The sequence below is a fragment of the Paroedura picta genome, chromosome 3 (assembly GCF_049243985.1).
Source record: "Paroedura picta isolate Pp20150507F chromosome 3, Ppicta_v3.0, whole genome shotgun sequence".
NCBI classification, from domain to species: Eukaryota; Metazoa; Chordata; class Lepidosauria; order Squamata; family Gekkonidae; genus Paroedura; species Paroedura picta.
In genome coordinates, this window is record NC_135371.1 from 12,698,069 (window position 1) to 12,815,761 (window position 117,693).

General features: G+C 47.9%; 5 protein-coding genes across 13 annotated transcripts in view; 3 read left to right on the forward strand and 2 right to left on the reverse strand.

The window, feature by feature from the left end:
• The window catches only part of NRM (nurim), an 8,290-nt gene extending 5,492 nt beyond the window's left edge, over positions 1 to 2,798 (forward strand). The window contains exon 4 of the mRNA XM_077324612.1: positions 1 to 2,798. This exon is cut by the window's left edge and continues 892 nt beyond it. The gene's annotated coding sequence lies outside the window, so the exon portion shown is untranslated.
• Positions 2,799 to 6,397: 3,599 nt separating this feature from the next.
• On the reverse strand, positions 6,398 to 30,720 carry GNL1 (G protein nucleolar 1 (putative)). Its single transcript, XM_077324613.1, has 12 exons — positions 30,546 to 30,720; positions 19,604 to 19,772; positions 19,321 to 19,457; positions 17,091 to 17,242; positions 15,344 to 15,415; positions 13,769 to 13,967; positions 11,822 to 11,917; positions 10,936 to 11,133; positions 9,783 to 9,961; positions 8,051 to 8,213; positions 7,798 to 7,938; positions 6,398 to 6,785 (listed from the first exon to the last, which is right to left on the reverse strand). Exons 1-12 carry the CDS (start codon positions 30,619 to 30,621, stop codon positions 6,499 to 6,501), a joined length of 1,869 nt encoding a protein of 622 aa, XP_077180728.1. The 5' UTR covers positions 30,622 to 30,720; the 3' UTR covers positions 6,398 to 6,498.
• Positions 30,721 to 33,880: 3,160 nt separating this feature from the next.
• Positions 33,881 to 67,715, forward strand: ABCF1 (ATP binding cassette subfamily F member 1). 3 transcript variants are annotated; one of them, XM_077324615.1, is made up of 28 exons: positions 33,881 to 34,058; positions 38,605 to 38,651; positions 40,296 to 40,376; positions 40,741 to 40,876; positions 41,292 to 41,329; positions 41,789 to 41,884; positions 42,940 to 43,002; positions 43,579 to 43,653; positions 45,857 to 45,964; positions 46,291 to 46,365; positions 46,664 to 46,783; positions 48,143 to 48,238; positions 49,473 to 49,595; positions 50,963 to 51,063; positions 51,316 to 51,401; positions 52,307 to 52,446; positions 55,436 to 55,584; positions 56,846 to 56,929; positions 58,572 to 58,696; positions 59,460 to 59,572; positions 60,183 to 60,354; positions 61,534 to 61,608; positions 62,662 to 62,732; positions 63,693 to 63,725; positions 64,029 to 64,197; positions 65,080 to 65,144; positions 65,457 to 65,529; positions 67,188 to 67,715. In XM_077324615.1, the coding sequence occupies exons 1-28, from the start codon at positions 33,971 to 33,973 to the stop codon at positions 67,352 to 67,354; spliced, it is 2,769 nt and encodes a 922-aa protein (XP_077180730.1). In that variant the 5' UTR covers positions 33,881 to 33,970; the 3' UTR covers positions 67,355 to 67,715. The 3 variants fall into 3 exon arrangements, with proteins under 3 accessions (XP_077180730.1, XP_077180731.1, XP_077180732.1); XM_077324616.1 differs by having other exon boundaries at positions 43,582 to 43,653; XM_077324617.1 differs by lacking the exon at positions 42,940 to 43,002.
• Positions 67,716 to 75,607: 7,892 nt separating this feature from the next.
• On the reverse strand, positions 75,608 to 100,025 carry PPP1R10 (protein phosphatase 1 regulatory subunit 10). 7 transcript variants are annotated; one of them, XM_077324621.1, is made up of 21 exons: positions 99,666 to 100,023; positions 98,862 to 99,240; positions 90,158 to 90,448; positions 87,602 to 87,721; positions 86,599 to 86,685; positions 84,748 to 84,883; positions 84,449 to 84,500; positions 84,201 to 84,278; positions 83,588 to 83,758; positions 83,304 to 83,409; positions 82,250 to 82,359; positions 81,974 to 82,074; positions 81,692 to 81,839; positions 81,342 to 81,503; positions 80,490 to 80,736; positions 79,760 to 79,835; positions 79,117 to 79,314; positions 78,386 to 78,500; positions 77,894 to 78,001; positions 77,199 to 77,765; positions 75,608 to 76,756 (listed from the first exon to the last, which is right to left on the reverse strand). In XM_077324621.1, the coding sequence occupies exons 4-21, from the start codon at positions 87,706 to 87,708 to the stop codon at positions 76,647 to 76,649; spliced, it is 2,679 nt and encodes an 892-aa protein (XP_077180736.1). In that variant the 5' UTR covers positions 87,709 to 87,721; positions 90,158 to 90,448; positions 98,862 to 99,240; positions 99,666 to 100,023; the 3' UTR covers positions 75,608 to 76,646. The 7 variants fall into 7 exon arrangements, with proteins under 7 accessions (XP_077180736.1, XP_077180738.1, XP_077180735.1 ...); XM_077324623.1 differs by lacking the exon at positions 90,158 to 90,448 and having other exon boundaries at positions 77,520 to 77,765; positions 95,622 to 99,240; positions 99,666 to 100,025; XM_077324620.1 differs by lacking the exon at positions 90,158 to 90,448 and having other exon boundaries at positions 95,830 to 99,240; positions 99,666 to 100,024.
• A 249-nt stretch (positions 100,026 to 100,274) lies between these two features.
• Positions 100,275 to 115,568, forward strand: MRPS18B (mitochondrial ribosomal protein S18B). The gene is made up of 7 exons (XM_077324634.1): positions 100,275 to 100,534; positions 104,527 to 104,677; positions 107,104 to 107,201; positions 108,937 to 109,005; positions 110,884 to 110,950; positions 113,664 to 113,723; positions 115,178 to 115,568. The coding sequence occupies exons 1-7, from the start codon at positions 100,445 to 100,447 to the stop codon at positions 115,390 to 115,392; spliced, it is 750 nt and encodes a 249-aa protein (XP_077180749.1). The 5' UTR covers positions 100,275 to 100,444; the 3' UTR covers positions 115,393 to 115,568.
• Positions 115,569 to 117,693: the final 2,125 nt, after the last annotated feature.

Consider the following 117,693-nt stretch of genomic DNA (forward strand, 5'->3'; position numbering starts at 1 on the left):
GGAGTTCTGTCATTCTGGGTCTTTTCCAATTCTACGTTGGTATGTTTTTGGCCCATAAGAATGTGGCTAAGTTCACTGTTATTAATTTTTTTAACTTTGCAGTGGATATCGTGCCAAGATGATTTTTAAAGCGAAATGTTTTAACTTCAACCTCAGGCTAGAGGTCCTTAAATGACAAGAGACTGGAGAACCTGTGAAATGGCCTGGGAGCTTTATTTTTAGATATTCGTGTTCTTCTGGGAGAAAGGCTCCAAGACCTTGATTAATCTCCTGTCCGCCTGCTTGTTTCTCCTCCGAGTCACTTTGTTCTTAGCCGTACCATTAGGCACCCTTGACTCCCAAACCGATGCCTACTTGCGTCACAGAGGAAAATGGCTTCGAAAGGGCAAATGTTCCAATTTTATCCAGATTAGGGATGAGCAGTTCTTTAAAAGCCTACTCACAGGACTTTTTAAAAAAAATAATGACCTCCTCTTCAAAATAATTGGTAACTTGCACTGATTTCTATAAAGCTTGGCTCAATTTTAAACAGATGTTATTTTTGTCCTGTAGGCTTACTGTATGCAATCATCGATTTTTATCATTGGAAGTCAGGATGTCTAGGTTCGGGGAGGGGAGGACAGAAAGTTGGTGATTGTCTTGCAAAGAGGAGCTCCATATTGGGAGCGTGCTCTCCAGTTCCAGAGTGCCCACTTCTTGCTCAACGGGTCTTATCTCTGATAGGTGGGTTACAACTTCCTAGAGGATCTAGCATTCCTAGTGACCGGAGTGCTTGGGTAGTATGATGAGGTCCAGATCCTGTATCACCAAAGAGAGAATCTAGCCCGATTCAGCATCATTTGTTGTGTTTGGGTGGAAATGTCTGCACCTCCCTCTTTTAAACACCCAGGAGCGTATTTCAGGCCTGAGGCTGACTACTCCCAATATGGATGGAATCTGAGAATCATGATCCGTGGGGAGCCTAGCCTTACTTTTTGAATAAGGAGCCTAGCCTTACTTTTGTAATGCAATGTCTTGAAAACCTAGCCCCTTGCTTTCCCGGCTGGCCTTTCATTGTCTTTGTTGCAGTTTTTATATATGCCGATGGGATATTTTTTTAGAATCCCGGATTTCTCTGTAACGCGAACAAATACACGATTATTTTTAAAGCCGCCTGTTTTCTTCTGTTCTGTGCATCATAGAGTACTTCACAGGCTGCCTGTTGTGGGGAGAGGAAAGGGAAGGCGACTGTAAGCCGCTTTGAGCCTCCTTCGGGTAGAGAAAAGTGGCATATAAGAACCAAGTCTTCTTCTTCTTCAGTAATCTCAGGGCTCTCTCAGCCTCACCCACCCCCACAGGGTGTCTGTTGTGGAGAGAGGAATGGGAAGGCGACTGTAAGCCGCTTTGAGCCTCCTTCGGGTTGAGAAAAGTGGCCTATAAGAACCAACTCTTCTTCTTCTTCTTCAATGTATTTTGGGTTTGGTCACATCTCTTAAGGGGGGAAGGGCTACAGTCCAGGGTGATGAAGATTCAGAGAATATCCGAGTCCTGCTGAATCCATCAAGGAGTCCATCTAGTTCAGCATCCTGTCTCACCCAGTGGCCAGTCAATTCCTCTGGAGTTGCTCTTTGCAACCCTTCTGACCATGGAGGTCCCTGCTGAAATATTTTTCATGCTTTAAGGTACCAGGAAGTGATGTCACCAGGCCACGCCCCCCAGAATTGAGAGGAGTCTTGTGCTGCAAAGGTTTAAATAGCCAGGGCCCCTCCCCTTCCTGCCTCCTCCAGGTCCCGTCATTGGCCTCTTTGGGAGGGAATGGATCAACCTGCCCAAATAAGGGGTGGGAGGGCTCTCCCCAGCTGCCACATTGAAAACCCCCACTCCGTGGTACCATTGAGGGGCCGGCATAGCATGGCATGCTACCGTGGTTGGGAAACCCTGCTCTAAAGAGAGCCAGTTTGGTGTAGTGGTTAGGAGTGCGGACTTGTAATCTGGCATGCCAGGTTCGATTCTGCGCTCCCCCACATGCAGCCAGCTGGGTGACCTTGGGCTCCCCACAGCACTGATAAAACTGTTCTGACCGAGCAGTGATATCAGCGCTCTCTCAACCTCACCCACCCCACAGGGTGTCTGTTGTGGGGAGAGGAAAGGGAAGGCGACTGTAAGCCACTTTGAGCCTCCTTCGGGTAGGGAAAAGCGGCATATAAGGACCAACTCTTCTTCTTCTTCTTCTTCTAAAGGGCCAACGGACAGGGCATAAGAGGCTGAGATCTTCCCCTGATTTTGCCTTCAGGAACTGGTACTCAGAGCTGCCCTTCTCAACTTTTTTACCATTGAGAAAGCCCTGAAACATTCTTCAGGCTTCGAGAAACTCCAGAATTGGTGTGATGGTGCAGAATATGGTTGAGAAGCAGAGCTGTGTACGCACCCAACCCCTCCAGGCCCATCACTGGCCATTTTGAGAGGAGGCCTAAACCTTTTTTCTGATGCACATGAGATACACTCTCAGCACAGAATTATATAATAGCAAAGAGTGGTGACCCTAGGCATCTATCATAGGAAGGTGGTCTCCAAAAAGGATAAAATTTACATATTTTGGTTGGAGCCATAATTTACAGATCCCATTCAACCACTCAGCTACACTTTATAAAGAGTTTAATAAAGATATTTCTTTATATAGAGTGTATTATCATAGTTCTGACCACTGAGGAAGACCCAGTAGGGTCGAAACGCGTTTGGTCTTATGTGCTGTTAGTTCTGTATAGTTTTTATTGTTTTTAATTGTGCACTACAATAAATAACCAACAAGTTTTACATTATTTTATTGTACAGCTCAGCTTCTGAGTTCCTTCCATTTTGAGAGGGGGGAAATGGGTCAACATTGACCACATACGGTCACATCACCCAATGGATGTTGAATATAAATCCATATTAAATTAATTATCCCCCACCCATTCAGGAAACCCTTCAAGAAACCCCAGGGTTTCACAAAACCCTGCTTGAGAAAACCTGGAATAGAGAATGGGGAAATTATTGGAGAAAGTAGGGAGGCTAGTTGGGTTTTTGGACTCCTACGGGATCTTAGTGCCTGTAAAAGGAGCGTGATCCTGACCCCGCAATGGTGAATCCTCGGAAATCCACACGGCTGTGCCAGAAGGGAACTGTGGCTACACACAGATGTCTTTGGGAGCTGTTCTGTTGGCCTCTAGCCATTCTTCACAACTGGATTTTCCTGCCTGGATAAGACAGTCTAGCTGTGGGATGTTGCTCTATACAACAATAGGTGGGTGCTGCCCCTGGCTTGGATCCAGCGGAATGTTTATCTAGGTGGAACAGCAACAGCTGGGTTTTCATTCCCTGCTTTTCACTCCTCCCCCTGTGAAGCCCATAGTACCCGGGAGGCGTATGCTCTTCTGCTTGGGAACTGTGCCTGCAAGCAGCACGGGTATTAATAACACAGCGCTCTGACATGCATTTTTTTGTTGTTAAAAAGTACACACACAGGATTGAGAGATGCCTCCTAACCACCCAACCAGCAAACCAGTCTTGACAGTTTTTTAAAAAGAGGCAAACAGTGCTGCATTGACAGCAGCATACGGTTTTTATTTTGACATTTGGTGCTTGGGTGTAAAAAGGTAAAGGTAAAGGTATCCCCTGTGCAAGCACCGAGTCATGTCTGACCCTTGGGGTGACGCCCTCCAGCGTTTTCATGGCAGACTCAATACGGGGCGGTTTGCCAGTGCCTTCCCCAGTCATTACCGTTTACCCCCCAGCAAGCAAGCTGGGTACTCATTTTACCGACCTTGGAAGGATGGAAGGCTGAGTCAACCTTGAGCCGGCTGCTGGGATTGAACTCCCAGCCTTATGGGCAAAGCTTTCAGACGGCTGCCTTACCACTCTGCGCCACAAGAGGCTTGGGTGTAGGTGGGGTTAAATATTCAACACCCACACCTTTTGCTCTTCCCTATTTCGGGCAGCTCTTCCTTGTCCGTTCCCCATCTGTTGCTACTTGGAAATTTGACATCCAGGAGTGCTTCTTCACGGTGCCTGTTCAGTGTTCCCAGAGGGGGCTATGTCCTCATATACATGGAGAGGGGGGGGAGGCCAGGAGGGCATCCTTTTCGGCAAAGCAATTCTGCCCACACTCCTCCTCTTGGGCTGCTCCCAGGTGGAGGCAATCTTGCTCTTAGGAGTTCTTTCTGCTGCAAATGGCGAGGTATTCTTTGTGACAACAGAGGAGTTGTACGAAAGCGTTCCCCCCCCCCCATGCTTTCATGCCTCAACTCACGGGTGGCTGCCATTTCCCACCCCACCCTGGGAGGGCACTTTTTACAAATTTAGAGTCCTGTAACAAAGAAAACAAAGAGCCTCTTGTGGCACAGAGCGGTAAGGCAGCAGACATGCTAACTGAAGCTCTGCCAATGAGTTCGATCCCAGCAGCCGGCTCAGGGTTGACTCAGCCTTCCATCCTTCCGAGGTCGTCAAAATGAGTACCCAGCTTGCTGGGGGGTAAACGGTAATGACTGGGGAAGGCACTGGCAAACCACCCCGTAGTGAGTCTGCCGTGAAAACACTAGAGGGCGTCACCCCAAGGGTCGGACATGACCCGGTGCTTGCACAGGGGATACCTTTCCCTAACAAAGAAAACAGTGCTCCTGGGGGTAGGGCCTGCAAAACCATGCTCCTGTCTGTGCCCACACTTTGGCCTTTTCCGAAAAACCTTGTCTAAGGTAACAACAAAGTGGGCAGGGGATGATGACAATGCAGAAGCATGGAAGAACAGATGTCATGGGGCTCCCCACCCCCCAACACAGTTCAGAATGCCTATCTGAACGCACATCCCATGCAAAGTATATCCAGTTGGGTCAAAGGGAGGGAGCATCCAAGTGGTTTGCCTTAGCAGCAAAGAGATGTCTTCTCTGCCCCGACCTTTTGAGTAGATTCATTCTTACAAAACAGAGAAGGCAAAGGGGGGGGGGTGATGAATCACTGCAAAAAGACATCCCCCATTTGTAAAAGTTCCTCCTTCCCTTTCCCACTCGTGCTCAGCCCAATTTTGGTCGCTAAACCGGGGACTTCCGTGCCTTCTAAGGCAGGGGTAGCCAACCTGTGGTCCTCCAGATGTTCATGGACTACAATTCCCATGAGCCCCTGCCAGCGAATGCTGGCAGGGGCTCCTGGGAATTGTAGTCCATGAACATCTGGAGGACCACAGGTTGGCTACCCCTGTTCTAAGGGATTTATGCTTTTCGAACTGCAAAGAACTCTGCCCCCGTCAAAACACGGAGAACGCAGGGACGAATCCTACCATCAAAGCCGCATTGCCGGACCCACGGCGACTTGTGCAAGGCGGCTCTAATGAGAAGGCGACGTCTGAGATGGGCGTGGATAAAGTGGGCGGGCCAGAAAGAAGCTGGAGTCGCCTCCTTGTAAACTTTTCGTTACGGCGCTCCGAAGGTTGCCGGGTGACTCACGCCATTGCAGCATCCCAGACCGACAAAAACCGGGCCCCGGTGAAGCCGTGACGCCCACAACGAGGACTGCGTTGCTCTGGGAGAGGTCAGCCTTGCTATGTATATTGTAGGTGGTGCAATTCACCAAAGTTAACAGCCAGGAGAAATCCTCTGAAGCGGATAGCAAAGGAAGGTTCCAAGCAGCTGGAAAGATTCAAGCGCGGCCAGCTAGATCATAGAATCCTAGAATCATAGAGTTGGAAGGGGCCATACAGGCCATCTAGTCCAACCCCCTGCTCAACGCAGGATCAGCCCAGAGCATCCTAAAGCATCAGGTATGGGGACTTCATCCGCTATGTGCCCCTGAAAGATTCTACATTTATCACATGCCTATATACGATGAGGTGTGCATGCACACGCATGCTCATTCCTTGATGTTGGTCTTACAGGACTCGAACTCTGTTCTGCCGCTTCAGAGCTCCTCGTCTGAAGCTATAATACAGGGGTGGCCAAACTGTAGCCCTCCAGACCTCCGCAGACTACAACTCCCATGAGCCCTTGCCAGCACGGCCGATTGGCAGGGGCTTATGGGAACTGTAGTCCATGATCATCGGGAGAGCCACCGTTTGGCCACCCCTGCTGTAGGATATCCAAGCAGGGCTGCCTCTCTGGAATGACACAAATGGGGAAAGGCAATTCTGGGGCTGCTAGATATTTCAACAACAAAGAGGAATCTTCCCGTTTCAGAGCGTTTTGTCTCGGATTCCTAGAGGCAGGGATCACAGCCGGGGGGGGGGGTTGCCTTGACGTTCGGTTTCTGAGCTTTCCATGGGCACTGCCTTGGAAGCGCAGGGCTGCGTGGACTTTGACAGGTCCAAGAAGACAAACTTCATGATCTTAGCCACTACCCCTCTCTTGCCTCTCCTCCCGCCCTACCAGCCGACACCCACCAGGGGGAGATGGGCCAGGAAATAAACATCACCTTTATTGATATACAGTAGCTCTGGAGTTTGGGAATGCGCTCTGGCAGGGCCTCCCCTCTCAGTCTGTCCAGCAGGGGGAGCTGCTAACACTCATCCTCCCCGAGCAAAGCAAACAAGTTCTGGCCGGCAAACTTCCCCCTTCTGGAGGGAACGGCCAGGCTAGGCCCGCTCTTCGATGCTGCGAGGGGCTCCTCCTCCTCGCCTTCTTCGTCAGCGTCCCGGTCTTTCTCTTCGTCCTCCTCTTCTCCCGAGCTGGAGATCTCGTCTTCCTCCTCTTCCTCCTCCTCGCCGGAGCTGGGCTTCCCATCCTGACGGTGAGCCTCTTGCAGGGAGGAGATCTCCGCTGTCTCCGGGTGACGTTCCCAGGCGGCTGCGGGAAGGGGGACGGGCGGGAGAGGGGGCTGTCAGTGGTGGTTTTGATCCACATCCTCAAGGCCAGAGAACTACACAGGAATCTAAAGCACTATTCTCCCCCGCCCACCCAAAAAAACATGTTTCTAGTCCTCAAGGTTGCAGGGAAATGCTTGAAAGTGTTTGAGTGATGCTTGGTGAGACCTCTGAAAGCCTGAAACTGGAGCGTGGGTGGTGTAGTACTATAAACCCCACGAATTTCACTGCTCGTTCTTTAGCTTCATCAGCCATTATCCCCCTTTCAATGTTTTCTTGGCATCCTTGAGGACTAGAACCTTGCGTTAAGGAACACAGAGACAGCAGAGATTTCTCACTATAGCGAATTCTAGGCTCCGTATCAAACGCTGTGCCTCCGTAGCACCATCTGCAAAAACCTTACACTCCCCTCCCCCTTTCCGGGTTTACAGGGCATGCAAAACCAGCAGCAATATTGCCTGTCCCTTCCTGTCCAGGCCCCACCCTGGCTGACCTCACTTCCTGCCTCCGCCGCACCTCCCTGCAGTCTCTGTTCCCATACCAATTCACCTCACTCGAACTGCGGAGTTTCGTCTCGCCCTGAAATAAAAAGACTGGGCGATGGAAGGAATTGCAGGCTTGGAGGCAGGCCTAATGTTTCTGTGGGAGTAGGATGGGAACCAGCCCGGAACCAGAAAGAAAGCTGCAGAGGCAGAGCTGGACAAGCAAGAGGGAAACAGCCTATGGCAGGGGTATTCAACCTGTGGTCCTCCAGATGTCCATGGACTACAATTCCCATGAGCCCCTGCCAGCATTTGCTGGCAGGGGCTCATGGGAACTGTAGTCCATGGACATCTGGAGGACCACAGGTTGACTACCCCTGGCCTATGGAACTGGAGGCTGTTGAAGTCAGATGGCCCACAGGCTACATATCACTTATTCACAATCCTGGCCTGTTGTCCTTGGGCCCAGTGGAATGCTGGGCAAGTTTCCCATAACCCCCTTCTCCGCAGTACCTTTGTGTGCAGCGTAGCCCGGGGGCCGCATGCAGAAGCAGAGGCGCCCGTCCACGGCCAGCCGCAGGAGGCTGTTGGCCGCCCGGTAGACGTCGTTGCGGGCTCCTTTGGCGGTCTTGTAGCCTCGTTTCTCGGCCCAGGCTGGAAAGCAGAAAGCAGCCAATCAGAGCGAGACTGAGACTCATGCTGGGCTTCCCCTTTCCCACTGCAGTCATTAATGCAGCTCTCCTTGTGCCGCCAGGCGTTTTTTTACCTTCGCAAACATCCCAAGCGCACCAGGGGGGTTCGGGCTTGCTGGGTTCCGCATCCGGATGCCGCAGCTTGAGCAAGGCCTGGACTGGGATTCGGACGGCCAGGTACCCCACGGAAGTGTAGGGTTCCTGGATCTGGGAAATGGGGTAGATACCAGCCAGGATCTAGGAAAAGGAGGAGGATACGTTGGGGTCAGACGCCTGCCGTTGTCTCTGTCACTTTGCCAGGTGCAGGCGAAAAAAGTAAAAAATAAAAATAAAATCAGAGTCCGGTGGCTCCTTTAAGACCAACAAAGATTCATTCAAGGCATGAGCTTTCGAGTGCAGGCACTCTTCCTCACTTGAAAGCTCACTCCTTGAATAAATCTTTGTTGGTCTTAAAGGTGCTACTGGACTCTGATTTTATTGTGCTACTTCAGACCAACATGGCTACTCATTTGAATCTAATAGTAAGAAGAACCAGCATGGTGTAGCGGTTAAGAGTGGAGGCCTCTCATCTAAAAAACTGGGTTTGATTCCCCACTCCTCCTCCACATGCAGCCTGCTGGATGACCTTGGGCCAGTCACAGCTCTCTTAGAACTCTCTCAAGTCCACCTACCTTAAAGGGTGGGTCTGTTGTGGGGAGAGGCAAGGAAAAGGTATTTGTGAGTGAAAAGTAGGGTATAAAGCCCCCAGCTTTACTGCTAATCCTAATATAAGAACCAACTCTTCTTCTTCTTCTAATAATACTTTCCCAAATATGGGCAGAGACCTCAGGAATGCCAAATCAGAAAGCCACCTTCAGCCCTTTCCCCGGTCTTCTGTCTCCACTCCCACACTCATTCTCAAGGCTCCCCAACAAGGGCTGCATCTGCCTTCCCTTCTTCGGCCCAGGGGGCCTCAGGGACCAAGGGTTGAGATTCAACAAAGAGTCCTGCATCTGAAATCCCTTCCTTGCCCCGAAGTTTGCTCAGCTGCTTAGAACAGGCCACTGGACAGACCGATGGAGCTGCCTTCTACCAAGCCAGGCCAAGGGGCCACAGGCCGGTCATTTCTCTCCTGACCGGTCAAGACACTGCAAGGTCACAGGCTCTACTACCTGGGATAGTTCCTGCAAGGGCCAGGGGTCAGCCTGGGGATGATGTAGCTCACCCGTGACCCTTTGACACTTGGTGACCGGACTCCATAACAAAGTGAAGGCTCAGGAGCAGGGATCCAGGCAGGAAAGAACCATCAGGGACAGAACTTTCAAATGCCCCGCCAAGGTCATCAGAAGGCTTTTCGACAGCCTGTCCATGAATTCGACTCTGGTCCCCCAAGAGTCGAAATTGTATATAATGCATGACTGTGTACATCAACCCGGGAAATGGTGGCTCGCCCTAATGAAAAGTACTGCGTTGCTAGTGCTCCTCGATTCCCGCCCCCCTGCTTAACAGGCCAACATGGCTGCCTTCCATTTTCACCAGCACGGCATTAGGGTCAGCAGGCCGTAGCGAGACTCGGGTTCAAATCCACACTCCGCAAAGTTGCACCTTTCTCAGTCCATTCACTTCAGTGGGCTGAGAAGAGTGTGACTCTACTTAGAAGTGCCCTGAGCATGACCTCATGCCAGTCACTCAAATCTTAGCTTCCACCACAGATTCCCATCTTATCTCCCCTGCCCTAGGATTTCTGGCTTTCAGCTCCTCCATCTCGGTACCCAATCCCTCCCCTGTCCCCGGTCTTTCCCTGCTACATTGTTGCCGGTGTTTTACCTGCTGCTGCCTGTCCACCAGAGAAGGGAAGATGAGCCCGGGGCAGTCGCAGAGCTTGACTGTGGGCGTCAGGAAGTAGGTCTGGAAGTACTTGGTGTGGCCCGGAGTGCGGGAGACGCTCACCACTTTGCGGCCCACCAGCCCGTTGATGAGGGAGGACTTGCCCACGTTGGGAAAGCCTACCAGGAAGGAGAGCAGAGCCACAGGAGGGCGGAGTTAGAATCCGGAATGCGTTTTGGGGCTCGGCCAATCAGGCCTTCCCCTCTGGAGAGCAGGCCTCTTTCGACAAACTTACATCTTCCCAAGCCAATGAGAACAAAGTTTGCCCAAGGGCTCCATATATTTCCTTTTCCTCAAAGGTTTCTTAAGAATGGAGCACAACACATCCATTCGTGTTTCTTTACTTCACTTTGATGTTGAGTTGTGTCTAATTTTTTTCTTGTCTAAAACTGTCAAAATCCTGCAGAATGCCTGTACTAAAATCAATGGGCTCAACACTGCCTGACTCTCCATAGGATCAGACGGCAATAGGCTCCCTTCCGTATGTACCTGTGAGCCAAGCACGGTCGTCTGTTGGTTATCCCACTGTTTAAAGCCAGCTTAGTGTAGCAGCAGCCTCTAACACGGAGAGCCGGGTTTGATTCCCCACACAGTGCATAAATTCTACCACTGACCTACAGTCATTTTATTTATTTGGACTTCTATTCCACCCCGTCTCAGCCAGTTCCCCCTTCCCTTTTCTCAAGGCTTAAACGTTCTGTGCCATCCAAAAGTACTGCTGCAAGTCAACAGCTATGAGAAGGACAGAGAGTTCTGACATAAATACGGTGGAGTTACGGGAATTTGACAAAAATCGTTTTTCCTCTCTGCTCTGACTGCCATCTTCATTTGCCAATAGACAGTGCAATACTACTCCCCGGTTGCTTTAACATTGTTCTTTATATCCCTAGTTCTTTTCCAAGAAGGATGTGGAAGTTATGTGCAGTAAATTTCCAGAGCAGCCCCGAATCACACCCTTCTAGGTCCACTGAAGTCTGCCTAGGACTGCACTGCTAATCAAGCTGATTTCTTTATGTGTTTGCGACAGTGTCCATCTCCACAATGGTTCCTAGCTAGGCTTGGCTTCCTCCCCACCAGCAGATGGCGCACTCACCCACACAGCCTACTGTCAGGATGCCATCCTTGTAGAGCTCCTGGGAGGGCTCCCCAGCCTCCATGGCCACATCCGTTTGGTGCTCCACTAGCACAGCGGCCCCATCGTCGTCTTCCTCCTCCTCCTCGGAGTCCTCGAGGGGCAGGCGAGCGCTGGCTGCATCCCGCTCGATTTTCTCCTTCCAGCTGCTCAGGTCAACTGAAGAGAAGCCACACGAGTGCAAACCAACACAAAAGAAAAGCACACAACCGGAAGGGTCAGATCCTGCAATCCATTCCAGAATCTAAGGACACGAGTGCACACTCGGAGAGGTGTGATCTCTTCCTAGGGGACAATCAGACACGCTGAAAAGTATGAAGAAAGAGTATTTTCTCTTTCTCCCAAGCCTTCGGGTTATCCAATAAAACTGATTGGCAGTCGATTCTGGGCAGAGAGAAGACAATGTTGCCAAGCTGCGGCCATTAATCCCTAGGAGAAATCGTAGTGGGGCCTGGCACGTCCTTCCAACATTTCAGCCGCAAGTGACACCTTCAGATGGTTTAACCATAGAGTTTTTGTAAAATGCTAAAGCATCCCCGTGTCACTTCTGGTTTTAACAGGAAGTGACGTCAGTGCTGCGGGGCGATGCTGGCATGTGCTCCCGCCTCAACCCCATTTCTGTTGGAAGTTGTGCTCTGTGCGATGTCTCTTGCATCAGCATTCTTCTCCCACAGCCCCTGAGCTTTCATAGGAGCTCCCCACCCACGTGGGCTCAAAAGGTGAAGCTGAGGAATGGGACTTCCTGAGCAGCCTTGAACTCCAGAGTCTCCTGCTGTTACAACACACTGAGCCTGGCTGACAAAAACAGAGTGAATCTCGGCCTATGGACACTTCCCCCCTGGCTCACCTCTTCCAGCCGTGATGCTTTCGCATGCGCTCAGTAACTGATCCGGGCCCATGGCTGTGCTCCATCCCTTTCGCCGCTTCCGTCGTTTCTTAAACACTGGCAAAGGGGAGGCAGAAGGATCAAGATTGGGCCAAGATTATTTACGTTTAAAACGATGAGATATGGGAGGAGTGTGGGAACTATTGAGGTGGGAACAGGCCCTCTGTACATCACACCTCGTAACAAGCTTATCTGCCACCATTTGGAAGGGAGGTTATACCAAAAAGAAGCAGATTGGTCCCAAGAGCTACTCAAGGATGACCAGACTTGAGTCGGGTTGCGTTCGGCTGGCGTCTGAATCGGCCATTCCGGCCTGCCGCAGCCAGCGCCTCGCCAGGGGGGGAGGGGAGTGTGTGCGTCCGCACACACTCCCCTCCCTCCCATGGCGCGGCACTGGCTGCTTCGGCCTGGAGCAGCCGATCCAGATGCCGCCGCACACAACCCTAGCTTTTAGCCTCTCTACAGAAAGCAAAATTCTGCGCCCAGTGGAAGGTTTGCCGGCGGGATGGTTTTAATGTAATTTATGTGAGGTAGTATATTATGTGACCCACCTCAAGATGGCTTGGCTGATAGCAGCAAGCAATAAATCCAATAATGACAATAATTAAAAAAAACATCTCTATTTTACCCCAAAATCCTGGACAAGAACCAATTTTATTTTCTGCACCCCTCCATCATGTTCTAAAATCTTAACGTTTGACCATGTCTAATTTTTATATCCTGCTCTGTGACCATACAAATCCATAAATGAATATGAAATGAACTCCTGCGGTAGCACAGGGGAAACAGGGCTGTAAAGCCAGGGCCAAGGAGGTAAGATCTCAGGAGCTCAAAAGGGGTGTCAGCGTGGAGGGAGAGACCAAACCAGCGTGTCTGGCTTCCATCACAAATTATACATATAGCTGTGGGGCTCGATGCTCGATGCCTGACATCTTAATTCCTCTTCCCAGCTCAGAAAACAGTCATTTAAGGGTGAGTGGGTTAAGGTTTAGGGCAGGGGTAGTCAACCTGTGGTCCTCCAGATGTCCATGGACTACAATTCCCACGAGCCCCTGCCAGCAAATGCTGGCAGAGGCTCATGGGAATTGTAGTCCATGGACATCTGGAGGACCACAGGTTGACTACCCCTGGTTTAGGGTACAAAAACCTTAGACCCGTCAGCCCCTCTAAACAAGGACTGCCTCCCCCGGCTTTGATGGCCTCCATGGCCCTGTCCAACTCTAAGATTCTGTGCTCTGCAAAAGCGTTCCGAGATCTCAGCAGAAAGCTCTCCCAGATCTCCAAGATCCTTTAACAACAGAGGTCAGAAACAGAACCTGCAGCTTGTAAGCAGCAGGGGATTTATTCTTCTCCTAATCCTCAATTCTTGATTTCCTTGCAAGGCTGTTTACAGAATTAAAGTTCAGAGACGGTCCTCCCAAGTGTGCTATCCTGGTATGTGGGTAACTATGGTCTTCCTGGTTCTTCTCCTCTCCTGCTCCTTACTGACTTTCTTGGGCCATTCAGAAGGCCACTGCAGACAGTACTTGAGCTGTGAAAGCCTGGTTCTGTAGCCCGAGGAATAAGCCTGTTATAATTTCTTTGCTGACTTTCTGACATAGAGCGGATGAGCGGCTTCTTGGATGGATAGTATTAATAATGCTGTAATACCACCTGCGGTCACTTGATGTCGCTATAGCGTTACTCTCTCTTTCCCGGTAATCGGGAGCCAGTCACTCTGGGACAAGTCAACAAGACCCCTGGATCTCAGCAGCTCTTCCCAACACATTATAGACTCCCTTTCCCCATCTGAGCACAAAGGCAAAGTAAGAGGCGGACATTCAGAATTCCTGTTATCCTGCTCAGTGTTATGGTGACACTTCTGACACGTTACCCCCAAATCACCACTATAACTATAATGAACAATACCTGCACTCGGATCCTGGTCTTGCTGCGGATAGGAAGTGAAACAGACCACGTGAACTTCCGGGAACCGACTCTTGAAGTAGTACTTCCAGGCTACTACCAGGCTGGGGGGCGCCAAGTCAATCTTGTTCAGCACCAGGATAATGTTTCTCTTCATCTGCTTGGTCACAAAGTCGTAGAGGGCTGGGGAAAAGTTGATCACCTGGGTAGGAGGGGCCGGGAAGGCAGAGGACAGCCAAGTTTCAGCCCTAATAATCTGGACTGGGAATGTGGGTTTCCGTCTAACAGACATGGGATTGGAATTAGGTGGCAAGGAGGGTCTTTTGGGGGACACCGCAGGCATTGTTGGCCTCTGACCAAATTCAACATGACACAGGCTATCGATTGGCTCCTGAAAAGTCTTGGTTCTTTTAACATTTTAACAAATAAGTTTTATTTAAAAGCAGTACACTGCTTCAAGCAGTAGCTGGACAAATACGTCTCTCCTGGGTGCTTTAGACCAGAGGTAGTCAACCTGTGATCCTCCAGATGTTCATGGACGACAATTTCCATGAGCCCCTGCCAGCGTTTGCTGGCAGGGGCTCATCGGAATTGTAGTTCATGAACATCTGGAGGACCACAGGTTGGCTACCCCTGCTTTAGACTGATCCTGCATTGAGCAGGGGGCTGGACTACATGGCCTGGCCAGCCCCTTCCAACTCTAGGATTCTATATTACAGAACTGTTATTTCTTAAAGCCATTAACACAGGACATTTTATAATACAAAAAAAAAAAGTGGAAAAAAACCAACCAAATATTTTTCTAGAAGACATGTTTTAGGAGGAGAGGGAAGAAAAGATCCATAATATTACAATTATAATAGAATTAGAACAAGACCCTCGCTCCTAAGGAAAGACCTCTGACTTGCTGCTGGGCAAGGGAGGAGAGATAGGGTATTAACTCCATAGGACAGCCATCGTTTAATGTATTGGGGATTTTGTGAGCTGGGTAATTCTTCGTTTTATTCTTTTATTGTAAACTGCTCCGCATCTTTGAGAGCAGTGGTATATAAGTCAAAATATAAATAAATAAATTGACATTTTATAACTCAGTTATTCCTTTCCATCTCATTTTACAGATTTATATAGTCAATATAGTCTAAGTTAGGACTCCCATTATCTTCTGAAGTCTGACGTTCATCTGTTGTGCATCAGATATGTAAGTTTTGCATATTCAGCCATTTTGTTTGACCAGTCCATAGGAGACAATATAATGTTAGAAAGAGAGAGGCCAGCTTTTCTAGTAACGTTCAGGAAGATGGACATGGCCAGTACAGCTCCCTTAAGCATTTCCCCTGCGTATTTTCAAGCGTAGACCCTCCATGTCAGTCACCTCTCATTCCCCAAGAGACTCACCGCAAAGCAACAACACATTAATCTGCTGCCTAAAAGTCTACTTTTTCTTTCTGTGGCTGGTTTACCAACATTGTCAGTCAGCTCGCTCCTTCTCTACATTGCTATAACCAAGCCAGAATTTTGGGCCAACGTGACCAAGGAGGCGGAAGGCCCACCATCGGCATGAAAGCAAAGCGTCCTTACCGGGTGCCGGATGTCTGTAATAAGCAGCACAATGTCTGACATCTCCAGGACACGCCAGAGCTGCCTCCACGTCTGCGAGAGAAGATTAGAAAAAGGCTTGAGGACGACGTCCCCTACTGACCCAATCAGTTTCTCAGCCTAGTCAGAACCCGTGTCCCTTCGAAGCCGGCGTTCTTCTCCCAACTTTTTCGAACCCTGACTTTTTCAAATGCCGATTCTGTGAACTTAACAACAGAAAAAAGAACCTATCCTAGGCCACAATAAACAATTTCAAAGTGAATGCAACTAAACGTGTCTAATCTCTTCTTTTTATTTGAACAACCAAAACGGCCTCCAGATTATAACCGTTTTCAAGACTGCCTTTTGACTAGACTGCCCCGTACCTGTGAGCCAAAGGCCACATATATATTATTTAAATCCTGCCAAGAAGAATTGATCCTATTGAAGGACTTCATTAGCAAACCAAAAACAACCACTGATGAAATCTTACTTGAAAACGGTTATAATCCGGAGGCCGTTTTGGTTGTTCAAACAAAAAGAAGAGATTAGACACGTTCAGTTGCATTCATTGTGAAGTTGTTTATTGTGGCCTAGGATAGGTTCTTTTTTCTGTTGTTGTACTCATTTTGAACCATCCTTTTTTTTCGTGGTGATGCTGTGAACTTAAGCAGATTGCAAGGGGGTAAGTGGGCAGAAGGGATTCTGTTGGTGATTGTCTCTTGTGACTCTTTCCTGCATGCCCAGGGAAAGGAGGATTGCCACTTTGCGATCGAGAGGCACATTTCTGCCAGGCCAGACTGGCCAAGGATTCGGGGGGGGGGCACATCATCTGGGCATGGAATTGGGGTCACTGTAGGTGGGCAGGTAGTTGTGAATCTCCTGCATTCTGCAGGGGGGTGGACTAGAGTAGCGATCCCCAACCTGTGGGCCACATGTGGTCCTTCGACTAATTGGAGGTGGGCCCCGAAGGACGCCTTCTCCCCCCCCCCCGGCCCTTTACTTCATCCCCCCCCCAGCCCTTTACAACACACTTTGGGTGTCCTTGTCTCCCATCACTCCCAGATGGGACTATCTCGTTGCAGAGAAACAAGCTCAGGGTTCCCATTGATTTGTCATTGTCATGAGTTAAAATGTCCATGAAAATAAAATGTTCCTGATGTTCATTGTTGTGGCGTGTCTGTATCTTATTTTGAAGGGATGTTTAAATATTACCATAGCAATCAGAGAGCACTAGGGCAGTGGTTGAGAGTAGAGGAGTAAACTACCCCCCCCCCCACCGGGCCTCAGTAAAAGGCGTTGAGTGGTCCCTAGCGAGTGGTCCCCGGTGATAAAAAGGTTGGGGACCACTGGACTAGATGACCCTTCCACCTCTATGGAATGCATGACTGCTCCATCACAAAGCTTAATTCCTGTCTGGTCTATCAGTTCCCACTCCTAGGGTTTCTTTCAGTGGCATTTTGTTGGGGGAAGAATCTGCAAACCAAGCCACAAGAGAAGAGATAACAAATGAGAGCAGGAAATAGTACTGTGATTCTTGTGAAGGTTCAAGGCGGTGGGAGGTTACAGTGGATGAGCGATAGGGTTGGGAGCGTCCTGCGTAGTGCAGCGGGTTGGATTAGATGACCCAGGAGGTCCCTTCCAACTCTATGATTCTAAGAAACAGGTGAGGAGACCACAGAGAGATGCCGAATGGAAACCAAAGCAATAGGCACCCAAAACTGCAGCCCTCAGGCTCTTGAAACCTCACCTCCAGGTTGTGCTCCAAGTAACTCAGCTGGCTGGGCTGGAATGTACTATAGATGTTCTCCAGATACTCCCGGAAACACTTCTCTTCTTGGGCCAGCAGCTGCTCTTTGGTCATGTGGTAATTCCAGCGTGGGCGCTTGGGAAAATCCAGCGCTGAGAGCAGAGGAAAGGTAAAAATCAGTCGGGAAAAGCAGCCAACATTCGGGAGGGAAACACCTGAAGCTGCCAGTCATAATAAATACTATCAAACTCGATCATCCCAAGTTAGATGGGCCAGTGGTGTGACCAGTGGTCTGCCGGGCTCTTTATTAGCGACTTTGACAGTGCTGTCCTCGGCCAGAACACAATCCTTCCCATCGCCCGAGATCTTTTAACTGGAGAAGGCAGGGATCCAATCGGGAAGCGCCTGGTTGTAACAAGCAAGCGCTCTGCCACTGAGCCATGGAAAGAGAGAGTGAGGCTGTAATATCCTACATCAGGTGTAGCTAACCTGTGGTCCTCCAGATATCCATGGACTACAATTCCCATGAGCCCCTGCCAGCAAATGCTGGCAGGGGCTCATGGGAATTGTAGTCCATGGACATCTGGAGGACCACAGGTTGACTACTCCTGTCCTACATCACTCGTTCCGTCAGCAGCTCTTCTACTCTGCACCATCTGAGCAACGTCAAAGTGACCAAGGGAGATGGAGACTTTACATCCCTGTACTTTGGCCCAGTCAAAGGAATGGGGAGAGGAAATGGAATTACGGAACTCTGGTAGGCTGAAGGGCACCGAGGAAGTGATGCAGTCACCACAGCTATTCCCGGCATAAAACTGAAGTGATTTTCAGTCCGTTTTCCCAGGGCCATGGAGTTCAGTCAAGAGGCACAGACAATAACAGCTTTCGGCGGAATACTGGAAATTCGGGTTTTACAAGAAGCTGGTGTTTTTCGGTCTCTGAAGGACCTCTGAAAGAAACGCCAAGCAGCCTCTCTTCAGAAGCCATAAACTGATAGGGAACTCTCAAGGTGTCTGAAAAGTCCCTTCTGATAAAGGGGGAAAAGGGGAGAGCAGATCAGGTCCTTTTCTGTGGTGGTTCTAGAGCAGCCCTTGTCAACCTTTTGACCATGGAGGAACAACTGAAATATTTTCCAGGCTTCGAGGAACCCCAGAAGTGGTGACAGGCCCCTTCAGAGAAGCGGTAGCAAAAGTAAGATGCGGGAACCAGTCAATCAATCAATCATTTATCGTTTCTGTTGTGGAGAAAGAGGTTAGGCCTGTAGAGCAACGGGGGAAGTGGGCTACAGTGATGTCAGCGGCCATCCGAATTTCTGAGAAAGGCCACATAACCCCTCAGGAGCTCTGCCCTAACCCCGAGGTTCCCCGAAACCCTGCTCCAGAGAACCAGCTAGTATCTGAGCCTCGTAGGCCACGTCAAAATGATAACAGTACTTTTTCTTACACGTCATTTCAAAGTATCGCTGATAAAGGGTCTCACTGCATTGTTCTGAAGACACAAAATATGGAAGCCTCCACAAGGAACACACCACTTGCTAAACACGTTTTGAAAAAAGACAGGCCGACATACAGGCCTGTGAGCAAGAAGGAGGGCCGGGGGGGAGGGGTGTCCTGTGGGAAAAACTTACATGAAAGTGTGGGACCCCAGGCTCCTCACGCTGGAGAACTCCATCAGTCAATGGTGGTAGAGCTCAATATTAACATTTGTGCTCTAATCAAAGAGTCTGAGTCTGTCCTATAAGGCAGTGGTCCCCAACCTTTTTATCACTGGGGACCGGTCAATTCTTGACAATTTTACTGAGGTCCCGGGGGGGGTAGTCTTTTGCCGAGGGACGTCACTGCCGCCTTAGCCCCTGCTCCACTTGCTTTCCCGCCGGCGACCCTGACTTCCCGCCACCCGCTGGGGCGGCCACTGGAGAGCACCAAAGGTGAGCTGGCGGCAGAGCAGCAGGGCAGCCCCCGAGGCAGCAGCCGGGGAGGAGGACAAGGAGGAGCCGGTACTGACTGATCCACCGACTGGTACCGGTCCCCGGACCGGGGGTTGGGGACCACTGCTATAAGGTTCATTTTCGGACTATCCAAAATGGGTGTTTCCACCTCCACTGGGCCAAAGTCTAATGGTCTCCAGACCAGGAGCAGTGGTGAGTGAAAGAGAGGGAGCTATTTTGCCACTTCTAGACACTGAATGAGACTTTCTAGGAACACCATCGCCAGAAGCCTCTTCTGCTCACCTGAACCTGTTTTGTACACGTCCTCTATATCCACCTCCATCTCAGCTTCTGGTGCCGGCTCCAGGACCTTTTCCCGGGCAATCTTCTTCCGCCGTTCCACGTCCTCTCTGCTCTCCCGCTCAAAGTGCAACCGATACCTGTTGGGGTGGGACGGGAACAGCAACGAAAGGAGATGAGGCAGTAATGGGCGGGGCCAGGTCGGAGGGACAGAAGCGGAACGCCCCGCCTTTTCTGCCCTTCTCCAAGAGCCTCTATAGTTGCTCCCCAATCAGCCCAGCGCTACCTGTTGGGATCGTAGCCATGCTCTCCTGGCTTGCGGACCTGAGGCTGCTGGTTGAGCTTGCGGACCTGGAGGGAGAAGGACTCGCTGTCCGACGTGTCAGTGTGGTCCTCGTGCCTGTCATGGCTGCCGCTCCGGCTGTTTGAGCTCGATCTCACGCCATCTTGGAAACCTGGGGGGGGGGGGGGGGTGGAGACAGCAAAGGGATAAACAAGGAGACTGTGAACAGTCCAATTCCAAGATGGCGGATCTCTTCGCCTTCCTCTGGTCTTACTCCTCATTTTCGGTGAGCGGCCCTGAATCTCCAGATGGAAAATTCCCAGGCCTTTAGGGAAATTTGATGCTGGTGCGATATGGTGCGTAGCTGATGTCTAGAAATTCGAGTCGTTCATCAAACTTGGCTGATTCCCTCTGAGAATCACTGTCCTTTCAGGACAAAGAGTTTGGGATTCTTCCTCCCATCCCCAGCCACAGGACCAGCCCCTAACCACCCAATCAGATGCAGGAGTAGAATAAAGCATTTTAGGACTCATGTCTTTCCCCAGAGCCATTTTATGAGGCCCTACTTGGCCCTCAGTCCACGTATAAATAAATAATAAATTGAATAAATAAATATCCATTCTTTCTCTGAATGCTGGCAACCACACTGTTCTGCTAGAGGGCCCTACAAGACAGAGTTGTTCCTCCAGGCCTATGGATGAGGCCCTGATGGCCCATCAAATACTGCTGAAACCGAAGGAAGATCTGCCCTCCAAGGATTTGACCCTCCCACCCAGTTTAAATTAGTTACTGGTGGCTATTATAGAAAATCATAGAGTTGAAAGGGACCTCCAGGGTCATAGAGTCCAGCCCTCTGCAGAATGCAGGAAATTCACAACCACCTGCCCACCACAGTGACCCCAATTCCATGCTCAATGATGCTCCTCCGCAAAAAAAAATCCCAGCGTCCCTGGCCTGTGTGTCCTGGAGGAAATTCACCTCCAACCCCAAAGTGACAATCAGCATTTCCCTGGGCATGAAAGAAAGGGCCACAAAAGCCAAGTTCTTTTAATTTCATAGGTATGTTCTGGGATTTTATGAAGAGATTTTATTCGGATGGATGGTCTATTTTAGGCTGTTACCTGCCCTGAAATTTTAAGCAAGGGTGGGTTACAAAAATATATTTTTAGTTTATTTAGAAGTCCAGACGACTCCCATTGCTGTGATCCCCCCAAATATGTTCTCTCGTTGGCGTTAGCCTCAACCCAGCAAAATGAAAGCCTCTTTTGCACAAGGAAGAGAACTGTCTTCCTAGGTCACAGTAAGGTCCATCTAGCCTTTCTACAGGGGTCAGAAAGATGCTTCCAGGAATGCCAGAAGCACAATAGTGTCCCTCCTTGTTTGCCCTCCAGAAACTGGTATTCAGAGGACTTGATAGCTCCATGGGTATTGCAGCCTTCGATAGACCCTCCAACAGTTTATCTGTACCCTTTTAAAAACAATCAAAGTCAATGGCCACCACCAGATTCCATTAAAGCAAATGCCCGAGATTCATGATGCATCATATGGGGGTCTTTTGGCTGCTTTAAGCCTACTGCCAATCAATTTAAGGGGACAACATGGAGATTCAATAGGTCTCCCTTTCCATCCTCACCACACTTTTTCAGTGAGTGGTTTGATTCCCCATTCCTCCTCCACATGAAGCCTGCTGGGTGACCTTGGGCCAGTCACAGTTCTCTCAGAACTCTCTCAGCCCCACCTAGCTCACAAGACGCCAGCTGTGGGGAGAGGGAGGCAACGGTACGCCACTCTGAGATACCTTGAGAAAAGCAGGGCATAAAAGCCAACTTTTTTCATAATTTCATAATCTCCATTGTTCTATGGCAAGACACTAAGCACTGAGAACAGAGTCGAGTTTTCCCTTTCTTTTTCTGCCCCAATAGAGTTGCTTTGGGGAAACTCAGCAGATTTATTTCTATATATTTTAACCCTCTTTTATCCCCAATGGGGGCTCAAAGTATCTCACAATATTGTTCTCCATCCATTGTTATTTATTTATTTAATTTATAGACTGCCGCGTCCAGTGAACTGGTGGTTAACAAGAAAACATCATAACAGTTTAAAACACCCCATAAAACAGGGGTCGTCAAACTGCAGCTCTCCAGGTGTCCATGGACTACAATTCCCAGGAGCCCCTGCCACGAATGCTGGCAGGGACTCCTGGGAATTGTAGTCCATGGACATCTGGAGGGCCTCAGTTTGACGACCCCTGCCATAAAACAATCATAAAATCCTCAAAAATTACAATTACAATTTTTATTGTCACAACCCCCATCTTCTAGGCTGAGAGACAGCAACTGGCCCAAGGTCACCTGGAGAGCTTCTACAGACAGAGTGAAAATTCAGCCCCTGAAGCCTAATCTGACACTCCAGTCAACTCACCACCATGGATTACTTTGGCTTAGCCAGACGGAGGGAATGATTCTCTCCCCTCATCCCATCCGAATTGGCTAGCAACCCTCCCGGTTGTCCTGTCTCTGAACTGTATAGCAGCTGTGCCTTGACACCTTTTTCCCCTGCCAAATTGTTGGCAACCAGCCCCGGGTCAGAACAGTAGTGAAGCCCTGTGTTTTAAGGCAGGGGGGGAAGTCAGGAATGAGAAATACACTTGGATTCTGCCCACGTTTCTGCACCGCATGCAGTTCGGTGAGATTCCTAGGACGCTGAAGGTGAACGGAAGCAGGGCAGAAGCAACTTTTGTCATGAATCAGGGCTATGGGAGCGTGATATTCAGTTCTGAAAGGAAAGGAGGGTCTATGGAGTGGTGGAGGGGGGGCCCAAGAGGATGGCAGCCCAGGCCGGCGGGTTCTACAAGCAGACGTGGCAACGGATCAGCCGCTGGACCTCGACAGACTGTGCATAAGGAATCTCTGTCAGAAAGAACCACAGGAGCATTGCTGATATTGGGGGAAGGGAGACACATGTATGACCGAGCAAGAAGGGGACTCCAGGAACGGGTGACTCACTGGACTGGAGGGCGGGGCGGCTTGCGTGCCCGCTATCAGCTGCCTCCAGCCCACGTCTGTCTGGCATGGTCCGGAGTGGCGGGGAAGGGGAGGGGTAAGGTGGATGGGCCTGAATCAAACAAACACACCAAAACATACACATCAACCATTTGCCTTCTCTGCAGGTGTTCACGGGGATGGCAGAAGACAGTGGTTCTCCTGGTAAATTCTGCAGTACCGATCCAAATGGATGCCGGAGGAGGGTACACCCGTCAGAGGAGGAACAAGGAATCAAACCCGGCTCTCCAGATTAGAAGCCGTCACTCTTAACCAGGGGTAATCAAACGGTGGCCCTCCAGATGTCCATGGACTACAATTCCCATGAGCCCCTGCCAGCGGTCGCTGGCAGGGGCTCATGGGAATTGTAGTCCATGGGCATCTGGAGGGCCACAGTTTGACTACCCCTGCTAACCACTACCCATCCAATGGGGGGGGGTGCTCCTTATTCCTTCCTTTAAAAAAACCCTGCAAGCAACTTTCCTGCTCACCACTGGCAAGAAAACCTCCCTTCCGGAAAAGGATATGCTAAATCCTGAGCTGTGCAGACTGCAGCTCATTCTCCAGTCGACGAAAGGGAATAAGAGACAGCCTCTACATTGCAGTCTGGTTTAACACAGTGTGGTACCAAGGAGACTGTGTAAAAGGCTCTTTTTCTCCCTTCAAGGACCACAGCCTGTTCTGCGGCTGAACTCAGGATACCCGACTCCCCGGCAGGTTCACCGTCAAGATTGAGGGGCGGCTCAGGGAAAGACGGTCAATGGACCATCGGCAACATGTATGGGAAGAAGGGAAAGGCAAAGAAGCAGGGGGATGCTGTCATTTAGGGCGGGGAACGTGGCTTAGCATTCAGGAGGTCCCAGGATTAGTCCCGACATCTCCGGGTGAAAGGGTCACGTAGCGGTAGGGTTGGATTACCACTGTCCGCCAGACGATGGGACGGAGATCAGCCCTCTCGGAGAAAGCGGATGAGTTCGAGAATGGAGTGGGCAGCATTGTACCCTGCTGAGGTCCCTTCCCTCAGGCTCCACCCTGAAACCTCCAGGGATTTCCCAACCTAGAGCAGGCAAACCCTAGCAGCAGGCGATGGGAACAACTTCTGCCCGATACCCTGGAGAGCTACCGCCATTCAAATCAGGCAAGGAAGGGTGTGATAGATTGAACGTCTGGCTGCTTCACACATCTTCTCAAGAACCGTACTGGCTGCAAACACCCTTGAAGCTGTGAGGCAGCCCTCTGTGTCTCCTCCCTCCCAAAGAGGCTGGCTGAGCCACACCGGTCCGTTTATCTGCCAGGAAGGCAGGAGGGTGAAAAGCCAGCCGGTCAAGCACCAGATGTCTGGCATTACCTTGAAGCGGAGGTGGTTTGACTTCAGCCTTACCAAGAGCCCCTAGAATTCCCGTGGCCTGCCTACAGACAGGAAATGGTCAAGGAGAAAGTGCGAAATCGTTCTCTCGTGGCTTTTAAAGTATTACCTGCCCAGCGATCCTGCATGTGTTCTTGCCCAGAGAATCCAGGCGATGCCCTTCCCGGATCGATCAGAGCTTCCTCTATTTCCCAAATTCTTAACTGGAATTCACCACAAAGTGGTCTCTGACCCAATTGCTTCACTTATAGTTTCACTAAATTGTCTGTGACTCATACTGCTCCTCTTACTGTTTCAGTCGATTTTAGGGCATCCTGTTTTCCCCCCTCCCCTCATTTAAAAATCAAAATGGAGAGGATAATGAGCAAGGGGGAAGCAGAAGGTTGCCAACTGGCCAGGGGGAAAAAGTGTCCCGTCCCTTCAACAGAGGTTTAAAACGCAGAAAAATCCCCTGAAGATCAAACTGCCAGCGTGGTGTAGTGGTTAAGTGGTGGACTCTAATCTGGAGAACCGGGTTTGATTCTTCACTCCAGCACACGCAGCCAGCTGGGGGACCTTGGGCCAGTCGCAGTCATGTTAGAACTGTTCATGGAGCAGTTCTCTCAGAGCTCTCCCAGCCCCACCTACCTCACAGGGAAGAAGAGAAGGCTGCTGTGAGGAGAGGAAGGGAAGGTGATTATAAGCTGCCTTGAGGCAGTGAAAAGTAGGGTATAAAAACCAACTCTTCTTTGTGGCGAGAGGAAGGGAAAGGTGTTTTTAAACGACTTTGGGAGTCCGTCGGGTTGGGAAAACCAGGGTATAAAAAAACAGCTGTTCTTTAAGAGGACAGCTAGGAGGACCAGTTTAATCCCAGAGCCTTCAGTGTCTCTAGTGAGGGGTGACTTCCCATGCAAGGCACCCAGTATGAATTATGTCAAGGAAAATGTGAACTGTACCAGGGTGCCACTGTAACCTTACACAGCCATCTGATTGGGAAATATTGGAGAAAATAAAGCCCTCTCTCTCCTTCTCTGTACACAAGAAGGTCCCTTTGCCTCTCAGGCACGAATCTTTGCTAATGAACTCTGCTTAGTACAACTGCAGAAACGTGGCTGACTAGATTTAGAAAGAAAAACCCTTAACTTTTCAGTAGTTGCTGTGTGGTCTATTTAAAGTTATTTTCAGAATCAGATTTCTTAAAAGGGTTACTAGACCAGTCATAACAACACTCCCCGATGGAAAGTAATAGAATCGCTAGGGTCATGTTCACAAGGACCAGTTACTGCAGTCCATCGAATGCCCTCTCAGGGCTTAACTCTTTGACTGCTGCATCCTTCACGCTTGGAAAACAAAATTTGAGGCCAGTGGCACCTTTAAGACCAGCAAAGATTTATTCAAGGCGGGAGCTTTCGTGTGCTTGCATACTAACTCAGACAATAGAACAGGAGTCATAAGTGTACAGATAGAAGGTAAAATTAGTAGCAAATCAGTAAACGGCATCACAACCTCCAAAATGTGCAGTATGATAATCCTTTGCTAGACAAGCAAACCAGTACCTTGGGTTCAATTGTCAAAACATTGGGGCAATAAAAATGTCAAGGTTAGTGATTAGCGGCAGACACTTTCCCAGGAGTCATTAAAGAAGTAATTAAAAGTGACTTGTTGCTAGCCCCATCCATCTCCACCCAAACATGGAGGCATCCCCACAAGTGATAAGTCATGCTGAGTTTGCTTGGGAAGGAATTGAAAGTGAGGAAGGAGTAGGAATTGAAAGTGAGGGATGAATAGCATTAACTGGTAATTGCTGGCTTTTATATTCTCAAAGGAGGAATGGACACTGGGAGGGGTGGCTGCTTTTTTATCCAAGTCATCTAGGTGCATCTTGAAACTTGTTCTGCACTCCGAGATCCAGCATGGTGCAGTGGTTAAAAGCAGCAGTGGAAAGCCAGGCTGATTGCCCACTCCTCCACATGCAGCCAGCTGGCTGACCTTGGGCCAGTCACAGTCATGTTAGAACTGCTCTCAGAGCAGTTCTCCCAGAGCTCTCTCAGCCCCACATACCTCAGGGAAAATGAGAAGACAGCTGTAAGGAGAGGAAGGGAAGGTGATTATAAACTCCTTCGAGATTCCTTTGGGCAGTGAAAAGTGGGGTATAAAAATAAACTCTTCTTCTCTCCCGAAGAGACTAAGCTAGACAGCCTCATCCAATTGCTAGGAAGGCTGGACAACTAGACCAAGTAGTGGTTGAGGCACCATGAAATCCACTTAGATGAAGAGTTGGTTCTTATATGCCGCTTTTCTCTACCCAAAGGAGTCTCAAAGTGGTTTACAATCCCCTTCCCTTTCCTCCCCCCACAACAGACACCCTGTGAGAGACGTGGGGCTGAGAGAGCCCTGATATCACTGCTCGGTCAGAACAGCTTTATCAGTGCTGGCTGCATGTGGGGGACCGCAGAATCATACCTGGCTCGCCAGATTAGAAGTTCACACTCCTAACCACTACACCAAGCTGGCTTTTAAATCTCAAACAGGCTTGAAGTTCCTTCCTTATACCTCTAAACATTGCTAACTGGTTCAGACAATGAATGTCTTGTTCCTTTTACCAGCATGGTGAAGTGGGTTAAGAGTGGCAGCCTCTAATCGAGACCATCGGGTTTGAATCCCCACTCCTCCTCCATTTGCAGCCAGCTGGGTGACCTTGGGCTAGCTGCAGTTCTCTCAGAGCTCTCTCAATCTCACCTACCCCACAGGGCATCTCTTGTAGGGAGAGGAAGGGTAGTCAATTATAAGTCGCACTGAGACTCCTTTGGGTACTAACAGGTGGGGCCCAAAAAACCCAGCTCTTCTTCATTATTTACCAATACACAGTGAAAAGAAGAGCACTTCTAGATCCATCTAGTCCAGCATGCTGTCTCACGCAATGGCCAATCATGTCCTCTGGAGGGCCAACAACAGAGCATAGAGGCTGAGGCCTTCCCCTGATATTGCCTCCTGGCTCTGGGATTGACTGCCTCTGAATGTGGCGGTTCCCTTCACTCGCCCCCATGCCTCTACTAAAGGGATGGGGCCTTTTTCTTCCAGGCCCATCAGCAACTCTGTCCCACTACTGAGCACAACAATGAGCAAAACATAGCCAAGAAGACCAGGGGACTTCCCGTGCTGTTCCCAGAACATGATCTTCCGGAGGGGTTTTTAAAAATCTCACATAGCCCTCTGCGAAAACGTACAGGAACATACAGGAACAACCCCACGGGGCCTGTTTACAGATGTTCTTGTGAATGACACAGCCTCAGTTAGCCACTTTCTCAATCAGGCAGCCCAGCTTGAAAGTACGGCCCAGAGAACATCTGACACCTTTTGCGCATGCAGCTGAGGAGATGGATTTCGCTGTCAGGCTTGCAGTCAGCATTGCTGTTATTATATTTTTTGCCAAGCAATTTTTAAGGGTCAGATCCAGCATGGCAAAGCAACGCGCTTTATTGTCCCTCCAAAATATCTGGATAAAGTTAACACCAGCGGGAGATCACAGACCTTGTGGCACCGTTTAAAGATTAATTTAGGTGGCGCGAGGTTTGGGTTTGGATCGAGTGGTTTGATGCTTCTGCTCCTGCATCTTACGAAAAAGTGTCCTTCTGCTGTCTGTTACCCTTGGGACCGATGAAGAAGGCAAGTGGAGGTACGTGTATTTTGATAAGCAATACAGCGAAGCAGGGGAGGAGGAGGAAGGAGGATTAACCCTCCCCCAGCTCTCCCCCAGCCCTGTACACCTAACATTTAGGTTGAAGAACACTGAGAAACCTATGCTCTTCCCTGCACTTAGTTTGGTCGGAAATACACGCTACCAAATGGGGAAACCGTTACCGTGTTCTTGTAATAATTAGCAAGATAATATAATCTGGGGTGTTATGTTCACTCCGGAGCTGCTGCCGAGGACCATCTTCCTTGCTAAATCAACAACAATATGCACCCCTGTCTGCCTTCAACATTCCCCTCCCACCCAAGCTCTCTGACCTGGGTGAAACCTTTGCCCCAGCTTGGTTGCCTGCTGAATTCTGAGCAGCATTATTTCAATGCCACATGATTCATATGAAGCTCTGGCGTCCTCCTGGCTGTCATCAAAACTCAGCACTTTTCTTTCAGAGTGTTTCCAGTCCACTTGGCACAGTGGCGGCGGCGGGAGCCTGAGCTGATCTCCCATCTCTCTCTCTCTCTTTCTCCCTGTCACAAAGAGTGTTTTATTTCATGCAAAAATCTCCCCTCGTTCACTTAAACGCAGCTACTCAAGGAGACCACCTTCGTCTTCCACTCTGTCCGCCAAAGTTGCCGCGGTCAACAAAACCTTCTCGAGAGCAGGAGAACGGTTCAATAGCCTGGATCCCATTAGCTATTTTTAAACACGACGGCATAGAAACAGACCGTGCGAGACTGGTATGAATGGTTGAGCGTCAACGCCGTTGTATGGGCAATGTGCTCCTACGCATGCCTACTTTCACTTGACCAAACTGGCATCTTTTTAAAAAAGATGCTGATTCCTTTAAGCCACGTATGCCTTTGCGTTTAAAATGGGGAGAACCCTCGTCCATCCGAGTATAAAGGCTGAAACGACCAGCATCCAACTCAGGGACAGAAGGATGGATCATGCCAGTTCTGCATAAAGGTGGTGGGGCAGGTGGGGAAGAGGCCCACGTGACATGACCCACCAAGCCGAGCACAGCCCACCAGTCAAGCACGGCAGCCCGCCCTGGCATGGCGAGAAGCAGAGCTGTTGATTACCTGGCCAGTCAAAACCAAAGGCTGGTTGAGCTCTGGATTCCTCTTGGCCATCATTAAATTGTGCAGACTTGGCGTGAATCATCTCCCACTGGTTCTCCGGGAAGCAAGCTCCCATGAAAGGTATTCAGGACTACAACTGGAACAGAATTGCTGAGCACAAACCTCCCTGGTTCAAGTGCTGTTTCTGTATCAATTCCTTCTCCCCTGACACCATTGAAGGTTGGCTACCACCATCCTCCATCTTTGCTCCACCACCTAGCCATATAGCTTTTGTCCAGGCAAGACTCAAGAGCCCCGGAAGAGGCTTTTTGATAGTCAAAGGGGACCCACTCCTCCCACTCAGTTGTTTGGATTTAACCCAGTACCTTGGAAGTAAACCTCGCTGAAGAAGCTCACACCTTGAATAAAACTTTATTGGTCTAAAACAGGGGTAGTCAAACTGCGGCCCGCCAGAGGTCCATGGACTACATTTCCCATGAGCCCCTGCCAGCGAACGCTGGCAGGGGCTCACGGGAATTGTAGTCCATGGACCTCCGGAGGGCCGCAGTTGACTACCCCTGGTCTAAAAGATGCCATTGGACAAACTTTGTTCTGACTAAAGCGAGACATACATTCTGGCAGGCTGGGACCCAATTGCCCGTATCTACCCAAAACCTCAAAGCTCAGCCAAATGCATAGAAAAGTATGAAACTCAAGCAGGATAAATATTTATCACCCCCCACCCTTCCAAAATATTCAGGCAGTGTGTTGTCACATTCTTCCAGGTACAGAGAGTGTACGTGCATATGGAGGATGTCCCATTTTCAGGTATCTTTGAGAAAGAGGCATTCCTTTATGGAGGAATTTAAGGGGGAGGAAAGAGAGGGTGATATAGTGCCCACTGCATTGCAGATGTTAGGAGTGCAAAGCAATTCAGCAAGCACCCCGATTGCTTTGCAGCGGAAGTATCAGCCTTCAAGCACGGGCGGAAAGGACCGAAGAAGTCATAACCCAGACACTGGAGTTCAGGGAATGAGACTCACACGGCACAAGATTTAAGAGGCCAAAACCAAGGAGTGTCTGATCTCTAGCTGTTTCAAGGACTTTCTCTCGTTTAGGTTTAATTCAATAGGAAAAGGTAGACTGTGTAAGGAAGGTGTTGAGAACTCTGCATACATGCGTGTAAATAATGGGGGAGCCTAATGGGTATACGTAAGAAACCCCCCCCCCCCGAAAAAAGAAGAAGTAACAGGGTCACCCTTTCTTTGGAAGCTGAGAAAGAAGACCAATTTAGAGTTATTTTCCAAACCTTTTAGGGAAAAGGAGACCAGATTCCTAAAATGTGTGAAAAAGCCTGGCCCATCCACCCACCCCCCTCCAGATGTTTTGAAGAGAAGCTAGGTGCCTTCTAGATGTTTTAGGCAAGGGGCTTGCCTCTCTGCACATGTCTCCTGTAGGATCCGGGTTCAACCCCTCTCCTCCCAAGTCAAGAAAGGAAGAGGTCACCCTCCCCCAGGTTTCAAGGAGAAGGAGGCCTCTCCCGTCCAGATGTTCTAGAAACTATCCTAAGTCCCGGGACTGATGAGAGTAAAGGACGCAGCCTTTCTCGCCTGCCCCAAACTACCATGACAGGAGCAGATGACATGGGTGGAAGAGAGAGAATTCAAAAGACAGTCAAGGTGGGAGTCCTCCAAGCCTTCTCCGGGGGGGGGGGAGAGGGTCTGCCTCTTTCCAGAGGTTCCCTGGCGGGGGAGGGGCTGCACCTCCTCCTCCGCCCCCTCCCTCCCGGCCCCGCCCCCTCACTCACCCTGCCGCTTTCGCTCCCGCTTGTCCTGCAGCTGTTTTTTCTTCTGCTTAGCGCTGAACGGCCTCTTCCGAGGCATGTCCTACCCCGGCTGCCGTCCCCCTCCTCCTGCTCCAACAGCACCGACTCGCAGCCCCGGGGAAGACAGGGGACGGGGCGGAGTCAGAAGAAGAATACCGCTCGGCGGGGAGAGGAAGAGCCAATGAGCGCGGAGCGAGGAGGCGGAGTCGGAAGGGAGGAGAGGCGGGGCTTGCGGCTCGCTAAAAGAATGCGGGCTCGTGACGTAAAGAGCGGGGAAAGACCACTGAGTGAGAGGGAAAGGGGGAGGGGGGGGCTGGACGGAACCAACGGGGATCGATGAAAATATGCGGGAGGAAAGAAGAATGCGACGTTCTTGGGAGGACGTTTGTGAGCTGTACCATTGCGAAGGCGCGTGGGGGGGGGGGGGTGAGACCCGAGTCCCCTCAGAGGAACCGGTCAGGTTGCACCATTTTGGAGGAGGGGTGCTCAGATGTTGCAGAATTAGTCCAATAGCTGTTTTATTACAAAGGAACTTCATGAACAGACTGGAAAGGGAAATTGCTGGAATGCAAGTTATTATAACACTCAGAAGAATGGGATTCCCTGGACTTAACAGGGATATTGGTTTCTTAACCCACTATATAGGTTAACCTGCATTTTTAACAATCCCTCAGGAAGGCCAAATGTGTGTTTTATTTTAATTTAGCTGTCATTTGGAATAATTGATTTGAGCAAGGAGATTGTACTGCATCCCAAGAAGGCATTGGTTTGGTACCTCACTACATATGCTACTGTACATTCTTAGCAATCCCTCAGAAAGGCCAAATATCAGGCAGGGGGCAGAAGGGCTAACTGTTGTCAGCAATTGATTATCTAGTTGTCTATTATTCTCTTAATGTAGACACATTTATTGAACCCAAGATGTTTCCCATGCAATTCACTCTTAAGTGAATTCAAACAAACCCCAATTGCTGTTTTTTACTATTTATCTCTGGAATTTGTTAACCATTTTCATTATGCTGTATATTAATTTATTCTCATACTTCGCCAATAAGTATGAACTGATTACTTTCATTCCATGACATTGTATCTGTGGAAGTGTGCATGTGCACACGAAAGCTTATATCGTGAATAAAACTTTGTTGGCCTTAAAAGTACATTGGACAATTACATTTGTTCGCATCTAAGCCTATTGGCATTGCTGGGGTTAATTTTGAATAGGCTTGCAAAGTAGACCTCCTTATGAGGGAAGGAGGCTTACCCAGCCTCCAGTGGTGGAATGGGTTGTCCTCTTTAGAAGTTAGGAAAGGGACCCCTGAATAGTCGCCCGGTTGGCAGCAAAAGTACCGAGAAGCCAAGGAAGGCACCACACAAACATGTGACAGCTATTTTCACTGATCGCATAGAAAACAGCACAGGAGTCTATTTGATACTTGCTGAGCATCATGAGAGATCATTCCCAATGAGTTAGCTTTTGAGTAGTCACAGAAATCTTGATCAGGCTGGTTATTTAAAAGAGTTTGATGAGAAAAATATGTTTTCAGAGCAAAAGTCTGCAATTATTTGCCCGCATTATAGGCAGGAGAATGAAGCACACCCAAGACCAATGCAGTCATTCTAGACCAGTTTGTCAAGAAGTCATTGTGTGTACTGGTTAGACTGACAGACTTTGGCTAAGGAAACCTAGCTCCCAATCTCCCTTTGCTCTGAAATTCACTGGGTGACCTTCGGTCAGTTATTCTCTGTTAAAACCTAACTCACAGGGTTGTTGTGATGATAAAATAGAGAGAGGGGTTATCCTGAGCTTCATGGGAAGTAGGTAGTAATAAATGAGAAGTGTAACTGAGTTCAGTCGAAGGTGTCTCCTGAGCTGAAAATCCAGTACATATTCTGAGTAAACACAGGGGCTGGCTGCACTTAATTAAGAGAGCATTGTTTAGCGTTTCAATTTTTTCAGTAATTCTGAGGTCCTTTCAAGGTAAAAAAAAAGGCACCTTCGCGATCTGGCACCTGAGAAAAACATATGCCACAGTAACAATGCCATTTGCTGCACTGGACAAACATAGCTGCCACACTGGCGTTTGTTCTGATGGTAAGTTGATGGTGCTACATGACTTCTATGTTATTTGATTGAAACAAAAAAATAATGCTCTGTTCCCAAAGCTCCGAGATGTAACTCAACTTTATATGAAAATATAATTATCCCAAATATTGACACATATTGGTAAAGCCACTGTGGTGCAGCCAGTGTGGTGTAGTGGCTAGGAGCAGCAGCCTCTAATATTGAAACTGGGTTTGATTTCCCACTCCTCAACATGCAGTCAGCTGTGTGACCTTGGGCCAGTCACAGGTCTCTCAGAGCTCTCTCAGCCCCACCTACCTCGCAGGGTGTCTGTTGTGGCACTTTCAGAATCCTTCAAGTAGTGGAAACCAGGGTATAAAAACCCTAGTCAAGTTCTTTAATAAATGAATGTTGCCTTCATCCAACTTTCTTCAGGGCTATGTCCCACAGCCTAAGACCCCCTCCCCCAAGCATGTCTGCATTTGGCTCTAGGCCTTTCATACATACCACCACCACCACCTTTGACTATTGTTCCATAATTACAGGCCCTAACCCCTTCTGACTGTAGCCCTAAAAATGCTTACCCCACTCAAGTAAGCCCCACTCAATACAATGGGGTTTATGACTAAGGATCACAGGAAATCAATTGTCGACTCTTTTTTGATTGCACCTTGTTTTCATCCTGTTCTGTTTTTGTAAAATGCCTCCATGACTGTTGTATGTAGTTTTCGGAATTAGTATTGCTGCACAATAGACATTCACTTGATGCATCTGGTGACGTGAAATGCACCTGAAAGCTTATGCTGGAATAAATTCTTGGTCTAAAGCCCCAAAGTTTGAATCCAAGTGGTACCCCTGAGCCGCAATGGAGGGCGGTATAAAATATTATATTTTATATAATATTTTATATAAACAAGCCTTCGGGGGAAGGCGGTATATAAATATAAATAAATTATACATATAATAATAAATAAAGCCAGCAAAGTTTAATTCTGAGCATAAGCTTTCATGTGCATGCCCACTACAGACTAAATATTAGTTTTCGAGGTGCCACTGAACTGTTCAATTTCGATGCTACGGCACAACCACCTCTACAACAGAACAGGGCGCCACACGCCCATCCATCCGAAAGCCGCCCGCCTCATTCTCGACCATCTATGCCACACTTCCTGATCTCTATGGTTCATTTCGCTCCGCTCTAGGGCCTCTGCGCCTCTATGCTCCGGGCGGCAGGGGAGTCATCGGCGTGTCACCCGCGCGCGCAGGCGCAGTGGGCCAGAAGGGTGCATGTGTGTGAAGCCAAGTCTGCAGGGAGGCGGCGGAGTCACCGGAGTCCGTGGCAGCCATGCCCAAGGGAGGAAAACAGCCCCAGCACCAGGAAGAATGGATCGGGGACGAGGAAGAGAAGAGCGCCCCCAAGGAGGGCTCTGGAGGTCAGGGGGGAGAAGAATGGAGGGGCTGGTCAGCACAAGGGGGGGGGTGTTTAAAGGCCATTTGGAAAGAGGAGGAGGGAATCTTGGGGCCTGATGGGGAAGAGAGTGGGAGGTTTGGGGCAGGCATTCAGCTCCCCCACCCCCCAATCCCTCACCTTTGGCTTAGCTATTTCAGATTCAGTGGCTCCCCCCATCCCCGGTTGGGTAGCCATCTGTGTCCCTGGGAAAGGGGCAGAAAGATCCTAGCCAAGCTCAAAGTAGGTAGGAAATGACTTGCTTAGGTTGGTTCCCCACCCCTGCTCCGTGGTTGTCTCCTTCTGCTGTCTAAATTAAAGCTGTCTGTGGTGGGGGACTTGTAGTTCTTGTGTTGTTTGCTCCACAAAGGAGCGTGAAGGCGGATGATGTAAAATCATACCAATTGAGGATGACGTCTTGGCCCTGCTTTTCGTCCTCAAACGTGGCTCCCCAAGATAAAACGGCTGTTTTATTTTGTTGCTATAACTGAAGAAAAGGGCTTGGAGTGGGAGTGCTGTGTGAGATCTGCGTCTGGGCTTGCGTCCTCCTCTCCCTCTGAGCACACGAAGAGTCCTTGGCAAAGGGGAAGAGGTTTTGAGAGGGAGCTGGACCCAGATGGGATGTGGAAGTGCCTCAAGCTTCCCTTGTCTCAAATCTGCTTATTGGCCAGATGTTGGAGTAGGTTCTTTTAACTTATGTTCCTTTAATGATGGATGGAGGTAATTGAGTCAGGAAACTGTGAGAGGATGAAGGGTGGTTACATGTGCCCTTATATAGTTGAATTGTAGAATCATAGAGTTGGAAGGGACCGTACAGGGCCATCTAGTCCAACCCCCTGCTCAATGCAGGGATCAGTCTAATTAATTTAGAACTATTAAGGCATACAGGGGACAAATGATAAACCCAGCTTACTTTCTGAATTCAAATCCCAACAAACCTGGCTGCTCATTGCTGACCCAAACACATGCACAGGATCTTATATTTAAATAAAATACACGCTTGAGTTAAGATATAGGTGAGACCCAACTCAACTGTCATCTTAGAAATCTGCAGCTAGATTTCTGGTTGGGGATCCAGTCCATATGTGAAATACGTTCTAATCCATAAGTGATATGCATCTGTTTAGCCTTTAGGTCCCACAACCCCTAAAGCTTCTTTGCCTTTCTGCTGAGAATACACAGCCTCTCCTGACCTTTGCCAGGTTTCCCATCCCGCACCTTTATCTCTTATGTTTTCCAACTCTGTGCTGGCTTGCTTTGCCTGTTGCATTCATCCTGCTTCCTTTGGCACCCTTGCCTTCAGGAAACCCATCTCTTCCTTGTCTGTCAGGGTCTCTTGTCTTCCAGCCTTTCCAGCCTTCCTGCCTTGAATCTGTTAAAAATTAGGTTGGTCTTCTGACAGTTGGCAACCCTAATGACAACTGTGCCCATATTTGGGACCTTTCTGAGTGGCATCTGAAATGAGACCTCTTTGGTTTGTTTGGACATTATTGCTCCTGACACCCACTCTTAGCACCCTGGCATACACCTAAGCGACTGTCAGATCATTTGTTTCCTTGCTTGTTTCTTTATTTATTATTTGATTGATTTATATACCACCACTCTCGGCCAGGCTGGCTTGGGGCTGTTTACATTAAAACATAAAGACATTCAAAAATCCCCTACAATATGCTTACAAACAATTTGCAATACAATCACAGCACTTAATGGTGACAGTTACCTCACTTCACCCAACCCTAGTGCCTCAACTCCTCCATTCCCAGCTTGCAGATTATTGGGGCAAAATATGGGGAGGGGGCAGCATTGTGCACAAAAGGGAACAGAGCTGAGCTCAAACATCCGTTCCTGTAGTCTTTGGATTGCCAAATACATCTGGATACTTCCCTAGAAAGAGCCTCTTGTGGCGCAGAGTGGTAAGGCAGCCGCCTGAAAGCTTTGCCCATGAGGTTGGGAGTTCAATCCCAGCAGCCGGCTCAAGGTTGACTCAGCCTTCCATCCTTCCGAGGTCGGTAAAATGAGTACCCAGCTTGCTGGGGGGTAAGCGGTAATGACTGGGGAAGGCACTGGCAAACCACCCCGTATTGAGTCTGCCATGAAAACGCTAGAGGGCATCACCCCAAGGGTCAGACATGACTCGGTGCTTGCACAGGGGATACCTTTACCTTTTACCTTACTTCCCTAGAAGCTTATTGGACCTTCACCAATTGTGCGAGAGGCAAAAATCTGTGCTGGTAAAGGATTCATCTGTTGAACTTCTGCCTGACATGCAGCTTGTTCAGAAGCCTCAGGAAGCCTGGTAGAAGGGACAGAACAAAACGTGAGTCCAAAGGCACCTTTAAGGCCAACAAAGTTTTATTCAAGGCGTGAGCTTTCATGTGTGTGCACACTTCCTCAGATAAAATACACACGAAAGCTCACACCTTGAATACAACTTTGTTAGTCCTAAATGTGCCTTTGGACTCACGTTTTGTTCTGCCGTGTCAGACCAACATGGCTCAACCTGGTAGAAGGGAGTTCGTGTTCATATATATGGACTAAGAGATGAAGAGGCCATTTTAACTGCCACGGCTGAGGTGAAGGATACAGGACAGGTTGGAGGTTGGCCTGAGTAAGATGAAAGGAATTGGGCTAGGGTAAGTACGGTTAATTGAGGCTGGGTTGAGGCCGTAAATTAAGTAGGATGCTTCATAACTGAGTGACTAAAGCCGTTCCTTGTTTGGGAGATAGTTTCCTATGGCTGGCCTCTTTATTTTTCTGGACTAGGTTTACTAGCTTGACAGGAATTGAGGCAATGCCACTTTTCCCCTTTAGGGGGTGTTTGAGCAGATAAAGGCTTGACTGTTGGATTTCTGTCTGCTGTGCAGCTCTGAAAGATACAGGAGAGACCTGCTCATGCTTTTCTGTTTTTTTAATTTAGATATTTACATACCCTGTTTTTCTCTTCAGTGGAGACCCAAAGGGGCTTAACAAAACTGTTCTCCCCTCTGTGATTTTGTCCTCACAAAAACAACAACCCTGCGAGGCGGGTTAGGCTACGAGAGAACAACTGGACCAAGCTTCCAAAGCAAAGTGGGGACTCAAACCTGAGTCTCCCAGATTCTAGCCTAGGACCCAAATCCCTACATCACACTGCTTATCCTATGGTACCTCTGCCTGTTTAAATGCATGTAAGTTAGCTATTTGTGATGCAAGAGTGCACTGAAAGAACAACAGCCTGTTCTCTTTTAATTTTACAAAAGCTGTCCCTGTTTGGCCTTTTGGAAGTGATGATCACTCTTTAGAGTCTCAAGCCCACGGCCAGAAAACTGTTCTAGTGTTCCCCGCTCTGCACAGCAGGTTGCAGCTGATATGTTAGAATGCACTGGGGGTGACCAGGTGGCAATTTTCTTTGGCTCATGTGTCAGTTGTTTCTCCCCCATCCTCCTGCCCAAACATGTCAGAGGTTCCTTGGTATTGCCTTCACTTGACTACTGTAATGCGACTTACCTGGGGATGCCCTTGAAGACCTCTCCAGAAGCAGCTGGTCCTGAATGAAGCCACTATGATAGCGACAAGATGTATGAATAATGGATTCTGAGAGCATCACTAGAAACTTCCCGGCAAAGTGCTAATGTTACAGACCAGAATAATCCAATTGGAGCCCTTAAGAAGGCCCTTTTCGTGAAATCTTTAGGAGTTATTAGGAGATCATGGCTGGCTTCAGTGGGGAGGTGAGCAGGGGGTCAGACTAGATGGCCTGTATGGCCCCTTCCATCTTCATGATTCTGTATCAGGAGGACGCCCTCTCTTTTTGGAGTGCTCGTTCTAGGAAAACGTAACCCTTCCAGGTTTACTATGATGGAAAAACAGGCTTGCTGCAGGTTGGCCTGTGACAAGAGAGCACTTTGTCCAGCTCAGCAATTAGGGACCTTATTATAAATGAATCCAGATGAATTTGCTGTTTTCCCTCTTCCTTGTTCAAGCTGTCGCTGCGCTACAAGTCGCTCCCATTAGCAGCAGGGCTAATATAAAATTTCGTGGACCTTTCTGCAATAGGTTTGTTTCTCAGGACACCTCCTGCCTCTAAGCTGTTAGAGTTGACATTAGAAGCATTTTGGTGTATCATTTTTTAAAATCTTCTTTTAATTCATTGCAAGCTCCTCTGGGACGTGCTGAGAAACACGGTAAAAGCATAATTCATAATGAACGCAGTACTAAATAAGGTGCTGAAGCCTAGAACAGTGCGTGCTTTATTTTTAATCCTGAATTCTGGCTTTCCACTTCCATAGATGTGTGTCTTGTGATGCAGGCTTTAGGGGCTAGAGCAGGGGTAGTCAAACTGGGCCCTCCAGATGTCCATGGACTACAATTCCCAGGACACCCCTGCCAGCGTTTGCTGGCAGGGGGCTCCTGGGAATTGTAGTCCATGGACATCTGGAGGGCCACAGTTTGACTACCCCTGGGCTAGAGGAAGCGTAATATTTCTGAGTCCTTAGTTTCTCTATGGGAAAGCCAATATCCTCAGGGATTTTTTGTCTAATTCTTTCTTTCAGATAAAGTGGTGAAGAAGGGGAAGAAGGATAAAAAGACCAAAAAATCGGTACGGTTCAGTTTTGTCCTTTGGTGTTTTTCAACATAGTAGTTTGGTTCACAGGGAGGTTGGAGGCGAATGAATCCGGAGGCCATCTTGGCTTCCTGCTCTTCACTCTCGCGATCCCCCTCGGAGGTGCTGCCGTTACGTCGCTGAGTGTTTGGAACTCTGCAATGGTTATTAGCGGTTATTACTTTTCGGAATGCCCAGAATGCTTTGCAACTTGGAGCTCGTTTATCCCCCTAAGTCCCTACCAAGTAGAACCACACGACTGAGAAGTCTAAGCTGGCTTAAAATGCCATTCTGCTAAGCCACATGGGTCCTCAGAATGTGGGAAATCATTACTCTACTTAGAAATAGTGAGAGTATGCGGGGTCAGAAAGAAGGAGGGCAAAGGATCACGGAGAAACTTGGACTATTTATTTATATTTATTTATTTATATTTTTATACCGCCCATTTCTTTGCAGCTCTGGGCGGTTTACATTGAACATTAAATAATACAAATTACATGGAATGATGTATAGTACCAACAGTATGTAACATAAACTTTCATAAACAGTATGTAACATAAGAGCCTCTTGTGGCGCAGAGTGGTAAGGCAGCCGTCTGAAAGCTTTGCCCATAAGGCTGGGAGTTCAATCCCAGCAGCCGGCTCAAGGTTGACTCAGCCTTCCATCCTTCCGAGGTCGGTAAAATGAGTACCCAGCTTGCTGGGGGATAAACGGTAATGACTGGGGAAGGCACTGGCAAACCACCCCGTATTGAGTCTGCCAAGAAAACGCTGGAGGGCGTCACCCCAAGGGTCAGACATGACTCGGTGCTTGCACAGGGGATACCTTTACCTTTACCTTTATGTAAAATAAACCATATTATAAATAACAATTAACAGTAACATTGGGGGTTGGTTCTTTCATGGGTTGGTTCTTTCTTCTGACAAGGCCACAGTGTTGGTCAGATGACGCTGTCTTCTCAGACTGTTGATTCATCTAGCCTGGTATTGTCTGTTCTGACTGCCAGCGGCTCTTCGGGCTCTCCGAAGTCAAGGAGAGGCCTCTCCCTGCGCCCTCTGAGATCCTTTATGTGGGAGCGGCAGAGTTTGAACTCGAGACCTTCTGCATACAAAGCAGGCGCTGTGCCACGTAACAATTTTATTAGACTATCAGGGTCCTCAGTTTGGTGTAGCGGTTAAAGGCTTCTCCCCTAAGGTACTCCTGCGTGAAGAAGAGGAGTTGGTTTTTATCCCTCACTTTTCCCTACCCGAAGGAGTCTCAAAGCGGCTTACGATGGCCTTCCCGTTCCGCTCCCCACAGCAGACACCCTGTGAGGGAGGTGAGGCCGAGAGAGCTCTGACGGGGCTGCTCTGGGAGAACAGCACTGTCAGGACTGTGACTAGCCCAGGGTCACCAGCTGGCTGCATGTGGAGGAGCAGGGAATCAAGCCTGGCTCTCCAGATTAGAAGCCACTGCTCTTCACCATGACGCCACGCTGGGTCTCCAGCATGGTGTTCTTCTCACGCCTCAAAGCAAAGGCAGGTCTTTCTTTGGAAGAAGATGGAGTTTTTGTCATTCGTGTGGACGTGTTATCAAAAGTGGTCAGGTCTGCCCTTTAATGTGGGACTACTCAACCCCTTTTTTTCCCTCCTGCCTCCCAAGTTCTTTGAAGAGTTGGCTGTGGAGGAGAAACACACCAGTGAGGAGCAGGTGGCCGAGAAGGAAAAGGAACAACAGCAACAGGTGAGTCCTTTTTAAAAAAGTTGACCATGCTTGTTACTTACTGATGGGCCTTGTCCATAGAAGGCATCCAGGTTAGCCACAGTAGCTCTGAAAGCAACCCAGATTGTGTCTTATTTATTTATTTGTTTGTTTGTTTATTTATATATTTTATTTATTTATTTATTTATTATATTTGCTGAGCCCTGCACTTTTATTATTTGTTTATTCATTGAATTTCTTTAGATTTATAAACCGCCCTCTCTGCTAGAACAGACTCAGGGCGGTGATCAGCTTGCCACCCACGATCCATTAAAATCACAGTTTAAATAAATTGAAATCTCAGTTTATCCGCATTCATCCTTTTCCCATCTGCGTGTGGTTTCAGCAACAAAGAAAGAGACGGGATAAGGATAAGAAAAAGGACCGGAAGAAAAAAGAAGTGGAGGAAGATGAGGAAGAGAACCAGCTGATTGAGAGGCTCAAGAAGCTGTCAGCTCCCGCCAGCGATGAGGAAGATGAAGGTTAGAGGCAGGGATTTTGGGGGGCCGGGGGGGGGTCCCCTTCCCCGTCAGAGACTGAGCAGGGTTTGCATTGTGCCTCTGTGCCTGGGCTGTACCACTTCTGACTGCAGGTCAGAAGGAGAGATCACATTGTGAGCTTCCTGTGATATTTGGCTGGCCCCTGTTGGGGTCAGGGTTAGACGAGCTGGCCCCATGGGCTGACCCGGCCAGGCAATTTGTGACGGTCTTCAGGGTTGTGAAGAAGCTAGTCCCACAGGTGGGCCACACAATGTATAGTTGGTATAGGAAGGTCCATCTGTGGGGGATTGCCCTTCTGCACAGCTTGTAAAAACCAGGAGGCCTTGTCCGCATCTTGCCCGTGACCTTTGATCCTCATCTTCCTTTCCCACATAGTCACAACTTGTTTCTCTTCCAGTGCCTGCCCCCATTGTCAAAGCTGGCAAGAAAAAGAAGGTGAGTTCCTGAGCCCTGGAGGTTTCCTCTGTGGGGAGGGAAATGGCTGCAGGCCTCTCTCGGCAGAAGCAACACACTAACGACACACTGTCCCAGGGGCAGTCAAAACCCCGGACCCCAAAAGCCATTGCGAGAACTTTGCAAAGTGTAAACACTGCCCCTCTCCTGAAGCCGTGCCCATCTGAGGGAACAGAGCAGGGGTAGTCAAACTGCGGCCCTCCAGATGTCCATGGACTATGGTGCTTGCACGGGGGATAACTTTACCTTTACCTTTAACCTGCCTTCAGCTAGTTTTTTCTCTCTCAGCATAAGCTACAGCACGAGGATACGGTGAGGATGACATGGAGGCAGAACTGTGTTTTTAGAGGAAGGGTCGGACAGGAGGGCAAGCATACAGTAAATATTGGGCACTGGTTGGGTTGCTGGTTGGCTGCCATTTGCTCTCTCGGTTGTCTGTAGGGAGGGAACTTGTTTGCGGCCCTGAGTCAGGAGCAGAGCGAGGAAGAAGACGAGCCACCGAAGTCCGTCAAACCCGACAAGAATCAGATCCACAAGGTGAGGTTGCACTGCAGAATCTGGCAAGCAATGACTTTGAGGCAACGTCGCCACAAGTAGAGTGTTTTTTGAACATCTCATAGCTTAGGAATCGTTGGATATGTGGGCAGAGCTATTCTGTATGCACAGTGCTCAGTCCCTGCCTCCGTTTTGGAAACCGTAGAGCCCGCAAGGAGAGGGACGGCCTATACATTGAAGCATAAATAAATTAATTAAAATGTTTGAAGGTGGGGAGGGGTGGTCAGCAGCTAAATCGAAGGCCCAGAGGGAAGTACCCCAGACACCTGTGTGCTGCTTGCTGGGAGACGAAATCCAAGGAAAAGGCCTGCCTGAGTTGTGGATTTCTCAGAAGCGTCTGGGAAATGGGATGCTGCATTAGATGGCCCTGTGGTCTGATGCAAGGCGCCTTCTCCCATTCTCCTAGCATGCAGCCAGCCTTGGGCTCACCACAGCACTGATAAAAGCTGTTCTGACTGAGCAGTGATATCAGGGCTCTCTCAGACTCACCTCCCTCACAGGGTGTCTGTTGTGGGGAGAGGAAAGGGAAGACGACTGTAAGCCACTTTGAGACTCCTTCTGCTAGAGAAATGCGGCATATAAGAACCAGCTCTTCTTCTTCTTCAGTAATCTCAGGGCTCTCTCAGCCTCACCTCCCTCACAGGGTGTCTGTTGTGGGGAGAGGAAAGGGAAGACGACTGTAAGCCACTTTGAGACTCCTTCTGCTAGAGAAATGCGGCATATAAGAACCAGCTCTTCTTCTTCTTCAGTAATCTCAGGGCTCTCTCAGCCTCACCTCCCTCACAGGGTGTCTGTTGTGGGGGGAGGAAAAGGAAGGCGTTTGTGAGCCGCTTTGAGACTCCTTTGGGTAGAAAAAAGCGGCATATAACAACCAACTCTTCTTCTAGCTCTGGACAAATATGTCTTTGTGCTATAGGCATTGTAGAGCCGACTCTATAAAAAGTAAAGGGAAGGAAATCTGGGTGCTTTTCTAGCATTTTTGTTTTGTGGTCAGAAATGCGGGAAAATATCACTCCAACCGGGTTGTATTTCTTTAGGCAGCTTCTGACGATGAAGAAGAGAAACAGCCAAACAAGAAGGAGCTGAAGGGCAAACAGAAGGTTAGGGTTTGTTTTGATTTGTGAACCAGTATCTAGCCATACCTCAGATGACACAAAGAATTATGGGTAGATCATCTCGCCCCGCATTCTGATTGGACATAATCCACTTCTGCCTGTGACCTTCAGGTGGCCCACACCATCTAAGAAATCTGTTAAAATTTTAGTTAGATAAAAGAGTTGACATTTTAGTGTTTTGAATGCTAGAATTTTAAGATGTAATAAATAAAGTATTGTAAATGGTATACTTCAACATGCTGTAAACTGTCTCAAGACCAGTGGGAGAGAGGCGGTTAGAAACCAAGTAATAATAATGTGAAAAAAGATGCCAGGGTTTGAAAGCATCTCTGGTTTAGAAGCGAGTAGTAGACGGTCCAGTGATCTGACTTAGTTGAAGACCACTTCACGTGTTCATGGATTCGGCCCCCACACTTCCTTGAAATCCTCAGGCACGAGAGAATCCTCCTGAGATTTATCTACTGCCAGACAGCTCTTACATCTAGAAGGGTTTCCTCATTTAGTGAAAACTAAATGTTACAATGAATATTCCTGACCTTTCCTTTTGTGTTTTTTTTCTAGCAGCAAGACGAGGAGGATGAGGAGGACATAAAGAGGAAGAGCAAGAAAAATGAGAAAAACAAAGGAAAGCAGCAGGTGTGGTTCCTGGGCTTTGTTATTCAGACTTTCTCTCCTTTCACTTGCTTATCTCCTATTCATCACTGTTCCCTTTTATAAAGTGTGAAGCCGATGTGGCACCTTTAAGACCAACCAAGTTTTATTCAAGGTATAAGCCAGGCTTTCTCAACTAGGGCTTGTGAAACATTTATCAGGTGATAGGACCATATATGAGCCTCTTGTGGCGCAGAGTGGTAAGGCAGCGATATGCTGTCTGAAGCTGTCTGCCCACGAGGCTGGGAGTTCAATCCCAGCAGCCGGCTCAAGGTTGACTCAGCCTTCCATCCTTCAGAGGTCGGTAAAATGAGTACCCAGCTTGCTGGGGGGTAAATGGTAATGACTGGGGAAGGCACTGGCAAACCACCCCGTATTGAGTCTGCCATGAAAACGCTAGAGGGCGTCACCCCAAGGGTCAGACATGACCCAGTGCTTGCACAGGGGATACCTTTACCTTTTTACCTTTTTAGGACCAGATATGGTCATGCCAACCTGCCCCCCCCCCTCCAATGATGGGCCCAGAGGGGGTGGGAAGGAGAGGAGCCCTGGGTACACAGCTCTGCTTCCCAACTATATCTGCAGGATTGCACCACTTCTGGGTTTCTCGAGCCTGAAAAATGTTTCAGGGGTTTCTCAAGGGTAAAAAACTGGAGAAAAGCTGGATAAGCTTTTGTGTGCATGCACACTTCCTCAGATACCTTTTATGACAGACGCACATGGCACATTTGAGATGTGGGGAACGCAGTGTGTTTCCGTGACGGAATTGAAAGGGTACAGAGGAGAGTGACGAAGATGATCGGGGGCCAAGGGACCAAGCCCTATGAAGATAGGTTGAGGGACTTGGGAATGTTCAGCCTGGAGAAAAGGAGGTTGAGAGGGGACATGATAGCCCTCTTTAAGTATTTGAAAGGTTGTCACTTAGAGGAGGGCAGGATGCTGTTTCCGTTGGTTGCAGAGGAGAGGACACGCAGTAATGGGTTTAAACTACAAGTACAACGATATAGGCTAGATATCAGGAAAAATTTTTTCACAGTCAGAGTAGTTCAGCAGTGGAATAGGCTGCCTAAGGAGGTGGTGAGCTCCCCCTCACTGGCAGTCTTCAAGCAAAGGTTGGATGCACACTTTTCTTGGATGCTTTAGGATGCTTAGGGCTAATCCTGTGTAGAGCAGGGGGTTGGACTAGATGGCCTGTATGGCCCCTTCCAACTCTATGATTCTATGACTCTATGATTCTAATTCACCCCCAGATCCATGTTAGTTCTTACTCCTCCACTTTCACATACCAGGGCTTTTCAAAGCTCTGAATAAAAGATCTTTTGAGTCCTCACTGGGGAGAACAGCAGTATATATAAAATAAATAAGTGAACTAAATGCATGTCAAATGCATGAACACACCTCTCTTGCTCGTGCATGTAATTTCTTGAAGTTCGCTCCTAGTTGCAGGGGTGAATTTTTTTCAGTGAAGCCGGAGCGTTTCAGATGGGATTTAAGCTATAGTGCAGAGGAAATGAGGGTAACTGCCAGGTCAGCTGGACAGGCTTGTTAATGTGTTAATGGGAGTCAGAAGTGGATGGGTCAAAAGCAACACAAAGCTCCACCCGTGAGCCTGGGAAAGTGGCCACATAGGCGAAAGATGTGGAGACACAGAAGTCCCCCACCCCCAGCCTTTGGAGAGACCTGCTGCTTGAGGGGAAATGTGTAGAAATCACCCCCTTCCTTTGTATCAGTCTTTCCCTGAAGGATGAGCAGAGGGCATTGCTGTGGTGGAGACCTGCCAGTCCTTCCGCCTTGTTGCATTCCCTGCCTGCCCTGTCTTCTTGTGTGTTTCGGGGCTGTGTGCCCAAGGGGAAGGGGGAGTCACCTGCTCCATGAAATCCTTCCATTTGCAGTCCAAAGGATCCAGCTCTTGCTCCCCACCCCTGTTTGACAGGGATGAAGAGAGGTCCACTTCCTAGTGGCAGAAGGAAAGGAAACATGGAGAGCTTTGAGCTGGAAACTTGAGATCCAGATTTTTTAAAACTTTGGATTTTTTTCAGGCATCATCAGTGTTCGCAAGGCCTGGGGAGGGAGACACCCCTTTCATCCCCCACCCCCCTAGTCAGTTTATCACTGTGTTGCTCTTTGGTTCCGACTGTACCTTTTTGTACATCTCAGTTTTTTTCTTCTTCTTCCTCTGCTGCCTCAGAAAGGAGGCTCTGCCTTTGCCATCTTGGCTGGGAGTGACAATGAAGAGGAGGAGGAGGAAGAAGAGGAAGACAGGGAAGAAGCCAAGAAGTCCAAGAGCAAATCAAAGGTAGATGCTATGCATAAGCACGTTGTGATCAAGGTGGTGCACAGACAGGCAGGCCAAAGACCTGCTGGGTTTAGTGCCAGTTGGGCAAAATGGCACCTTCATCTCGGACCAGTGCAATATAACAGGGCCTTCCGTTTGTTTCCCCAAAAGGCACGTTTGTGTCTTGCCCGGGCATCTGATTGCTGATCTGAGTGGCTGATCAGCTCCTCTTGAGCCACCTCCTGTCGCTCCTCAATTCCCAAGCCTAGCAGGGAAGAGGGCGATGGCACCGTGACGGCAGCCTTGGTCCCTCTGTCTTCCCTATTCACAGCTCTCTGTTCTTTCAGACTGGAATGAAAGAGGCCGTTCAACCTGAGGAAGCTGGGAAAAAGGCCAAAGGGAAGAAGAATCTGCCTTCCAAGGTAAAAAGGACATGAAGAGGAGGCCGAAATCTGGCCCACAGGAGGGGACACGTCGCGCTGGTGGCCTTAGAGCAGCCTTTTCCAAAGTTTTGACCATGGAGGTCCCACAGAAATATTTCCCAGGCTTCTGTAAAGATTCCTCAGTAATGCTTCTCGAGGCTTCCTACCCAAGAAGGAAGGTTGCTCAGGCCCAGGGAATCTCCCGCTGCTCGCTTGCTTTAGTCTCGGTGAGGCTGGACAACGGGCTGTCCGAGCTAATCCCTGCTGAATGTTATTCCTGGTTTGTTTGGAACCACAGAACAAGTTCGCCGCTCTGGAAGCGGAGGAAATGGATGAGGACGAGGACGACAGCTACGGTGATGAAGACGCGGAGGACTCTGCAAAGGGCCAGGAGAAGTCGAAGCAGAGCAGCAAGGCAGTAAGGAATCCTCGCCTTGTGGCCGGAGACGTGGCTTAGTTTGAACCCGGGACCACTTGTTTAGCTTCGCCCTACTCATGCAGCATCTGACTACGTGCGGCATTTATTTACCATATACTAGGGGCCAAGCCCGTCGCATTCAGGAATACAACGGGTGCTAGATTGGGGCAGGGGGTGGAAGAACTCTGCGGGCGGCCTCCTCCTCCCCCCAGGACCTGGAAGGGCTGCAAGCAGGGAACCTACCAGCAGGGGCAGCTCTCACACAGCAGGGATCTGCAGCCTCCGAGCCTCAGAGGGAAGTGGAAGGAGGAGGGGGTGGTCAGGGGTGGAGGATGGAAGGCGATTGGCTGGCTGCTGGACAGAGAGGCAAGCCGGTTGGAGGAGGAGGCACTCAGGGGCAGGACAGCCACCCTGAGTGGGTGTTAAGCGCTGAGTGGCACTTAAGCTTTGGGGCACGCTCCTCCTCCAAGGCCTTACCAGAAATACCGTATGTGGAACAGATGGTGTGTGTGGTGTAGGCAGGAGATCCGAGGATTGTCTGGCAGCCTGGCAAGGGACATTCCGAGGTGGTTTGCCATTGCCTGGCTCTGCATCGTGACCCCTAGCGTTCCTTGGAGGTCGCCCATCCAAGTGCTAGCCAGACTCAGCCCTTCTTAGCTTCCAAGATCTGACGAGATCGGGCTTACCTGGGCTATCCAGGCCAAGGCACTATGTGCAGCGGGGCTTGGGAATGAACCTCAGCAAGTGTACAGTGCTCCACAGTGTGTTTTTCCTCTGCCTGTGTCTTCCACTGACCATAACATGGCGTGCTTGCAAGCGAACATATGTACCGACATGTTGGCACACGCAAAAAACTGCACAAGTGGGGACTGCAAAGCTTGTTTCTGCCCACTGTGGCTAAAAATGCGTTTCTAACGTTTTGGCGCATCATGACTCAAATAAACCTCTGTGCCTTAAAATTCACATTGTGTGTAGGACATAGCGTGGGTTATCTGAGTGATGGAGAGAGAAACCGTTGGCTTCTCTGCCTGTGACTTACTCAAGTAGTAATTCTGGCCATTATATTGGTGAGCTAAAGCAGGTCATGTGGAGGCAATTTTCAGCCCTCCTACTAGGCATTCCCTACAGCCGGGGTGGCCGAACTGTGGCTCTCCAGATGACCATGGACTACAATTCCCATGAGCCCCTGCTTTCCTACAGATTCCACGGAGTTGGACCCTGTGGACCTTCTACCAGGCAAAAGTAGGAGAATGGGCAAGAGGTTTCCTCTGACCTGCCCTGGGAGATGATTTCCGAGTAGTAAGCGCTTTTGCGTTCTTTACCTGACACCATTTGCTAACACCCACGTTTATACTGTAGGCATCAGAAGAGGAGGAGGAAGAGGACGGGGAGAAGAAGGAAGACGATCCCTATGCAAACCTCAGCAAAAAGGAAAAGAAGAAACTCAAGAAGCAGGTTGGCTTTATTCCAGCAGGGAAGGGTGTTGGATGGGAGCACATGCGCACATGTACACTTGTTCAAGGATAGGGCACAGAGCAGATAGGGCATAGGGCAATTTCTCACTCGAGAAATTATGTCCTGTTTGTTGGACAAGTCCTTGAAATGCTGCTAAGCAGCTGAAATACCCTTTTTGGTGAGTTAGAGGGCAGTTTACGGGGGGGGGGGGGACTGCTAAAACTATTTCAGTGTAATCTATTAAGAGACAAAGAAGAGCTGGGGGAGGTGTGGGGATTATACCCACTTTTCACCCCCTGTGAGCTCGGTGGGGCTGAGAGAACTCTAAGAGTACTACTCTGCGAGAGGAGCTCTAGGAGAACTGTGACTAGCCAAAGGTCACGCAATTGGTTGCATGTGAAGGAGTAAGAAATCAAACCCAGTTCCCCAGATTAGAGTCCACCATTTGTAATCTTCACACCACACCGGCTCTCACTTAGACGTTTAAATCTTTATAATTTCTAGCCTGTGATTCTTAATGGCGTCTAGCTGAAAAATTTGCACCATCTATTGAGTTTTGCATTGTGCCGCTTGGGTCACTTTTGTTTGTGTTACCTTCATTTTTGTTCAAGTATATTTAAATGTATGTTGAGGGGCATGGAGCCTGTGTGTGTGTGAGAGACAGACAGACAGACAGAAACAGGCACAGGGAGAGAGACAGACAGAAACAGACACAGGGAGAGAGACAGACAGACAGAAACGGACACAGGGAGAGAGACAGACAGAAACGGACACAGGGAGAGAGACTGACAGACAGAAACAGACACACAGAGAGAGACAGACAGACAGAAACAGACACACAGACAGACACACAGAGACAGAGACACCAGCTTGAACATATTTATAAAAGGACACTTCCTAGCTCAGGGGCATCGTGTGAACCATAGGGGATGGCACTCTTCACGCTTTTAAAAATTGCATGGAAGTTCTGAGGGGAAAAAACGTGAACAAAAAAGTGAGTGGGGAACCTCTGGAATTGGGAGGAAGTGTTTAGAGAGAAGCCCCAGTTCTCTGGGCAAAGGTCGCCCTCGTAGAGTCATAAAATCATAACATGGAATGTTCTGATAAAAGGGGGCTCTTGTGGAATGATGCTTGGGGGGGGCACCGGCTTTCAGGCTGTACAGAGGTGGCTGGAAGAGGCAGCGGCATCACGTTTGCTGGCGCTTCACGGCCAGGACTTCCCTTTCTCCGTCAGATGGAGTTCGAACGGCAGGTGGCCACCCTGAAAGCAGCCAACGCAGCGGAGAACGACTTCTCAGTTTCGCAGGCAGAAATGTCCTCCCGGCAGGCCATGCTGGAAAACGCCTCGGATATCAAGGTACCGCCATCGCATTAAACTCTGCCTCCCCTGCCCTGGTCTTTCCCTCTTATTGTGAAAGTCCGTCTGTCCGTCCCGCCCATTGCTCTTTACTAGGTTGGTTTCTAACACAAGAGGATTCCTAGGCAGAGTTCGGACATAGCTCAGTGCTGGCTGCTCTGTATCCTCCTGCTGTGTTCAGGCATCATCGCTCACTGGGGGGGGGGGGAGCACAAGAAAGAGTAGTGATTGGGTTTTAGGGAGGTGGGGAGCCTGGAAGCGGGCAGGTGGGTATCTTCTTGCCTGCCGCTTCTTCCTCCTTCCCTAACTATCGTGGTCCTTTGTATGTTGTGTCTTTGGGCCACATGAGGGTTTTGATCTATGACTGTATTACGGGAGGGCAGGTGACCATTCTGTGTCCTGAGAGGAAAGGGAAGGCGACTGTAAGCCGCTTTGAGCCTCCTTTGGGTAGGGAAAAGCGGCATATAAGAACCAACTCTTCTTCTTCTTCTTCTCCTTGCTTTGCATAGAAGAAAGTGTTATGTGCCGTTCTCTCATCAAGGAAAGGCAGAGATCGATCCTTTTGGCAGAGAGGGAACAGGCCGGCAGGGTTGCCAACAAGGCCAGAGAAAATTATTTATTTAATTTATATGCTGCTCTTCCGGGGGACCGGCTCAGGGCAACGGACATTGTATTGTCTAACATCAACAGAGTTAAAGCAGTTGGTTAAAGTTCCGGTTTTAAAATATAAAAGGGTAAAATTTTAAATTGAGCAGCAATTTAGTTTAACATTTATTATTGAACTTATCTACCGGCGCTCTTGGCCAGCCGGCTTGATATCAAACAGTGGAATAGCAGCATCAACCATCCCAGTTACCTTCTATCATTTCCTGGAATTAGTGTATGGTCCAGGGGTGTCTTTTTTGTAATTTTGTAAATGTTACTGCTTCATTATAATTTTGTAAATGTTACTGCTTCATTATAACATTATAAGGTCATTACAACAGCATCTACTCCTAGCTTCTGGCGTTCCAGACCTTATACTCTGTGTGAAACACTAATAATTTAATGTCCCTTGACAAAGCCAGTGGGCGAAATGCGTTGGGACTGCTTTGTACAATAAAGAATAAAGAAATAATAGAAGATTCAAGACTCTACAGAAGTCTATTTTGGATATTGTGCTTGCCACCTTGGTATCCCAGTGCCTCTATACCTGATTTATAAAGGAAGGAGAGCAGCAAGGAAACGGACGGTCTGGGTTGTTTTATTATTTTAATCAGATTTAAACAAATTGATTTCCTTCTAATCCACCCTGCTGCTGAGAGAGCAGGCAGAGATGGGCTGCGCCGTCCGTCCCCCTAATATCACCCCCTGCCCTTCTATTGCAGCTGGAGAAGTTCAGTATCTCGGCTCACGGCAAAGAGCTATTCGTTAATGCCGATCTGTACATCGTGGCGGGGCGCCGGTACGGCCTAGTGGGGCCTAACGGGTAAGTACAGGAATCCCCCTGCCATTTTGTTTGCTCACTTCATCCGGTGAGGGAACCATTTAAGAAGATGCTACGTTGCAGGGGGACATTGTTGAGGGGAAGGGGAATGGGATGGGACCGATCGTCATTTATTGTATTTACTATAATTCAGGGGGGGGGGGGAGAAGTGCAGTTACTGTGCTGTCCCTTTGTGTTTACCCAGATGCCCTAATTATCTCTCTCCCCCCTGCTCCTGCCCCCTGCCCCTTTCAGGAAAGGCAAAACCACCTTGCTGAAACATATTGCCAACAGGGCTCTGAGCATCCCTCCCAACATTGATGTGCTGCTATGTGAACAAGGTACGGGGGTTGTGGTTGGATGGGGGGGGGAGGTCTGCCTGTGTTGCTCTCCGCAGCACAGATGCGGAGAACTTGACGGTGCAGCCTCCAGCGGTGTTCCCTCTAAGTGAGCATCCACTCATCGACACCCAGCAGCCGTCTGGAGCCTCCCAGGGTCTTGCACTGCCCATTGCCCATTTTCGGATGACAGCAGTTCTGTCCTGCTCAGGATGTAAACTGCTCCACTCAGCAGGGAATGAGAGGGAACTTTAGCCTCCAGGATTTCAGCCGGGCAGGAACTTGGAGGGAGGAGTTAGAAATACAAATCGCAGTATTAACGTCGTGCACACCCACGAGCACCAAAAAACTGCCTTGCCCTGAATTAGTTTGTCCATCAAATGCAGCATTGTCTTCTCAGGCTGGCAAACAGCTATTCAGGGTCTCAGGTTGAGGTCTTTCCCATTGCCTCCTGCCGGGTCCTTCTAACTGGAGATGCCCGGGCTTGAACCTGGGACCCTCTGCGTGCCAAGCGAACCCTCTACCGCTGAGCCACAGGCCCTTCTTGCTGTAGATCCTCTTAATAACAACTTCAGAACGGGAGCAGGAGGGATCGGAGTGATGTCTTTCCATTCCTTTACCCTGCATACAATATCGATGCGGACTTTGGGGATTCTTTGGTTCGCGTCACGTTGCCTTGAGTTTGAGGAGACGAGGCAGGAGAGAAATGATTTAAATTTTACAAGAACAAAATGGGAAAGCTGAGCCGGCGGGAGGCCAAACCTGCCCACGGCAGCAGTGTAAAGCCCTGGCTTGTAGGGAGGCTCCTAAAGTTCTTCCCGTGTAGCCTTCCGTACCCCCCTGGAGTGAGGCCTGGCAGGCGGAGGTCTCGTGCGGTCCTTCACTGTGGGTTTCCGTCCCCTTCGCAGAGGTGGTTGCCGATGAGACCCCTGCGGTGCAGGCTGTGCTGAAGGCCGACACCAAGCGGTTACGGCTGCTGGAGGAAGAGAAGAAGCTTCAGGTGCTGCTGGAGAAAGGCGATGACACTGCCGGGGAGCGGCTGGAGAAGGTAAGTCGTGAGCAATTGGTATGGTTGCATGGAGTGAAGCCTACGGCAGGGGGAGTCAAACTGCGGCCCTCCAGAGGTCCATGGACTACAATTCCCAGGAGCCCCCTGCCAGCGTTCATGACCCGGGTGTCCCTTGGAGGTCTCCCATCCAATTACTAGGCAGGGTCAGCCCTGCTCAGAGTCTGAGATCTTATGTTATTGGGTTTATCTGGGCTGACTAAAATTTGGGCTTACACAGAACCACCTTCCACATTTCTGATCGTTTTGGTGCGGTCCCCTTATCTATTTAATTTTAGGTTAAGTAGAAGAAGAAGAAGAAGAGTTGGTTCTTATATGCCGCTTTTCCCTACCCGAAGGAGGCTCAAAGCGGCTTACAGTCGCCTTCGCATTCCTAAGTATTTAATGTCCCGCTTTTCTTCTCATGCCTGTGAATCTAAGTAGCTTAAAAAATAACCCACACACCAATTTAACCTACATTTATCCGCATACACAACAATACAATGCAGCATCTTTGGCTCAGCTCACAATAGAGCCAGAGCCACCAGCTAAGAATCATAGAGTTGGAAGGGACCTCCAGGAAGAGCTGGGGACATAGCATGCAATCACAGCCTTCTGTTTGTAGGCTGCTTAGAATATGCAAGATCTGTAGTGTGCTTGATTCAGTAGCAGGGGCTCATGGGAATCGTAGTCCGTGGACATCTGGAGGGCCGCAGTTTGACTACCCCTGTTCGATGGCATGTATGAAGAATATCCCACAGAGGTATAGGGGAGGAGATGTGTCATTAGCATATTTAGACTAGAAACTTCCTGGTATTTTCTTGGTCTTCACTGGTCTTCACTGGCAGTCTTCAAACAAAGGTTGGATACACACTTTTCTCGGATGCTTTGGGCTGATCCTGCGTTGAGCAGGGGGTTGGACTAGATGGCCTGTATGGCCCCTTCCAACTCTATGATTCTATGATTCTATGATTTTCAAATAATCTCTTGATTGGCTCAATTGAAGACTTCTCGCTCCTTTGTCTACGCTTTCTCCTCTTTGTCTTAAGATGAAGAACAGTTAGTCAGTTAGACTGCTAGTAACTTTCTCCTCCCTCTCTCTTTGCAAAGTTGATTCAATTCTGGATAAGGCTATATTTTAAAGAAGAGTTGGTTTTTTATACCCTGCTTTTCTCTACCCGAAGGAGTCTCAAAGCAGCTTATAATTGCCTTCCTTTCCTCTCCCCACCACAGACACCCTGTGAGGGAGGTGAGGCTGAGAGAGCTCTGACAGAGCTGCTCTGTGAGAATAGCACTAACAGGACTGTGACTGGCCCAAGGTCCCCCAGCCAGCTGCATGTGGAGGAGCAGGGAATCAAACCGGCTCTCTAAATTAGAGGCAGCCGCTCTTAACCGCTACAGCAAGCAACTCTGCATATTAAAACTCTGCCAACGGGTTAGACCAAGGTTTTATTTAAGAGACGCTGTGTTCCACCCTTCACCTTCATGGTAGTCCTCAAGGTAAAGGTAAAGGTAAAGGTATCCCCTGTGCAAGCACCGAGTCATGTCTGACCCTTGGGGTGACGCCCTCCAGCGTTTTCATGGCAGACTCAATACGGGGTGGTTTGCCAGTGCCTTCCCCAGTCATGACCATTTACCCCCCAGCAAGCTGGGTACTCATTTTACCGACCTCGGAAGGATGGAAGGCTGAGTCAACCTTGAGCCGCCTGCTGGGATTGAACTCCCAACCTCATGGGCAAAGCTTTCAGATGGCTGCCTTACCACTCTGCGCCACAAGAGCCCTCAAGAGAGCTTACCAAATAAGAAATCTAAAATTAAAACAGCAAGTTTGGAATACAGTTGACAAACCTGTGTTAAAAATAGAATGGAGAATATCGAGGCAAACAATATGAAGGTCCTGACTAGTGAATGTTCGGTCGGTGGGGGGCCATGAAGCTCTCTGATTTGCCTCCTGAGCACGATTTCCCACGACACCAGAAAGTGGACAGTTTCCTTAGAAACGGAGGTGATTTTTTATCATGGAATGTGGTCCCAAGATAAAAGCAGCAGTTTAATTTTAAAACACCCCACAACATGTCCATGATCGCATGACGCTTATGGGGTTCTGTGTACCAGTCTGGATCTACATATCCAGTTGAATGTGATAGTGGAATGATTATTTATATCACTTATACCTCACTTTTTCCCCCAACGGGGACCCAAAGTGGCTGACATTATTATCCCCACAACAGCTCTGCGAGGTAGGTTAGGCTGAGAGTGTATGACTAGCCCAAGGTCATGAAGCTGCTTTATCCTGGTTCAGGCCAATTGGCCCTCAAGGTCAGTGGTGCCTCCTCTGACCACCAGGAGCTAACCAGGATCTCAGGGTGAGGTCTTTTACATAATCTAGTCCCTGATGATTCTTTTTAACTGAAGGTGCTGGGGGGGTTTATTTATTTATTTTGGGATGTACATACCGCCGCTCTCGATTGTCTCATGGCAGTTTACAATAAAACAATTAAATAAAATACAACCCCTAAAAAAAACCCGGAGAGCCAGTGTGATATAGCAGTTAAGTGTGTTGAGCCGGGTTTGATTCTCTGCTTTTTAACTTTTAAAAAAGTTGTTTTAGCCATGCCCATTCAAGAGGGAGAAAAATTTTGATGGTTTGAGGATGTAATTTTATCGAGTATGTTTTAAATCAGGGGTAGTCAAACGGCGGCCCTCCAGATGTCCATGGACTACAATTCCCAGGAGCGTTCGCTGGCAGGGGGCTCCTGGGAATTGTAGTCCATGGACATCTGGAGGGCCGCAGTTTGACTACCCCTGTTTTAAATGGTTAGCCACCTTTGCCACCCTCGTAAGGGCAGAGAGCCAGGATATTCGTACTGTCAGTAAAAAAAAAAAACGTTTTGGAAATCCTCTCTCCTCTGTACACAGCTAGTAACACCTGTCCGCTCCCCAGTCTGTTCCTTGGTTCGTTTCCCATCATGCCTCATTCTTCCATCCCCAGGTCTATGAAGAATTACGGGCTACGGGAGCGGCTGCAGCGGAGGCCAAAGCTCGGCGAATCCTGGCCGGGTTGGGCTTTAACCCAGAAATGCAGAACCGGCAAACCAAGAAGTTCTCAGGGGGCTGGCGAATGAGGGTGTCCTTGGCCAGGTAACTCTTGAGGGGGGAGGGGGGAAGAGGTGATCCTTGTCCTGCCCTGGATAGCTCAGGCTACTCTGATTTCAATAGTGAAGCTGGGTAGACTCTGGTGACTAATAAGATGGGAGGAATTCCAGGGTCGCTACACCCCACAGCCGTTTGGTTATCAGGGTGGTTTTTCCAGTCCCTGAAAATACTTTGAGGGGAGTTAAGCATTGTAACTTTTTCAGAGGAACTAGTTCAGTGCTAGAATGCAGGCTTGGTTGTTGAAGTGTGCCAGGCTTAATTCAAGACGCCAGGAAAAAAGAGTGCCTCTGCTCAAGATCTTGGAGAGCCAGTTTCCGTAGGATAGGCAATCCTGAGCACAGTGGACCTGTTAAATCTATAAAGCCTGTTAAATCTATAAACATCTGAGATGAACAGAAGGCAGCTTTGTGTGTCTCCTCATCAGAAACCCCCCTCCATGTCCTAGCATCCTCCCATGTGCTCCCTCCTCAGTTCAGAACCCAACTCCTACATTGAGACGTCTCTTCTGTCATTGTGGGTGTAGCCCCACTCATTAATTTCTTGTCTTAGAATCATAGAGTTGGAAGGGACCTCGTGGGTCATCTAGTCCAGCCTCCACTATGCAAGACACTCCCCACCCTATCGCTCATCCACTGTAACCTGCCACCCCCTTGAGTCTTCACAGAATCAGCCTCTCCATCTAATATGCTCCCATTTTTCTTTCATATCAGGATCAAGGTTTGCCGATGAGGTCTTTGTTAGTTGATATAATTGATGTTTCAAATGGAAATATTCTGCAGGCATAAGCTTAGCACTGGATTCCCTACAATCACGATAAATGGCACGGATTTGAGATTTTAATTTGCAGCCTTCATCATCAAACCAGGGATTTAGGGTTCTTCTTTGGGTTATTTTCTGTGAGTTTGATTGGGGGCTTAAATAGCTGATGAATGCGAGTGATTATACTATTGTAATTTTTTATAACCTCAGAAGGAGGCCGTGACTTCTTCGGGCAGGCTCTAGTCACTATTCTTCCCTGATCCCCCCTGTTCAAGATGTGTAGCATTTTCTTTCTCCCATATATTGGGGACCGCTTCCTCTTCCCTGTGGCCCTGCCAATTGCCACTTCATCCCTTCTCAGCAGAGCGACACCTGCTCTTTCGTTTGAATTTTGGCCGTCTGTCCTGCCTCGGTTTAGCTGGTTCCCCCCTTCCTCAGGGGGCACCATCAGGGCAGCTGCGGCCCACTTACCGTTCTTTCCCCTCAGAGCGCTGTTCATGGAGCCCACACTGCTCATGCTAGACGAGCCCACCAACCATTTGGATCTGAATGCCGTCATCTGGCTTAACAAGTAAGTGCCTAAGTTGTCAAATGGCGAAAGAACAGATGGGTTTCTAGAGCTGACGGCTTCCTTTAGTCCCATAGTCTTGAGGTGAATTCCCAGAAGCCGGGTTTTGAGGGAGGGGGGATTCCAGTCTCAGGGCGGGGGTGTGGGGGGGGAGGTGAATTTCCGGTGGGTCATGGTCAGAACTCGGTTCTGGTATTTTGCCGCCTTGCCCTTCTTCCAAAGTGCTCGGGGGTGATGTGTGGAATTTTCCGCCTCCATTTTATTCTCTCACCAATCCTGTGAGGGAAGTTAGACTGCGAGAGAGTTGTGAACTGAAGGGTCAGCCAGCGAGCTTTGAAAGAATTTCAGAATTCAGTGCACTGAGGAGGCGCATTTTGCCAGCCAGATTGGTAGATCTCTGTCTATTTTGCACTGTCTATTTTGCCAGCCAGATTGGTAGATCTCAGGTGCACGTTCAGTCTAAACCAGCAAACTGGTACACATTTCATAGTATATCTGTGGGGTACCATTTGGAAGAGAGCATGATAAGTGCAAAACATTCTTAGGGTGCTTTTCCTGCCCTTCCACATTCTGGCCTCACTCTGCCAGTGATGGGGAGGGAGATAGGGCTATGGAGGTTATTCCTTTTAATGCTGGGGAGGACTCCAGATTTTAAGAATATAAAAAATTTTATGGGTTTTTATGAGGATTCTATTGTGTTTTAACTGTTTATGTTGTGAACCGCCTGAGACCTATTTGGAGAAGGGTGGTCTAAAAATTAAATAATAATAATAATAACAATAACAACAACTTGCCAAATGTGCTTGAGATCCTGGATCTGTGGTTATGCACGGCCTCTTTCATTCTGAAACGAAATCAAGGTAACAGCTGATAATTAGCTAGATGCTCTATCCCGTCCTCAACACGGGCTTCTTTGAGTTTCTAAAATTAGGCAACAGCTGGATTTGAGTCCAGTAGCACCTCAGAGGTTTTCAGAATGTATGTTTTCAAGCGTCCGAGTTGCCTTCGCCAGCTGGAGAAGGCCGAACCCTGAACCTCTTCTTGGTCCCTGAGGTGCCACTGGACACAAGCCTAGGTGTTCTTTTGTAGACCGACACAGCTTCCCTCTGAGAGCCAGTTTGGTGTAGTGGTTAGGAGTCCGGACTTCTAATCTGGCATGCCAGTTCCATTCTGTACTCCCCCACATGCAGCCAGCTGGGTGACCTTGAGCTCGCCACAGCACTGATAAAGCTGTTCTAACCGAGCAGGAATATCAGGGCTCTCTCAGCCTCACCTACCTCACAGGGTGTCTGTTTTGGGGAGAGGAACAGGAAGGGGATTGTAAGCAGCTTTGAGCCTCCTTTCGGTAGAGAAAAGCAGCATATAAGAACCAACTCTTCTTCTTCTGAAATGAGAATGAGGTGATTAGAGAACCTTATAGCGTCTGGGAGTCCCGGGTTTGAATCCCTGCTCTGCCAGGGGAAGCTCGCTGAATGAACTTGGGGCAGTCATTCTCTCTCTCAGGCTAACCTTCCTCACAAGGTGGTGGTTGTGATGCTAAAATGGAGGACAGGAGAATGATGTTGTAAGCTGTTTTGGGTCCTCCTTGAAGAGAAAAGTGGGATATAAATAAATAAGCCCTCATTGAGTTTCCCCCGTCTTACAGCTACCTCCAGACGTGGAAGAAAACCCTCCTCATTGTCTCCCATGACCAGGGTTTCCTGGACGACGTGTGCACGGACATTGTCCACCTGGACATGCAGAAGCTCTTCTACTACCGGGGGAACTACAGTAAGGGCACTCGTAAATTCCTCACGGCTGAGAGAAAATTGGCGAGAACAGAAACAGATGTGTTTCTGGGCTGAGGCAGGAGCTGTACCTTTAGAAAGTGCAGCAGGAAAAGAACTTTGCCTGGGTACCTCGTGTCTAGAAGTGCGTTTCCTAGGAACAGGCAAGGAGAGGAGAAACCAGAGAGCATGGGAACAAGCTGTGGGAGCTTTCAGGATTATGGTTCACCTGGGGCTTTGGTCATGATGTGAAATGGGGTATAATAAGAAGTCAAAAATTGACATCAAAATGGCACAAATGCAATAAAGTCTTTTTTCTTGTTGGATGAATATATTTCTAATTTAAAACTTATCAGTATCCATGAATTCCAGATATGAGCAACCAGAAAGGGGTCTCAGGTGTACTTATCCCAATTTCAGTGTCTTCTTCAGTGATTGCCAGTCAATAGCTGAACAAAATATCACATTTCTCCATGGATATGAGCCAGTAATACGTATCACCTAGGCAAGAGCTCTGCTTTTCCATTTTTGACTTCTTATTGTTCATGAGAAATCTATGGTGTTCTTCTATTCTATTGAATGGGGTATTACTTGATATCCACCCCCAAAATCTCCATGTATTTCTCAGCCCAGAGCTTGGTCACCCTATTCTTCCTTCCCATGATCTTCCATGGGTTGTCTGACTGGAGAAAGAAGCATAGACAGATAGGACCCAGCAAGCCAATGCTTTTGGCTAAGGCTCGTCCCCCTCCCTGTCTTGCTTCCAGTGACCTTCAAGAAGATGTATCAGCAGAAACAGAAGGAGCTGCTCAAGCAGTATGAGAAGCAAGAAAAGAAGCTGAAGGACCTCAAGGCTGGAGGGAAGTCCACCAAGCAGGCAGTAAGTCTTTGGTTTGGATTCTGTCCAGTCAGACGGGACCAAGGTGTCACAGGGTTGTGTCCTGCTCCCTGGGGCTTCTGGGAAGTTCTGTTGTTTGAGGAAGGAGAGCTCATCCAGGATGCCGAGTCACCTGAAAGATTGAAATTCCACCTTGCGGGGTTTTCAAGGCAAGAGGGGAGCAGAGGCAGCTTGCCCCAGCCTTTGTCCGCATTGCAACCCCAATCTTTTCCTGGTGGTCTCCCATCCAGGTATCAACCATGCTTAGCTTGCAAGCTCTGATGAGATCCAGCTGGTCTGGGCTATCAGAGGACAAACCTTGAGCTTAATATCTGCAGTTCTGCTCTTCAAGTTGCCTCAATCCCCAGAAACCATTGGTAGAACCATAGGGAGAGCTGCTCCTTGGCCTTCAGCTTGCCCTCAGTGGTGTAGAAGTGAAGGTTTCCCCACAGTACAGTGGAAATATGGATTGGTTCCCCTGACTTCTCTTGCTCTTGGTAGATCCCCTGAAATGTTGGTGTTTGGTGAGGTGAAAGGGCACAGTGGCAGTGACTGGGCACTTGATACCCTTTCCTGTTCAGAACGTACTTCACTGGTTTGGTTCTTTGGTCAGGAAAAACAGACCAAGGAGGCCTTGACCCGCAAGCAGCAGAAGTGCCGCAAGAAGAACCCGGATGAAGAGGCCAACGAAGCCCCCGAGCTGCTGAAGCGGCCCAAGGAATACACTGTGAAGTTCACCTTTCCGAACCCACCGCCTCTCAGCCCACCCATTCTGGGCCTGCACGGTAGGAAGCCTGTCTTTCCGGAGGATTGGAATTGGGGCAAGGGTGTGCAGGAGCCTGGGATGGAGTGGGTGGGTGGCCCTTGGGGCTGCTCTGAGGTAATGAGTCATTTTAACAGTAGGGGGCAGTATATATTGTGCTGTTTCCTTTGAGTCGAACTAGCATACTTTTTGGAGGAGGGGGGCAAGAAGGGAGCAAGAGTTGGGGGGTGGGGGAAAACTTCCTTTCCCCAACACAGCTGTGCTTGAGTAGCAGAACATTCAGCCTGTGCTATCGCTTTGGAGAGATGGGAGCAGGGTTTCACGAGTGTGACTGCCATCTTTTTGATTTATATATAATTTTTTATTTATTCAAAAAAGAAAAAGGCATTTAATAGTATGGAATACAGAAGAGAAAGCGACATTGAAACATGGCAGAATACAAATTTACAAAATAATTAAATCAGTTACATGTTTCATTTACAGAACTATGAACATTACGCTGGCATTTCACAAAGTATCATATATATTTTTCCAGAATGCCTGTTCTACCTTGTTCTACCTCCCAAGTTTCCATCATTTACTGTACCACATGTAAATCAATTATTTCCTTCCATCTCATTTTATCAATCCACATATTCTAATATTGGACTCCATTTTCTAATGAAATCTGATAGTGATCTGTTTTGCATCAAATATGTAAGTGTTGCCTTTGACCCATATTCCATCAGTTTATTTAACCACTCTGCAAGATTCTGTAAGGAATCTTTTTTCCATCCTGATGCATATAAGATCCCAGCAGCTGTTACCATATATTTAACAAGTTCACTGTACATTTGAATGCTGTTTGCCATTATAGTTAGTAACCTACATAGTAACCCATTGCAAATCTAATTTTTAATATCTTTTGCGTTTCATCATAAATTATAATCCATTATTTCCTTGTTTTCTGACAAGTCCACCACATATGGTAGAATGATGCATTACTGGCATCTTTTTGAAAGGATTTGGAAGACTGAACCACAGTGTCATTGTTTGATTGTAGGCTCTGCAGTCTGCTGTTGCTGGGCTGGCAGATTCCAAATCATAGTCACCCAAGGTCTTAGCAGCAGTTGTGTGTGTATGTTGTGTGTGGAGGGGATATCACCTCCACACTTTTTTTTTTCCTCCTCTATTTCTCACTTTCTCCTCCTTGTTCTTACAGGCGTGGACTTTAGCTACGAAGCACAGAAGCCTCTCTTCAAAAATCTGGACTTTGGAATTGACCTGGAGTCTCGAAGTGAGTGATCTGAAGAAAGTCCCTGTAATGAGAACTCTGACTCTCTTTCTCTCATGCCTCCATCATTGTGCTGGTTCATTTTTTATCCATTTTATTGTTTTATTCTTTCATAGGCTCCTCCACCATAAATTGCGACTCACTCGCTTATATGCTGCCTCTCCAGGAACCAGCAAGAGGCGGCTTCCAAAATAAAAGAATATAGACAAAATATAGACAAAACAGCAAAATGTATTAATTAAGCCCACCCCAGCTTTTGAACACATCGACCGAAAAGAGACCACTGACAAAATAAGTTTCCAAACTGAGATAGTGTAAAAAGAGCAACTCTTTAATTAAAAGCCTTGGTGGAAGAGAAATGTTTTAGCCCGGAGCCTAAAAGAAAGCAAGACAGGTGCCAGGCAAGCCTCAAGAGAAAGAGCATTCCATAAAGTGGGGTGCCACTACTGAAAAAGCCCTGCCTGTGGTCGCCACCTGCCTCACCACTGAAGGGGTGAGGCACAGAGAGCAGGCAGATCTTAGGTAGAGGGCTGGACAATATGGGAGGAGGCGGTCCTTCAAACACCCTGGCCCCAAGCTGTTTAGAGGTTTAAAGAACCTGCATCGTGACTTGTGCCTGGAATCAAATGGGCTTTCAGCACTGGCGTGGGACCTTGTTAGTGGTGTGGTACACTGTTACCTAGCCTGGCTTCTGCATTTTGGACAAGTTGAAGCTTTTGGGCCATTTTGAACATCCCCTTCCTGCCCACCCACTCACCATCTGCTTAAGTTAATAAAATCAGCATTTCTGTCAGATGACTATCTAGCCTCTGCTTAAAAACTTCCAAAGAAGGAGAACCCACCACCTCCCGAGGAAGCCTGTTCCACTGAGAAACTGCTCTGTCAGGAATTTCTTCCGGATGTTTAGCTGAAAATTCTTTTGAATTAATTTCAACCCATTGATTCTGGTCTGACCGTAGTAGGAAAGGAAAGTGGGAACCTTCAGAATACTTTACCTGCTGTGTGTCAGAGTCTGAGCACTGATGCCTCCCCCCTCTTTTCTCCCCCTTCCCCCAGTCTGTATCGTGGGCCCCAACGGCGTGGGGAAGAGTACGCTCCTGCTGCTGCTAACGGGGAAGCTGCCACCGGTAAGAGAGCCTTATTCTGCTTTTCGCCTTTGGGCTTTCTCTCTGTAGCTCCTTCCACTCTGTTTTTACGGTTTTTGAATACACACCCAGACATTAGGGTTGCCCAGTCCCTCTTATCTGCCAGCAAGGGATAGGGAGGGAGGAGGAGCACTGCAAATTAACACAAGGTGACATCAACCAGAGGGGCAACGTCGAGGGGCAGCACTCTGGCTTTGGGCCCAAAATAGGGTAGAATTGGCTTCTAACCATAGAGTTTTGCTCTCGCGTGAAGCCTGGGCTTCCTTTTGCAAGCCAACCTCTTGTCTCGGCAAACTCAGTCCAACCTCTGAGGTCCTGGGAGCTGGCAGACCTTTCTCACCTACAGTGCTCACCTTCACCTGGTGTTATTGTGGGGTTTAGGACTGATGTCCAGCAATGAGACATCCAATAGTGATTTTGCCTTCCGCATGTGCTAAGCATGAAGCTACCCTTTGCTGCCTCAGGCCACTCCCTTGGCAGCTATAGGATGCTTTAGGATGCTTAGGGCTGATCCTGCGTTGAGCAGGGGGTTGGACTAGATGGCCTGTGTGGCCCCTTCCAACTCTAGGATTCTATGATTCTATACCTCATTATCCCCCTAATGGTGAAAATGAAACCGGGTGGCTCCTTACCAACTTTGCTGTGCAGGACTCCGGCCGATGATCCCGGCATTCTTAATCCAAAACGAAGCCACACAGACGGGCTTGGCAGAAGCCAGGCTAGATCTCTACCGTCGCTCCTAAAATAGCCCTTTTGGATCTTACAGCCGCACGAGGGATTTTATTCCCCAGTCAAGCCGCCAACTGAGCTCTGCGGCAAGAATCTGCCTTTTGGCCCTCTTGGAGGGTGGATCACATTTTTAGCAGTATTTCTGTCTGAAATATAAATCTGTAGAGATTGCAAATCTAACCTTTCTCCCCCTCCCTCTTCATTTCTTTCCAGACAAGAGGAGAAATGAGAAAAAACCACAGGCTAGTGAGTATCGGCAACGCCATAAGACTCTCCTGGGGATGGTGGGACAGAATTTGAGCAAGCTGGATGGAGGGGAGGGGAGCAGGTCCTTCTCTTTAAACCTGGGCTGTTCTCCTGTCCTGCCTTTTGTGGCCCAATCGTTCTTTTCACTTACGTTGCAGGGAGTTATTAGCATTGTGTTTTCAAACTTCTGGCCCAACCCAGCATCTCCTGACCTGGGGCCAGATCCAACCCCTTTCTAGGGCCAACTGGGCCAGCCTTGTCTCGGACATCGTAGCCTCCCATCTTTTTTTTCCCTCCCGGTAGAAAATCGGGTTCTTCAACCAGCAATACGCCGACCAGCTGAACATGCAGGAGACGGCGACGGAGTACCTGCAGCGGAACTTCAACTTGCCCTACCAGGACGCGCGGAAATGCCTCGGGCGTTTTGGCCTGGAGAGCCACGCCCACACCATCCAGATCTGCAAGCTCTCCGGTACGGGGGAGGTCGGCTGCCGGAGAAGAGAGGCGCGGGGCCTCTGCGGAGGTTGGGCTTGGGTCAAGGGGCGATGGGCGAGAAAGTCCCAGCCTGATCTCAGAAACTAAGAAGGGTCAGGCCTGGTTGGCGCTTGGATGGGAGACCACCGAGGAAGCCGTCCAGGGGTATATATACAGAATAAGGCAGGGGTAGTCAAACTGCGGCCCTCCAGATGTCCATGGACTACAATTCCCAGGAGCCCCCTGCCAGCTGGCAGGGGGCTCCTGGGAATTGTAGTCCATGGACATCTTGAGGGCCGCAGTTTGACTACCCTTGGAATAAGGCAATGGCAAACCCCGCCTTTGCTCATTGCTGGTCTTCAAAGCCCCTTAGGGTGGCCGTAAGTCAGCTATGATGTGATGGGAAAATTTTTCCCAAAAAGGAACGTGGTTGAAAAACTGAAAGGGGCAAGCAGGCAGGCACCGGGAGCTAACAAAGGCCAAGGGCTTGTGCCAACCTTAGGGAAAATGCCCAAAAATCCCAGAGTTCTTGGATCTTTCCAGCTTGTTTCTTGGGATGTTGAGGGTTCGGAAGATCTTGACGGATCTACGGAGCAACTGGAGTGTGGTGTTCTTGGACTGCCAAGTGTGCTTTGTACAAAACAATCCTCTCCCTCGTTGATTCATATAGTGGCCCAGTAATGCCAGGAGGAAGATGGGCGGTTTGCAGAGCTCACCAGGGGTTGTGCGGTACAACTGTTGTGTGAGCTCACAATGGGTGGGGTTTGGGTGGCTGTGCATTCTCCCCGCTGGTCCCTTTGGAAGGCTAGGAAGGCCCAGAGCGGATTTCTTCCAGCCGTTTCATCATCTCTCCTACCATTTGTTTGTTTACTTTCTCCAGGGGGACAGAAAGCCCGTGTGGTGTTTGCGGAACTGGCTTGCAGGGAGCCCGACGTCCTCGTTTTGGTGAGTTCATGTAATGGAAAGGAGCAGAGAGTGTTGTGGGGGGACAAGGCAATGCTGTTCTGCACAGCAGGGCACAGGGTGTTTGGGGATGCCTCCCTTCCTGCCCGCCCCCTGGCCCAGGTGCCAAATATAAACAGATCCAAGATCCCTTTCTGCCTGCTCCAGAAACCTGCTCCAATTTTCAGCAGGGGGGGGGGCTTTCAGATGATTGGGGAGCTCCTCTGTGCAGCCTCCTCTACAGCTGTCCCCTCCTCTTCCCCCCTCAAGTGAACACCTCCTCTTTCTTGCTTCCTCTTCTCCATCCCTGCCCAGGATGAACCTACGAATAACCTGGATATTGAATCCATCGATGCCTTGGGAGACGCCATCAATGAATACAAAGGGGGTAAGTGATAGCCTTGTGGTACGATCCGGGGCAGGGTGGGGGAGAGACCCAAAAGATCCATAGGAAGCCGCGGTGGGCCTTTGTCTGAAGGAGGCACAAGGTCAGCTCCGGCCACAGCTGGGCCTTTACAGGATTGCTGGGGAGTGCTGCTGGGACCCTGCTCTCCTCGCCTCCCTGCCTGCCTTGCCCTCTGGCACAGAGCTTTCCAGCTAGGATTCCAGGCTGGTAGCAAGCAAACAAGGAGAATTAAGAAGGTCCAATGTGAAAGAAAAGTACTGTTCATTTAAAAATGTCCTGCATTCTTGGAAATATTAATTTACTCAATATTAATTTATTCTTTACACCCAGTCTCCTTCTAAGGTGTACCCTGCTTTATTCTGTTTGAGTAGGTTAGGCTTGATATCAACACCCCATGAGGCAGTGAGAGTGACTGGCCCAAAGACACCCGGCGGTTTCATAGCAGCGTGAGGCTTTGGACGTGGGTGATACTGGGCGGACTTGCCTCTTTCCCATGAATGCCCGGCGCCGGGCCGCGGCCCGCAGGTTGGGGACCACTGATCTACAGTGTGCATGCTTCAGCAGTAAGAGGAATATCCTGCAGGGGGCCTCAGAGGGGAGGTATATTTAGCATAGTTAGAATAGGAATTTCCTGGAATTTTTCAAATACTCTCCTCCAGTGTCCCAATTGGCTCTTAGGAGCACACTTCCTTCCTGCTTGCCTTCAGAACAGAGTGAACAACAAGAACAAATAGTTAGGACTCACCTGTCCATTATCCATCCATCCAATCTATCTTTGATTTCTAAACCACCCTGCTCCAGAATTGGTCGCTCAGTGCTCTCCTCTTCCGACACATAGTTGGTTTCTTTTCTTTAAAAAAACTCTTGAAATCTTTAAGCATCCCAGTGTCTCACCCCTCTTTGCAGATTTAAACCCCGCAAACAGATGGTGCCTAAAGAGTTCTTTAGATCCTGGCCAGTGGGTCTGCATCCGATGATCAGAAAATAAAAGAAACATCCATTTGATTCTTTCTCGTGGGGAGAATTGGGCAGTGCCCTTTCTGCCCTTCTCTGCCCGTACAGTAGCATGGTGGTCAACTGAACCAAAGCTGTTAAAGATAGGACATTTTGCAGCTTGCTCATTCGTTGGGTCACCAGAAACCGGAAGCGACCCAATGGTACTTTAGACCAGAGATAGTCAACCTGTGGTCCTCCAGATGTTCATGGACTACAATTCCCATGAGCCCCTGCCAGCAAATGCTGGCAGGGGCTCATGGGAATTGTAGTCCATGAACATCTGGAGGACCACAGGTTTGACTACCCCTGCTTTAGAAACTCACCCATGCAGTGTTGTGCTTGCAACATCAGCCTAGGATTGGAGAGACCCAGGTTCAAATTCCCACTCTGCAAGCTTGCTGGGTGGCCTTAACCCAACATAGGGAGGAGAAAATAGAGGAGAGGAGCAACATGAATTGCTTCGAGTACCCACTGGGGAGAAAGACCCGGTTTCAGCGAAGTAAATAAAGGTACAGGGGCACCCCTCAAGAAGAAGGGGGCAAGCAGGGCCTGTCCTTGGTGACTTCTCCCCCGGTTCCTGCAGAATGTGGGGGAAGGCTCTTTCAGGCCCCACCAAAACTCTGCCCCCCCCTTCCCTCTTCCAGCTGTGATCATTGTCAGCCACGATGCCCGCCTGATCACGGAGACCAACTGCCAGCTGTGGGTGGTGGAGGACCAGAGCATCAACCAGATCGACGGGGACTTTGAGGACTACAAGCGGGAAGTGCTGGAGGCCCTGGGCGAGGTCATCATCAATCGGCCTCGAGAGTGAGGCCAAAGGAGGAGGAGGAGGAGACGACAGAGAGATGCCATCATTCAACTTCCCTCGACAGAAGCTCAGACCTCGCCTCGCTCACAGGACTCTCTTGGGGGAGCGGGGATGGCCGAAGCCAAAAATCTCCTTTTCTACCTGCCCCTCGGCTGCTGTCTTCTCATCCTGCTCACCAGCCAGGAAAATTAACATTTTGGGGGCGGAGGAGTGAGAGCGGGGATATGTCTAAGCATGGCTCATTCTTACAAAACACAAGGTAGCATTTTGCAGGCTGTTCCCTCCCCCTTTTTTTTCTGACAATAGTTCAAGCAGAGTTGTGTAAACTGATTTAAATTAAAACGTGAAGGATACTTTTGGGCAAGGCTGTCTCCGGGTCGTTATTTGGGCGAATGGAGGCCGAGAAGTGGGGCCTCGTTAAGAAAGGGAGCGAAACAAGGGAGGAACGCAAAACCACCAGGTTTTTTCCTTGCGCCCAAAACTTGCGTAATGGATTGGGCCCTTATGGCTGAGCTTGTCCAGATACCATGCAGCCACGATTATAGTGCAGATCTACAAAGGAGCCAGCGTGGTGTAGTGGTTAAGAATGGCGACCTCTAATCTGGGTTTGATTCCCCGCTCCTCCATAGGCAGCCGGCTGGGGGACCTCGGGCCAGTCGCAATTCTCTTAGAGCTGTTCTCACAGAGCAGTCCTGTCAGAGCTCTCTCAGCCCCACCTCCCTCACAGGGGGTCTGTTGTGGGGGGAGGAAGGGAAAGATGTTTGTAAGCTTCTCTGAGAGTCCTTCAGATAGTGAAAAGTGTGGAATAAAAACCTTCTACATCCTGGGTCTATACACATACCATGGCCCTAAATTGAAACAAGGAAGTCAGTGCTTTTCTCCTTGAATTTTAGCTGAGCTCCCAGTCAGCACCAAGAAAACCAGTAGTAAGTTTTCTGGCTGCTTTTGATAGCAGTTGAAATGTAGAGTGAAGAACAGAAGCATGAAGGAGGATGGAAAAGGGAAGATTGGCATCTCATGGAAAGGGAGGTGGGCACTGGAAGTTATATGCAGTCAAATCCTTGGTCCATCAAGATCGGCATTTGACTACTAGGCCTGGTGATGGCTCTTCAGGGTCTCCAGCAGAGGTCTCCCTTATCACCTCCTACCTGATTCTTCTACCTGGAGATGCCAGGAGCTGAACTGGGGCTCTGCGTGACAAGGAGATGCTGTGCCACCGAGGCAGGGCGCTCTCTCCTTAGAGCACTGTTTTTAAAAACAAACACTTTGATCTTCATCTGGATAAGAACTTGCTTTTTAAATTTGAAAGAAGAATGTTGACAGCTTCTTGGCAGAAGAAGAGTTAGTTTTATGCCCCACATTTCACTCCCTGAAGGCATCTCAAAGTGACTTCCCCACAATAGACACCTTGTGAGGTAGGTGGGGCTGAGAGAGCTCTGACAGAACAGCTCTAACAGGACTGTGACTGGCCAGAGTTTCCCCAGCTGGCTGAATGGGGAGGAGCAGGGAATCAAACACAGCTCTCCAGATCGGAGGGCTGCTACTCTTAACCGCTACACGAAGCTGGCCCTTGGAAAAGCTGTGGAAGGCCCAAGTCTACCCACTGGGAATCAGACGTGTGCAAGAAGGGTTTTTGGCTGTACTGCTGGAAAACTTTCTGCCTCGTGGGCACTTCTGGTTCTTTCATTGGGTCTGGATGCTGAATTGTCCTGGTTCATTGCCGGAAGCTCCTGCAGCAATTGTGACCCTGAATTAACTGAGTAGAAAAGGGGGAAGAGAGCGCTGCGGCCTCGCCACAAATGCGCACCATGTTTCCTAATGTGCTGCCTGTGGGCACCACTGCCCCACTTTTCTGCACGGAAGGGAATCCTGTGATAGAAATGAAATTGTGCTTGCAGCTGTATCTGATGCAACTTCTATTATTGCAGGAAGGGTTTTTAAAAATTGCGTTCCGATGAATACTTGGGTTGGAGCCAGTAAGAGGCACCGGAGTCACAGATGTTCCTTCCCCTCCCAGCTCCCAGCAGCACTTTCCAATCTTAGCTGAAGGGAGGAAGGGCTCATCACAGCCCTGTTAGAGCTGTTCTCAACAGAACAGTCCTGTCAGAGCTCTTTCCGCTTCACCTGCCTCACAGGGTGCCTTTTGTGGGGAGAGGAACGGGAAGGCGATTGGAAGCCGCTTAGGGACCCCTGATAGAGAAAAGTGGCATATAAAAACAACTCTTCTTAAATTAGGACAATTTTAATATTGTCTAATCCTTTGGGTAAAAGGAGCCTCTTGTGGCGCAGAGTGGTAAGGCAGCAGACATGCAGTCTGAAAGCTCTGCCCATGAGGCTGGGAGTTCGATCCCAGCAGCCGGCTCAAGGTCGACTCAGCCTTCCATCCTTCTGAGGTCGGTAAAATGAGTACCCAGCTTGCTGGGGGGGAAACGGTAATGACTGGGGAAGGCACTGGCAAACCACCCCGTATTGAGTCTGCCAAGAAAACGCTAGAGGGCGTCACCCCAAGGGTCAGACATGACCTGGTGCTTGAACAGGGGATACCTTTACCTAATCCTTTGGGGGGGGGGTCTTCTGTTATTTTAATTTAACACACAATTGTTTTGTTATTGATCCCATGATGAGGCCTGGATGGTGACATGCCTAGGGGTATTTTATGATAATAAACCAGTGACCTGGCATTTCCTCCCTTTTGTTCTGCAGCACCCCCACCCCCTTTGCACACAGGCCACAGCACCTGCTTGCTGGGTAAGCCGCAGACCGGCGAGTTTCAAGGACACGTAGCTAGGATGAAACTGCAGTGACTCCAGAAATAGGCACATGAGAGAGCTGTGGGTATTTTCCCCGGAGAGAGAGCTCATGTAGTACAGCTGCCTCGTGGCTAGGACTCAGAATACCATGTGGCTTAAGCCATGATTTAAGAACAAGGCCTATATGGACATGAAGCTAAAGCATTTCCACCCTCCTGGGGGCCCACTACAAATCTGTAACACAGTCCCATCCTATACATACAGTCTCACAAGTCATAAAATAAAAGTTTCTCTGTTAATTTTGTCCTCATTTCTGAAATCATGCCTCAGCCTACGCTGGGGCAATGCTGCCAGGCACTCAAGGCAGCTTGCTCTGCATTCGGTTAGTATGCCTACAGACTATTTCAGGGGTTGCTAAACTGTGGCTCTCCAGGTGTCCCTGAACTACAATTCCCATGAGACCCTGCAAGCAAGCTCATGGTAATTGATGTTCATGGACACCTTGAGAGCCACAGTTTGGCTGCCTCTGGACTATTTGGGACTGCACCTGCTTTGTGTGCTGAAGGTCGCAGGCAGGTGCAATCCCTCCCATCTTAGCAAAGACCTATGCCTACCTGGGATAAGGTTGCCAGCTCTAGGTTGAGACATTTCGCAGGTGGAACGTGGGGACTGTAGATTTGGGGAGGGGAGGGGCCTCAGCAGGCTATAGCACCATAGAGTCCATCCTCCAAAGTAGCCATTTTCTCCCAAGGAACTGTTCTTGGTTGCCTGGAGATCAACTGAAATAGCAAGAGGTATCTGGGTGCCACCTGGAGGTTGGCAACCCGATATGGGATCCTGGAGTGTCATTAGCAGGCAGCATGGACTGTATTGAACTAGATGTATCTCACCTTCATAGGCTATGTCTGTGTGTAATATCAGGGCTCTCTCAGCCTCACCTACCTCACAGGGTTTCTGTTGTGGGGAGAGGAAAGGGAAGGCGAATGTAAGCCGCTTTGAGACTCCTTTGGTAGAGAAAAGTGGCATATAAGAACCAACTCTTCTTCTTCAGTAATATCAGGGTTCTCTCAGCCTCACCTGCCTCACAGGGTGTCTGCTGTGGGGAGAGGAAAGGGACAGTGAATGTAAGCCGTTTTGAGACTCCTGGTAGAGAAAAGCGGCATATAAGAATCAGCTCTTCTTCTTCTTCAGTCCAATTACATTACTTGTACATTTCCCCCCACAACAAGCACACTTCCATGTGTACACATGAAGCAAAGGCCTAAGCAAAATGGCAGCATTTTCAAACCGCACCTTTCCCATCTTCTTCCCAGCTGCTTTTCATGTGGCTTCAAAGCAAGCAGGTTTCATTCGAAATTATTATTTCTTTGCCTAAGCTACCCCTCCCCCAACCATTCCCCTAACATTTATGTAAGAGGCTCACAAAAGCACCGAGGTCAGTTGAACCACAAGTTTCATAACTTCTCTTTCCCCTTAGTTCATAGAATCCTAGCGCTGGAAGGAGCCATACTGGCTCAATGCAAGATCAGCCTCGAGCATCCAAGCTAAGTAACTGTCCAGATCAGGGGTAGTCAAACTGCGGCCCTCCAGATGTCCATGGACTACAATTCCCAGGAGCCCCCTGCCAGCGTTTGCTGGCAGGGGGCTCCTGGGAATTGTAGTCCATGGACATCTGGAGGGCCGCAGTTTGACTACCCCTGGTCCAGATGCTGCTTGAAGACTGTCAAGTGAGGGGAGTTCATCACCTGTTCAGGCAGCTGATCCCACTGCTGAACCACTCTGTGGAAAAAGTTTTCCCCTGATCTAGCTGGTACCATTCTATGCATAGCAAAAAGCTATTAAGACAATGTTAGCCTCTTGAACACATGAAACTGCTTTATACTGAATCAGACACTTGACCCATCGAAGTCAGGATTGTCTGCTCAGACTGGCAGTGGTTCTCCAAAGTCTCAGGCAGAGGTCTTTCCCAACACCTACTGCCAGATCTTTAACTGGAGATTGAACCTGGGGCCTTAGCAAACGCTCCTCCACTGAGCCACAGGAAGTGTTGCGGGCCGTCACTTCCAGCTGGAAATCTTCCTTTTCCATATTTATAACCTCTGGACTTTTAATTCCTCAGCCAAGCTGGCATGGTCCTGAGGTACAACTTCTTGGGACTCTAAATTCAGGAGTTCCCACGTTATATCTGTCCAGTAACAATGAGACGTTAAAAATCTGGTCTGGTTGTGAAATGGCAACCATCAACCCAAAGCTAGCTGACCAACAAAGCTACAGTGCTACCATAGGCTTATGCTCTGTTGAAAATAGTGGAACTTACTTAGGATGGTGTAAGACTGCTCAACCTCAGAAGCCAGCAACACAGTGGACAGAGGGCCTTGGTGATGCCAGCACTGCATCCTGATTTTCCTGTGGCAGCCTTTGCCAAACAACTCCCCATAAAGCTTCATAGACATCTCATTGCCCAGTCCCATGAGACCTAGAGGAAGTATGAGTTGGGTGTAATCGCTGAAGAGAGCCTTCCTATTTTCCATGTCCTTCTAGAGTTCAAAGCAATTAAAAATGTGGTGGCCATGGTTGTTACACTTATTTTCCTTGTCCTTTGCGAAAGCTCTCCCCGCGCCAGTATTCATCTTTATTACCTCATCTCAGTTCACCCGCTTGGTTAATTTCCATTCTGCGTTTGGAATTCCCAAACGCCCTATGTCTTACTTGCTAGCCTCTAAGACAGAGGTCCTTAACCCTGTTGAGCCTGTGAGCACTATTGGAATGTAGAAGAGCAATGGGCACCACCACAAAATGGCTGCCATAGTCTCAAAATGGCTACCGTCGGAGCTGCTATTACAAAATGCTGAGGAAATGTCAAGTCAAACACACCGCTATGTCCCTACAGTGGAAGGCAGTTATTTCTAAACAGGTGGTTCCCACAGACCCAAAGGTTGTTTTCCCTGTTCCACGGAAGTAGAGGAAACCCTGATTTGGCTCTTTGCCTTGGGGAGAATCCAAGGGGGCCTTATGCTGGTGAACACTGGTCTAAGGACGTGTTCCTCTCCCTCCCTTTTTGCTTTCCTCATATTTTTTTTCCTTTTCAGTCTCCGTTTCTGACCACAAGCATGGAAGACAACTTTGTACACCATCTTGCACTTCATCGCTATTGCTCACTCCTATTAGCATTTAAAAATCAGTCCCGGCAGTTAGTTGTAGGTGAGATTTCCTACTATGCCGAGAGACAAAGGCTACTGTTTAAAAAAATTAAGCCACAGTCACATTTCAAATCACGCTTGGCGTTCATGGTGTCCTCTTAAAACACGAGTAGCAAAACTGGCCCGAAACACTGTCACTTAGCCTTCAAAGTAGTGCTGAGGCTTCTTCTAGAACCGGAGGAGCGGGGACACAAATTGTTAAGAAATAGGTCCAGAACAGACGACGGGAAAAACTTCTCCACTCAACAAGTTAACGGTGGCATTCACTGCCTGTGGAAGTAGTGATGGCCAGATGGCTTGCAAAGTTAGACAGATTCACGAGGGAGAACCACCAGTGGCTGGTAGTCATGGTGACGGAAGGGAGCCTTTATCTACAGAGGCAAGCAAACCTCGGACTGCCAGCGGTGGAACTGCCAGCAGGGGAAGGCCCTCAGCCTTTATGTCATGTCTGTTTGGCACAGTGGTCAAGCAAGGTCTTCCCTCAATGCTGCTTCCTCAGAGATTAGCTGGCTTGTTTGCCTTTAGTGACCCTGGCTAGTAGCCATTGATGGGCCCTCTGCTCTCCAAATCTAATGCCACTGATGCTTTGTCTGCATTTAAAAATGTCATCTGATGCAAAGAATGTCAACACTCTCTCTCTGGCGCCTTTCATGAAATACCTCTTCCTCTCTACAGAATAGCTTGCGTTCAATGCCAGCAAAATTATAAATTACTAGGCAAAGATTTATTTTTTTAGCCATGTTTTAGACCAGGGGTAGTCAACCTGTGGTCCTCCAGATGTTCATGGACTACAATTCCCATGAGCCCCCTGCCAGCATTTGCTGGCAGGGGCTCATGGGAATTGTAGTCCATGGACATCTGGAGGACCACAGGTTGACTACCCCTGTTTTAGACTACTTGGCCTGTCAGCACAACTCAGCCTTTTAGCCAAGGATGCAAGGAGCATGGGGAGAGAAACTTGACTTCCAAGTCCCTACGATTTATTGAGAGGCCTATTAAAATTACTGGGTTCAGTACATCTGACCTTCACATAAGCATTTTTTAGGATTATGGCCGTATAAGATTCCTCTTCGGCTCTCCTGAAATCTACTTTAACAGAGGGTTCTGTGTAGGCACCTGACCTTTTGCTGCTACTTGTATTTTCAGGTTCCATGTCAAAGGAGGGTGGGGCTGCTTATGACAGGAGGTAGAAAAGTACTGAATGTGTAATTCTGAAGAATTGTATTCCTGGTTTACAATGGCTTCTGGCTACAAGACAGGTGCTCAGGGGTAGTCAAACTGCGGCCCTCCAGATGTCCATGGACCACAATTCCCATGAGCCCCTGCCAGCAAATGCTGGCAGGGGCTTATGGGAATTGTAGTTCATGGAAATCTGGAGGGCCGCAGTTTGACTACCCCTGTGCTAGGTAGATAGTTCTGAACAAGCTTCTGAAATATGCAGCTATTCGTAGCAAGCTGAGGGGAAAGGTTGAGTGAAGAATGATGCACAACAAGGCAGTGGGGTTTCTTTAATTTGCAGAAAGCTTGCTACCATATGGGATATTACCTATGTGAATTAAGTATCTCTCAGACAGGAGAGGACCGAAATCAAAGTATCCAGAGCCTTTCTAGAGAACACTGGTAAAAAGTTCTGCGGTTATCAGAAAACAAATTGCCTGCTCTTCTGAAAAACACATTTTCAAAATCCTTTAAATACAAAAGGAAGAGTAAACTATTTCCTGAAAATATATCTACTTTTCACACTTTATTCTGGATTAAAAAAAAAATCCTCAAATGGTGAATACCCCTTCCCCCCAATCAGAATTGGTAGGTATGCAACAGGAGACAGGTGGTGGGATAAGGAATTGGGTACTGTGGCTGCCAAGCCCTGCAAATATTAATAGGTACTATAAGCACCAAAGCTCAAGGTCAGAAAATTATGCAAAGAATCTCAATCCCCGACATTATACACAAAATGAGATTTTGTACAAAGATTCCACCGATCTATGAACAAAGCAAAGCAACATCTCTAGCCAGTTCCAGATGGGGAGGTGCATTAGTTTGTAAGCAGAACGAAACCACAATCCAGTGGCAACCTGAACACATTTATACCAACGTATTCGTGAGCCGGAGCTCAAAATTTTATCTTGGGAGTAAAATTTTGTCAGTCGTGAAGGTGCGACTGAAGCTCCCGGTTCCAAAGCGCCAGGTAAATTGTCAGACTGGTGGAAGAACCTCCCTAAGCTCCTTTTTTAGTGCTGCTTAGAAGCTCTCCTTTTCCCTCCAGTGAAGGCACCGCCACAAAAAAATAACCTAGGCTATCGTGGTTAAATTAGAGAATGTCTTTTTTCCATCATGTTTATTACTAATGTACAAAATATACAAAACACAGAGGGAAACATCTCTTTCCCTCAGGAGAGGGATTGCTGCACCCACTTGGGGGGGGGAGAGGGAGAAGTGTGAAGAGACAAAAGATGTAGTGAAGAGTCCACATCTTGTGAGCCAGTTAAAAAAAAAAAAACACAGCTAACAATGTAGTCAGGAAAACAAAAGTGACCCCTCCCCACCCCCACAATTATTAGAGCTGAGTTTTCACAGAAAACAAGTCGGTCGATTCCCAATGACAGCCTTAGCACCAAGGGAAATCCTATCTCTGCAGTCAGTGGGGGTACTTTACAAAGAGAAGGTGGGGCACCCTGGGTAAAGAGGATATTGTGCAAGGGGGCAGCTGCTGGAATCCCCCCTCCCCCAACCCCAAGTGCTCTTTAGGCACAGTAAAGGTCCCACCGGGTAAAGCCAACCGATCTACCAGGCAGCTGCTTCACTTCAACCCCTGCCTCACACGTATCTTTCTAAAAGGGCCACATTTTCTTGCTGTCCCCCCTCCAGACCGAAGCAAAAAGTTCTCAGTGCAGGTCTGGGGGCGTGGGAACCCGCAGGCTGAATACGACACAGGAACCCCAAGTAGGGCCAGGCGGTGGAGTGTCCCCCCCTCTTCCTTTGCTGGTTTTTCACAGGGCTATTTACACAAATAGTTAGAAAACAAAACATCCACAAGTCTCTTTTGTGCTTTCAAGTCATTGGTTGCCTCCTCGCCCCCCACAAACAAGAGGGAGAAGGTTCCTCCCAGTGGTTCCTTTTCTTCTGTGGGTCGTGGCATTTCACCAGTAGCAGCAGATATGGCAGGAGGGACTCGGCCGCCTCCCCTTGCCCCAAGCGTTCAAAGGGCCTCACGGAAGCCATAAAAAGGGTGGATGCAGCAAGAGTCCAGAGCTGGGGTTCAAACCCCCAGAGAGTCCATGGCATGGGAATGTGCGCTGATACCACAGTTAAAAGTCAGAGGCAAAGAGGAACAGGTCCTTGGGACTAGGGCAAGGGCGGCCCATTCACTCCAGGGTGGTAGAAGGCACAGTTGTTCTCGTATCGACAGCTGCCTTTCATCGTGAAATGACGGCACACGGGGCGCTTGGACCTGTCTGGGAGGCACAAAAGAAACGGGATGGTCAGCTGTGGCAGCAGGAAGATCTAGGAAATCCAAACATCACTGCCCTCAGCATGCATGGTTCTGCTCCGTCCCTGTTCCCCCCGTCCCCCGCCAGACTCTGTCAAGAACCCAGAATGCAATATATGACTCTGCTTTCACAGTCCTAAAGACTACTTCTCCCACTTCAGCAGGTATACACAGAAATTACAACGGCCAGCGTGCCCTTGCAGGGGGAGGAAGGAATCTTTCTTCCCTCAATCCAGCCCAGAATCAATCCCTTTGAAAAGCCCACCTTTCAGCAGCCAAAGAAAACAAAAGCACCCAAGCAAGACATGCAGTCCCTACTCCCATAAAATTGCATTGTCTAAATCCTTTCTAAATCCAATCCCATCCCAACCCATCAGGGCAGAGCAATCCGTACTGCCAGTATTTACCTCCTCCATGGCCTCCTCCATGCCCCCAGCCGTGGTCCCCTGGGTGACCTCTGCCGTGGTCCCCTGGATGTCCCCTGCCATGGTCCCCGGGGTGGCCTCCTGGATGTCCCCTGCTGTGGTCCCCTGGATAGCCCCTGCTGTGGTCCCCGGGGTGGCCTCCTGGATGTCCCCTGCCGTGGTCTCCGGGGTGGCCCCCTCCTCCATGACCTCCATGGCCACCGCCGTGTCCTCCTCCGTGGCCGCCACCACCTCCGTGTCCCCCTCCATGGCCACCGCCCATATTGCTGTTTGGAGGTCCACCCCTGCCGTTAGGGGGCCCACCATTGCGTCCACCTCCACGCCCACGGTAAGGGGGCTCTCTGCCACCACGCCCACGATGGAACGGACCAGGGCCGGGGCCAGGGCTGCCACCCCTCATGCCTCCATGGGGCCCGCCACGCATTCCACTATCGGGAGGGTCCCAGTATCCATCATTACACTGAGGAGGAGGTGGACCCATCATTCGAGGCCCACTTGGTACACCAGGGCCTGGGGGCATGTTAGGGCCTCCAGGGCCTCCATGTGGTCCTAAGGAAAAGAGAAAAGGGGACATGATGAGCACAATTCAGGATACAATTCCAGCCCACCCCTCACTGCAGCACAGTGTATCAGGGTGGCATTTGCCAAGCTAGGAGAAGTCTCTTTTTTGTGCTTACCAGGCATGGGTCCTGGCCCTGCAGGAGCAAAGTGCTGCATATTCTTTGGCCCTTGTGGGAATCCGTTAGGAACTTGGCCAGGCCCTGGTCCCAAGAGTCCGTGGGGAACTGTAAGACAGACCAGAGCACCCAGATAAAGCACACGCTTCTTTTGGATTACCTCGCAACAAAGTGGGTTTAATTTATTTTGTGGTATTTTGGTTTTTGAACTGAAACTTTTGCAGTTTTTAAACTGAATTTTTTTTGAAAACGATTATTGTAAGTCTCCTTGAACTAAAGGAAATTAGCTATTCAGGACTGAATTGTCATATGGGGCGGGGGGGAAAGCAGTGCTGCCATGTGACAGAATCCCCCGTTGGTGAGAAGCTGTGTTGTACGCAGTAGAATGGTTGACAAAATATATATATATGTGGCTCTCAGGTCTTACTGCCTGCTGGAGTCAGCAAAAGACTTTTGGGGGGGGGCTTCAAAATGGGACCACCACCAACTCACCTCCTGAAGGGCCTGGTCCAGGCTGGCCCTGGAAATTGTCCAGCAGGTGCTTGATTTTGTCTGAATAATCTGGTTGCTTCATCAATTCTTCTGTCTTATGATTGTTCGAGCCTCCCTGTGTTCAACGGAAGAAAAGCCAAAGACACGGGGGATTAGAGAGCGTGCTTACAGGACAGCCCGGATCTGTTGCTGTTTGCTATGCGCGCCCTGCACTGAACCCTACTTGGAAATGCTATCTAGTACTAAATACCTTTGGACTACCTGTCAATCAATCTTGACCTGGGCCAGAACGCCAGAAAATGGGCTTCCGGGAAGAATCCCATTTATCTGCTTCTTTACCTGATGGACTATGGGAACTCGGATTGGAGCAGGACAAAATAAAACATTTCTGGGCCTGTTAGATACACCTATCTGAAAGTGTTGGGTCAAGATGAGCACAATGGGCTGGCAATAGATTTGGTGCCTAAAGGCAGCTCAAATGTACATGGGGGGCCAAGAAGGCCTAGTCCAGGGGTAGTCAAACTGCAGCCCTCCACATGTCCATGGACTACAATTCCCAGGAGCCCCTGCCAGCGAATGCGAATGTTGGCAGGGGTTCTTGGGAATTGTGGTCCATGGACATCTGGAGGGCCGCAGTTTGACTACCCCTGGCCCAGTCGGTCTCTGTTTCCCAGCTCAGTGGCTGTTCGTTATTCTGCTTTTAGAGGCTGTGCTGCGGTAGCTCTAGTTACCATGATAGAGGTGAGGATCTCTTGTACGTTGAGAGAGGAGTTGGGGTTGGGGCCCTGCGGGTTCTTGCCTGCCCCCATGCTGCCCATGAGGTTGGCCAGGACCGGGGGCAGCTTGGAGCCCCCAGCTCCATCCGGAGACTGCGAGGCGGTGGCCGGGTCGAGTCTCTCCTCGTAGGTAGCCTCATCCATGGAGCATTCCTGAGAGAGGTGACAGAGGAGACACAAGGAGTCAGGAGGGGACGGCTACTGGGGAGCTGGCTGCTCAAACCCAGCGGGGGAAGATTGGTAAAAGCAGGAGTGATGGGAGAAAAAGGGGGGGGGGGCGGCTGGCTGCTCTACTTTAGATGGGGAATATCCCTCTTCTCCCGCTTGTTTCCCCTACAAAGGGGAATCAGAGACAGAGAGAAAGGGGGAAATGGCACAGAACACAGGATTTGCTGGTATTGCTGTTCTAACAAGGTACTGCCTTCTCTGAGAGGGTGGGCCTAGCAGCTTTACCTAGCAGCTCCCCTGCCCTAAACAAAAAAAGCCTTGTCCTGCTCCACAGCACTCAGATAATCCCTGGCTACCTCTCCCACTCCTGCTGTGGCCCACTGGAGTTTCTACTCAAAGCAAGGGATGGAATGCAAAAGGACTGACTTACCTCATCCAGAGGGATGAGCTTGGGGGGCACAGGCTCATAAGATTCTGGGTCAGGCTCGTGCGGGCTGTCGGGGACACTAGAATGGAAGAACAAAGAGAGGCTTGGGTTTAACAGAAGGACAGAGATGACAGAAAATGGTCTGTCCAAAAGTTAGGATTATTAAGGCAGGTGGTGGGGAACGAGGACAGACCAGGAAACTTAAAATTCCAGATGGACATAGTGCCCCTGATTCTACCACTGTCTGCTTCATAAAGGAACTGGGAAGAGAAGCCAGGCCAAAACTATCAGGAACCCTGATAGTACGGTAGACATGGATGAAGGGAGAAAAGCAGCATTAGAAAGGGCTTCCCGGAATGAACTAGGCATAGATCTCCTGTCCCCACATTCGCTCTTGGTTGTTCCTGCAGCCAAAATTCCTTAGCAGGGATCTGTCTGCTGCCAACTCCCTGCATGAATGGCCAAACTCCATTTACATTTAGAGCGTTTACTGAAGAGTCAAGCTCACGCCCTGAATAAATTTTTGTTGGTCTTAAAGGTGCTACGGGACTCTGATTTTATAATGCCCCCACTAGTCTCCTGTGTATGGGTCTCACACAGAGAACTGCAAAGTCGTAGGGAAAGGTTTCTTCCAGAAGCCATCCCCCTACCCGCACAGACACCGTGGAAAGAGCCCAAGAGTCTTGCCTATGCAAAATTATACACTCTCCAGTCTGCAGGTCATTCCACTCACCTCTCTTTTGAGAGAAAGATCTCCTGTAGAATGCCTTTCTCACGTTCAGCTTGAGTGAATTTCTCTTGGCTGCCACTTCCGGGAAGCACCAGTGGGGCAGACAAGTCGATGGGCTTTGGGTAGACCCAGGGGATCTTCTCCTCCATGGCATCGTGGCTGAGCCGACGGGCGGTCTCAAAGGCGTGGCGGTCCATCAGCATCTCCCGCTTGGCTGCCTCGCCAAAGTCCTTAATCTTGTTCACGTTGACTGTGGGGATGGAACAGAAGGGGGCTGGTCAGCCAAACGCACGAGCCGGCAAATCCTTGGGACACCGCAGGGCTAGGGACACGTGTGTCTACAGGACAATAGCGTTTTAAGGAACTAACTGGATGATCCTAGTACAAAGCTTTGGAAAAGCCTACTCTACCAACTGCATGACATGAATAAAGGTGTAAATATACCTAAGGAAGGAAGTAACAATGGAAGCTGAACCAAGCCCTGGCAAGAATGGATAAATATACATGGGTAAGTTATAGGCAAGGCTGTACACCAGGAAGAGGTTGTGATTCTGAGGTGGTGCACAAAGCCCACGGGAATGGAGCACTGGGTTCCGAATTCACTCGTTTCTATAACGTACATATGGCAAGTTCTGAGATTTTCTGGCTGCAAAGGTGTGCAAAAAAGCACACATTCAGTGCCTTGCTGGGGTCTTGCAAGCTGAAGTGTGGCTTGAAAAGGATATTGGTGGGGTGGGACGGGGAGAGGGGAGCTGGGCCTGGTACTGATCAATGACCCAACCCTTGGCTAGCGCATCAAGTATACAACTCGGAGGGAATGCGCCTAACAGATGTGGATTTAGAGAAGCCGCTCACCACGCTCTGTCTCGTCCAATTCAAAGTAGAAATACTCCCGGAGTTTACTCTCTTCGGGCCAGCTCACTATCTTCTTCTTCTTGCCCTTCTTTGTTAGCTGCGTGGAATCAACTGGGCTCTCGGCGGGCTTGGGATCCAGCAACCCGCTCTGCTCAGAAGAGCCTACAAAAGCACAACACACTCAAGGGTCAGTGACAAGACTCAAGTACCAGGGACAGACAGAGAAGGAAAGGCCCACCGGACTGCTGGGAGTTACATTAAGCCAGAATCCTTCCCTGAGGAACTCTTCTAAGGCTGGCAGAATCAGGGCACCCTCCACTCTCCCATTACTGTAGCTGTGGCTTGCTTACTTGTCTCCATGGGCTCCGGGACCTCCACAGCTGGTACTGGGGTGCCTGGTCTATCTGCATCCATGGGCTCTGAAGCGGGGTTCAGTTCCGGTGAGGAAGGCTTGGCAGCACTGGTCTCTGGGGCTGGCTTCCCTTCAAAAGGACTTGGCTGAGGATTGAGGAAGAGACAAAAAAACCTAAGGTAAGGATGGACACATGCGCACACCTGCCCCAGCGGGCCTTGCACATGCTCTGCAAAGCCAGGAAAGGTTTTGGAGGGCACTTTTCCAACTGCCTTCTTACCTTAGCAGCTGTTGGGGACGAGACTTTCCTTTTCTTCTTGATCTTGATCCCCGGGACAGGGGCGGAGTTTAGGGCATCCAAGAAGCCCAAGCCTTCCATCGCTGGAGGGAAACCGAGAAGAGGGTGTCAAAAACGGTTCTCCGGGTTGAGCCTTTTCAGCTCGGTATTGCCTCCCAAGTCTTACTCAGTTTGGGCTCTTGCCACCACCAACTCTAATGCATGCGATTATTCTGGAGGACGGATGCACAAAGACCACCTAAGAAGAGAAGAACTTACGTTGTGGGGGGATGATCTTCACTTTAATTTCCTTTGTCGCATTTGGAGTCGTGTTGAGAGGCTTGTATTTCTTCTCGGCTGGCGGGTTTTCCCCAGCTGGGGCAGATGCGCTTTGGGAGGGAAAAAGGTAGGCACAATCAAAAGGCGATAAAGGCACCGGCAGGTAGTGGGGATGGTCATTCCGTCTCAGCCTGAACGACTTCCTGTAGCTCCTGGTTATTTCCTTAGCCCTGGGGTAGTCAACCTGTGGTCCTCCAGATGTCCATGGACTACAATTCCCATGAGCCCCTGCCAGCAAATGCTGGCAGGGGCTCATGGGAATTGTAGTCCATGGACATCTGGAGGACCACAGGTTGACTACCCCTGCCTTAGTTGACACCCAAATGAGCTCCAAAGTGGGAAGTCATTCTTTTAATGCAAACCCACTCTATGCTCACAAAAGTACAGATAGCCATGTCCCCACTTTATTTTAGTTCTAGATGTGTCATTTTACAGTATTCTCTGACACGCATGACTGAGTGGTCAGGCCCCTATCCCCAACACAGGAAAACCTCACTTGGCAATGAAATAATTGTGTTCTCAATTCTGTGGGTGGGACAGCACGGCTGTTCTTAGCCGGTGGGCCAATATGCCTGATTAATTCCAACAAACAACGCAGACTCTGGCATGCGAAATACTTAGGGAGCCTCCAAGCTAATCCTATATTGATCTGTTAACGACCTGTATTATGTTTTAACTCTGTTTTACTTTTGATCTGGCTTCAGCAAGGCTTGCTGGAGAGGTGGCATACAACTCTCCTAAGTAAGTCTACAGACTACATCGTACGTCCCCACCCTTGACCATACAGAGCCAAGGGGTCCCTTGCTCTTACCCAAAGAGCTGTGGCTAGAACCCAAGGAAGCGCTAGCTTCATAAATGCCATCATGTCCTACAGAAGCAGATCGGTAGGTATTCAGTAGGCGTGTCCCGAGGTTAAAATCCAACATCAGTGACAAACAAAAGTTAAAGCAGTCTAAATCCTTTCCTCCGTGGCTATCGTTACCCAGGGACCTACCTCTGCCTCTTCAGTGGTATGGGCTTAAGGTTGTATTTCTCCGAAGCTACTGCCGTGCCAGCATTCTTCTTCGTTGGAAGGAGCGATGGAGTCTCCATTTCCAAACCTGCAAATTACAAGCAGCGGTGGCCGTCAGAGCCCGTTCCAATGCCAGCTTCATTTCTAGAAGCCCAGCACCCACCCGCTTGAGAAAAGCTGCCTCCAGAGGTAATATTTAGCAGCTGGGGTCTGTTATTGCTTCAGGCCGGAATGTACAAACACACACACACACACAACCTTCTTACCAGTTGAACGGAACTTGGCATGGCTGGGCGCTGTAGTGCGCAGAGACTTTGGCTTTTCTTTCTTTTTTTCAGGCGTCTCCTCAGGCTTGGCTTCCGATTTGGCCTCCTGAGGCTTCTCCTGAACTGCCGCTTTGCTTTTACTCTCCTCTTTCCTCTTTTTCTTATCTCGCTCTGCAAGGAAGAGACAAGGTCAGAGGCGTTGTTTTGGGGAAAGGCAGGAAAAAGGAACAGCAGTGCAACATCCAATCACAGGTTCACCCTCCCAGAGCTAAGAGAGGCCCCTCCGAGTGGACATTCCTGGAAAAGAAGTTAATCCATCGCTGAAAAGAAGCTTTTTAAGAATAAACCCCTCTGGCCTGATTGAGAAGGGACCCCGAGTGGGTGGAAAGGTGGCATCAAAATATATATATATACATCAAAATATATATATTATATTTATAATGAAAAAGAACTTGTAAGACCACCAGAAAGTAAGCATAGTTCAACTGCACACTCCCAAATCTATGAATGATTATACATTGAAATATTGCTTTTCCAAAAGTTGCTGATTTTATTCCAGACTCGGCTGTCCCAAAAATTTTAAACAATAGCCGCAGAACACAAAGCGACTCACCTGTAGGTTGTGAGCTACTCTGAGAGCGGATGACACCCATCCAGTCGCTAACCAGTATGGAAGCCAGCCTGCGGAGCTCTAAAAAAGATTGTAAAAAGATGCAAGGGCATGAGCAGATGGCATTAACAGCCTCCTGGACCCCCATGCCCAAGAATGCGGACAGCGGAACTTTAAAGATAAGGTTTTTTTTCATAAATACATGTTCGTGTGAAAGTATATATTTTAAATAAAGCAGTGTAAAATTTTACCTTCATCTTCACTGGACTTGCTGAGCTGTTTCACCAGCTTGGCGGTATTATTCTGAAACAGAGTAAAAGGCAAACATCAGTCAAATTGCATGAAACAAAGCCACAAGACTATGTGTCCCCCCCCCCCCCATGAGACACGGGGGAGTCTTGGATTTGGAAAAGAGATCCAAGAAATGTAAGGGGAAAGAAACATGCATCAGATCCAACTGAGCCATCCACCGTTCAGCACATTTCCCCCATTCAACCCGGGCTTCCAGGTGACGAAGGACACTGCTGCTTCTGCTTCGTCCCCAACTAACCTGTTTCAGATGATCGACTGTGAGGGGCAGGTGCTGCAGCGTGAGCAGGATCTGCTGAAGCAGGGGCACATTGTTAGAAGCCTTTGAGCTTGTCAGCCAGGTGTTGAGGAGTTTGTAGCCACCAGCCTGGATGAATCTGTGGAGAGAAACACATAATGTGCAGGTAAGGTCACTGACGAATGCCATTCCACCCATTCGTAATCTTCATCCTATACTTCTTCTGATGAGCTCGTAGTGGCATACATGGTTCTCTCTTCCCTCCACCCCCCTTATGATACTGATACAAGTTAGCCAGAAAGTGACTGGGGCCCAAGATCATCTGGATAACTTTGTGGCCAAATCTGAACTTGAACCCAAGTCTCTCCTTCATCCTGGTCTGATATTCTCTAACTTCTACAACCACACCGCCCCCTTAAATGTGAACCCTGAAGAATTATAAGCAAACAAAAAAATGGAACTGAAAATATGGATCTGATTCTACCTTAGCAGGTGAACACTGACCCAGCATGGAACATCCGTTTAAATAAAAAGAACGAAAAACAGTTTGAAGTACAATAACCAATACACAAACATTGGAGGAGTGATCATGAATGAAGGGAGGGCAGAAAGGAGGATAGAAAAAAAATACAAAACCCAAATAAGCACAGGAATGATCAAGCAACCAGTGGACAGCACTTGTCTATACTACAATTAAAACCACACTATCCCTAGAGCATTCCATCTTCCTAATCAATGCTGCCCCACCTAGTTAAGAGCCAAATGCTCTCAAGTATTCTTTTTCCATTCAATTTCGTAGCCAATGGCCTACCACTAAGGAGCCAAGAGCTGTAAAAACCAGAGCCCACGAACGTGCAGCTCCTTATGTGGTCATCGTGATCGAGAGCAATATCCACTCAGAGGTGGGGACAGAGGTGGAGCTCAACTTCCCCTGTTTTATTTCCCCAAATTCCTTTCTGGGGAGACAACAGCCAGTACCTTCATGAAGTCCTCCTTATCACCCCCATTCCCATAAACAGAGTCTAGCTCCTCCCGTTTGCTATGACTAGGCGGTGAGCTGCACCCCCGAAGGAATGTCACCTTCAGCTTCTTATCTACCAGGCTCCCAAGGCCAAGTGCCTTCAACAGCCTTCAGAGCATCTCTGAACCACCAAGGTTATATACAGAATCAGGCTTCCCTTCTCCACACAAGGCTCCATTTTGTGTGGCTCAATCTGGGATGGGATTCACAAATTTGGCAGGACTATTCAACCTGGATGTAATTGTGCTCACTGCACATGGGTCGAATATTAACTCTCTACCTCTGCTTTAAAAAAAAAAGGAAAATCCAGCCCTAACAAGGAAGAGCAATACTCGAAAATGGATGGGAAGCATCTTGAGGGCTTAGAAAAAAACAACTGTGGAATTTGATTGCAAAGTTTTCAGTGGGCAGGAGTCGAGACCGATGCTTGCTTTCTCTCCCCTAGCTACTGATTCTTGCTACATTGATATTTATTATGTTTGCGTTCTTTCTTTCTTTCAAGCTATTTAAAAAACCCAAGTCTAAAAGTTTTTATACAATACTGCTTAATTTGCAGACATAAAATTATTTCCCGGACCCCCAGATGATGCATCTACATGGACTTGCACCAAGCAACTAGCAGGCGAATAAATGGCAAGCCCGGAAGCAGCACAAATGACAGAGGCTAAATTCCGTCCTGGCATCCCCCCTTCAACCCTGCTCAAGTCTCGCTTCCCCTCTTCCTGAAACTGGAGACAGAAGCCCTTCCCCAGTAGTCCAGGTCTTGTCTTCTTGTTGCCCCTGAAGCCTGCAGGCCCAATCCCATTCTCTTAAAAATATTGACGAGTTCTTACTTTGAGAGGATGTCTGGTGTCCGGGTCTGTAGCAAGATGTTCAGGTAGATACAGCGGCTGACCATCTTCTGAGCATCTTTCATTAAGCTAAAAATGAAGGGGGGGAGGGGAGACATGAATGTATTTTTAGTTTTACTATAGAGAATACAGGAAGAGTCCCATCCGCTAGGACAGTGATCCCCAACCTTTTTATCACCGGGGACCACTCAACGCTTGACAATTTTACTGAGGCCCAGTGGGGGGTAGTTTACTCCTCTACTCTCAACCACTGCCCTAACGCTCTCTGATCACTATGGTAATGTTTAAACATCCCTTCAAAATAAGATACAGACACGCCACAACAATGAACATAAGGAACATTTTAGTTTCATGGACATTTTAACTCATGACAATGACAAATCAATGGGAACCCTGAGCTTGTTTCTCTGCAATGAGATAGTCCCATCTGGGAGTGATGGGAGACAAGGACACTCGAAGTGTGTTGTAAAGGGCTGGTGGGGGGGGGGGAGAAGGCGTCCTTCGGGGCCCACCTCCAATTAGTCAACAGACCACATGTGGTCCACGGCCCACAGGTTGGGGATCGCTACGCTAGGAGACAAAAATTTCATTTACTCAGAATCTGTTTTTCATTTTTAATTCTTAATAACTGGCTTTCAGAATTCTGGGCAAAGGCCTAGACAGCTAATCCACATTGGGGACCTGATTTATATGACGCTCCCCTGGTGACTCATTACATTATTGCCTACCTGAACAGCTGTTGCCCAGATGAGTAGGTACCTAGCCCACATGCATTACAAGCCAAGAGAAGCATGACTTGCTGTGTGTGTGTTAACATGTGAACTCCATTCTTTACTGGTTACTTCCAATAATCCCGCTCATGCTCATTTACCATAATCTCCACAAATTGTGTCAGCACAGCGCAATGAGCATTATTCTGGATAATGATTAAGTGAAACCCAACATGTGCAAAACCTGAATTATCTTCCCTATGACAAACACCTACTGGAAGATTTTAGAGATGCCTTCGTGAGTTTTGATTTCTCCATCTTTGCCGAGGAAACAATCCAGTCCTTTCAGCAGTTCCTTTGGGTCTATTGGTCTGGAACCCATGGTGGAAATCAATCTGTTAAAACACAGGGGAGGGGAGATGGCTATAGTTACTAGAGTCAACTCCAAAACCAACATATACAAGGATAAAAATTAGATGGCATAAACATTTCTATGAACAGCTTAACGTCCTACCAAGTGCAAAGTATACTCATATTCCCATTACTCAGAAAATCCACGAAAGGCAAAATCCTTGCAGGTTTCCAGGATTCTAACCCAAGAGGTAATTTGTTCTTTACTTATCCAAACACTATCTACAATAGCATTTCCGGAATGAACAGGAGACTCCCTAACTGTATACCATTATGCTTTGAAACACAAATGCCAGAACAAAGAAAAGATTCTTCAAGAGAGTCAAGAGGTCAGTGTCTTTCGTGCTGCTAAAGCCTTTGCCACCTTCAACAGGGCCTTTATAATTCGAAACATTTTGGGGCTAGTATATAACATTTGGCCATTTGTTTGGTTATATGCGAGATGGAATGAGCTGCCTGGTTGGTTGGTTCACATCTTATGGGACACCCAGAATCAAAAACTGCTTCTCCCCATTATTCTAAATGAAGTAAAACACTGCTGTGCCAACCTAAGCAGAATTACAGGTTTCTAAGCCTGTTAAATTTACGGGTCTTGAAGGGTTTAATTCTGCTGGGATCCTGGGAGGGGATGGTATAGAAATTAATAAATCATAGCAATAAGAACAATGGCACTTTTATAAATTAGGAGAAACCTGTGGTTGTTCCCTCAAATTAACAATTTGGCAAGATGGAGACAAGCTATAATCACCATCATGCATGAAACTAAAATACATATTGATGGCAGTGTCCACAAAGTTAATTTTGAACTACAGTGCTCTACGCATGGTTAGAGAACAAGGGCCATTATTTTTGCTCTTCAATGCAACGACTGTATTAGTTCTTAATGTATCTTGGACCCAACATAAGCAAGAGCCAAGGGCCACTACTTCACAATTCCTCTGCTGGTGCAAGGAAAGAGCAAGCTCTTCCCTTGACACAAGGAGCAGCCGGAAGACTCTATTCTAGTGTTCTCCAAGGTACTTATCGTGTATCGGCACACTAAACCCAAATCCATCCATAAATGGACGTTCCCTAGTGGTGGAGCATAAGGCCACAGGGTAATAAAGATCTTTTAAACTAATGTCCCAAGTTAGATGCCTGCCCCATGAAACTGAGGCTAAAAATTTGGGAAATTTTCTGCATAGCGCTATGGTGTGTATGGCATGTTGGTAAAAGACCCACATTGGTTGTACGCAGTTTGAATACCAACTTTGGATGAGACCCTAGAGCATATGCAAGAGAGCCCCGTATTCAGGAACTGTGAGGTTATTTCAAGCTGTGATTCCCTGACCTAGCGTCAAACGTATCCCTTGGAAATGTGGGTCGAGTTGCTGGAGAAGTCACCTGCTGCCAGGCCTAGACTAAGGGAGAACCAGTCGTGTGATGGAACTTTACGCTTTCTCTGAGGAAGTTAACTGATCCACGGCACGAACGGAATATGGAAGAGCAACAGTTGGTTAACCGTTTTGTCAGTCTTTTAATGACTAGCTTAACAGCCGCTTTTTACTTTTGACCGTGATTGTATATTGCACATGAAACTTAGCAGATTTTACAGCAAGGCAGCGAGTAAAGCCTGTCTTTTTTTTCACTCCCTGGTTTACAACCTCAGAAGCAAGCTTGTGTATTCAACCGTGTGTACGCGCTTGTCCGCTCCCAGCTGCAAAGGAAGAGGTTTGCAGAGTTCCTAGTCACACGGATAAATAGGAGCAGTTAAGATATTGAAGCTTGAGGCTGCCATGTTGGTTGCCATCCTACTCCATTAAATCTAGATGTCCAGCAGAAACGAAACTGCCTCTCTTGGTGTGTGGGCAATTCACTCATGTACCTGAACACAATGTGACCTCACTTCACGCAGTTAAGAACCACCCGTGTTGCTTAGTGGCCCTGGCCCACAGGAGGAACACCCCTATTTGCATTTTCCATCAAAAAGCCTGCAGGATGGCCAATTCTTGCATTGCCTAGGAAGGACACCAGTGCCAGTACTTATTGCTGCAGCACCACTTCTCCCATTTGGTCATATGCGCTTGGATCAGCGCAAAAGAAACCCAGCTGACCTTCTAAGTGGCACCCCAGCTATAAGTCACCCTCATTGGTCCTCAAATTAGGAGGGGACTATTTCATCCTGGAAGAGCCTTCGTTTTCTTGCTGCAGCAGATCCATCTCTGCCCAGAGCTCCCCTCCCCATTTACTTTAGAGTAGGGAAAAGCTGCGCAGCCTAAATGCCAGATGGCTTTGCATTCACGTCTTGAGTGCAGTCAGAACATAGAACGGGTGTCTCCATCAATGGCAGGGCTCCATACACTTGTGTATTCGTATCATAGGAAAGGAAATAAAATCCAAGCGATTGTGGACAGCTGGGAAGGAGTGAAAGCAGATGTTACCGGCTTGCAGCTGCTTGCAGAACAGTCTTTAAAACAATGTATGGCCTCAGTCAGGTTGTGAGGTATTTGCACTGAAGGTCCAGCTAGAGATTGGTCCACCCTGCTCTGGAGGCCAGATGACCAAGTGGGCTTTGGAGACTGAAATCCCCTTTTCACCCCACAAAATGGCCTGCCACATGCAAGGCTAGGAACTGGTGAAGAAGACTTGGATTGATGCTGCTGGAAGTCAGCCTGCTTTGGTGGTAGAGGACTTCAGTCTCCAGAGCTGTCATTCTGGTACTTTCCAACACTCTAGTCCCAGGAGAGAATGGAAAAGAAAAGAAAAAACAACACGTTACTGGGGACAATTTAAGCCATTTTAATTTGTTCTGCTGTTATGTACGGTGTGCAAGCGGTCTCTTCGCATTGAGGGTTTCCAAACATACACTGGCATAGGGAATGATGAAACACTTGACCCGATGAAAGGCCTCGGTAAATGGGAGTCATGTCAGAGCAGCACTCAACTCTCCCTATCCCACACCTCTCAACAGGCAAACCTGGCTCAATCTAGGATATGCAGCACTTAACAGTTCTTACCCCCATTAAAAGAGAGCACATGCTACTCAGCGTAAATGTTTGTACCTGGAAAAAAGACACAAGCATTTCTCTATAGCTACTGGCTTACGGCTGGATTGCCCGCAAATTTATATGCCATTGTTCTAGACCAGGGGTAGTCAAACTGCGGCCCTCCAGATGTCCATGGACTACAATTCCCAGGAGCCCCTGCCAGCATTTGCTGGCAGGGGCTTCTGGGAATTGTAGTCCATGGGCATCTGGAGGGCCGCAGTTTGACTACCCCTGTTCTAGACCCACAATGAATAATTTAGGCATCTTAGTCGAGTCTTGTTTTAGATCTTGGTATGATCCTTGAAGCGTTGCCCAAATCCCCTGTAAATAAATAGGTCATCTTGAGTTTTCTCAGGTGCCAGATGAAAAAAATTAAGCTCCCAATGAATACAGTCCTGTCACATCTTCGGTATTATGGTGCAAGCCTGCACGAACTAGAGGCCCCCAATGATGTCTCTGTTAACGTGACCTCAAAACAATTATGCCAGAATGTTAGCCTTTCAGATGCCACATGAATTGGAATCTCTTGGTACATTAATACTCCGCTCTCTGAAAGTTATATAAATAACATTTACTGGTGTGACACCCCACCACCATCTAAGACATCTGTAAATGGTCAAGGAATATATCTATTTCCATTCCCAATTTCTTAGTCTATTTTATGCTCCTCCTCTAACAATGGCACCCTCCTTTAAGTTCTTTTTGGATCCCTTCACATTTACAAAACTGCAGTGTTTGCATTGTAAAATCTTTAGTATTCATAGCCACAGAGGTCTCTGTCAAAGACCTTGATGGAATCAAGGCTGAAAACAGAGGATCTCAAGTTAGCACAGTTCTAAAACATTTAAGTACTTATGGTTTAAACGTAGGGCTAAAGAATTCTCATAGCCTAAACTCTGTATAAAACCCCTGCCTGCGATACAATAGATCTGGCAGTAATTTGGGACGTAGGTCTCTTAAAGGAGTTAAGTGATATTATGTAGATGAGTAAATCACCAAGACCAGGCCTTTACTTTTCCCACAATTGCATAGATGGGGAAATTAGAACCATGATATTGAACCAATTAGAATCATGATATTGTTAACACAGCATTTAAGTGTCCTGGTGTCATTACAGTACTTTGCACAAATTCAAAACGAAGGATGAAAACCCAGGCCAGGTAAATTTTCCTTAGCAAACACTTACAGCCCAATCTTCCTAGGACTGCAATCCTTAATCCAAGAACCAGAAAATGTGATTTGGGCTAAAGATGGAGTCATATGCATTTACTTCCAATATGAAAAAACAACATCATTTAAACGGAAGCAAATCATTTTAAATTTCATGGAAACCAACTCAGGCTACCCATCCATCCAGCCGCAATGTTATATTCTTACAACTCAGTTATGAAAATGCTAACTTTAGTAAGTTTTTAAAAGGTAGCCTTCACTGAGAACTCCCAAATTGCTATTGCTTCTCTCTTCCAGATTCTATTCTCTCCCTCTATTGCACCTCCCTAGTTTCCAAAAAAGCAACATTAGGCTATGTACCTGTGCAAGCCATGTATAGCTAACCCAAACTGCTTTATCAGACCGGCTACACAGCACAGGTTTAGTAAGTTAGCTGAGCTGTTCTCTCTAGAACACAACTTGCTCAAGACAAAAATACACACTTCAAAATTACTATTCCAATCCTACTCGGGAGCAAGTCCTGCTGAATTTGGTGGGAAATGCTTCTGAGTGAGAATGGATAAGGCTGCATAGAGGGCATAGGAAAACCAGAGACATTATAGGAACCAGTATGACTGAATTAAACTATCACTGCCTTTCATCGGCTCACCTCCCTACAAAGGCAAGGTTTTGAGGTCAAAACCATGCTTCAAGTGAAAACTTTCCGAGTTCATGCCAATGCAAGGGTGGAAAATCTTCAAGCTGTCTCCAAATAGGAGCAAAATGAGATCATGCATCTGTAGTTAGTGGCTCAAGTATTAAAGGAATGGCAAATGCATGATAGCATGCTGCTTTGCTAGTTGCCCTACCCTCCTCTGAGTCCTAAACGAAGCCTGAATGCTGTTCTTTATTGCAAGCATAGTTTCCAATACCTATCGGCCCTTTTACCACATGCATCTTCGCAGTTTTCTCCTTTCAGAAATCCAAATCTTGAGCCAACCTGGGATCATGGCTTCCAAAAATTGCCACTATCATATAAGCTCTCGCTACAATTTACAAAATGGCACAGCTGGAATGACTTTAGTATATGATCAAGCTCCTTGAAATCTGAACTCCATTGCAAGAGAAGTCTAATTTTTGTTTTCAACTGGGAGAAAGCTGAGCTAGACTGGGCCTTATTTTAAAGAGGCAATTTCAGTGAAGTATATTGGGACCTGACCTCAGTATCATAATGTGGTAAAAGGTGAAGGTATCCCCTGTGCAAGCAGAGTCATGTCTGACCCTTGGGGTGATGCCCTCTAGCGTTTTCATAGCAGACTCAATATGGGTGGTTTGCCAGTGCCTTCCCCAGTCATTACCATTTAATAATGTGGTATCATCGTTACCCAGCTTGCTGGGGGGTAAATGGTAATGACTGGGGAAGGCACTGGCAAACCACCCCGTATTGAGTCTGCCATGAAAATGCTGGAGGGCGTCACCCCAAGGGTCAGACATGACTCGGTGCTTGCACAGGGGATACCTTTACCTTTATCATAGTTAAAAGAAGTGACCAGGCAAGCTGACCCCGTGTGAAACAAGACTGGCATGCCAGGCGTCTTTTTCCAGGCAGATCACTTCTTTCCAACTATGCACAGAAATTAAACTTCTATACTGCCTTCAGGTTCAGTGCATTCATTTTCAAAATCTCTTTAAACAAATTATGCTGGATCTTGTCAAAAAGATCCATGCATGCAAGGGGAACAGCTTCCCTTTTACTTTCCCCCCTCAGTGTGTTCCTGGAATGATTCCTCAACCACCCAGAGACAGCATTTCAAGGGGCATTTTGGCCAGCTTCAGGAGGGACACAAGTTGCCCTCATGTGCCCCGAATGCAAATGAGATTAAACCCACTGTCCTACTGCAAAACCACATTTTACCCAAGACAAATGAACATTTCAACTTAATCACACGGCACGTAACTTGCAAGGCAGTGGCTTGACCATGGTACCAAGATCACTCATGCCAATTCTATTTAGAACTATTCTCTCTTCCCTCAAAAGTCAGGGATTAATTTTAGCACCCCTCAACAGTAAATACAATGTCACATCGCTAGAAATGCTTCTAGCGATGCACTATGTAAGAACTGAACGCCAACTCGACAAGTCTGGCTGCTGTGCCAGTTCCCTTGATCCCATCAACAATTACCAGATATTAAACATATATTATAGTATGTCAAAGGAGGAAAGCCCTGGACCAGGAGAAAGTTAGCACACATTTAGCAGGCTTTGAACAAAACCCAGGGATCATTGACATTTCCTGTAATTCAAAAGTTAAAACCGGTTTTAAAACACTGCCATTCAACATTAATCCCAATTTGCAAGACAAACACTGCAGCTTATTTTACAAAGTCTAGGCAGATAAAGCGTTTAGATTTTCTGACACCTGTGAGGGAATTAAAACATTTTATCTCCATTGTATAAAGCGACAAATTTCCGTCCCCGAGCTGAAACAGAAATGATGCAGGGAGCCTCAAGCGGTTCCTAACAAGGTATTCCCATTGGGGTGCTTTGTGTATTAACTGCTGCCAAATGGTGGGCAGCCTTTGTCTGATGTAAGCCAATCACCTACAGCTGTGTGCTTCCATTATCTTGCTGAGCTATTCATGCAAGGCATCTTGGAAGACCTTTTTACCCTAGAGCTCAGGTTCACTGAAGCAGATTTAACATGTAGGCCAGCAGCAAAATTACTATGACCAAAGGTTTGGGGGGGGGGGGGGAGATGCCGAGTGTCACAGGAAACACAAGCAAAGCAGTTCTAATCAACTATTTAGTATTACCTCTTCCCAGGTTCCCCAATCCACCTAAAAATAAATTCTCTAGGATTGGGTGCCACGGGAGAGTCATTTGGTACTTACAGTTTTAGAGTATGGAATCGGGATTTTAATCCAATGAAGACAGTTTATCTTCACATCCTATAATCCTATTGATATGTTAGTGAAATGTTTTTTTTTAAATGTGTTCCCAAAGCGATTACCATGGCTTCATAGTTGCCTCTGCACATACCCCTCAACTGCATGGTAATGCAGTGGAAGCGTAAGTACTCAGTTCATTCATGTAGCAGTCTGAAGGCCTCCAAGCTTTCTTCCACTGTTGTATGGAGAAACTGAACTGTAGCAGTCAAGCCATTCACTCAGGTTCAGCATTTCAGAAGATAGCAGTCCCAATACCCAGTTCACCACTTCTGTCAACTGTAAGGCAATTTAATTAGTAGCAAACCCCCCACCCTTCCCCTCCCCAAATGCCATATTCTCTGGTTGGGCTATCATACTGGCATTTCAAAGAGACTCTGTGCTTTCATCCTAGACTAGCTTTAGCAAGATCGCTTTTTTGACAGGGCCAAGATTCCAGACGGGTGTTCAGGTGCAGTATAATCCTGAAGATGTTTACTTCAAGTCAATCCCACTTCATTTAGAGGCCAATTTCCATAAACCCAGCTTTAGCAAGCGGAACTGTCAGCTGCTACACAGCAGTTACCCATCCGGATCACTTTTACCACTTTCATGGCAGAATGCAGTACCAAACCCTTCCTAACTTCCTACTTTTAAGGGGTGAGCCCACAAACCTTTTGATTTGCAGACCACATTTACTAATCAGTGTTCCAAATAACCATGTTTTCAGAACTGCTGGTTCTGTTCTTGGCCAGTGCAAATGGAGGACCAGCTATTTACTCACATAGGAATAGTGCTTCCCTCCCCAATTCCTCTAAGCAGAGGACCAGACTGAAGGATGACCTAACTCATCAAATTTGGGTCAGAGTTCTAAGTTCAACTGCCAGGCCCCTACACAGTGTGTCAGAGACTTGCTCCCTTTCATGGGATAGATACACTGCAGTCAACCTTCCAGCTGTTTCACATCATCATGCACAAGAAATCAGGCTAACCTGCTTGCCCCAAGTCTTATGACATTTCATTGCCTCACCAGAGGGGCTGACATAATAATGTAACTGTAACATCTGACAGAGGAGTTTAGTTATCAGAATAAGACGACAACCCCTAAAGCAAGACTCTGGGAGCACAAGTCTATCGGGGCCGTTTGACAGGACCACAGCCCTTTTTCTTGGCTTCCAGAACCAGAGATTTAGAACCTTGAGCAAAACCAAGATTCTAAAAGCATTGTTTTCTCTTCAATGTATCGGAACTGCTGAGTAGTTAACTGAATCTTTCCCCATGTGCCTTCCTTTCACTCTTTGGAAGGATTTACTAAGTATACCACTACCTAGTCACTGGAGTGCTAAAGCAACTTGCGCTTTGCTTAAATTATTTAACTCCCACGCTTGAGTCCAAAAGCACATTTTCATTACAAAGCCTAACTTCAGTTAACCTACTCTTGTCCGGAGTATTGTAATTGCTGAAGCTGTAAAAACAGCCATCCCATTTGACTATATCGAAGGTGCAATTAAGATGGTTAATTTCTATTATCCTGCGCCTACTGTGGACAGTTAATGAACTATTCCAAGTAACAACCCCTCTAATTCATGTTATCATGACCTAAGGTAAACGTATGATCAAACAACCTAATTTATGCACTCATGCAGAGATGCAGTACTGGTTCATCTAGTTGTGCTTTTTTTTTTAGTATGTTTCACTTGGTTTCCACCCCATGCCTAAAGTTAGCCAGAGAGGGGCCTGGCCCTGAAAAAGCACTGCGTTTACTTCAAAGTGAAGTGAGATGTGCTTCAATTAATGCAACCAGGTCCATGTTTTCTAAACAGAACCATGTCAATGATTCACTGGGGACTTACAACATGAAATGCTACCACCGGAAGTGTAGATGGAGGCATTAAGTTCTATTTTGTGAAACATCTCCCCCCCCCCCCCCAGAACAAAGTACCGAGACTTAATGGGGAAAAATAAATCACAAGGGCAGCATCTCTTAAATGCTATCTGATGGCTCATGCAGACCTATTTATGAAACCAGATTCCTTCAGTTTTCAAATAAGACAACTAATGTTCTCAGCAGATTGGCAAACATTTAACACCCTTAAAAGCCTGCATGCATCCGTCGGTGTCACTGCACGGCGTTGACAATGGAACAGTAGCACAAAAAAAAAAATTAAGACAAAAGTGGTCTGGAACAGAAATGAAGGTTGTGAAATGTAATTAATACCAGAAAGATTTTGCTTACCAGGTGGAACTGTGGCTGTTTCCCTCCCATTGATGAGGTAATACAAGTGCTGGCTTCCCTTTTTTTTTTCCTAATGATCACTTCTTTCCTAGTACATTGTACAGGAACTGTGGAATGTGGCAAATTAATACAAACTTACCCCTGGGCCCCAGACATTCCTGTGCACGCAGCCAGAGCAGAGAACACCCCCCCCCCCAACCTTTTGTAATCAGCAAGTGTCAGTGACACTTACTAAACATTTGGGGTCCAGTGGTAGCATTTCATCTTTTAACAATTTGATTCTATTACGAAATCTGCTCTCCTGAACAATTCTACTACAAGATGAAAAGGGGGAGGGAGAAGAACATGCAACAGTTTGCCTGCCTGATAGCAATACAAGCATCTTAACCAAATTGTCTTGATACAAAATATAGCAAACATGGAGAGATCGTGGAAATCCATAGTTCACATGTGATGTTAGAACCTAAAAAGAAACAACCCAGTGGATTTATGGTTATACTTTGCACTTAAGCTGGACCTAAAAGTTTCCTGCAGACCAAGTGGGAGTGGAATTTCATTAGATCATTTTAGACAAGAGGGTTAAGGGTAAGCCAGTCTTGCCCTCCCCCACCCTCTCCTTCCCCTCCATTCCGTGACAGCTTGCTCTGGGCGCCGAATGAAACCCATTCAGGGGGAGGAGTTTGCTACAAAGCTGCTTACATCAGCTCCCTGCCCAGCAAGCCTTGTGGGTTCTCTTGTATCAGAGGAAGGAGGCACAAGCGCCATTTTAAGCAGACTAGAAAAAAACAGGTTTCTGAATCTATTGAGAAAAACTATAGCAATACAACCCCGCCGCACACATATCTCGGCATCTTATTATGTCAGTTCTATAAACTAGAACCTATTTAACATTCAATTACAAAAAAGTCTCTTCGGAGTGCCAGAGATTCGCAAGAATCTCCCCCTTATTAGTCTTCGCATTAATTGCCCTCCCATACTTTCCCACTACAGATGACTGGTGGAGGGAATGGAGTAAAAATGGAAACATCCTGTAAAGGAAAAAATACAATGCTGCTCGTCAGGGACAAAAGACAAAATACCACCGCCATATTGCAGCAAGGAACGGAGAAGGGGGAGGGAATATAAAAAGGATGAACATTTAAAAGCACACCAGACCTCATTTGAGTCCAATAGATCTTTCAATTACTGAGGGTTTTAAAATATATTGGACTGGTTTAAAACAATTTTCCCAAGCCACCTTGCAATCTTTATTTCTAGATTGCCATTTTAATTTTTTTTCCGTTTTACATACCTACACATATATTAAAAGTTGCAAGTAAAAAAACCCACAAAAACTTTTTAACACCGACATCAAATTCAAAAATAGACGAGGCTATGACAGATCATCCTGTTTTTTAAGCTGACCCATTGCTGGCTACTATGCAGTCATTGCTCTTGGTCCCTTTAACTCTTACCCTGCAATCTTTATGTACAGATTGCTTATTTAGCTCAACTTCCACGTCTCCCACACAAAGAAGTAGCACTTTATGGCTCAGTTACCACCATCTGTTATGTGGGAGCTCATTAACCCTTGACAGTCCCGGAGACGATGGATTATCTAAAACCACCATCGAACTCCTTATAAATATGCATTTTTGGTAGCAAAATGCCCAAATTTGTAAGGGTTAACACCTGAAACAATCCCCACTTCCCCTCCTTTTTTTTTTTTTTGGTCTTTTCTTCGTGCCATTAGCTCACTTCGACATGGATGAATTTTTTTGGTCAGTTGGTTGAAAATGCGACACTTACTATCCAATTATTTTTCTCGTCGACAGCGCCTCAAGGTTTAGCTTTTTTTGGATTAAGCTTTGTTTTTAAAGAAAAAAATGAATTTGGTTTTTCTCATTTTTTAAAAGTAGCAACTTTTTGGATGGCCAATAAAGAAGCCAAAAGCTGCCTGCTAAAAAAGCTCAGGGAGGATTGTTGCTAAATATTAATTTTGTTTTTTATGTTTTTAGTGGCAGTTGTTCTCCGTCAGATCATAAAGAACTTTAACAGATTCCCAAGACAGGCGATCGAAAATGTAGCTGGCTTTTTTTGTGTGTCTTCTCAGAGGCTGAACTGTGGGGAATTTTTTCCCTTTGTTTCCCGGAGTAAATTCGGCAGTTTCTCACGACCAAAGCCAAACCTAGAACACGAAAAGAGATAAAAAAAAAAAGATTAAGATTTTTTGTTAAAGCCCCCAAAGGATCACCATTAGTATAAAAATAAAATGTTATTTTAAAAAACCCGTTATACAAAAATAACTTATCAAGCAAAACTTTTAATGGGAAAAATTAAAACACCCGAAATTAAAAATCACAAAACCCTAAATTTAAAGATCTGCTGGTCGCTAGGGAGTGGCTCGGGCTTTATTGAAAATTGAGCTGAGACTCCTCAAAGGGGCAATTTAATTTCAACGTAGCCGAACAGACAATTAGGAGTTGTAAATATTAAGTACAATTTTGTATTGTAATACGGGGGAAAGGGAATAAAAGCATTAATAACGTAACCCTTTTTTGTCCCCTCCCAAGCCGTTCCCCACGATAACGTGCCCAGAGACACCGTACTCACCTTTAAACAGACCCCAGAATGGCCGAACGGGGCGCGCGCAGAGTATTTTATATGAGGCCACTCCCTCGCCACGATCCCTCCTCCCGTCTCCGCGCGCTGCGGGTAAAGAACAAAGCACGGAGCATGTGACCCCGCCCCAATTTAACAACCGATCGGTTAATGCCGAGCTTAAATTTTAATCAAGACACAGTTTCTGCATTCTATTTCGAACCTAAATCACAATCTTTTAAAAAGAATAAATTTTAAAGCTCCCAAGCATTGTGACGCAGTTAGGCGATCGTGAATACGCATGCGCCAGAAGTTGCCACATCGTCAACGCCCGCGACGTGCACGCGCAGCATCCGCCCAAGTTTTTGAAGGGGCCTACAAGGAGGTAGAAGCCGATACTCCAAACGGAGCATGCGCGTACTTTGGTACGCGCTGCCACGAGAGGCTTACAAAAGCAACTGCTTTGCGCATGCGCAGCAATTGTCTCTGGCTCGTTCTACTTGCGGCTTGTGGCGCACTTGTTATTTTGTCAAGCATTCTACGCATGTGCAATCTCTTGTTAAAAAAAAAAACACCGAGTGCGCTTGCGCGTCTATTAAAAAATATTTATTGTCCTAGAATGCTATTTTTTTCTTAGTAACCAAAGTTGAAACCTGAATACAATTAAATCACGGAGTTATTAACAAAAGTTTTTGGTTCAAAAGACATGGAGAGTTAAATAAATCTTTTCCCTGAAGGTGACTTTCACTGGTAGGAGTACGGCGCATGCGTAAAAGAAGCTTTGCCTCAAGATGGCGGCTGCCAGTGGATCCATGCTGCTAAGGAATATAATGGGTCATTTGGGTGTCCGAACGGTTTTTAGGAGACTATCCTGGCTACAGGTGAGGATTAGGAGCTTTTGCATTAAAGAGATACGATGGAATGGTGGTATTGTTTGGCGGAACCGAGTTGCATATTGTTGTATCCTTTTAATTTGCTGTGAGAGTTGTTGCTGTTAATTTGGCTGAGAATTTACCTTTGTCATCACGTTATTCCTTTGCGCCGTTTCTTTTCCCCAGTGCTATTTCCCCTCTAATGCGCAAGTTGTGTTTCTTTATGGGGTTTCATATGTTTAAGCATAAGGTATCCTTAGCTTCGTCTTAAAGAAAACCTGAGCTATGCAAAATACAAGAGCCCTACCAGAAAAATGTTGATGCTGGAAGCTGTTACTATAGAATGCACTCTTCGTTTATTTCTAAAATGCATCCATCTTTTAGCTGCCACACTTTTATTAGGTGAGCTGTAAAAGAAATGGAAACTTGGCAGCTAGGTAGCACAGAATTCAATCTGTATGCTGGCTGATTCTATGAAGGTAAGAAAATCCCAGCTGGATCAGACCAATGATGATCTGTCTAGTCCAACATCTGATCTCACAAAAACATCTGAACGCACAAAGTGGTCAACTAGTTCCTCTGGTGGTCCACGAACAGGTCATAGAAGCAGAGGTCTTCTCCTGATGTTGGTTTCTAGCACTGGAATTCAGAAGTTTCTCTTTGAATGTGTAGGTTTCATCCAGTCATCAAGACCTGTTCTCCAGGAATGTGTCTGGTCCCTTTTTAAACCTGCCTCCATGGTCATCACTACATACCCTGTAGCGTATTTTAATTATTTGTTCTCTTAAAAGTATTTCCTTTTGTCCATCCTGAATCTACTGCCCATCAGCCTCAATGGCCTCAAATTATAGTGTTTTGGGAGAGGGAGGAAAAGTTTGTTTTATGAACTCTCTCAATCCCATACGTGGTATTATAAACCTCTGTCATGTCCTTCCTTTAGTCATCTTTTTTTCTGGAGAACTGGGTTTTTTCTAAGCCGAAAAGTTCCAGACTTTTCAGCCTTTCCTCATTTAGAAGTTGTTCCAACCCCTGATCAACTTAGTTGGCTGCTTCTGTACTTTTTTCAGGTCTGTGATGTTCTTCTTGAGGTATAGTGACCAATATTCTAAATGAGGCTGCCCCATAAATTATGCAGGATCGTAACATTGGCTATTTTATTTTCAGTCCCTTTCCTAATAATCCCCAACGTAGAGTACCCTTTTCACTGCTGCAGCACACTGGGTTGGTGCATTCATTGGGCTATCGACTACAACTCCAAGATCTTTCCCCTTCAGTCTCATAGAATCATAGAGTTGGACGGGACCTCCTGGGTCATCTAGTCCAACCCTCTGCACCATGCAGGACACCCACAACCCTATTGATGGCAGTGTAACCTGCCACCCCCATGAATGTTGGAATTCTTTTGTTCCAACCTGCATCACCTTACACTGACCGACATTGAACTCCATTTGCCATGTTGCCCACTAAACCTGCTTGTGGAGATGACATTTGGAGCTTGTCACAATCATCCTGGGTTTCCAGTATCTTGTATAAATTTCTGTCACCCTCATATTTGACCAGTGTACTGTTCTTCTCTTGTTCAATATAATTTACGAACAATCAAAATGCTATAGGCCCCAATAGCTATCCTCGTCGAACCACACTGCTCATTTCCCTTCATTGTGAGAACTGTCCATTTATAGCAATTCTTTACTTCCTAGCATTTAATCAGTTTTAATCCAGAGGACCCACAACTTCTTGTGGTGAGGATAAAATGGAGGACGGGAACGGTGATCACAGCTTTGGATCCACATTGAGGAGAATTGCAGCAGAGACAGGGAGAGAGGAACATGTTCTTGACAAAAGAACTGGGGCAGGGGGTGTTAATATGTCCTCTGGGCTTTTGGAGCCAGTGTGGTATACTGGTCAGAATGACAGGCAAGGATCAAGGAGATCCAGGTTTGAATCCCACTTCTCCTGTGGAAGCTTGATCGGTGATCCTAGGCCAGACATTGGCTCTCGGCCTAACCTACCCTGCAGGGTTGTTGTGAGAATAAAATGGGAGAATGATGTAACCCACTTTAGGTCCCTGTTGAGAAGAATGACTGTTTATGTGAGATTTTTCTGGTGTCGTGAACGCGTATCCGCATTACCTGATGACTGTGTAGTGGCATTTACATTACTCAGGCCCAGGTGTGCAGCTCTCTTCTCCCTCTTCTGGAAATGACTTCCTCATCATCATTTTTGGAGAACGTTTGCACCACTGAGTCATTAGGATGTTATGTTGCAAGCTGCATGCGTTGAGCTGGGGATGAGAAGAAGAACACCCTGGATATGCTCGGAGATGCTCTGTGGTCCCTATTTCCCAGCAGCCATAGTATTTGAAGCAGAGTGGAAGGGAAACAGGCTGTGCGGTCCTGGAGCCATTCAGATAGAAAGTTATAGAATTGATGGTCCAGTACTTCATCCTGGTGCAAGGTGGAGACATTGCAGGCATGTAACAGAAACTCTGGATCATCTGTGGTCACCTTTGTGTGGTAATCCAGTTTTGTTCTACAAGGAAAGCTTTTACAGCACTGTTCTACACGGAGCTAGGAAACCTGAATTCATTGGGTTTGGTGAGCTTACCTGTGGCCAGCTGTGTGGCAATGGGCAATTGTGTGAAAACTTCCCTACTGAAAAGCTGAAAAGATGGCAGCTGAAGCACAGGCCTTGTACGATTGCTAGTTAGTCTTGAGAACTGGAGCAAGCTTTCCTTTTTGGTCTCCCGTGCGGCTCCCTTTCTCATGTTAATCATACTTAAATCTAGGAAGTGGAGGCTCAAAGTCAATTTCCGGACCTGGGTCAAACCTGCTAAAAGCTAATACTGGTTAGCATCTGCGCAGAAAAATTGGGACGCATCCTGGCTTTCTGCTGGAACACAGCAGGACGTTCTCTGCTAGCGCTTTCCTGCTCTCCTAACCAGGGCTGATCGTTGTTACCTGTGCAGTGTGCCATAACAGGCCTGTGGCCTGTGAATCTTTTACATTTTAACCCAGCCACAGACTTTGTTCCCAGAGTGAGTCAGGTTGTCCCAGGTGTATCCAACCATGCCGTTCCATCAACAGAACAGCATTTCCGTGTTCCAAGGAGGGGGGGATTTCCTGCGAACCCTCCCTCCTGTTGTAAACACCAGTTTTCTCCCTTTGCTGTTCCTGAGGTTGTGCTCATCTTCCCATAAGAAAGGGAGAGAAGGCAGGGTTCTGCAGGAAGGGCAGGAGGGAAAGCCCAGCTCTGCAAAATCTGTGGGGTGATTGACTCCATGCCATAATCAATGTCTTTTACTAATCTTATTTTGGTCTCTGCTCATTCTGTGAGATCAGTTCAGTGCATGTGGTTGTCCTCTCCTCTGTCTTATTCTCTCAACAACCCTGTTAGCTGAGGCACCGAGAAGAGTGATTGGGCCAAGATGAACTTCCAGGCAGAATGGGGATTTGAACCGTGATCTCTCCAGTCCCAAACTCTGACCACTGGGGGGGGGGGAATCTGATTTTTGTCTTTGAAAATGAGGTTGACTACTATTACTAGAGCCAATGTGGTCGTTAAAAGTGGCAGACTTGAATCTGGAGAACTGGGTTTGATTTCCTTCCACATGCAGCCACCTGGGTGACCTCGGGCTAGTCACAGTTAGGGCTCTCAGGGTGTTCTCGCAGAGTAGTTCTGTTCTCTGAGTTCTCTCAGCCCCACCTACCTCACGGGGAGAGTAAGGAAGAGGTGTTTGTAAGCAGCTTTTGCACTCCTTCAGGTATTGAAAGTGGGTTATAAAAAGCCACCCCTTCTCTAATTCTGAATGGGAGAAGCATTTAAATTTCGCTGTAGCCTGCAGAAAGGGCCATAGAAGTAATATGGTAATATTGACTAGTTTGGTGGGGGGAATCGTAACTTTTTCAGCGGATTGTTCTTTTATTTCTTACAAGGAGCCACTGACAGTCGGGTCGATGGCTGTGTAACACCTGCCCTGCCTCTTTCTTTTCTTCCTTCAGAACACACCCAGCGCTTTCCTCCTGCAGCCTAAGCAGTTGCTGTTCCGGATTTGCAGCACGGAGGCTGGCCAGGCTGAATCCGCAAAGCAGGCTGCCCTTGAGACAGAATCACGGTTTAAAGAGAAGCCATGGGAATACTTGGAGTCTGAAGGTATTGGGCGTCAAGCCCGCAGTGTGGCACATGAGGTGTACATTGGCTGTGATGCTTTAGGAGGCACTAATATTTGTATTCCTGTCGTCTTCCATTTTATCTTCACCACAGCCCTGTGAGGTAGATCATGCAGTGTGAGATCAACTGGCGTAAGATCACTTAGTTTCATTCTGAGTGAAGATTTTAACCATGGTGTCTCCAGGAGCTTAGTTCAGCCGTCTGACTACCACGCTGGCTCCTATTCCTAAAAAAGGAATACCCCTGTTGCATCTCCCTCTTCTCTCTCCTTCCCCTCAATTCCGGCATTAAACTGGATAGGATAATATCGTTCAGCCTCAGTTCATTTTAGCTTTCCATGTGCTGTTAGACTTGAGCACCCTTATTTTTTGAGTTGAGGCGCTCCTGTAGTGATTAGGGCCAGAGAAGCGGAAGACCATGATAGAGACAAGTATCTGCTGTTAGGATAGCTTGCGGCAGGGTGACCCCAGCATATTCCGTGGATGTTTTTTGAACTTGAGAAAAGGTAGCGGGCCCCTTCACAAAATGGCTGCCATGGGAGGAAGTAGCAATCACAAAATGGCTGCCGGGGCAGTTGTGGAATGTTGGGAGGTTCCAAACCAAGCAAGGACTCTGTGCAGACAAAAGGTGCTGTTGTACTACTTCATTGAGATGGAGGAAAGCCAAGACTAGCTCTTTGATTTGAGGAAGAATCAAGTAGGCACCAAGAAACCCATCAGTGGAGGCACCCAGGTGCTCCATATTGGTTCACAGCAGGGGTAGTCAAACTGTGGCCCTCCAGATGTCCATGGACTACAATTCCCATGAGCCCCTGCCAGTAGTTTGACTACCCCTGGTTCACAGTGTACCTTTTCAGCCAGCAGGGAGGCGAGGGTAACACAGCATCATATTGAGCAAATTTTACATCTCTTTCAGTTGGGAGACCTGAAGTGTGATGCTGGTGGGCTAGGAGGAGCTTAAGGAACATTATGTCACATCCATCCAGCATCTTGTTTAAATTCACCAGTCTTAGTGTCTTCTGGGGCTACAGCTCCCTCCCATGCTAATGTTGCCTGTCTGTGCAGCATGTGAGAGCCTAGCTTACACGACATCTAGTAGCTACATACCCTGACGTTTTGCCCACTTGCTTTGCCTTTCCAACAGACTCGACAGGTCGAAACCAGAAGCTTTACGAGAAGGGTAGCCGTGTTAGTCTTTTGACCACATTAGAAAAGAGCAGGAGGAATCCAGTAGCACCAGCTTGGTGTAGTGGTTAGGAGTGCTGACTTCTAATCTGGCGAGCCGGGTTTGATTCCACGCTCCCCCACATGCAACCAGCTGGGTGACCTTGGGCTCGCCACAGCACTGATAGAGCTGTTCTGACTGAGCAGGAATATCAGGGCTCTCTCAGCCTCACCTCCCTCCCAAGGTGTCTGGTGTGGGGAGAGGAAAGGGAAGGCGACTATAAGCCACTTTGAGACTCCTTCGGGTAGAGAAAAGTGGCATATAAGAGCCGAATCTTCTTCTTCTAAAGACTTACCAAATCTGTGGCAGGCTATGAGCTTTTGCGAGACCCTGTTTCTTCAGGGGCCAGGTGTCCGAAGAAGCGGGCAGCGTCTCATGAAAGCCCATACTCTGCTGCAACTTTTGTGCATGTTTAAGATGCTCCACAGTTCAGCAAAGAAAGCACGGGGCAGGGCTGTTTAATGGCGAGGGTGGCATCAGGGCAACTGCAGATGTTAGAGACGATGGAGCAGAGGGCAGGAGGGTAGGGTGCGGCAACTTGTGAGCTTTACAGATAAGGCACTTACTCAGACTCAGCAACGTTTCTAGTCTTGAGGAGGCTGTGCATATTTAATTTGAAAGGAATGCCCAAAGTAATTCTGCACAAATTTACGCAGGTGATCCTGGGTATGCTCTCTTGGAAGGAAAACGCTCTGGCAGATGCATTTCTTCCAAGTAGACTGTCTTGCCCCCTTTTCCCTGTCTGGGTTTCAGAGAATCTTCCTTCATCCCCCTTGGCTGACTAACGGAGGGAATAGGCCAGTTACCAAATGGTTGTATTAAGCACTGAGCATGCTCTTGTTAAACAGAGGCTTTGGAGCCGTGTCTGAACAGTGGTGCTCACCTTTCTGATGCGTAGTGTTTTTTGGAGGTTGTCTGTAAAAACCAGCAAAGTTTCATGTAGCGACCAGTATGTTGGATAAGGCGGTTGTCCGAACACCCGCTGCATGACACAACCTCACGAGGTGAATTTGGGCTGATCGCTTGCCATAATCCTAACCTACAGGGGTCTTGTGAAGTTTAAGAAAAAGTGGGAGGGGAGAATGAGATTGTGAGCATCATTGGGTCCCCAGCTGGGGAGGTCAGTGGGGTGTAACTATCTCAATGAATGCAGCTGTGAACGACCCTCTGTTTCTCTCCTTTAGAATACATAGAAAAGTACGGCAGCAGTCCTGTCTGGTTGGGCTACAGGCGCAATCACAAAGGCCCGATTCCTCCCCAGAAGACTCGGAAGACCTGCATCGTGAGTGAATTTAATTTCCCGAATGTGGCGTGTCCCGGGAGAAGTAATCCTAGAGCCCGAGAGGTGGAAGGGGCTATACAAGCCGCCAACCCCCTGCTCAACAAAACGAAGAGGAAAGCAACCATGTTTAATTGACAGGCCTCTGAGCATAATAACAGCCAGGCTGGATCAGGCTAATAGTCCCGCCAGTCGACATCCTGTTTTCGACAGCAGCCAGCCACATGTCCCTGGAAAGCATCCATGCAGGGCATAGAGGCCAAAACCTCCAAGTTAAACCCTGCCCCCAGCACAGGTGTTCAGAAGTAAAAACAGAAAAGGTGACCTTGAGAGGCCAAGGATCTGATAAGGCAGCTGCCTTGTGTTTTACAGGGAATGTGAGGTATAATTCTGATAAGAACGCGAAATGTCTGCCCTCTGGACTTGGCCAGTAGGGAGAACTTGGCTTGCAGCCCTTTGCTGGCTTAAGGCTCAGAGAGCTGCTAATAACTGCGGCAGTCAGTACTATGAACCAGTGGTCTTGAAAATCTATATTCCTGTAAGTTGAAAGGAAGTGGAAAGCTGTCTGATTTCTTACCTAATTGGCGTACTTTGAAGTTTGACCAATAGTTGCACGTGCCTGAGTTGGTTAAAAAGTCTGTTATCAACAAAAAATGGCTCTTGTTCAAGGCTTTTATGGTTATTTTCCCACCCCCCAAAAATGGTAATCTTGATTATTTTAGCTCGAGCATATCGGCCTTCTGCAAGTGTTTTGTTTCTGAAAACAGCAACCAAAAGTATCTAAAATCACCATGTTCCCCACTGATCTCAGCGTGTATGGGATCCCTTGAAGTGAAACAGCCCTTTGGGGCAAATGGCCAACAGGAGACGGTTATTTAGAAAGATGGAAAATAAGCTGTCGATGGATAAAGGTTAGGTCCTGGGGTCTGACAGGCTGGTTTTAGATCTTGCAAGCAAATCCCCTTTTTCCCACAGCCGGCAGAAAATCACTTTGTTGAATGCGGCCTCCACGTTTCCCTCACACACAGGATGGTGATTGCCTGTGTCTTGGCTTTCCAAGCCTTCAAATTGCATTCCAGTGTTCCTTGATACCCCAGTGCAGGAGCCTGGGGAAAATAGTTTGTCCTCCCTGCAAGGCAGGGTTCTGAACTGGGTCAGGAGCCCCGGCTTGCGGTGAGGAAGCAAATTCGGATTGCGGCAGAATTTTATTTTCTGCTCACTTTGGTGGTTCTGGAGACCTTCAGTCATTTACAGGGCAAGAACCCTGTAAATGCCTTTCACATACGGACTTCTTCATTATTATATCTAAATGCAGGTAAGGTATGATATCATGCGAGGTTTTTGGCCAGTAGAGCCAGCTTGGTGCCGTGGTAAAGAGTGGCAGCTGCTAATGCAGCCAGCTGGGTGACCTTGGGCTAGTCACAGGGCAGTTTCTCTCCGGGATCTCGCAACCCCCACCTACTTCACAAGGTATCTGTTTTGGGGAGAATAAGGTGATTTTAAACTGCTTTGAGCCGGGCATTTAAAAGACCAAGTCTTCTCAGTATTGTGTTGGAATTGAGACCTTTTTTTTGTACGTTGCATTTTGGGTCCTTTGACGTGGCTTGGCACTTCTTTCCAAATAATGGCTGCAAACGATAGTGATTCATTTCCAGCACTTGCCAAAGTATCTGGCCTTCTTTTGGGTTACTTACTGGCAGCTGACAAGGGAGCTTTTGACTGTGTTTCTTCCTGACAGAGAGGAAGACATATATGTGCGAATCCCTGCCCCATCTGCAGAGACCAAAACCTCTTCCTGGATTACAGGGTAAGTGAAACGAGGTGAAATGGTCTGAAATAGCTTTGTGTCTAATTCCTTTTCTGACTTGTCACATGCAACATCTGACGTTTCCTGATCGGTTTGCATGATCCTCTTAATAGCCTTTGCAAGTTGTGATCTCCTTAATGGGCCTGTTTTTCACTAGCTTTCTAAATCCTCCTATGCCCTTTGCTTTCTCTTAACCAGCCGTGCCTTGTTGTCCTGTTTCCATGGTATTATAAGCAGCACAGATTTTTTTTTTAAGTAGTAAAGACTGTTCTGTGTTTCTTTCTTTGCCCCCTTTCCGTACAAAAAATAGTGCTTATTTAGAAACCACTACCTCAGGTGGTACACTTGGACGTGGGAAAGTTTAGTGAGTCCCCCGAGGCTTCTTAAGGGACCTATGGCCAAGTAAAAATTGTCTTCTAGGGCAGTTTCTGAAATACGGAGTAAGAATTATCCTAGATAAAGTATCTCTCAGGGTTTTGATCTTAAGAGCTGTACAAGTAATAAGATACTAGAGAGCCAGTTTGGCGTAGCGGTTAGGAGTGCGGACTTCTAATCTGGCATGCCAGGTTCAATTCTGCACCCCCCACATGCAGCCAGCTGGGTGACCTTGGGCTCGCCACGGCACTGATAAAACAGTTCTGACTGGGCAGTGATATCAGGGCTCTCTCAGCCTCACCCACCTCACAGGGTGTCTGTTGTGGGGAGAGGAAAGGGAAGGCGACTGTAAGCCGCTTTGAGCCTCCTTCGAGTAGGGAAAAGCGGCATATAAGAACCAACTCCTCTTCTTCTTCTTCTACTAGGGCATTCTTGGAGCTTTATCTTGACTCCCCCAGGCTTCTGAGGTAGGCAGAATGTAGATAGGCACTCGTAGGTTCCGATACTTCCCAGCCTTGGCCCGTTTCTCCTTAGGGATCTTGTTTCCACCCACATTCAATCGCCAAAGGGCCTGTTTTTTTTTGGTCCAAGACACCACCCCTGAAAATTTTGTGCTAGAAAAACTCCCATTTTATGGTCTGGATTACTTTTGTGTTTGTTTATTTAAAAGATTTTCGATCCTGTCCTTCTACTCAGAACAGTACTAATTATTTTCAAGGATCTCGTAGGTTCATAAATTTCAATAACTTACCGATCTAAAACTCTTGGCTCTTGTGGCCCTTGCTTGCATTCCCAGGGAATGCCAATCGCCACTTGGGGGCTGGGAGGTGAATTTCCTCCTGGCTGGGCTAGCCATGGGTTCTGGTGCTGGTGGGGGTGGGGGGGCATCATCTGGGCATGGAATTGGGGTCACTGTGGGGGGCGGGTAGTTGTGAGTGTCCGGCATAGTGCAGGGGGGCAGGGCTAGATGCCTCTGGAGGTCCCTTCCAACTCTTGTGATTCTATGATTTAAAGTTGTAAAAATGCCAAGCAAGCCAGAGCCTGACCAGTGCCTGCTTAGACCTCCTGGAAAATAGCTCCGCACACTACTCTGAATTGAGTGAAGACAGAGATGGAAGTTAAATGATGCAAATCAATATTTATTGGCTGGAGGAGGAGCTTCTGGGGGTAGTTGGACTAGATGACCCTGGAGGTCCCTGCCAACTTTATGATTAAAACAATTAAAAAGCTACCCCCCCTGCAAAAAAAAAAGCCAAAAAGAAAGAATGGAAAGGGGAGGGAAAGTTGAGTTGTCAATTCATGGAAACAGTATATAAAATATAAATTGTGTGAATGGACATTGGGGGGGGGGGAGGGCCTGCAGGCAGTCCTAGCTTACCAGAGGCTTGAGAGAGAAGAGGGAAAAACTTTTTTCACTGATCATGTTTGTCAGCATCCTTATAATGTCCCTCTCGAACCTACCCAGAGATTTTTCAACTTAAATGTCTTGTTTTCATCTACCAGAACGTGAAGCTTCTAGAACAGTTCATGTGCCCCCACACAGGCATCACCTATCACCCAAACCGAACAGGTAAGTCCATGGCCTTTTCTGCACCTCTGTCATACTTGCTAAACCCCATCATTTGGGCTCTGGCTTGTGAAGCAAGTAAGATAACTATATGCTTGGATTCTCTCTCCCCCCCCCCCCCAATTTTGCCATGCAGGTTAATATTCGGACATCTAATCATTTTGTGATACTTATGGGGTGTCCTATTTCCCCATTAGTGTATACCAAAATCTCCTCTTAGAACTTGTTCAGCAGTCAAGGTGTGCTTTGTTCTCTAAAAGTCCAGAGGACCTCTTCTCTCTTTGGATGGACAACTATCTTGTCGAAATGGCTGCCCAAAGAGCAACTCTGTGCAGAAATCATGGTCCAACTTGTACTTATTCCCAAATGTTTTTGCTTAGGCTTGCACACATGGGTCCTCTTCACTAACCATGTGGAAAGGTAGACTGGAAGAGACAGGTATCCGTTTCACTCCAGGAGTATGGTGATAAGGCAGTGGCAGAGCAGAGGAGACAAGGTCATTCAGGAATAGCTATTAAGAAATAGTTCAGGAGAAAAGCTTGTTCCAGGCATTAAGAGTGGCATGGAGGTCGATGGGATTGACTGCCATTGGATAAGAGGAACCAGGGTTCTAGAACAAGGAGATCTCCCTTGTCTTTCCACTTCCACTAAGGCAGGGGTAGTCAACCCATGGTCCTCTAGATGTCCATGGACTACAATTCCCATGAGCCGGGGCTCATGGGAATTGTAGTTCATGGACATCTGGTGGACCACAGGTTGACTACCCCTGCACTAAGGCATTGTTGAACTGGAAAATATGGCCCAGAATTCCCAAGGAATTAAGAGTACCTTCTCTATGAAGAAAGGCTGTAGCATGTGCGCCTCCAGGGAAAAGCAGCCGTTGAGCTGGTACATAATGTTGGCTTATGAAATTACGTATGGTGTGAAAAATCTGGACAGATTTTCCCCCTCCAGTCTCTAGACACCTGGTTGGCCAAATGAACATTCAAGGCTGATTAAAGATAATCCACCAAGCACAAGATGTGATAATGCCTACTGGCTTAGATAGGCTTCAAAATGGTATTAAACAAATGTGTGGGGTCTGTCATTAGCCATTAGCCAGTATAGGGGGTCTGTCCTTCGCTATTGGTCAAAATGGCCAGTTAGAATCTCAAGCCATTAACTTCTCTGAACAATAATTTCTGGAGGGCGTGAAGCAGACGTAAACTGTTACCTTAAATTTCTTCTTGTGTGCTTCAGGCAGGCATCTCATTAATTCCACTAGCAAACAGTCTGCTTCATCCAAGCAATCCTGTGTCATTGGTTCTCCTTTATATTGTTTGGCAGTCGCATGTACTTTGCCTCGTAAATTGACCTCCTTGGGAGTAGTTGTGCTATGTAATCATGTTTTGTGGTGGAGGTGGAAAAGGTTTTCACAGTTACAGAACGCATATGCTCAGGTTTATACAAAACACTGGACGTAAATTGCAAAGACAGTGAGCAGTTTGGATCTCCAACAAACACACACTGTTTCCTTACAACAGTGGTTCTCAACCTTGGGGTCCCGACCCCATTTGGGGTTGCCTGGCCCCTTCTGTGGCTTCAGCTGTGGCGGCGGCGGGTGGAGGTGGCGGCCCATGCTGGTAGCAGGTGGCAGAGGTGGTTGATGGCGGCGGCAGCCTGCAGCAGAGCCATGGCACTGGCCACCTCCAGGTTGTTGTGTGGCTGTGCGTGCGCACCTTTGTGTGTGTGCCGCCCATGCCGCCGCAGTTGGGGTTGTGGCGTGATGGTGGCTGAGAACTGCTGCCTTACGAGTTAAATTGGGGCCATTTACTTATCAGATTTGCTTAGTTAAAATCTAGCGAGGCTGCCAGAAGAGGGTTGAATAAAATGTGTTTCAGGAACTGCCAGTTGATCATTCCTGGTCTAGGATGGGGTTGCCAAACTGTGGCTCTCCAGATGTCCATCTACAATTACCAAGGGCTCATGGTAATTGTTTGGCCACCTCCTGGTCTAGGGGATGGATGACTTGCTGGCAGCCAGGGGGAAGAAAAATTATTTGGGGTGGGCAATTAGGGTTTCTCCAAAGTGTGAATAAAGTTAAGTGGATTTGTAGAATACAAAAAGCAAAACATAATCATTATGAAATCCTAATAAAAACGTTAACTCAGCGCTTTCTGGCTGTAGCTTAAATGTGTACACGTTTTTTACAAGACCTTCTAGAAGGTACTACCCTCTTCGTTCTCCACCCCTGACTTACTTGACCACAGCGAAAGCCAAAAGAAAGATTACCAAAACAGTCAGTAGCATGCCAAATTTGTAACCCTAAACATTGCCCACATTTTTTCCTTATAGCTTCACTCGTAAAGAATAAAACATTGCTGCCAGTCAAGGGAAAGAGCTTTCATTCTTCTTACTGCTTCTTTTGGGCTTTTCTGTGTGATAATTGTGTCCGTGTGTAACGGTTTCATAAATGGCTGCTTCTGCTGCTTGACCACAGCGTCTTGTTAGAATCTGACCATGCATGAAAAGTGGAGTGACAAAAGGAGCGAACACCCACACACTACACACCACACCTTCCATCCCACAGTCTGGGGCACTGGGAATAGCATCCAAGAATACAGAGGAGCTGTTCCTGTTTGGAAGATATAAGTTCACATCTGTCGTCGGGGTGATGTGCACAGCTGCTTTTTGCAGACCGCGTCACCCTCTTGAGCTTTTCCCCTTTTCATTGCAGGAATCTGTATGAGGAGGTATAAACAGCTGAACCTCGCCATTCAGAAAGCTCAGGACAATGGTGAGGAGCGTCGGTGGGGTTGGCTTGAGTGGAATGTGGATTGCTGTGCCGCAGGATGTAGCAGTGGCCACAGGCATAGGCAGAAGATGGGCTAGATGAATGGAGGAAAGGTCTGTCGATGGTGACTAAAAGGAGCTTCCACCTTCAGAGGCGGTAGGCTTCTTTACTGGTGGCGGGAGGCAACATCAAGGGAAAGCCCAAGTTTCTGTGCCATTGCTAGCTCTCCAGAGGAACTGGTTGGCCACTTTGCAAGAAAGGATGCTGGACCAAGTGGACCCTGGTTTGCTCCATCAGGACTCTTCTTAGAATCATAGAGTTGGAAGAGACCTCATGGGTCATCTAGTCCAACCCCCTGCACTGTGCAGGACACTCACATCCCTATCGCTCATCTACTGTAACCTGCCATCCCTTTGCGTTCACAGAATCAGCCCCTCCGTCAGATGGCTATGGTTCTCAACCTGGGGGTTGGGACTCCTTTGGGGGTCGAACGACACAGTCACAGGGGTTGCGGCAGGACAGGCAGCTTGGGGGGGGGGCACTGCCACTGTTGCTGCTCCTCCTGCAGGTGCCTGCGCTTGGCTGCCAGCTGCTCCAGCAGTGCCTCCAGCGCAGTCTCCCGCCAGGTGCTCCAGGTGGCAGCGCAGCTTTGCGGGACAAGAGGCAGAACTGAACTGAGAAAGCCCAGGAAAAAAAACAAATTTATATACAATCATGAACCATGGATCTTCACGCCATTGGTCAACTTTATTTCTGTGAAAGAACACTTGCATAATTTTATGGCTGGGGGTCACCGCAACATGAGTATTAAAGGGTTGCAGCGTTAGGGAGGCTGAGAACCACCGTCTTACATGTAGTCCTCTTCCCTTCTCCCGGCTCAAGAGTCCAGAGATCTACTGCGGTATAATTATCAAGTTCAGCATCAGACTAGGACTGGGAAGGCCCAGGCTTCTGTTCTGCCCCAAAGCCACTTGGGTAACATGACTCTGCCATTATGCCTGGCATAACATAATTGTTCTGAGAATGAATGGCAGGCATGACCCCATGTGAGCCTCAGAGCTCCTTGAAGAAAGGGCAGGATGAGAATGCAAAGCATGAAGAAGAAGAAGAGTTCGTTCTTATATGCCGCTTTTCCCTACCTGAAGGAGGCTCAAAGCGGCTTACAGTCGCCTTCCCATTCCTCTCCCCACAACAGACACCCTGTGGGCTGGGTGAGGCTGAGAGAGCCCTGATATCACTGCTTGGTCACAACAGCTTTATCAGTGCCATGGGGAGCCCAAGGCCACCCAGCTGGCTGCAGGTGGGGGAGTGCAGAATCGAACCTGCCATGCCAGATTAAAAGTCCGCACTCCTAACCACTACACCAAACTGGCTCTCAGCCAAATTGCACAGTGTGGTCCAGTGTTAGCAGTGGCGTCTTCTTTCTGACACTGTTTTCTCTCCATTCCTTCTTCCAGGCCTCCTGTTTTTCCATATCCCCTTCATCAGTTTCCGGGGCGAGGATTACAGTAACCAGCACCCGGCTGTTACCACCACCCCTCCGTCCCCAGCTCTGCTCAACAAAACCGCTTGGTACGACTGGTATGATTGGCAGCAGCCCCCCGAGAAGGAGATTGCGCTGCTTCGGAGGATTTACAAGGACTACTTGAAGGAGGAAAGCGGCCCTCCGTGAGGCCGCCGGGTGGCCCTGGAGAGGGCTGAGCATTCCTTGGTATTGGTGGAAGGTCCTCGTAGCCTTTGGAACCAGGAGTCGGACAGGGGTGCTGTTTTGATTTTGACTATAAGGGGGAGGGGGGAAAGCCACCTGGTTGCTTGCATAATTAATAAAGTCTGAGCTCATTTCACTGATTCAAGGTTTCTTCACTTTTTGTGATCAGGTTGTGGCAAGGGCAAACTTTGGCGCTTTTAGAGCTTCAGAGATTTTTAGCTTAAAAACCAAGGCAGTGGAGGGGTGAGGTGGTAGTTTTCAAAAACTTCACGGTGTGAAAAAGAAAGGACCGAGAGGCTGATGCTGGTTATTATTTTTTGGCCTTCTACCATAATGCTAGCCTTTAGATTCAAGTGGTTAGCCGTGTTAGTCCAGTGGCACCTTTAAGACTAACCAAGATTCATGATCTTGTGATCCCTGTTCTGCCGTGCCTGCACACAAAAGCTCACACCTTGGAACAAATCTTTACTAGTCTTTAGGGTGACTTAGTCAGTAGACGGGCAAAAGTTCATAACAGGATAAAAAGAATAGTACTTCTTCACACATCACGATTTAGAGCATTTATTGTCACAAGTTGCAGTGACTGCTAGCTTCCCTTGCGTATCAGTACCTATTAGCCATAACTGGATGGAACCCCCAGCTTCAGAGGCAGCGTACCTCTGACTGCTACTTGCTGGGGGGCAACAGCACCCCTGCTTAGTCCCCATCCCCTAAAATTTAGGCTGATGATAGAGGAAGCTAAAGGCTGAAGCAAATCCTTATCGTTGCCTTTCCCCCATGCTCTCTCTCGGGTCTAATTGAAATTACGAGCTCCTTGTGCTCCATATTCAGTCACATGTTAATAATTCAGAGTCCAGTGACACCTTTAAGACCAACAAAGATTTATTCAAGGCGTTATCGGGATCTAGATGGAACATGCCTCTCAGTCCCTTTTTGCAGTCGCTCCATTGGCTGCCTATCAATCATGAGGCTCAATTCAAAATGTTGACCTATCACATACAAAGCCCTTCCTGGCCATGGTCCCGCATATCTGGAGGGCTGCCTCTATGCTCTGCCAGGACAGGTTTGCTCATCTCTGCAGGGTCTTCTGCAGGTACCTTCCTGCAAATGGGCAAAATCAACTACTGCCCATATTGGTGGATTCTCCATTGTGCCCCCCCCCCCCTTATGGAATGGCCCTGACAAGTTTAGGAAAGCTCCCACTCTTGCCGTTCTGCAAACTATGTAGTTAGACAGATGCTGCTCTGAGCGTCTTGAAGCCATAAGACAAATGCTTAGCACGTTTGTACAATTTGTTCATAAGGTATGGAAATAATTCCTTGCTGAAGATTCATTTGGAATGTTGCGGTGTTCAGCTGCAGTTTGCCATTTTCTTGAGGAAACCAAGTGAACATGACATTCGTTGCCAAAATCAGGTCGCTGCTATGGCCAATTAAAACAAAATTTGGGGATCAGTAAAATGACACAAAAGGAGTCAGTGTGCATATAAAGTAAACAGTACCGTAAGTTTCTCCATGAATGCAAATGGTGGCTCAGGAGCAGTATGTGTGCCATGGTTCCATTCTGGATGAGCCCACACATGCTTGGGAAGCACCGAACTCACGGGTCTCATAGAAAAATCTTTGTCCTGCCTACAAAGGCTTTGTAATGTGTGAACTGGACCACAGTTTGGTGAGACTAAGGCTTGTACCCTCCCGGTGTGTTTCAGAAGGGTGGGCTTCAGTGGTAATGGAAGAGGTGGCATTTGTATTTTGTTGGTAGACGTGACTTCTGTTACTGGACACCTAACGTTGGGATCCAGCCCTGGCAGATTCATCACGGCACACAACCGTTGACTAGAACGGTGGGCACGTATAGTATACCTAGGACACTACCTAGGACACTGAAAAGGAATGTAAAAAGTGGAGTCAAAAGGTGATGAACTGCAAGAAGTCTGTGAATCCACTTTTAACGCACAAGAAGCTGACTTATACTGAATCAGACCCTCCCAACTGGCCGTGGCTCTCCATGGTCTCCTGCCATCACCTGATACTTGCTACTTTTAGCTAGAGATGTCGGGAACTGAACCGATGCTTTTGAGTTACACAAAACTCTGCCAGGCTATTATTAAAGCCGTTTGTTGAATGCAAAGCATTTCTAAAGGGACAATAATTTTCATTTATGCCTGTCGTTTCAATCATGGAATGGAATGGATTGGAAGTTATTAACAGTGCCGTCCTAGGCAAAGTTACACCTATCTGTCGAGCTCAATGGATGTGAAGGGCG

Coding starts and splice junctions, on each gene's coding strand:
- GNL1 (XM_077324613.1), bottom strand. CDS start 30,621: ATGCCTCGGAAGAGGCCGTTCAGCGCTAAGCAGAAGAAAAAACAGCTG. Junction 13,968..15,343: donor TTACAGACATCCGGCACCCG/GTAAGGACGCTT, acceptor CCTCCTACCCAG/GTGATCAACTTTTCCCCAGC. Junction 11,918..13,768: donor AGACCAGGATCCGAGTGCAG/GTATTGTTCATT, acceptor CCCCTTTGCCAG/TGTTTAAGAAACGACGGAAG.
- ABCF1 (XM_077324615.1), top strand. CDS start 33,971: ATGCCCAAGGGAGGAAAACAGCCCCAGCACCAGGAAGAATGGATCGGG. Junction 40,377..40,740: donor AAAAGGAACAACAGCAACAG/GTGAGTCCTTTT, acceptor GTGTGGTTTCAG/CAACAAAGAAAGAGACGGGA. Junction 55,585..56,845: donor ATGAGGGTGTCCTTGGCCAG/GTAACTCTTGAG, acceptor CTTTCCCCTCAG/AGCGCTGTTCATGGAGCCCA.
- PPP1R10 (XM_077324620.1), bottom strand. CDS start 87,708: ATGGGTTCCAGACCAATAGACCCAAAGGAACTGCTGAAAGGACTGGAT. Junction 83,410..83,587: donor TGCCAAGTTCCGTTCAACTG/GTAAGAAGGTTG, acceptor TGTAATTTGCAG/GTTTGGAAATGGAGACTCCA. Junction 78,501..79,116: donor AGATCCTCACCTCTATCATG/GTAACTAGAGCT, acceptor CGTTGAACACAG/GGAGGCTCGAACAATCATAA.
- MRPS18B (XM_077324634.1), top strand. CDS start 100,445: ATGGCGGCTGCCAGTGGATCCATGCTGCTAAGGAATATAATGGGTCAT. Junction 100,535..104,526: donor GGAGACTATCCTGGCTACAG/GTGAGGATTAGG, acceptor TTCTTCCTTCAG/AACACACCCAGCGCTTTCCT. Junction 113,724..115,177: donor TCAGAAAGCTCAGGACAATG/GTGAGGAGCGTC, acceptor TCCTTCTTCCAG/GCCTCCTGTTTTTCCATATC.